Raw genomic sequence first — 144,179 nt, 5'->3', positions numbered from 1 at the left:
GCACTATATTAGCTGCATGCCAGAAAGTTGATATGTTGTGTTTTCACTTTCATTTAGTTCAAGATATTTTCTAATTTTGTTTATGACTTTTAGTCATTTTTCCCTCTATGCTTCATTTTGTATACCTTCTATTGCTGCATCTTCAAGTTTACTTGTATTATCTGCTTTGTCAAATCTTCCATTTTTTCACCTCTAGAAACTCCATATGGGTCTTTATATATATATTCTATTTTCCTCCTCATTATATTCATGTTTTTCTTTATATCCTTGAGCATATTTATAATGTTTATAAAAGTTGTTTTAACATCCTTCTCTGCTAATTCAATTATCTCTGTGATTACTGGATCAGTTTTTATTGATCAATTTCTTTTTTAGTTATGTATCACAGTTTCCTGCCTCTATCTTGTAATTTTTTTTTATTGGATACTGTACATTGGGAATTAAACATCCTTATAAGCTGTATTTTATTATAGACCTTTAAAGAGTTTTGAACTTCGTTTTTTTGGGCAATTAAGTCACTTGAAGATCAGCCTGATCTTTGTAGGCTTGGTTTTAGGCTTTGGGGGGCAGGTCTAGGGTAGCTTTTACTCTAGGGTTCCTTTAACCCCAGTACTAAGCTTTGAAGCATCTAAGGTCTCCACTGAATGTGCCATGTATCCAACAAGATCTGTCCCCTCTGGCTGCTGAATGCATGAATGACTCCAGGCCTGTGTGAGCTCTTAGAGTGATTCAACTTATGTAATTGTTCTTTACTCCACAGCTGTTCTTTCTCTAGCTTCATGAAGTTTCATCCTACACATATGCAGACTAGTATTCAACTAAGATTCAAGGACCCCTGAGCAGAACTCTGGAGCTCTTTCTCTGCATAGCTCCTTCCTCTACAATATTTTGCTAGCAAATTCTAGCTTCCTTGAAACTTCAGTCTATATCTCCTCAACCCAGCGATAGTACTGGACTATTTGTACTCTCCCTCCTTTGCTACAATTTGGGAAACTGCTTTGGGAAGAAATTCATAGGGCTTGCCCTCCTTTTTTCCATCTCTCTAGGATCATAATCCTGTAATACCTATTGCCCAATTTATTAATCAATTGTTTCATTGATTAATATACTAAGTCCAATTTTCTCATTTATAGTGGGTGAAGAAGTCCTATAGTCATTATGTCTTCATAATGACATAATGGATTCAACTGATTATAAATATTCATACCTTTTATTGATTGTAAAAAAAATTCTTAGTTCATTAAATATTGCCTTTTCCCCATTCTCTCCTTACCTCTGATAATTACTGGACTTTGATTTAACTAATATTCAGCACCAACTGTGCCAGACATTGTTCTAGGCATTCAGGATACTTCAGTGAGCAAAGCACATACTCTGCTCTAATGGAATTCACATTGTTTACAGCCTATCCTGCCCCTTAACTCCTTTTTCCTATTTTCATCACTTTAGCTGTGTTCTTTCTGTAATATTTTATCAACTCTGCATTCTAATTCACTCACTCTATTCTTGGCTGCATCATAGTCTATTTAACCAGTCCCTTAATGTTTTCTTCTTGTTTTAACAATTATAAACACTTATTTTCTTTCAGAGCATTGGTGTGTTTTCTCACTTTAGGTGTCTAAACCTGGTATTTGTTTGATCTTCTGACTTTTGATTATGATTTGTTTGCACATGTTTCCCAATTTTTTGTGAGCTCATCTTTCAAGGGACTTATTTTTCCGTTCTGAGGAAAATTTGTGGACTAGGTTGTGGAAACATCCTGTAGACTGAGTTTGTGTTTTACCAGGAGCCCTTAGAGATATCATCTGCCCAAGAACCAATTTTTACTTTATGTTATGCTTGGGGATTTTTTAGGGATTCCTAGATCAAGTAGGAAAAGTAAACTTGAAGCCCAAGCCTGGTTGAGGTACAGTCTTAGGGCTTCAAATCCTTAGGAAACTTTTTAGCCCATGCTTTCACTAGTATGTGCAGACCTTTATAGATTCTCTCTTTATGTGTCTGGGGTGGTGGTGGTGGTAATAGCTTGTTTTGATCAATCCACAGACATATTAAAACCTAAGACCCTTAATTACAGAGATATCAATTTTCCCAGAGTGACCAAAGAATTAGTACCAGTGTTGATGCCCCTGTTTTTAATTTCCTATTAGTTATGTCACTTCATGATTGCCTTTTCTTCCTTGTAAACTCAGCTATGTCCTTAAATTTATTTCATTTTTATCCAGCATTTCCATGTATTTTTAGGGGGCAAGGGCTTTCGTTTTTGAAGTATAGTTGATTTACAGTGTTGTGATAGTTTCAGGTGTACAGCAGCAAAGTGATTCAGTTATACATGTAGTCACTCATTTATAGACTCTTTTCCCATATAGGTTATTACAGAATATTGAGTAGAGTTCCCTGTGCTATACAATAGGTCCTTGTTGATTACTTACTTTATACATAGTAGTGTGTATATGTTAATCCCAAACTCCTAATTTATACCCCTCACTTTCCCCTTTGGAAACCATAAGTTTGTTTTCTATGTCTGTGGGTCTGTTTCAGTTTTGTATATAAGTTCATGTGTATCATTAATTTTGGGGGGATGGGATTCCACATATAAGTGATATCATATTTCTCCTTATCTGTCTACCTTACTTCACTTTGTATGATAATCTCTAGGTTCATCCATGTTGCTGCAAATGGCATTATTTCATTCTTTTTAATGGATTTGTCATATTCCATTGTACATATATACTACATCTTCTTTATCCATTCATCTGTCAATGGACATTTAGGTTGCTTCCATGTCTTGGCTACTGTAAATATACTGATATGAACATTGGGGTACATGTGTCATTTTGAGTTAGAGTTTTCTCCAGATATATGCCCAGGAGTGGGTTTGCTGGATCATATGGTAGCTCTATTTTTAGTTTTTTAAGGAAACTCCATACTGTTCGCCATAGTGGCTGCACCAGTTTACATTCCCACCAATGGTGTGGGAGGATTCCCTTTTCTCCACACCCTCTCCAGCATTTATTATTTATAGACTTTTTAATGATGGCCATTCTGACCAGTGTGAGGTGGTATCTCCTTGTAGTTTTGATTTCCATTTTTCTAACAATTAGCCATTTGAGCACTTCTCACGTGCCTGTTGGCCATCTGTATGTCTTCTTTGATAAATGTCTATTTAGGTCTTCTCCCATTTTTTGATTGGGTTGTTTGAGTTTGGTCTTTTTGTTTATTGTTTTTTGATATTGAGCTGTATGAGCTGTTTGTATATTTTGGAAATTAATCCCTTGTTGGTCACATCATTTGAAAATATTTTCTCCAATTCTGTGGGTTGTCTTTTCATTTTGTTTATGGTTTTCTTTGCTGTGCAAAAGCTTTTAAGTTTAATTGGGTCCCATTTGTTTATCTTTGTTTTTATTTCCATTACTCTAGGAGACAGATCTAAAAAGATACTGCTGTGGTTTATGTCAAAGAGTGTTCTACCTATGTTTTCCTCTAGGAATTTAAAGTATCTGGTCTTACATTTTGACCTTTAATCCATTTTGAGTTTATTTTTTTGTGTGGTGTTAGAGAATGTTCTAATTTCATTCTTTTATGTGTAGTGGTCCAGTTTTCCCAGCACCACTTATTGAAGAGACTGTCTTTTCTCTATTGTATATTCTTACCTCCTTTACTGTCGATTAATTGACCATAAGTGAATGGGTTTATTTCTGGGCTTTCTATCCTATTCCATTGATCTATATTTCTGTTGTTGTGCCAGTACCATACTGTTTTGATTACTGTAGCTTTGTAGTATAGTCTGAAGACAGAGAGCCTGATTCCTCAAGCTCTGTTTTTCTTTCTCAAGATTACTTTCGTTATTCCGGGTCTTTTGTGTTTCCATACAAATTTTTTTAAAAATTTGTTCTAGTTTTGTAAAGAATGCCATTGGTAATTTGATAGAGATTGCATTGAATTTGTAGATTGCTTTGGGTATTATAGTCATTTTGACAATACTGATTCTTCCAATCCAAGAACACAGTATATCTTTCCATCTGTTTGTGTCATCTTTGATTTCTTTCATCAGCATCTTGTAGTTTTCAGAATACTAATTTTTGTCTCCTTAGGTAGGTTTATTCCTAGGTGTTTTATTCTTCTTTATGCGATGGTAAATGGGATTGTTTCCTTAATTTCTCTTTCTGATAGCTCATTGTTAGTTTACAGAAATGCAATAGATTTCTGTATATTTTGTATCCTGTGACTCTACCGAGTTCATTGAAGAGCTCTAATAGTTTTCTGGTCACGTCTTTAGAATTTTCTATGTACAGTATCTTGACATCTGCAAACAGTGACAGTTTTACTTCTTCTTTTCCAATTTGGATTCCTTTTATTTCATTTTCTTCTTTGATTGATTTCTTCAGTGATCCATTGGTTGTTTAGTAAAATATCATTTAGCCTCCACATGTCTGTCCTAACTAGTCTCACAGTAGGTTCTGACCTGTGTTGCAGACTCAGTTCTGCAGGCAACTGGAATGCAAGAGTTTTCTTGCTTCTGGTGTCTGGCCCCTGGTGGGTGAGGCTGGTCTAGAGGCTTGTGCAAGGTTTACAGGTGGGAGGGCTTGGTGCCTGTCCACTGGTGTAGCTGGTTCTTGGCCCTGTGGTGGCCAGGGCCATGCCTAGAATTGACTGTGGGCTCAGGAAGTCTTTAGGGAGCCTGTCTGCTGATGGATTGGGCTGTGTTCCCACCCTGTTCGTTGCTTGGCCTGAGGCATGGCAGCACTTGAGCCTACAGGCTATTGGATGGGGCCAGGCCTTGGTGCCAAAATGGTGGCATCCAGGAGATCTCACACTGATGAATATTGCCAATTACCTCTTCCACTAATTTCCTTGTCCCCACAGGTCATCACAGCTACCCCCGCCTCCCCAGGAGACCCTCCAATACCAGCAGGTAAGTCTGGCCCAGGCTTCTATGAAATCACTGCTTTTGCCTTGGGTCCTGGTGCATATGAGACCTTCTGTGTGCCCTCCAAAAGTGGTGTTTCTGTTTCCCCCAGTCCTATGGATCTCCTGCACTCAATCCCTGCTGGCCTTCAAAGCTAAATGCTCTAGGGCTCCTCCTCCTGACGCTGGACCCCCAGGCTTGGGAGCCTGACATGGGGCTCAGAACTCTCACTCCTGTGCGAGAACTTCTGTGATATAATTGTTCTCCAGTTTCTGGGTTGCCCATCTGGGAGGGGGTGGGGTGTGGTATGGGATTTGATTATATCGTGAGTGTGCCCTTACTACAGTCTCATAGGTTTCTTGTTTATGTCTTGGATGTAGAATACCTTTTTTGGTAGGTTCCAATATTTCTTTTGATGGTTGTTCAGCAGTCAGATGTAAGTTGGGTGTTTCTTGTGTGAGGAGGTGAGCTCAAGGTCCTTCTACTCAACCATCTTGTCTGTGTAAGAGCAAGGGTTTTAAGTTATTCTTTGCTCTCTTTTAATCAGAAGTCTCTGATCCAATGTGAAGATTTTTTTTAATCACAAAATTTGAGTATTTTAACAGCCATTTCCTATTTCCTGTGAAATTAAATCCCATCTTCTTCCCATGGCCTATCATGGCCCTGTACCATCCCACACCACTCCTCTTTGCTCCTCACATTCCTGTCCTGTTGGATTTTCTCAGTTGATTTTTGACTCCCTCGAGGATTTCTCACCCTGTATTGTTTCCACCTGCCTTCCTCCAGATTGTGCCTCAGTCACTCCCCATTCACCTCAGCACACAACTTAAAAGACACATCCTCTGGGAAGCTCTCCCTTAATTCCCACTTAGCAGACTGTGCCTTCCTTTCCATAGCCTCATAGCACTATACTAGTGGAAGCTCCAGAATTTCTCTGTAGATGGGGCCCAAAGGTGGTGGTTTTGTGAGGTTGGGGGTGAAGTCACATTTGCTTTACAGGTATCTTTTTAACTTGTATATATATTTTTTATTGTTGTGTTAGTTTTAGGTGTACAGCAAAGTGATTCCATTTTATGAATATATATAGATTCTTTTTCAGATTCTTTTCCATTAAGGTTTATCAAAAGATATTGAATATAGTTCTCTGTGCTATACAGTAGGTCCTTGTTGTTTATCTATTATTTTTGAATTTTTGAATTTTATTTTAGTTATTTTTTTATAAAGCAGGCTCTTATTAGTTATCCATTTTATACGTATTAGTGTATATATGAAAATCCCCATCTCCCAATTCATCACACCACCACCCTCTGCCACGTTCCCCCCTTGGTGTCCATACATTTGTTCTCTACATCTGTGTCTCAATTTCTGCCTTGCAAACTGGTTCATCTGTACCATTTTTTAAGTTCCACATATATGCGTTAATATACGATATTTGTTTTTCTCTTTCTGACTTACTTCACTCTGTATGACAGTCTCTAGATCCATCCACGTCTACACATGACCCAATTTTGTTCCTTTTTTATGGCCGAGTAATATTGCATTGTACATATGTACCACATCTTCTTTATCCATTCATCTGTCGATGGGCATTTAGGTTGCTTCTATGTCCTGGCTATTGTAAATAGTGCTGCAATGAACACTGGGATGCATGTGTCTTTTTGAATTACGGTTTTCGCTGGGTATATGTCCACTAGTGGGATTGCTGGGTCCTATGGTAATTCTATTTTTAGTTTTTTAAGGAACCTTCATACTGTTCTCCACAGTGGCTGTATCAATTTACATTCCCACCAACAGTGCAAGAGGGTTCCCTTTTCTCCACACACTCTCCAGCATTTGTTGTTTGTAGATTTTCTGATGATGCCCATTCTAACTGGTGTGAGGTGATACCTCATTGTAGTTTTGATTTGCATTTCTCTAATAATTAGTAATGTTGAGCAGCTTTTCATGTGCTTCTTAGCCATCTGTATGTCTTCTTTGGACAAATGTCTAGTTAGGTCTTCTTCCTATTTTGGGATTGGGTTGTTTGTTTTTTTTAATATTGAGCTGCATGAGCTGTTTATATATTTTGGAGATTAATCCTTTCTCCGTTGATTCATTTGCAAATGTTTTCTCCCATTCTGAGGGTTGTCTTTTCGTCTTGTTTGTAGTTTCTTTTGCTGTGCAAAAACTTTTAAGTTTCATTAGGTCCCATTTGTTTATTTTTGTCTTTATTTCCATTACTCTAGGAGGTGGATCAAAAAAGATCTTGCTGTGATTTATGTCAAAGAGTGTTCCTCCTATGTTTTCCTCTAAAAGGTTTATAGTGTCTGGTCTTACATTTAGGTCTTTAATCCATTTTGAGTTTATTTTTCTGTATGGTGTTACGGAGTGTTCTAATTTCATTCTTTTACATGTAGCTGTCCAGTTTTCCCAGCACCACCTATTGAAAAGACTGTCTTTTCTCCATTGTATATCCTTGCCTCCTCTGTCATAGATTAGTTGACCATGTGCGTGGGTTTATCTCTGGGCTTTCTATCCTGTTCCATTGATCTGTATTTCTGTTTTTGTGCCAATACCATGTTGTCTTGATTACTGTAGCTTTGTAGTATAGTCTGAAGTCAGGGAGTCTGATTCCTCCAGCTCCGTTTTTTTCCCTCAAGACTGTTTTGGCTATTCAGGGTCTTTTGTGTCTCCATACAAATTTTAAGATGATTTGTTCTAGTTCTGTAAAAAGTGCCATTGGTAATTTGATAGGGATTGTACTGAATTTGTACATTGCTTTGGGTAGTATAGTCATTTTCACAATATTGATTCTTCCAATCCAAGAACATGGTGTATCTCTCCATCTGTTTGTATCATCTTTAATTTCTTTCATCAGTGTCTTATAGTTTTCTGCATACAGGTCTTTTGTCTCCCTAGGTAGGTTTATTGCTAGGTATTTTATTCTTTTTGTTGCAGTGGTAAATGGGAGTGTTTCCTTAATTTCTCTTTCAGATTTTTCATCATTAGTGTATAGGAATGCAAGAGATTTCTGTGCATTAATTCTGTATCCTGCTACTTTACCAAATTCATTGATTAGCTCTAGTAGTTTTCTGGTGGCAGTTTTAGGATTCTCTATGTATAGTACCATGTCATCTGCAAACAGTGACAGTTTTACTTCTTCTTTTCCAATTTGTATTCCTTTTATTTCTTTTTCTTCTCTGATTGCTGTGGCTAAGACTTCCAAAACTATGTTGAATAATAGTGGTGAGAGTGGACATCCTTGTCTCGTTCCTGATCTTAGAGGAAATGCTTTCAGTTTTTCACCATTGAGAATGATGTTTGCTGTGGGGTTGTCATATATGGCCTTTATTATATTGAAGTAGGTTCCCTCTCTGCCCACTTTCTGGATAGTTTTGATCATAAATTGGTGTTGAATTTTGTCAAAAGCTTTTTCTGCATCTATTGAGATGATCATATGGTTTTTCTTCTTCAGTTTGTTAATATGGTGTATCACATTGGTTGATTTTGTGTTTATTTATTTATTTATTTTTTTTATTGAAGTATAATTGCTTTACAATGGTGTGTTAGCTTCTGCTTTATAACAAAGTGAATCAGTTATACATATACATATGTTCCCATATCTCTTCCCTCTTGCATCTCCCTCCCTCCCACCCTCCCTATCCCACCCCTCTAGGTGGTCACAAAGCACCGAGCTGATCTCCCTGTGCTATGCGGCTGCTTCCCACTAGCTATCTATTTTACATTTGGTAGTGTATATATGTCCATGACACTCTCTCACCCTGTCACGTCTCACCCCTCCCCCTCCCCATATCCTCAAGTCCATTCTCTAGTAGGTCTGTGTCTTTATTCCCATCTTGCCACTAGGTTCTTCATGACCTTTTTTTTTCCGTTAGATTCCATATATATGTGTTAGCATACTGTATTTGTTTTTCTCTTTCTGACTTACTTCACTCTGTATGACAGACTCTAACTCCATCCACCTCATTACAAACACCTCCATTTCATTTCTTTTTATGGCTGAGTAATATTCCATTGTATATATGTGCCACATCTTCTTTATCCATTCATCCGATGATGGACACCTAGGTTGCTTCCATGTCCTGGCTATTGTAAACAGAGCTGCAATGAATATTTTGGTACATGACTCTTTCTGAATTATGGTTTTCTCAGGGTATATGCCCAGTAGTGGGATTGCTGGGTCATATGGTAGTTCTATTTTTAGTTTTTTAAGGAACCTCCATACTGTTCTCCATAGTGGCTGTATCAATTTACATTCCCACCAACAGTGCAAGAGTGTCCCCTTTTCTCCACACCCTCTCCAGCATTTATTGTTTCTAGATTTTTTGATGATGGCCATTCTGACCGGTGTGAGATGATACCTCATTGTAGTTTTGATTTGCATTTCTCTAATGATTAATGATGTTGAGCATTCTTTCATGTGTCTGTTGGCAATCTGTATCTCTTCTTTGGAGAAATGTCTATTTAGGTTTTCTGCCCATTTTTGGATTGGGTTGTTTGTTTTTTTGTTATTGAGCTGCATGAGCTGCTTGTAAATCTTGGAGATTAATCCTTTGTCCGTTGCTTCATTTGCAAATATTTTCTCCCATTCTGAGGGTTGTCTTTTGGTCTTGTTTATGGTTTCCTTTGCTGTGCAAAAGCTTTTAAGTTTCATTAGGTCCCATTTGTTTATTTGTGTTTTTATTTCCATTTCTCTAGGACCTGGGTCAAAAAGGATCTTGCTGTGACTTATGTCATACAGTGTTCTGCCTATGTTTTCCTCTAAGAGTTTGATAGTGTCTGGCCTTACACTTAGGTCTTTAATCCATTTTGAGTTTATTTTTGTGTATGGTGTTAGGGAGTGTTCTAATTTCATACTTTTACATGTACCTGTCCAATTTTCCCAGCACCACTTATTGAAGAGGCTGTCTTTTCTCCACTGTATATGCTTGCCTCCTTTATCAAAGATAAGGTGACCATATGTGCGTGGGCTTATCTCTGGGCTTTCTATCCTGTTCCATTGATCTATATTTCTGTTTTTGTGCTAGTACCAAACTGTCTTGATTACTGTAGCTTTGTAATATAGTCTGAAGTCAGGGAGCCTGATTCCTCCAGCTCCATTTTTCCTTCTCAAGATTGCTTTGGCTATTCGGGGTCTTTTGTGTTTCCATACAAATTGTGAAATTTTTTGTTCTAGTTCTGTGAAAAATGCCAGTGGTAGTTTGATAGGGATTGCATTGAATCTGTAGATTGCTTTGGGTAGCAGAGTCATTTTCACAATGTTTATTCTTCCAATCCAAGAACATGGTATATCTCTCCATCTGTTTGTATCATCTTTAATTTCTTTCATCAGTGTCTTATAGTTTTCTGCATACAGGTCTTTTGTCTCCCTAGGTAGGTTTATTGCTAGGTATTTTATTCTTTTTGTTGCAGTGGTAAATGGGAGTGTTTCCTTAATTTCTCTTTCAGATTTTTCATCATTAGTGTATAGGAATGCAAGAGATTTCTGTGCATTAATTCTGTATCCTGCTACTTTACCAAATTCATTGATTAGCTCTAGTAGTTTTCTGGTGGCAGTTTTAGGATTCTCTATGTATAGTATCATGTCATCTGCAAACAGTGACAGTTTTACTTCTTCTTTTCCAATTTGTATTCCTTTTATTTCTTTTTCTTCTCTGATTGCTGTGGCTAGGACTTCCAAAACTATGTTGAATAATAGTGGTGAGAGTGGACATCCTTGTCTCGTTCCTGATCTTAGAGGAAATGCTTTCAGTTTTTCACCATTGAGAATGATGTTTGCTGTGGGGTTGTCATATATGGCCTTTATTATATTGAGGTAGGTTCCCTCTCTGCCCACTTTCTGGATAGTTTTGATCATAAATTGGTGTTGAATTTTGTCAAAAGCTTTTTCTGCATCTATTGAGATGATCATATGGTTTTTCTTCTTCAGTTTGTTAATATGGTGTATCACATTGGTTGATTTTGTGTTTATTGAAGGATCCTTGCATCCCTGTGATAAACCCCACATGATCATGGTGTATGATCCTTTTAATGTGTTGTTGGATTCTGTTTGCTAGTATTTTGTTGAGAATTTTTGCATCTATATTCATCAGTGATATTGGTCTGTAATTTTCTTTTTTTGTAGTATCTTTGTCTGGTTTTCTATCAGGATGATGGTGGCCTCTTAGAATGAGTTTGGGAGTGTTCCTTTCTCTGCAATTTTTTGGAAGAGTTTGAGAAGGATGGGTGTTAGCTCTTCTCTAAATGTTTGAGGAATTAACCTGTGAAGCCATCTGGTCCTGGACTTTTGTTTGTTGGAAGATTTTAAATCACACTTTCAATTTCATTACTTGTGATTGGTCTGTTCATATTTTCTGCTTCTTCCTGGTTCAGTCTTGGAAGGTTATACCTTTCTAAGAATTTGTCCCTTTCTTCCAGGTTGTCCATTTTATTGGCATAAAGTTGCTTGTAGTAGTCTCTTAGGATGCTTTGTATTTCTGCGGTGTCTGTTTTAACTTCTCCTTTTTCATTTCCAATTTTATTGATTTCAGTCCTCTCCCTCTTTTTCTTGATGAGTCTGGCTAATGGTTTATCAATTTTGTTTATCTTCTCTAAGAGCCAGCTTTTAGTTTTATTGGTCTTTGCAATTGTTTTCTTTGTTTCTATTTCATTTATATCTGCTCTGATCATTATGATTTCTTTCCTTCTACTAACTTTGGGTTTTGTTTGTTCATCTTTCTCTAGTTCCTTTAGGTGTAAGGTTAGATTGTTTATTTGAGATGTTTGTTGTTTCTTGAGGTAGGATTTTATTGCTATAAACTTCCCTCTTAGAACTGCTTTTGCTGCATCCCATAGGTTTTGTACCGTCGTGTTTTCATTGTCATTTGTCTCTAGGTGTTTTTTGATTTCCTCTTTGATTTCTTCAGTGATCTCTTGGTTATTTAGTAACATATTGTTTAGCCTCCATGTGTTTGTGTTTTTTACGTTTTTTTCCCTGTAATTCATTTCTAATCTCATAGCGTTGTGGTCAGAAAAGATGCTTGATATGATTTCAATTTTCTTAAATTTACTGAGGCTTGATTTGTGACCCAGGATGTGATCTATCCTGGAGAATGTTCCTTGTGCACTTGAGAAGAAAGTGTAATCTGCTGTTTTTGGATGGAATGTCCTATAAATATCAATTAAATCTATCTGGTCTATTGTGTTATTTAAAGCTTGTGTTTCCTTATTAATTCTCTGTTTGGATAATCTGTCCATTGGTGTAAGTGAGGTGTTAAAGTCCCCCACTATTATTGTGTTACTGTCAATTTCCTCTTTTATAGCTGTTAGCAGTTGCCTTATGTATCAAGGTGCTCCTATGTTGGGTGCATAAATATTTACAATTGTTATATCTTCTTCTTGGATTGATCCCTTGATCATTATGTAGTGTCCTTCCTTGTGTCTTGTAACATTCTTTATTTTAAAGTCTATTTTATCTGATATGAGTATTGCTACTCCAGGTTTCTTTTGATTTCCATTTGCATAGAATATCTCTTTCCATCCCCTCACTTTCAGTCTGTATGTGTCCCTAGGTCTGAAGTGGGTCTCTTGTAGACAGCATATATATGGGTCTTGTTTTTGTATCCATTCAGTGAGTCTGTGTCTTTTGGTGGGAGCATTTAATCCATTCACGTTTAAGGTAATTATCGATATGTATGTTCCTATGACCATTTTCTTAATTGTTTTGGGTTTGTTTTTGTAGATCCTTTTCTTCTCTTGTGTTTCCCACTTAGAGAAGTTCCTTTAGCATTTGTTGTAGAGCTGGTTTGGTGGTGCTGAAATCTGTTAGCTTTTTCTTGTCTGTAAAGCTTTTGATTTCTCCATCGAATCTGAATGAGATCATTGCCGGGTAGAGTAATCTTGGTTGTAGGTTCTTCCCTTTCATCACTTTAAGTATATCATGCCACTCCCTTGTGGCTTGTAGAGTTTCTGCTGAGAAATCAGCTGTTAACCTTATGGGGGTTCCCTTGTATGTTAGTTGTCGTTTTTCCCTTGCTGCTTTCAATAATTTTTCTTTGTCTTTAATTTTTGCCAATTTGAATACTCTGTGTCTCGGCGTGTTTCTCCTTGTGTTTATCCTGTATGGAACTCTGTGCTTCCTGCACTTGGGTGGCTATTTCCTTTCCCATGTTAGGGAAGTATTCGACTATAATCTCTTCAAATATTTTCTCTGGTCCTTTCTCTCTCTCTTCTCCTTCTGGGACCCCTACAATGCGAATGTTGTTTTTAATGTTGTCCTGGAGGTCTCTTAGGCTGTCTTCATTTCTTTTCATTCTTTTTCCTTTCTTCTGTTCCACAGCAGTGAATTCCACCATTCTGTCTTCCAGGTCACTTATCCGTTCTTCTGCCTCAGTTATTCTGCTATTGATTCCTTCTAGTGTATTTTTCATTTCAGTTATTGTATTGCTCATCTCTGTTTGTTTGTTCTTTAATTCTTCTAGGTCTTTATTAATCATTTCTTGTATCTTCCTGATCTTTGCCTCCATTCTTTTTCCGAGGTCCTGGATCATCTTCACTATCATTATTCTGAATTCTTTTTCTGGAAGGTTGCCTATCTCCACTTCATTTAGTTGTTTTTCTGGGGTTTTATCATGTTCCTTCATCTGGTACGTAGCCCTCTGCTTTTTCATCTTGTCTATCTTTCTGTGAATGTGGTTTTTGTTCCACAGGCTGCAGGATTGTAGTTCTTCTTGCTTCTGCTGTCTGCCCTCTGGTGGATGAGGCTATCTAAGAGGCTTGTGCAAGTTTCCTGATGGGAGAGACTGGTGGTGGGTAGAGCTGGCTGTTGCTCTGGTGGGCAGAGCTCAGTAAAACTTTAATCCACTTGTCTGCTGATGGGTGGGGCTGGGTTCCCTCCCTGTTGGTTGTTTGACCTGAGGCGACCCAACACTGGAGCCTACCAGGGCTCTTTGGTGGGGCTAATGGCAGACTCTGGAAGGGCTCACACCAAGGAGTACTTCCCAGAGCTTCTGCTGCGAGTGTCCTTGTCCTCACTGTGAGACACAGCCACCCCCCGCCTCCACAGGAGACCCTCCAACACTAGCAGGTAGGTCCGGTGCACTCTCTTATTGGGTCACTGCTCCTTCCCCTGGGTCCCGATGCACACACTACTTTGTGTGTGCCCTCCAAGAGTGGAGTCTCTGTTTCCTCCAGTCCTGTTGAAGTCCTGCAATCAAATCCCGCTAGCCTTCAAAGTCTGATTCTCTAGGAATTCCTCCTCCTGTTGCCGGACCCCCAGGTTGGGAAGCCTGACGTGGGGCTCAGAACCTTCACTCCAGTGGGTGGACTTCTGTGGTATAAGTGTTCTCCAGTTTGTGAGTCACCCACGCAGCAGTTATGGGATTTGATTTTATTGTGATTGCGCCCCTCCTACCATCTCATTGTGGCTTCTCCTTTGTCTTTGGATGTGGGGTATCTTTTCTGGTGAGTTCCAGTGTCTTCCTGTCGATGACTGTTCAGCAGTTAGTTGTGATACCGGTGCTCTCGCAAGAGGGAGTGAGAGCACGTCCTTCTACTCCGCCATCTTTGTTTATCTATTTTATATATAGTAGTTTGTATCTGCTAATCCCAAACTCCTAATTTATCCCTACCCCCCCTTTCCCCTTTGGTAACCATAAGTTTGTTTTCTGTGTCTGTGAGTCTCTTTCTGCTTTGTAAATAAGTTCATTTGCATGTTTTTTTTACATTCCACATATAAGCAATATCATACGATATCTGTCTTTCTCTGTTAACTTGTATGTTGATTGAAGCCACCCTTTGTGCCACCTCTGCAAGCTCCATCTCCCATTGTAGCTCTCCTGACACTTATAATTTCTCTTCCAATGTCTGACCTCCCTGTGAAAATGTAGTTGCAACTTTGATCATTTGGTATGTACACACACTCTCATGGGCCTACTATTTCAGCAGCTCTCATGGGCCTACTATTAAAGCCCAGCCTCCTTAGCAAGGTGTCTCATGACCCATCCAACCTGACCCCCACAACATGTTATCAGCCTTCACCCCAACCTCACATTAATCTCACCTCTGAATTCACAGATGTTATACCCTGTCACATGGCTTACATTTCATGTCCAGTAATAGATTTTAGTCTTAAAAAGCTGGCAACTCACCTTTGTATCCTTGTCATTTTATACACAAGAGATGATGTTTAATAAATGTGGAATATGGTAAGAATTCATAGTATAAAAGGAATTGGAACTACAGTTACTATCTAGATACATAATATCTAGATACTTCATGCAACAAACTAGGATAATTACTCTTTAGCTGTACATGTGGTTGGTGTTGCACAGAGTTTAAGAATACTGACTCTGGATCAAGAATCCCAGCATGTTACTTCTTAGCAAAATTGCTTCTCTGTATCTGTTTTTATTAAATTGTTGCCAGGATTCAGTGACTTAATATGCTTAAGTAAAATGCTAAGAAGGGTGCCTGACACCTAGTCAGTGCTTCATAAGTGGTACATGGTAAGGAAATTACTTGATTATACGAAGCCAAGTAGTATTCACAGATTGACAATCTGCTAGTTCAAACCTACTTTGTACCAATGCAGATTTTTTAAAAATTCGCATTGTGTTAACAATATTTTAAAACTGTTTTAGGTAAAAGGTCTTTCTAATTTGTAAATTTGTACTATTAGTTTAAACATTATATAATGTTTCACATTTATTTCAAAACATCTTCACATACATTATTTAAACACATCCTCACTACAGCTTTGAACAAAAAGGTGTGTGTGTAATAAGGCAATAGACACAGGAAGGTGAATTGGCTTCCCCAGAGCTATACATTGTGCTGCACATAGGAAGTGTGCTGAAAATCCATTTATGTGATTCAAAGAACAGACGAAACTGACCTATGGTAACTGGAGATGCGGTTGAGAATTGACTGGAAAGGGGCACAAGGAAACTTTCCTTTGGTGAATTGAAATGTGTCTTCTTTAGGGTAGTGATTACAGTAGTGTATACAGCTGTTAAAAGTCATCAAACTGAACACCTAAAATCTGTGTATAATATTGTATTGTTAATTATGCTTTGATTTTTTTTTAATGTTAAAAAGATATAGGAGGAGGGATGATCGAGATGGCAGAGTAGAAGGATGTGGAGCTCACCTCCTTCCACAAATACATCAGAAACACATCTACACGTGGAACAATTCTCATAGAATACCTACTGAACGCTGGCAGAGGACTTCAGAATTCTGAAAGGGCAAGAAAGATCTCCACATAACTGGGTAGGAAAAAAGAAAAAAACAAGAGAGAGAGTAATCAGGAGAGTACCTGCGTCCCTGGGAGGGAGTTATGAAAGACTAAAAGTTCGTGTGCCCTGCGAAGCCCCCTCACTGGCAGGGAGATCAGCCGGGACAGAGGGGGAGTTTCAGAGCCTCAGAGGAGAGCGTAGCAACCAGTTTATGGCAGGCAGAATGGAGAAAGACATGCACAGAGGGTCTGTGCTGCTGCCTGGCACTCCCCAGCCTGAGACCCACATCTGCAGGGATGGGCGGGGTCTGGGTGCTGAAGCTCAGGCTTCAGAGGACAGACCTGGGGAGAGGACTGGGGTTGGCTGTGTGGAGACAGCCTGAAGGGGCTGGAGTGTGATGCAACCGCAAACAGGAGGGTACACAGAGGGAGCTGGGACCCACCATAGAGGCAAGGCTCCATTGTTGGGTGCACAAAGGGAGGGCTGGGGCCCACCACAGCAGCCTCTCTCTCCACACACATGCAGCCAACAGGGCACCACCTCCACGAGCTCCAGGAGTGCCCACCAGCTGTTGTCTCCTTGGACTCCAGGAGCTGATGCCAGCTGCCACCACCACCATGGGCTCCAAGAGCAGGCACCAACTCCTGCTACCACCACTGCTGTGGGCTCCAGGAGACACCTCTGCACATCCCCAACAAGGGGACAACGGCCAGCACAGGCTGAGGAAACAGTGGCAGGCATCCACTAACAACAGTCCTCACACCAAAAATATTAAACCCACACAAGCTACACAGGTACACTGCCACAAAAAATAGCCCTCCAAGACCACAGTAGGTAATTTTTTCTCCGACACTCACAGAATAAGGGAAATATAAGTAAAATTGAGGGACTTCCCTGGTTGTCCAGTGGTTAAGAATTCACCTTCCAATGCAGGGGACACGAGTTCAATCCCTGGTTGCGGAACTAAGATCCCACATGCCATGGGGCAACTAAGCCTGTGTGCTCTATAGCCCGTGCACCACAACTAGAGAGCTCACATGCCACAACTACTGAGCCCATGTGCTCTGGAGCCCACACACCACAACTAGAGAGCCCACACACTGCAACTACTGAGCCTGCATGCTCTAGAGCCCACACGCCACAACTAGAGAGAAGCCCGTGCACTGCAATGAAAGATCCCGCATGCCGCAACAGAGATCCCACATGTCGCAACTAAGACCCAACACAGCAAAATAAATATTAGGGAAAAAAAAACATAAACAAAACGGAAAAACAACCCTCAGAATGGGAGAAAAATATAAAAACAAAATAAAATAAAACTGAGGAGCAGAGGAACACTCCCAGTTAAAAGACCAAGAGAATTCCCCTGAAAGAACAACAATGAAACAGACCTCTTCAGTCTAATAGACACAAAGTTCAAAAGGAGATAATAAAAATAATGAAGGGATTAAGAAAGGCTATTGACAGAAATGCAGACTGTTGTAAAAAGGAACTAGAAACTATAAAGAGGAGCCAAGAAAAATTAGAAAACTCATTCACCAAGACAAAAGCTGAGCTAAAGGCAAAGAATAGCAAAATGAAAGCAATACAAGAGACCTATGGGATAATATAAAGCATGCCAACCTACACATAATAGGGATTCCAGAAGGAGAAGAAAAAGAAAAGGTGATCAAAAATGTATTGAAAGAAATTATGGCTAAAAGCTTCCCAAACCTAAAGAAGGAAACAGATATACAGGTACAGGAAGCACAGAAGTTCCCAAACAAGATGAACCCAAACAGACCTACACTAAAACATATTAAAATGGCAAAAGTTAAAGACAAGATTCTAAAGGCAGCAAGAGAAAAGCAAAGAATTAATTATAAGGGAACCCCCACAAGGCTATCAACTGATTTCTCTACAGAAACTTTGCAGGTGAGAAGGGAGTGACAAGCTATATTCAAAATTCTGAAAGGGGAAAAAATCTGCAACCTTGGATACTCTACCCAGCAAGACTATCATTTAGAATAAAAGGAGAGATAAATAATTTCTCAGACAAGCAAAAACTGAAAGAATACAGCAATAATAAACCTATCCTAAAAGAAATATTGAAAGGTCTTCTTTAAATAGAAAAGAAGCAAGAAGATATAGGAAAGAGAAAAAATCACAACTGAAAAGCAAATCACTTAAATAAGCCAGTATACATATTAAAAAGGAAAAAAAAATGTTTTTAATTTTGTAAAAGTGATAACCGCAATGAACAGCAAAAGGATGAACATGAAGATGTAAAAGAGGACATAAAAACCATGAAATGCAGGGGAGGAGAGTAAGAAAATGTAGATTTTTTTTTTTTTTTTTTTTTTTTAGAATGTATTTGAGCCTATATGACCATCAGTCTAAAGCAAGTAGATATAGGAAGGGGTTAACATGCTTGAAAAACAGGGTAACCCCAAATCAGAAACATACAACAGATTCACAAAACCAAAAAGAAGAGAACAAAAGCATAAAATAAGAGGAAATCAAACCACAAAAGGCAAAAAAAAAAGAAAAAACACAAAATCAACTGGAAAACAAGGTTTAAAATGGCAATAAATACATATCTATCACTAATTACCTTAAATTTCAGTGGACTAGGGACTTCCCTGGTGGCGCAGTGGTTAAGAATCCGCCTGTCAATGCAGGGGACACAGGTTCAATCCCTGGTCTGGGAAGATCCCACATGCTGCAGAGCAACTAAGCCCTTGCACCACAACTACTGAGCCTGCACTCTAGAGCCCGCAAGCCACAACTACTGAGCCTGCATGCTACAACTACTGAATCCCGTGTCCCTAGAGTCCGTGCTCCACAACAAGAGAAGCCACTGCAATGAGAAGCTCATGCACCACAATGAAGAGTAGCCCCCACCCACTGCAACTAGAGAGAGCCCATGCACAGCAACAAAGACCCAATGCAGCCAAAAAATAAAAAGTAAAATAAAAAATAAAAAGAATGTTAAAAAAAAGTCAATGGACTAAATGCTCCAATCAAAAGACAGAGTGGCAGGTTGAATTAAAAAAATAAGAACCTACAATATGCTGCCTACAAGACACCCACTTTAGGGCAAAGGACACACATAAATTCAAACTGAGGGGATGGAAAAAGTTATTTCATGCAGAACAGAAATGACAAGAAAGAGGGGGGTCACAATACTCATATGAGACAAAACAGACTTAAAACAAAGGCCATAAAGAAAGACAAAGAAGGACACTATATAATGATAAAAGGATCAATACAAGAAGAGGATATTACACTCGTCAATATATATGCACCTAATATAGGAACACTCAAATACATAAAACAAATACTACAGACATAAAGGGAGAAATTGATGGGTATACAATAATGGTAAGAGATTTTAACACCCCACTCACATCAATGGACAGATCCTCGAGACAGAAAAGCAACAAGGCAACAGAGATCCTAAAGGATACGACAGAACGGTTAGACTTAATTGATATTTTCAGGACATTATATCCCAAAAAGCCAGAATACACATTCTTTTCAAATGCACATGGAACACTCTCTAGGACTGATCACATACTAGGGCACAAAACAAGCCTCAACAAATTTAAGAGTATAGAAATTATCTCAAGCATCTTTTCTGACCACAACAACATGAAACTAGAAATCAACCACAGAAAATGAAATGAGACAAAAACAACATGCTAATAAAAAAACCAATGGGTCAGTGTTGAAATCAAGAGGAAATTATCAATTAAAAAATACCTTGAGACAAATGACAATGAAAAGACAACCATACAAAATCTGTGGGATGCAGCAAAAGCAGTTATTAGGGGGAAGTTTGTAGTGACACAGGCCTTCCTCACAAAACAAGAAAAATCTCAAATAAACAACCTAACCTACCACCTAAAAGAATTAGAAAAAGAAGAACAACAAAAACCTAAAGTCAGCAGAAGGAAGGAAATAATAAAGATTAGAGAGGAAATAAATAGAAATTAAAAGTCAAGAGGTGATTTTTTGAAAGGGTAAACAATATTGACAAACGTCTGGCCAGGCTCACCAAGAAGAAAAGAGAGATAACCCAAATAAACAAAATAAGAAATGAAAAAGGTGAAATAACAACCAATACTCCAGAAATACAAAAAACCATAAAAGAATACTATGAACAGTTATATGCCAACAAATTTACTGACCTAGAAGAAATGGACAAGTTTCTAGAAACATACAGCCCACCAAAATTGAATCAAGAAAAAATAATTTGAACAGACCAGTCACTAGAAGTGAAATAGAATCTGTAATTTAAAAAAGCTCCCTACAAACAAAAGTCCAGGACCAGATGGCCTCACAGGCAAATTCTTCCAAACATAAAAAGAAGAACTTATACCGATCCTTCTCAAACTCTTCCAAAAGACTGAAGACGAGGGAACACTCCCAAAGACATTCTATGAAGCCACCACCACCCTGATACAAAACCAGACAAAGATACCACCAAAAAAGAAAATTACAGTTCAATATATTTGATGAACGTAGATGTAAAAATTCTAAACAAAATATTAGCAAACCAAATCCAACAAACACATAAAAAAGATCATACACTACGACCAAGTTGGATTCATCCCAAGTTCACAAGGATGGTTCAACATATGCAAAATCAATGTGATACACCAAATTAACAAAAGAAAACACAAAAAACAAATGATCATCTCAACAGATGCAGAAAAAGCATTTGATAAAATTCAACATCGATTCATGATAAAAACTCTTACCAAAGGGGGTATAGAGGGAACATATCTCAACATAATAAAAGCTATTTATGACATACCCACAGCCAATATAATACTCAACAGTGAAAAGCCAAAAGCCTTCCCACTAAAATCTGGAACAAGACAAGAATGCCCACTCTCACTACTTCTGTTCAACATAGTGTTGGAAGTCCTAGCCCCAGCAATCAGGCAAGAAAAAGACATAAAATTTATCCAAATTGGAAGGGAAGAGGTAAAACTGTCATTATATGCAGATAACATACTATATACAGACAACCCTATAAACTCCACACAAAAACTACTAGAACTGATAAACAAATTAAGCAAGGTAGCAGGGTACAAGATTAACATACAGAAATCAATTGCATTTCTTTACATTAACAATGAAATATCAGAAAGGGAATGTAAGAAAAAAATACCTTTTAAAATTGCACCCCAAAAAATAAAATACTAAGGAATAAACCTGACCAAGGAGGTGAAAGACATATACTGAGAACTATAAGACATTAATAAAGGAAATTTAAAATGATTCAAAGAAATGGAAAGATATCCCATGCTCTTGGATTGGAGGAATTGTTATTGTTAAAACAGCCATACTACCCAAAGCAATCTACAGATTTAACATGATCCCTATCAAATTACCCATGACATTTTTCACAAAACTGGAACAAATAATCCTAAAATTTATATGGAACCATAAAAGACCCAGAGTTGCCAAAGCAATCCTGAGGGAAAAGAACAAAGCAGAAGGCATAACCATCTCAGACTTCAGACAATACTACAAATCTACAGTAATCAAACAGCATGGTATTGGTACAAAAACAGACATATGGATCAATGGAACAGAATAGAGAGCCCAGAAATAAACCCACACACCTATGGTCAATTAATCTTTGACAAAGAAAGCAAGAATATACAATGGGAAAAAGTCTCTTCAGCAAGTGGTGTTGGGAAAGTTGAACAGCCACATGTAAATCCATGAACTTAGAACACACCCTCACACCACACACAAAAATAAACTCAAAATGGCTTAAAGACTTAAAAGGAAAGCATGACACCATAAAACTCCTAGAAGAGAACATAGACAAAACATTCTCTGACATAAATCGTACCAATGTTTTCTTAGGTCAGTCTCCCAAGTTGATAGAAATAATAGCAAAAATAAACAAATGGGACCTAATCAAACCTACAAGCTTTGGCACAGCAAAGGAAACCATAAACAAAACGAAAAGATAACCTATGGAATAGGAGAAAATATTTGCAAACAATGTGGCCTACAAAGGCTTGATTTCCAAAATATACAAAGAGCTCATACAACAGAACAACAAAAAACACAACCCAATCGAAAAAATGGGCCGAAAACCTAAATAGACATTTCTCCAAAGAAGATGTACAGATGGCCAACAGGCACATGGGAAGATGCTCAACATTGCTAATTATTAGAGAAACGCAAATCAAAACAACAATGAAGTACCACTTCATACCAGTCAGAATGGCCATCATTAAAAAGTCGACAAATAACAAATGCTGGAGAGGGTGTGGTGAAAAGGGAACCCTCCTACACTCTTGGTGGGAATGCAAGTTGCTGCAGCCACTATGGAAAACAGCATCAAGGTTCCTCAAAAAACTAAAAATAGAACTACCATATGATCCTACAATCCCACTCCTGTGCATATATCCAGACAAAACTATTAATTCAAAAAGATACATGCACCCCTATGTCCATAGCAGCACTATTTCCAATAGCCAAGACATGGAAGCAACACAAAAGTCCACCGACAGATGAATGGATAAAGAAGATGTAGTTTATGTATTGGGTTGGCCAAAAAATGCCTTTGGTTTTTAAGTAAAAATAAAAGACACATTTTTCATTTTCCCCAAGAACTTTATTGAACAACATATTCACCCTTTTGTTCCACTACCTTCTGCCATTTCTCAGGCAACTTCATAATTCCATCTTTCCAAAACTTTTTACCATTTTGAGCAAAGAACTGTTCCAGGTGCCTTTTACAGTCTTCCAGGGAATTGAAATTTTTTTCATTTAGACAATTTTATAAAGACCTAAATAAATGGAAATCCAAAGGTGCAATGTCCAGTGAATATGGCAGATGAATCAGAACTTCCCAGCCAGGCTGTAACAGTTTTTGCCTGGTCATCAAAGAAACATGCAGTCTTGTGTTATCCTGATGGAAGATTATGCATTTTCTGTTGACTAATTCTGGATGCTTTTCATCAAGTGCTGCTTTCAGTTGGTCTAACTGGGAGCAGTACTTGGAATTAATCATTTGGTTTTCCAGAAGGAGCTCATCATAGAGGACTCCCTTCCAATCCCACCATATACACAACATCACCTTCTTTGGATGAAGACCGGCCTTTGGTGTGGTTGGTGGTGGTTCATTTCACTTGCCCCCCACGATCTCTTCCTTTCCACATTATTGTACAGTATCCACTTTTCATTGCCTGTCACAACTTGTTTTAAAAATGGAACATTTTCATTACGTTTAAGTAGAGAATTGCATGTGGAAATACAGTCAAAAAGGTTTTTTTCGCTTAACCTATGTGGAAACCAGACATCAAAGCGATGAATATAGCCAAGCTGGTGCAAATGATTTTCAACCCTTGATTTGGATATTTTGAGTATGTCGGCTATCTCCCACATGGTATAACGTTGGTTGTTCTCAATTAATGTCTTTATTTGATTGCTATCAACTTCAACTGATGTACCTGATGGTAGAGCATCGTCCAGCGAGAAATCTCCAGCATGAAACTTTGCAAACCACTTTTGACACATTCAATCAGTCACAGCACCTTCTGCACAAATCTTTTTTTGTGTTTCGGTTGTGTTTTTACCTTTCTTGAAATAATAAAGCATAATACGTGAAAAATGTTTCTTTTCTTTCATCTTCAATATTAAAATGGCTACACAAAAATTCACCAATTTTGATGTTTTTATTTAAAAAAATTTTTTTATTTATTTTTAAAATTTATTTATTTATTTGGCTGCATTGGGTCTTTGTTGCTGTGTGTGGGTTTTTCTCTAGTTGCAGCAAGCGGGGCTTCTGTTGTTGTGGAGCACGGGTTCTCGGCACGTGGGCTTCAGTAGTTGTGGTTCATGGGCTCTAGAGCACAGGCTCAGCAGTTGTGGTGCATGGGCTTAGTTGCTCCACGGCATGTGGGATCTTCCTGTACCAGGGCTCAAACCCATGTCCCCTGCATTGGCAGGCGGATTCTTAACCACTGCGCCACCCGGGAAGAGCTGATGACTTTTTTAAATGCACGCTGATATGACAGCTGTCACATACAATCTAACAAAACCGTTTCAAATGAAGTTAAAGACAACTAAGTAGGGCTTCCCTGGTGGCGCAGTGGTTAAGGATCCACTTCCCAATGCAGGGGACACGGGTTCGAGCCCTGGTCCAGGAAGATCCCACATGCCGCGGAGCAACTAAGCCCGTGCGCCACAACTACTGAGCCTGTGCTCTAGAGCCTGTGAGCCACAACTACTGAAGCCCACGCGCCTAGAGCCCATGCTCTGCAACGAGAAGCCACCACAACGAGAAGCCCGCGCACTGCAATGAAGAGTGGCCCCTGCTCGCCGCAACTAGAGAAAGCCCCTGTGCAGCAACAAAGACCCAACTCAGCCAAAAATTAATTAATTAATTAATTTTTAAAAAAAGACAACTAAGTGGTACTACAGCCATCTTACAGAAAAAACTGAACGAACCTTTTGGCCAACCCAATACAATGAAATATTACTCAGCCATAAAAAAAGAATGAAATAATGCCATTTTTAGCAACATGGATGGAACCAGAGAGCATCATACTAAGTGAAGTAAGTCAAAAAGAGAGGACAAATACCATATGATATCACTCATATGGGGAATCTAAAATATGACACAAATGAACTTATCTATGAAACAGAAACAGACTCACAGACATAGAGAACAGATTTGTGGTTGCCAAGGGCAAGACGGTGTGGGGGAGGGATGGTGTGGGAGTTTGGGGTTAGCAGATGCAAACTATTACATACAGGATGGATAAACAACAAGCTCCTACTCTATAGCACAGGGAACTACATTCAATATCCTGTGATAACCATAATGGAAAAGAGTATTAAAAATGTATATGGGACTTCCCTGGTGGCGCAGTGGTTAAGAATCTGCCTGACAATGCAGGGGACTCGAGTTTGATCCCTGGTCCAGGAAGATCCCACATGCCGCGGAGCAACTAAGCCCGTGTGCCACAACTACTGAAGCCTGCGCACCCTAGAGCCGGTGCACTGCAACTACTGAGCCTGTGTGCTGCAACTACTTAAGCCCACGTGCCTAGAGCCTGTGCTCCGCAGCAAGAGAAGCCGCCACAATGAGATGCCCGCGCACCGCAACAAAGAGTAGCCCCAGCTCGCTGCAATTAGAGAAAGCCCGTGCAGGGCAACGAAGACCTAATGCAGCCAAAAAAAAAGCATCTATCCATCTATCCATATATAGATGTAACTGAATCACCTTGCTGTACAGCAGAAATTAACATTGTAAATCAACTATACTTCAATTTAAAAAATATATATATAAAATATAAAATATATATATAAAATACATATATTATTTTTATATATATATATGGGATGTTAAGTTGTGCACAGGGCTACAACCATACAAGTGTGTTTGGGTATGTTGAGGAGAAGCAGTGCTGATGCACTGACTTACTTAATAGCACTCTGTGGGAAAAGATGTGAATCAGAGCTTGATCACAAACTCAGTATGAACCAAGTGTGTGTTCTACTCAACTCTAAAACAGCCAACATCAACCCAACCTAAGGACTTTATCACCTTTGCCTGTGTTTGTTGTTGGACTGCCCTATCGAACAAAAAGACAGATTCTCTGTTCCTAGATATTTTTAGCATAAATTAGATATCTGCCTAATAACTGTCAAAAATGGGAATTTAACAGAGCAAAGAACAGAGACCAGTGAATTTCAGGACGGGTCCAAGAACCAAGTGAGCCAGTATGCAGAAAGTTTGTGAACATGTGCATTATTTTGAGAAGGTCCTTTGGTGCAACAAATTCTCCAAGGGATTTCTTTAAAAGAACCTCAAACCTAGATAAACAAAAACTGATAAAACTTCATTTCAGCTCAGAAAACTACACACACACAAATAACATTTTTTAAGCTAACTCTGCCAAGGTGGTGGTACTGGGCTTCCCAGTAACAAGAGGGGGCAGGAAGGTTGACTTGTGCTTTCCTGGCCTTTCTCTGCTTTGTTGAAATTATTGCTTTTAATAAACCCAAAGAAAATCTCCAGCTTTGACATTGTTAGCTTCCTTTTTCCACAAAAAAAGCAAAGATGCTCCCACACAGAAACCAAGGCATAAATATACGTGAATTACATTTGAAAACTTTTCCTGATACTTACAGGTGTTCTCTCACCTCTGAAGTCCTCTGCTTACTTTGTCGAGAGTCTTCCTCCAAAGTGCACCTGAAAACCTTCTTCCACTTGTTTTTGTTTTTCTCTTTAACTTCATGTTCATCTCTTTACCTAACGGGGACATTACTGACACTATTTTCCCCTGTCAATCTCCATCCAATACTAATATTAATAGCACCGATGCACCCAAAGGAGAAAGTCCTACCAAGAGCCTGAAGACTCAAGTAAAAGCACCGATTTCTCTCCCTGCTGCCACCGTCCCCACCCACAGCCACCACCTCTACCTTCTTTTCTGCCAGGAAAAAAAATGTTTGAATAGTCAATAAATCTAAACATATGTTTCAAGACGATTTAAGAAAAAAAAAAAAAAAAGTCATCTTAATTACTGCCTCTTAAATAAGAACATGCAGCCAATATGACCTTTGATATTCCAGAGTAGTTGCCCTCTTCTCTTGAGGTTTTCTACTTTGCTAAGTAAAGGTAAGGGCCAGAGCAGAACAGCTCAGAACAATAAGGAAAAGGCCAAGGGCTGCCACCAGTAACCCTTCCTTGCGCAGCCCTTAGAAGCTTTTAAATAAACACCAAGGGCCTGGTCTGAAGAATATCAGCTTGAAGGGGTGACACATTATTAACCTGTCCATAGTCCCTCAGTCTGATCCTGTTCCTACTCCTTAGGTTCCAAAATTATAAATTTTACTTCCAGGTAACATGAAAACCACAAAGTCATCTTTTCACTCTTTTCTTCTGATGAATACAACCAGAGTTGAGAGTTTTGACCATGGATATATGGGCTGGGATGGGAGGGCAACTTAGTCTCCGTTCCGGATGTTTACTTTTCCGTAGAAGGACATCCCTCAGCCCTGGCTTCCCTCTGCCCCTCATGCCTCCCTCCCCCGGGAGGAACCTGCCTCATTGATGAGTTAGGAGGAGGAAGTGGCCTAGTTCTGCTCCTTCCCCACCTGTACCTCTTTGGAGTTGACCTGCCTTCAGACAGCATCACTGTCCTGGGCCGTGCACTAAGCTTAAGGGTAAAAGGCCCTGCCTTGGTAGGGGGACGTCCGCAGTGGTGCAGAGCTGCTGGCAGCTGGCGAGTCAACCACATCCTGAGGTTCCGTATCAGAAAGCCCATTTTCCATAGATACACAAGTCACAACCTCCAAAATGCATTTTATTACTTATAAAGATGTTTTGGCCATCGTGCGCCTGAGTCTGTTGACTGCTTAGCTGGTTCAGAATTCAGAAAGGAAGCGGTGTGCTCTGTGGTGGGTACTCATACCCCAACAGGATGAAGTTTACTTTCCTACACCCAGCACTTTGAGTACCAGTAGAAGCTCATATGGGAGATGTCTAAAAATCAGCTGTATTTTTGTCTGTCCCTCTCCTCGTTCATCCATCTCACAGATGCAAAGTAGAAAAACTGGGGGCGAGTGTGGGACTGTTTCTAAAACCATAACACTCTTCTTTAGCTGGATTTTTTTTCCTGAGTGACAATGGGCAAGATGCAATGGATCACTCCAGAGACACAATAAGCGTCTCTCCTCTCAAAAATCTCTCACTGATGGGCTGTGGATTTTTATGAAACTTCACACAAATGCAACAATTCTGAACACCTTCCTCAACATGCTTACGACCTAAGCACTAAGGATGTAATCAGTCATCAACCAGATCGAACATTTGCCCTGTAAACTCAATCTGCCAGAAGAAGAAAACACACCACGAGATTAAGAGCTTTTTAAAATATAATTTAAAACTATTTTGTACCAGTACAATATATTAATTTTACAAATGTAAAATTTTATCCGCTGTTAAAGCATTTGCAAAAAACCACACATCCTACTTCAGCTTTATTGCACAATATCTATAAGAAAATATTAATTTTTAAATTAGAAAACATAAAAATGCTTTCAATATAGAAGAGACAATCTGATTTTAAAGACAATACTCTATAAGGAGGTCTACCCAGAAAATAACAAACTTTCACAGGATACCAAGCTGGCCAGATGCTTCGGCAGATCCAGTACAAAGCACTGTTGAAAACCAGTCCAAGTTACTTAATCCAAACTGTATCATCCTTCTTCATTAGAAATCCAGATGCCACTCAAGGTGGTTTCTTATACTTTAAAAAGTTGAGGCATTTCTCAGTTGTGAGCATTCTGAATATATCTTACATATGAAAAACAATCCTTCCAACTTCACAGCCATCTGCAGGGTTTTTTCCTTCATGCAGATTATCTCTGGCAACTGTGTTTAATGTCTATCAAATAATCATTTCAATTCTTTTATGCTGATAGAAAACATCAAGTTAAATATACCTTTAAACCTAGTCCTTTACAAAAATCAGTTTATAAATTTGTATCATAAAAATTAGTGTCGAGACCATCAAGGTGGCCTTCGTTTGTTTTATATGAGTTGGTTCTCCCAGAGTTGGGATGGTGGAGGTCCCACTTTTCAATGTAGTGTTAATCAGGAAATAAATCCAAGCACTAAGCTGGAATCCCAAGACGGGTTAATGAGGTTGTATGATGGATTTCAGTGGGATAGTATTACCCTGGGTATATATACCAATGTAGGTATTAAAATACTGACAGCAAATCTTGGTGGTAATTTAATTCATCTCCGACAATGAATATAATCTGGAGATGCAAAAGGAAAAATGTTCATAAATACATTATCAGTGGGGTTGTGTGTATTGTAGAAAGGGAAAAAAATCCTTATTTAGTAGAACAAGGATTCACTAAATTTGATACATTAAATAGATTATACATCTTTTTTTATTAAAAAGTATGTTAATTCAATCTCAAGTGTTTTCAAATGGATGCCTTTGTGGCCCAGGAAATTGCCTTTTGGAAATTATGGCCTGCATAAGCAAAGTCAAATATAGTACTACACACTCGTGTAGACAAAGTAATTATTAAAATAGTGGTTATGCACTCACAAGTTTGTTGTAGGTAGACAGAATTATCAAAAACCCAGATGCTTATAAAAAAGTTTGCATTATTTAGAATTTCTTCCTTAGGAATCAAAGCAGTTGCTTTCTGGAACTGCATTTTTTCAGAACTGCTCAAAGCACCTCATCTAGATGAGTGTTTTTTAAAAATATATATAAAAAGTCTACCATGAGACTTCAAACATCACATATTTCACCTTTTACGGGCTTTTTATCATGCATCCCTTCCTTTAAAGTCCTTCAGAATAAAATAAAAATAAACTCTCACATTCCATTAGAAAAAAAGGGAAACATTCATGGTCTGAAAATTTTCTGCATTCCCCCAAATCTTGGTACTATGTGCAATTTCCTCATATACAAGTTTTGAGGAAACCCCTGATCATCTATTACTGAATATTCAGCTAATGGACATGCCATAGAAAGTTGACATTAATTGTAGTGAATAGATTAAAATCTATTCCATAAAACAAAAATGTTCTATGACTTCAATTTAAATACATATCTAAAAAGCTAAGAGGAGGTGTTCTGTTTGTTTTTTAAAAGTGCTAATTATTACAAGTATCTTCAATACATTATGTCCAATTCTTTGTAAAACTAAACCATGCTTTAGGCACACTGCTTGATGAGTTTCTAAGAAGCAGAGGGAAAAAAATATCACTTGTCAATTAATCCAGCTTCCTTAATTTTACTGAAGAAGAATTTCTCCAGGATATTGGCACATTTGTAGTATTCACTCTCAGGGGGGTTGTACTCTTTGCAATTGGTAAAGACGCGCTGTAAGTCTGCCATGAATAATTTCTTAGACACGTAGTACCTATTCTTGAGGCGTTCGCTCATGGTTTTCAGATCTGCACAGGAAAAAAAAATATTAGCCACCTTTGACTCCTTTTAAACACCAGCTGACAAAAGTGAGATCGGGAAAGAAATCTATGTCATCAGTTTGATCACATTTTCACCATCCCAATGCCTTTCTTTAAGAGAAATTCATATGATCAAGGAAAACAGTTCTTGAATCTTATGGTCTTCCTTTTGTGAGGGTATCCTGTGCAAAATCACAGTGTTTTAACATTGAAGGGACCATTATTAGTCATCTGGCCCAATCCCCTCTTCAGCACGAGGAAGCTAAGTAGATTAGCAGCAATAAGTACGATGAACTAAGTACTGTTAGCTCTTCATTCAGAATTATACAGAAGAGGCTTTGTCTATACATGGAGCACAGCAGGTGGAACATTAGTATCGAATCATTTCATTACTTAAATCAAAACAATCAGACTGAGTTTGTTTCTCTAAATTCCCAGTTGTTCTGGTGCTGCAGAGACAGAACTAAAATGGAGAAACAGATCATAAATACATCTGCAAATATACCAATGACCTTGCAAGCAAAATGGTTCCGGTGAATTTAGTTTCATGCTCCATCAATGAAATAAGAATGACAAACTTTACTTAATAATCTACTTTCTAAAACAAGTAAGCCTTGCAAGACAATTGTCAAAAAGAATATTTTCCCAATATATCTACTTGCTTTAAATTATTTTACAAAGGAAGACAGAGCTTCATCTAAACTTGTAAGAATATAATGGGGCTTCTTTAATCCTCACTCTCAGAACCAATTTAAAGAATTCCATGAAGATTAGAAGATGCTAACATTTGTCTATTTATAGGTCCTTAGTTGTCTCTAAGCCTGGTTCTATCATTAAAAATTATATCAACTATTCAATTGGATTAGCAGATACACACTACTATATATAAAATAAACAACAAGGTCCTATTGTATAGCACAGGGAACTGTATTCGATATCCTGTAATAAACCATAATGGAAAAGAATATGAAAAAAATTATATAAACTATGCATGAAAAAATAAGTCAAAATCACTAAAGAAATACTTCTGACTACCAACAACCCAAATTCCCACTATATTATCAAATTTTCCAGAGGGAGAGAAACTGACAACCAAATACACTGGGATTATCATTTAATAAGATAAATAAACTTATGTGCAACATCCCAAAATGGGGAGAAATTCATTTGCATCAAAATCCTAAATCTACCACAAAACTCCAAAGGAAAAATAGGAAATATCTGCTTTCGCCTATTTCCTTTGACTAAAGCCTTTTTTTTTTTTTTTTTTTTAATAAAGCCTATCTTGGTTAGAAGTATGTCATCACATCTGTGAATTCAACTTTCCATTTTCTTTCTTCTCTAACTGAAACAGTTTGGAGGGAGAGAAAAACTGAAAAGTGTTAAGCTATACAAATGCTTGACAAACAGCCCAGTAAACGTGCCACCTGAGTGTAAATGAACAGCTGAAGAGGTGCTCTCATTGAATAAAGAAAAGAGCAGTGTGGCCGGCCTCTCTGGGTAGAACTGGATGCTTACCCTCCTCCCACCTAAATGCCCACCACTTAGGATATGCTGCCTGATACCATGTTTACAATGTTTAGAAGGAAGAGACGTGTGACCAAAGAAAAAAAAATTAAAAAAGATAAAAAATAAAAAAATTAAGGGGGAAAAAAGAATGAAACTTGACACAAAGAAGTTTACGCAAAAGCTTTCCCCACTATTTTTTGGAAGGCAGGAGGAAAGGAGCGATGGGGAGAGCCTCAAATACAGCAGAAACAAATCATGAAAGTGTTTGGAGCTTTCTGAATAATTACAACCAACTCTGCATGTTTCCTTTCTCTATTTCCTTTCCATTCTAAAGTCATAGATAACAGCTTCCTTCCTCTGGCCTTCTTAGAAGCTTTTGGTTGACCAAATGGCCTGGGTTACAAAAGAAGGTGACTGAACACTAGTGAAAACAAACATGGAGACACCACTAAATTATTCATTAAATCCCCAAAAGTTGGGAATTCTGGGTAAATAGGAAAGCCCTGCCTAGCTATCCATGTGTGGGAAGCTTGGGCCACTCCTCAGACGCTGTACTGAATGCCATTTCCTTAACGAAACAGGTTGGATCTCATCCATATGGAAGAAAAGAGGTTTTTTTTTAGGGCATGGGGGGGAAGAGAAGAAATGTTTTTTTGAAAAAGCCATGAAGGCAATGGCAGAAAAAGTGGAATTACTGATTGTCAGTCTTGTCCTCAAAGACATGACCATCTTAGGGGCAAGGGCATCCCAAAAAAAAAAAGCATTGCTCCAAGCAAAGAGCACCACTTCCTGTTTTCATTAACGCTGCTTACACACACCTCAGCCCACCACTGGCCTTGCTCAGTGGGGTCAATTGTCCCCTCACGAGCATTCAGCTGTGCACACAAGTGGTGTCCAACTGGCAAGGTTCCCACCCTCCTTTTGGACCAAGCAAAAAACTTCCAGAGAGCAGGCTGTGAGTAGGCTATGACAGACAGGACCCACGGGACCTGCCACCGCAGGGCTTCAGAGTGCACGTGGACAGGGCCGAAAACCGTTCTCCCCAAGCTCATGCAACCTCCCGTGAGCATTTCACAAAAGAAGCTGAGGCAGCCCAGGTGACGAGGATGCAAAGGTCAGGTAAGTTTGGAAATGGACTTGAAGGGTTTTAGCATATTTTTCACATCCTGGGAGATAGTGATTCCCAAGTCACCCTTCCATTCAGAATTCTACACTCCTTCAACCCTTACTCTGATTTTCACGTACTGAAATACACAGAAGCGAGGCAGATAGAAAAGGGAAAGAAAAGCGTATGGATGTGTGTCCACTTTAAGGACCAGAGACTACTGAAATCATTACCACCACTATGTAAAACATTCGTGTGATAATGCCACAGAAAACATCTACAAATAACTCTGTTATCGGGGAGCTAATGGGTCCCTTTCACTCTTCCTTTCACATCTTAATACCTTCTTAGCACCAGGTAGAAAAGGGACAGAAGATACAGGCTCTCTCCAGAAAAATGGCCACACAGCTGATTGGAAAAAAAAAAAAAAAAAAAAATTCAGCTAGTGGTCTGTCATCTGCACGATGCCAAATTAGTTTAATTTGGGGATTCTCAATTGACTCAATCATACCTTTTAGCCTGGTGCAGACACAGCAGCAAATTCCAAAATTCTACATTTCTAAAGGCATTTTTTGGTTTGTTTTGGGATGTGGGACAAAGCTTAAAATAGGAGTATAATTAGTGACACTCAGTCTCCTTCAGGAGCATGGAAAATCAAGAGCTGCATTAATGATGATTTCTCCATCTAAGAGTACGGCAGCCAAGCGGCTTGATCTAACTTCGTCTGTTTACCTTCAAAATTTCTCAGACTCTCCAAGCATATCAAGAGGACAAGCTGATGTTTTTCCGTTTGCAACCAAACAGAATATAAGCAAGGTTATGTCCACACAGCTGACTCTCATCCCTAGTGCTGTCTGCAGCTGGCATTGATGGTGTGGGCGCTACAGGGCAGCAGCAGGAGCCTAACGCACACGGCCATCCCCTTCCCTTTACCCTCCTGCTCTGATTCCACCGGCCCTCCACCCTACAACGGAAGAGTGCACATCAACCTCGGCACCCCTTTGTCCCCCACACCGCCATCCAGAGAGTTTTAAATCTATACTTAGAAAATGTTAATGGCATTACCCATGGGGAACCTTATAACTTCATAATATCCCGGAGCTTCTGTTCTCTTCACGGGTTCCATGAAGGGCCAAGCGCTTTGATGGCTCTTGGGTAAAGAAAAAAGTAAGGTATCTAATATGGAAATGCCACGTGGGAAATCATTTCAAAATATTTGCATGAGGTGAAGGAAAAGAAAACACCCACCTTCACCTGCTGGAGGATGCTCTTGAGCGTGCTATAAAGCTGGTCGGGGTCTTTGGGCTCTTTACTTGAAAGGAAAAGAATAAACAAGAAGGAACAATGATTAGTTTTCTCTTCTCTTGCCAAGTGGTTCCAGCTCATTTTTATATAAACTTAAAATTAGAACCATTCCAGAATTTTTTATGAAAATTGAAACCTAACAAGTGTTGTGATGGTGACTACAGTCAGTTTGCCTGTTTTCTCTAAGTTTCTGGGAGGGGAAAAAAAAACACTTGCATTAATATCCTCTGGCCCATCATACTTACCTTTTCTCTTTTCCACTCGGTTTCCAGCCTGTCTCTCCTATATATCAACAAAATTAAACACTGAATGAGAACTGCTTTTGGTCAAGAGAATAACATATTTAATAGTTATCAAAAATACAATAAATTATAGCCACGACTCAATAAATGTCTATATCTGAAAAGAGACTGAACTTAACTACAGTTAATTCTTTACTTCCTCATACACCTAACAATACAAAACATTTCCAAGACTGACACTGCTCTGTCTGTTAGTACTTTTTAAAGCAGGAACTTCAACCTTTCAGAGGAAAGCATAAAAAACAAATACGTCTGGTACTGTGGGTGTGTATTTTTTTAAAACCCTAAGTCACCTTTTTTGCTAATAATCACCCTGTGAAAGAGTTAAGCTGTTGTTGTAGGTTGGAACAAACTCTGTCCTGGTCTCTAGTTTATTTGGGGCAGACCCTGCTTGTAATGCAAGATGGTTTAGTGTAGCAGAAAGAAGACACAGCCTGGAGTCCAACTGACCTGGACTGATTTCTTGTTCTCTCCTTAAAAGCTAATGTACCCGAGATAAGTCAACCTTTGCCTCTGTTTATCAACCTATAAAACAGAACTCCAAAACTGAGCTGACGGCTTCCCTGGTGGCGCAGTGGTTGAGAATCTGCCTGCCAATGCAGGGGACACGGGTTCGAGCCCTGGTCTGGGAAGATCCCACGTGCCGCGGAGCAGCTAGGCCCGTGAGCCACAACTACTGAGCCTGCGCGTCTGGAGCCTGTGCTCCGCAACAAGAGAGGCCATGATAGTGAGAGGCCCGCGCACCGCGATGAAGAGTGGCCCCCGCTTGCCGCAACTAGAGAAAGCCCTCGCACAGAAATGAAGACCCAACACAAGCCATAAATAAAAAATAAACAAATAAATAAAAATTAAAAAAAAAAAAAAAACTGAGCTGATGTGAATTCTTTTGAGATTAGTTGATATATGTAAAAACACACAAAACAAACAAACAAACAAACAGAAGAATGCCTGGCACATGTAGGCATTCAGTGACAGGGTAGCTATTGATAAGGATAATACATGGAAGCAAAATTTCCAGGTCTGACAAGGAAAGTAAGATCTGCTGTAGGGTATACTCTGTAATGAAGAAACATATCTTGCTCATATAATGTCTTATTTTCTCTGGAGAATTTTAGTTTGTTTGCTTTGGTTTTGTTTATATTAAATCTTCAATATACTGGATGATCCTGGATTTGAACCGAATGAAAGTACCGATATTCATAGCTTTTGATCTACAGAAACAGCTATTTTATATGTTTTAACCCAATACAACTCACCTCTAATATACTCACAGAGAAGAACCCTTGGGAAAACTACTCTAAAATAGGGAACTTGAAACAAAGTATATGCTTTGCAATCATCTTGTTTAGAGGTTTGTGGAAACTAATTCAGCCCAAGCACAGTTCTATGCAGGTTGCACCCAGGAGGGCAGTGAGGCAGGGTGCCAACAGCAAGATGTCTAGAAGAGGCCAGGATGGGGCTGCTACTATTCCTGACGGTCACTGGCCACGCGCTGTTTAAGGTTAAAGGGCTTAACCATCCTGAGACTCAACCTTCCCCTCTGAGTAGAATTCCCTGCCATCAAGGTCACATATGGGGAGTGTCCAGCACGGTGCCACAAATAACAGGCTCTCATAAACGACGGACATTAACGGCTACAACAAGAGGTCGACTAAGTTCTCTTCGATTTGTTTGCACTGGGAAACAGAGAAAAGATGCAAAAGGAAAGCATTTGTTCCCTTCTTAAAGACTACAATAACACAAATGGAGACGGAGGGGGGAGAAAGCTTTCCAAATCACTGCATTCTGGTATAACTGTTTCCAACACCCTCATGGCATTACCAAAAGGTTTTGCTTTTAGAAGAAGATCTATACATACGAATTCCAGGAATGCTTTCTATCGGGATCTGCCGGACTCCATCTTTAAAACAGGAAAGTCCCGGGTAGACTTTCCGAATCTGGGCTTGTTTTCTTTCTATCAGCTTTTTAATGATCTGTAAAGCACAAGAAGAAAATACGTTTAGTGACAGAAGTCTGTGGCTACAGTTTAAGTCAGTCAGTCTAAGGAGTCATTTTCCTAACAAAATTAAGTCTTCAGGAAACAAAAGGGTGAATGCTATTAAACAGTTAAGACATGAAAGCATTCTATTATACCATGCCTTTAATGTCATTCACCCAGCCGTCTTTGAATACTTGTCCCTGCCATTGAAAAGAAGCCAATACTGAGAGAACACACTGTCCCAAGGGCCCACTGTCCTCCTTAGCATAAGCGCCAAATGTTTTGTCCCCTCCCCTGGGAGCCTCGGCTGCAGCAGCCCAGGCAACGTCGGAACCTCTTCACATCCCACGACCAGGAACTGTTCCCTTCTACTCGAGGGGAGGACAAACTCACGAAGTCCCCAAAGCCTGGGAGGACGGCCTTCCTATTATTCACATTTTTCAAGGCTTGAGCCCCGATCTATGCTGTCTGCATCCAAAAAGCAGCTCTAAATAGCAAAGGCAACACAACCAGGATGGGAGCCACCAGAACTGATTAGGGAATTTTGAGAGGTGTCCGTTTGTTTCATAAAATAATTCCTAATGCCCTGAGGTAACTATTTCCAGAGCAGTTCTCCCTTTAAAAAAGGAAAGGAAAAAATAAAATAAAATAGCCCTCAAAAATCACCATCTTGAGATTAACCATATTACAACTGAATTTTGGAAAACACAAAACAGTAGCAGTCATTAATTGAATTCACAAAGGAAAACAAAAAAAATTCTAGTTCCTAACTGCTTGATCTCAGACATAAGGCTGGTAAATGCCATAGCATGAATGCATAATCTTAACAATTAAACATAGGGCTCCATAAAATGAATGGGACTGGCAAAATATATTCCTGGTAAATCTACTCAGGGCTGTCCAATAGAAATATCATGTAAACCACTCATGTAATTTAAAAATTTCCAGTAACTACTTTAAAAAAAAGAAAAAAAAAGTAAAAAGAAACAGGTGAAATTTTAACAATATATTTTTATTTAATCCAATATATCTAAAATATTATCATTGCAGCATATGTTCAAGAGAAAAAAATTATAAGATATTTTACATGTTTTTATTCACACTAGGTCTTCAAAATCAGAGTGTATTTTACACTTACAGCACGTCTCAGTTTTGACTGGCCATGCGGCAAGCACCCAATAGCCACGTATGGCCAGTGGCTACCACCTGGGACAGAACAGATCTAAATGGATGCTCTGCACTTATTTGTAAGTCCAAGTCTTTTTAAAAAAGAATCCCTGGAAATAACCTAAATGTCCATTGACAGATGAATGGATAAAGAAAATGTGGTACATACATACAATGGAATATTACTCAGCCATAAAAAAGCATAAAATAATGCCATTTGCAACAACATGGATGGACCTAGAGATGATCATACTAAGTGAAGTAAGTCAGACATAGAAAGACAAATATCATATGATATCACTTATATGTGAAATCTAAAAAAATGATACAAAGGAACTTATTTGCAAAACAGAAACAGACTCACAGGCACAGAAAACAAACTTATGGTTATCAAAGGGGAAGGGGGGGAGGAATAAACTAGGAGTTTGGGGTTAACATATACACGCTACTATATATAAAATAGATAAACAGCAAGGTCCTACTGTAGAGCACAGGGAACTATACTTAATATTCTGCAATAACCTATAATGGAAAAGAATCTAAAAAAGAATAGATGTGTATAACTCACTTTGCTGTACACCTGAAACCAACACAACATTGTAAACCAACTACATTTCAGTAAAAAAAATTTTTTAAAGAAAGAATCCCAATGACAATTTCTTATATGAAGGCCTTCAGAAAATATAATTTCAAATATAATTTTGAAAGTTTCTTCTCTTCACCAAGGATGCCCTCAAATGTGCCAGCCTAGCAGGTGGCTTCCACACCCTCAGGTAGCACCTTGAGGTGACTGGTAATGGAGGTGGGGCGCGGGGGGCTTCGCAACCTCTCTGCGCCTCTGAGGATCACTTTGGAGAAAGAAGACATTTCACTTCCGTTCCAGTCTCTTATCTTCACCTCCCTAGAAAATGTCTTCACTTCATCACCATGTTGTCATCTTTCTCTATTCAAACCCATCTCTCATTCCACCACTGTTGGTGTTAGTCTTCCCAAACAGAAAATTGGGGGGAACGCCCCCATCTTTAATATTTCACCAAGTTTTAGGATGTCTTCCTACAAAGATCCCATTGCTTTTCCTCACTCTTACTTTGGCCCCTCCAAGCCCAGTCTCACGTAGCCTCACATGTGAACTGAGATTTAAGAATTACCCCCACTTCCCAGCCCCCCAGACACACCCACACTCAGTCCTGCTCACTGCCTGTTCACACTTTCTCAAATAGTGGCCTTCATCACCCACACACCTACGGTCCCAGGTGTGCAGGTACCCGTGAATCCACTTATGTTGGACTCTCAATCTCTGCTCATGCTTGATTCCCTTCCAGGCCACCCCGTTCTAGACACGTGTCCCATGACGCCACCTCCGAAGATGCGAGATGATGCTAGGGCCGCTGCATCCCACCCTGCCTTGGAGTCCTCACTCCCCACAGCACTCAGCTCCCACCCGCCGCTCCGCCTGTGCAACTGCACTGGTTCTCTCTCCACCCCCGCTAACCACAACCACAACTGACTGCTCTGTACGCTTCCACGGCGGGGAAGGCCCTCCATCTCCCTACAGTTTGTTTTTTCCCACTATTCATCCCTACCTTCCCCAAGGGGGTTTCCAGAGTTGGAATGAATGACACTTGTAAAAATCACTTGAATTCTGTGGAAGAAGATATTATGTGAATCCAAATACCTTCTTAGGGCGACCTCCGATCTCTCATGCATTCAGTGGTGTGCCTGTTAGGGAAGGCTGGAGGCTGAGAGGGAGGTGGCGGGGGAGGAATCCAAGGGGAGAGAAAGGGGAAGGGGATGGGGCACTGTCTTCTCAAAAGCTGAGGCTTCGTTGCCATCTAAAATAGCTCTGCGCAGAGGGCTTCCCCTGCATGCAGGAAGGGCCCACTGATCTGGACTCTGAATTTGCGAACCCTGCAGGGGGGATCTTGCTCTTGGCTTCTACTGCGGAGATGAGCTGGAGAAGGAGGAGGAGCACGGTGACAGGGGACAGCATGAGGACGGCTGCCCTCGGCTGGCAGCCTCTGATTGCTGCACAACGGGGCTGTGAATTCGGACCTGCTCCTTAAGCCCAGCGGAGAACAGGGAGAGGAGCCTTCTGTGCTTTTATTAACTCTCCAAGCACCCTATGTGGAATTCTGTCTTAGGCTGACGTCTCTGACCAAGAAACAACAGAGGGTGTTTTTATTTTCTAATTTAGTAAAAGCCTTTTGCTCACTTCCACGGGAAGCGTAAGAACAACTCTCAGCTACTGTAAGTAAAAGGAAAATACTTACTGAGCACCTACTATACACCAGACACTGCGTGAGGAGCTTTACGTCTGTTATGTCAGTGACATCTGACAAGTAACTAAGAACTGGGATCAGGGAAATGAGCAGAAACCAGAAAACAAAGATAGGTTTAAGGCAGAGCTCTTTTTTGTTACTCGCTAGAGAAAAGTACACTCGAACGAATAACAGAAGTATAAAGTGGGACTGATGTGGGGTGACCCAGGTGCAAATTCCCAGTTTTTGAATTCCAAGAACTAGGGGGACCAAGGGGATGATCCTGGGCTTAACACATAGAGTTCATTCATTTAATAAACGGCTTCTGTTACACTCCCCTAATTATGATCTCTGTATGCTTCTTTTCCCTGACTTAGAGAAATGCAAAAATTACTATGTAGTCAAATCTATCAACGTTTCCCTTTACTGCTTCTCTTTTAGTTCCTATGCATAAAAGACTTCACCCCAGCATCAGATACCAAATCACTTGGTACTTCCCTTGGCAGTCCAGTAGTTAAGACTCCACGTTTCCACTGCAGGGGGGCGTGGGTTCGATCCCTAGTCGGGGAACTAAGATCCCGCATGCCATGCAGTGCGGCCAAAAAAAAAAAGAGTCCTCTCCAGATAACCAATCACTTACTATCTGGAAGTATAAGCCTTCAGAACTTGCAATGCAGAAGGAGAGGTGAATACAAACTAAGATAAATATGGAAGGTAATGACTAACTGAAATTCAAATGAGTGGATCAAACTAGTGCTCAAGAATTTCGAAGAGGAATGGAAAACAGGCGGAAGTGGTCCCATCTTGTGTGTGTGTGTACACGCATTGGGAGAGGAAGTGGGTAAAGGATGAGGATACCAAGCAAGAGGGTTAAAGCATCAGTAACAGCCTTTGGAGATTAGTTTAGAAAGGGAAATAAAGAGGTGGGCTTGAGAAGGATGCATGAGGCCAGCATGTAAGAGGCCTTGAAGGTGAAATTAAGATTTACTATCATATTTTACAAGTTTTGTATTTTACACCAATTTAACAGGTAATGACCCCCTTAGAAATGGTGATTTAGAGAGGAGATAAAGGATACCTTCAAAGGAGAAATCTAGACAAAACAGAACAAACCGAGGTTATGGTACCCAGCAGACCCACACCCACAGAGCCCAGGGATGCACTCTTCACCCCAAAAGAGACTGGTCTGCACAGAAGGGACCCGAGTCAGTCACGTACTTACCTCCTTCTGCTTCTTAATGATGACAGAAAATTCCGTGTATGGGATCCGTGGATTTAGCTCACATCCCATTAAAGTGGCTCCTTCATAATCCTTGATGTAGCCAACATATTTGGTTTTAGGGATTTTAATTTCTTTGGAGAAACCCTGCAAAGTCAATAACTTCATTTATACAGGGCTGTGCATCAAACATCCTCTCTGAGTGCTAACTATATGCTAGGCCTGTCTTGGTGCCCAGCACAGGTCCAAGCTCTCATCCTATTATCCTGGGGAGGATTAGCATGAAACCCTTCCAAGAAGTTCAGAAACGTCAAAAATCAACTGTGCAAATAGGAAGCAATTCAACATAAAAAATAAACCTAGTAAAACACAAATAATATTAAAAAGTCTTTAACAAACATGGCTATTAAGTAAAAATAAGGTTTAATTTTGCATTAAACTGCACAGTTTCTCCCAAAGTAGACAGGGGGCCTCTAGGATGCTCCACAAATCAATAACTAACATTGATCTAAATTCTGAAAGCAAAATTTGTCCAAAAATATAGCAATAAGAACCTTGATGTTGAGGAAATGAAACACCTACTTGACAGGCAAAAAAATTCCAGACGGCTTCCCTGGTGGCACAGTGGTTAAGAATCTGCCTGCCAATGCAGGGGACACAGGTTCAAGCCCTGGTCCGGGAAGATCCCACATGCCACGGAGCAACTAAGCCCGTGTGCCACAACTACTGAGCCTGTGCTCTAGAGCTCGCGAGCCACAACTACTGAGCCCACGTGACTAGAGCCCGTGCGCCACAACTACTAAGCCTGCATGCCTAGAGCCCGTGCTCCGCAACAAGAAAAGCCACCGCAATGAGAAGCCCGCGTACCGCAACGAAGAGTACCCCCGCTCCCCGCAGCTAGAGAAAGCCCATGCGCAGCAACGAAGACCCAACGTAGCCAAAAATAAAATAAAATAAATAAATTTATTAAAAAACAGAAAAACTTCCTGACCATCACGACAGTGGTTGTTTCAGAGATATTAACGCTTTGCAGTATATTCATTTACATACTTTAAGCTGTAATAATATAGTTATACAGGGCATATAGTCATATATCTATAACGACTTTCTTTATGGTGCCTATTTCAAATTTTTGCAGAAAATTACTTGGACTTTAAATTTCCTGCCTCCTCTTTCAGCAAAAACTTATTTTCCAAGCAATTACTGACATCAGCCTCAAAGAGGACCACAGACAAGTCTCTTAAGAAGCATGGCTGAGATTTCATCTCTACAATGTCGTTACTGCCTAGGAAAGCTGACACTCAAGCCCGCAGTAAAACAAATCCACTGAGTTCTCTCTAGTGAGTTTTATTACGAAAGTCACAAAGGCATCCTAAAGCATGAGGAGAAAATAAATAGGAGGTTACTCATCTGACATCAGAGGAGTGAAAGCTTTCTAGTCATATGAGGACTTGTATTTTAAAAAGAGGTTAATAGATTTTATGTAATAAAATCTTTAAAATTCTGTACATTAAAAAAAAAATCCACAAGCAATGTGGAAAAACAAATGACAAATGGGAGAAAAATCATAAAATAAAAGGTTACTATCTTTATATATATGAGTTCTCATAGATCAATATAAAAATAAATATTTTAATAGAAGAAGAGGCAAAATGCAATGAATTGGCAATTCAAAAAAAGAAGAAATACAAAGGGTCAATGAACAAGGAAAAACAAGTCGAACTTCACAATAATCAAATAAATGCAAACATGCACAATTTGTCACCTAGGAAAGGGGTAAAAAAATATATTTTTTTCAATTATGAACTTGTTTCCTGAGCCCCCTTATACACTGCTGACATGAGGAGAAATTATTTGGCAGGGCATAACAAAACCTTAAATACTTCTGGAAGCGCACATTCACACATGGACACTTAGTTAAAAAAATACCTAAATGTCCCCCAAATGTGGTATTGGTTTAATAAATTATTCTCCATTTATACAACGAAATTTCAGAGAAGCATCAAAAATCATATTTGAAAAATCAGACTATATTAAGTTAAAAACGTAAGTGATTAAAATACATGCAATAATGAGCCAATTTTTGTATTTATATACAGACAAACACACACAGAGAAAAAATATTAGAAGGGTATCTGTCAAAACGTTAACAGGGGCTTCCCTGGTGGCGCAGTGGTTGAGAATCTGCCTGCTAATGCAGGGGACACGGGTTCGAGCCCTGGTCTGGGAAGATTCCACATGCCGCGGAGCAACTAGGCCCGTGAGCCACAACTACTGAGCCTGCGCGTCTGGAGCCTGTGCTCCGCAACAAGAGAGGCCACGATAGTGAGAGGCCTGCGCACCGCGATGAGGAGTGGCCCCCGCTTGCCGCAACTGGAGAAAGCCCTCGCACAGAAACGAAGACCCAACACAGCCAAAAATAAAGAAAGAAATAAAGAAATAAATAAATCAAAAAAAAAAAAAAAGAATGTTCTGGACGGATTGCTTTGTTTAAAAAAAAAAAAAACGTTAACAGTAAATTTCTCTGGGTGGTAGAATTACAAGCAATTTTTCTTTTTTTCTTTGTGCTTCATTTCATTTTCCAAAATTTCTATAGTAACTATACATTACTTTTGCCATCAGAAAAGTAAACGGAAAATGTTTAGGAATTTAGAATTACAAAGCACTATTAAAAAATATGTAGCAAAGTATAACCCTCAAAGTGCCGAGATGGAAACTTCTGACAGAAAGAACTAAGATGCAGCCAAGCTCCCAGCCGCCTGTGTGCTGTTGCACCAGGACTGTCAGGAGCCCTTTGAAAACATTTGAATTTCCTCTCTGCTGTCATAAATGAAGGTCTTCCAGAGACTGAATCTATTTCTCTCATTCATGGAGAACTCTAGTCCCCCAGCAATGGGAATTTCTCCTTAGCCTGGGGATAGCACATTTTAGAATGTCAGGATGTAACATTACACTTCACTTACAGATGACGTTCGTTCATTCACTCAACAAACATTTATTCAGTACTTACAATGTGTTGGTCATACCCTCTAGTCCAGACTGAAGCTTACCTCTGGCTTAAGGCTTGCAAAATAAATGGATGCCCCTCTTATAAGCAGAAAACAGTGGGGGGCGGAGGGTGGGTACTTATTTGCATGAAAGCTACCTGAGTGCATATTAAGAAAAGGAATGACAGAACAGGGTTGCACGTGAAAAAACCCACCTGCTTCTTGAAATATCCAATTGCATATTCATCTGCATAGGTGAGAAAGTTCAGGATGTCATGTTTTATGTGATATTCCTTCAAATGGTTCATCAGGTGCGTTCCATAGCCCTGTGGGCAAGTCAGTATGCAGACAAATATATTAGGTTCTGGAGAAAAGAAAGTCCCATATTTTCACTGGGAAATACTGGCAAATTTAGGAGTATGTATTGCCAATGTAACACCAACACCCTTCTTGCATTTCTGAACTTTGAAAATGAGCTGTAAAACCAAACAAATTCAAAATCCTTGAATGGAGATACAATCATCTTTTGAAAACACAAGTTTCTGGCTCTTCGAAAAGAACACACCAAGGCTACAAGCTGCTCATTCAGTCCTAGAGATTACATGCTGAATATTAATAAAGAGGTTTTTGGAATAAATACTGATTATGAATTTCTGCTTATGTTTAAAGTATTTGAGAACCTGAGATGAAAAGAGCAATGTAAATGAGAAGGGCTAATCTCTACTAGAATATTAACTAATCCAGGTGTTTCCTGCATACAACAAATCAGCAGTCCTTCCAAAGAACTGTATCATCACGTACATAGGGTTTTCCACTTGGTCTTATCAGACCTTTCCAAACAAAGTCTGAGAAGCCCTGAACCTCTAAGTGAGCCAGAAGACATTAGGAAGTAACTAAAAATAGTGAACAATGTTAAATAAACTAATGATTGAAATATGAAAAAAAAAAGTAAGTACCAGGTTTTTTGATGATGTACAATGCTTAGAGAAAAATCTATAAATTTAAAGGGATGGTTTTAGAATCTCATAAAAAGAAGATGAAAGTAAACCCAAGCATCCAGATACAAATATCTTCACATCAATATTTTAGAATTTGGTGACACGCTTTTCTGAAGAACTCAAACATGCTCATAGGTATGTTATCATGGAACTACAGGCCCACAGGGGAGAAGGACCTTGGGAAGTCATCTGGTCTGATTCTATCCCATGTGACACTAGAAGTCTCCTGCCACCTACTTTGGACAGCTGAGCTGCTAGAACACCTCCAGTTTAGGGTGCTCGCTCAGTCCTTAGACCAATTAATTTTCAGCCACTGTTATGGTTGGGAAGTTCTTCCTATGTTCACCTGAGATCTGACCCCTCGTTCCTTCTACCTATTGACCTTAGTTCTACTCCTAGAATAACAAAGACTGGTCCCTGCTTTTAACAACTCTCCAAACCCTTGAAAATTATCCTCCCTCACCCATGCCCATTCCTACCTCCTAGGTCCTAAGCCAAGCTTCAGTTGTTCTTCATATGGCATGATCGGAAGACCCTTTCTCAATCTAGTCACACTTTTCAGGGTTTTCTCCTGTATAACAGGGGTCTCCAACCCCTGGGCCGCAGACCGGCACCGATCCGCGGCCTGTTAGGAACTGGGCCACAGAGCAGGAGGTGAGCGGCGGGCGAGAAAGCGAAGCTTCATCTGCCGCTGCCCCGTCACTCCCCATCGCTCGCATTACCGCCTGAACATTCCCCCCACCCCTCCCACGGTCCGTGGAAAACTTGTCTTCCACGAAACTGGTCCCTGGTGCCAAAAAGGTTGGGGACCGCAGCTGTATAACAATACCCTTCTAAAGCATGGATCCCAAGACCAAGCATAATAATATTCAGGGGACAGTCTGTCCAGTACATAGGAGAAGAGTATTACCATCTCCCTATTCTGGAAATTATTCTTCCATTGATATTACCCATGGACATGTTAGCTTTTCCCAAACATATCACAACACTGACACATTGTGAGTTTGAATAAAACTCGGATAAAAAGACGAATGAAATCTCTCTCTTCTTGAGAAGATAGTAAAATGGGGAAGATAGACATATAGAACTCATAATTACATATACAACTGGCTGTTCAATATGGTAGCCACTAGCCATGTGTAGCTTTTGAGCGATGAAAATGTGACAAGTCCAAATGAGACATACAGGTGTAAAATACACACCAGGGGAAAAAACTCTCAGTAATGACTTTTAAACTTATTGCATGTTGAAATGGCAGTATTTTGGACACATTAGGTTAAACAGAAAATATCAAAATTAATTTCACCTGTTTCGTTTTACTTTTTTTTTAATACGACTGTTGGAGATTTTTAAATTACACATGTGGCTTGCATTTGAGGCTTACAGATGTGTTTTTATTGCACAGCACTGGTACAGAGTGATGTATTTGTACCTATAACAGAGGAAAAGGCTATAAGATATTTAAGAGGGAGAAGGAAAAGAAGATGTGTAAGCTAAGCCTTAAAGAAGTTTTGTCAAGTGGTAAGAAGACAGACTGGAAATTAAATGTAAGGAAAAATAAACCGCCACAAAAGTATTATAAAAAGATACAGGAAAGTGGGTTTATAACCTAGGGATACAGAAAGGCTTCCTAAAGAAAATATAAAATGCGAAAGCATAAAGGACTGATTATTAAGTAGACTACTTCAAAGGTTAAAACTTGTTCTACAGATTTCATAAGCAATTTAAGATACCATAAACAAAATGACAAAATGGGACGGTATAGATATACAAGATATTATAAAAAATTAACATCAAGTATGCATAAATAATACCTTCGATAGGATCAATACAAAAAAAGATAAATCATCAAAGGAACAAGCAATAAATATAACCAAGAAATTAAAAAAAAAAAGATGTTTGATCCCAATAGTAATCAGAGCACTCCATCATGTGATGCAATATTTCACTCAGCACTACGCAAATTTCTTTAAGGTTGACAATACACAGGGAAATGGTACTTTCCAGCACCACTGGTGAAAGTGTAAATTGGTAAACCCACTGAGAAGGGTGATCTGGAAATAATTTTTTAAATTGAGACTCTGGCCATAGTCATTCTTACAGAGATGCCACTTTTCAGCGTCTAGAAATCATTTCCAAACAGAGCACTGTTAGTGATAGAAAATAACTGGAAATAAACATGAATGTCTTCCATAGGGAACAGTTACATAAATTATGGTCCGTCTACATTAGGCAAATCTATATAAAAAGAATAAAGTAGTTCCACATTAGCACTGTACAATAGGGATTTCTGCAATGATGGAGATATTCTTCATCTATGCTATCCAATATGGTAGCCATTAGTCACATGCAGCTACCAAGGACTTGAGTGACTAAGGAACTGAATTTTAAACTTTATTTAATTTTAATTGATCTAAATATAAGTTTAAATAACCATGTTTATGTACTAAAGTTGAAAGATCCCTAAGATATAATGGAAAGGTTTTTTTTCAATTATGTACAGTATGAATTCTAGTTATGTAAACAACAACACACCACACAGACAGGTACATGTCCATGTACATAATATAGAGAAGCACCTAGAAGGATGCACACCAGGCTGACAATGGCTGGACGGCAGGGGGAAGGGGGGATGGGGTTTTTGCTTTCTCTGAAAATGTATCTGTGCATGACCTATGTAATTAAATATTATTTTTAAAGAAAAGTGGGGGTAAAGAAACTGGAGAAAAGGGAAGGGTTGGCTACTGCATGTGCATAAGAATAGTAATATCTAGGAATCAGTAAGAAATGTGTCTTCTGATGAAACTCACTTTAACCTAGATGTGAGTTTAACCTAGATGTGGTTGATGGAAGAGAGTTAGGCTTTCACTGTATACACCATCTTGTAAGGAGCTAACAGAACTATACATTTTCTCCCCTTCACCCACAATCCAAGGATTTTACTCAAGAAGAATAGTAATGGTTCTTTTGTAAATAGCTTCTCAAAACCTGCATAAGATATTCTTCATCAACAGCCACTAATCTGTCATTTCTCCAAAGAAATTTTCCAGATTCCAACTGCTTGTGAGTAGGGACTGTGCCTTTTAACTTGAATCCTCTCTGTGTATTTCCTTGGTTAAAGAGGCACTAACAGTGTTAAGCTATTATATGCAAATGTTTAGATTTTTCACCCCAGAACTATTTCCCTCCTTTGTATGCCTTTATTTTCAACTATCATCAAAAGGATTCCTTTCCAAATCCACCTGGTAACTTCAGTGTTTATTTAAATACTTACTGTGGTAAATAAGTATTAGCCATGTAACTTTAAAGTTGCATATAATGTCAAACCCAAATAGTTCTTAGATAAGCTATTCTAAAACCAGGTGAGGAGCTTTAAGTAAATTCTCAAATGTTATCTTGCATGTGTTTTGAGCAAGATAAATTCATATACAAATCTTATTTAAAGCATTCACAGGAATTTGTATATAAGCTTAAGTCTCCAAAATGAAAGTATCATTTAGCCAAGATTTTTAATATCTCAAATCAAAATTGTTAAACCTCCACTTATGAACTTTCTGTTTTCACAAATAAGTGCTACCAGAATTGACTTCCATCAGATGCATCCATTCTATCCAGTTTTGAAAGATTAATCTTCATTTTCTAAAACTAGTTAAGTCACTTACAAAAGGTAGCTTTTCTTTTAGTTTTTCCTACTCAGTTTATGATGTTTGGCCACCTTCCTTCAAGTCTTTAGAAAATTATATGGTTTGGGGAAAAAATATACACTGCCCTTCTGGGAAGTAATAAGACAAAGCATCCAATTCATATTAAACAGCTTTAGTTTCCCTCTGGTATCCTAAAAGTGTCCAAGGCAACCTTAACCAACCTTTCCAAACAAGCTGCTTGGTGTAGCTTTCTTTGCAAACAAAAATTAGGCAATCTTCTTCTGAAATTATAAACCAAGGACATATTTTCCAGCTCCTCTCCCTATGAAAAGCCAAACCAAATTTTTCTATTAAGTAAGTTCCTAAATTCTGGACACTTATTGTTTCTCACTTTGGCTAGGGGGAAATAAACCTGTGATAAGCACAGCAACAGTACCATCGAAAGACATATAGTCAAAGTTCCTTGAAAAAGAGCCAGAGATCGGTTTCAGGTAAATGTGGGCCCTCACCTTCTCCAGTCAGAATGATGAATTTTGTCTGCCCTTGGATGTTGAGTGTTGTGAGTCAAAGACAAAAGCCCCATTTGTGCTTTGTGAGAGGAAACCACAGCAGCTGTAACTGGCACCGTGACCATTACACAGAGGAGAGATGTTAATGAAGCCAAAAGCACCCATGGCCCTGGTTTCAGCCGGCAGGCAGCACATGATTCCTTCCAGAGATCCATTTTTGGTTTCTGTAACTGGCATTGCTTCATTGTAGCTGAAGAAGGCAACAATGTCCTTAGGCCCGCACTGTCCAAGCCCAGCAAGCACCTGAAATGTGGCTAGTCCAAACTGACACAGGTGTGAGTGCGGAATACACTCTTGATTTCTGAGACTTAGTACAAATCAAAGAATGTAAAATGTCTCAATAATTCTTGGACGCTGAGTACCTGTCGCAATGACAACACTTTGGATATACTGAGTAAAATAAAGTATATTTTTTTAGAATTATTTTTGCCTATTTTCTTTTTTTTTTTTTTTAATGTAGCACTAAAAAATTCAAAATCACATACCTGGCTCACATTTGCACGTTGCATTATATATCACTGGACAACGTTGCCTTAGACCTGCCAATAATTTTTCTCAGCAGCCATCAGATCCTGAGCTACTTATCTTTCCACCAATTGCCGTATTTTTGCATGATTTTAGGGCTCCCAAAGTACCAAATGAATTATAGTCTGAAGACACATTTCTGGTTCCACTTTCACAAAAGCAGCAGAGGAGGACACAGCACAATCTAAATCTTTCTGACAATTGAGAATCTGATTTATTCCAGTCAGACTGCAATGCCAACCACGCTATCAATAAGACAGTCTGGTTCCTGGGGAGGAAGGGACCCATGCCAAGGACAATCGGGAAGGCAAATCAGCCACACACACACACACACACACACACACTCCAAAAAGACCCACATTCCAAACGTGCATGAATATTTCTGAAACTCAGTCATAAATTTTTCAAATATGTCGTGACTTCCCCGACAGAATTTCTTTAGTCCTTGTCCCCCATTAGGCACAAGGTCATAAGAAACCTTTCTGAGGTGTGAGCCACCTAAATCATCTCCCTAATCCACATCGCACCACACCCCTTCTGGTGGTGCAGTGTCCCCAGGGGTGTGTACACATGTCTGCACGTGGAAATGATCAGTAACACTGAGACGTGTTTTCAAACATCTCTTCACTTGCTGTAAACTTTGCCTGAGTTGCACCAGGGGCTGTGCGGTGTCCCCAGACCCTGCGCCCAGGTCCAACAAAGCCCGGTAGAGCCTGACTGTGGATACAAGGAAGCGTGTATGCTACACACACACACACACAAACACACACACACACACACACACACACACACATCCACCCGCAGTGAGAGGGTGCTCCTCGGAAAGTCCTGGGCTCCACTTGGAACCTTCTCTGGACCTGGAGACCCTGCCCAGCTCTGCGGCTTTCGTGAGAAGCACCACATTCTACATTTCTTCTAAGACCTTGGGTCACTCTTACCTTGACTTGCTCATTTGAGGTTACAGCACAGAAAACAATCTCTGTGAATCCTTGGGATGGGAACATTCGGAAACAGATACCACCAATAACACGGCCGTCTTTAATTAAAGCAAGGGTTTTGTGTTTCCTGCAAGAATAAGATTATGTCAAAGTTTTACTTCTCTTGGTTATACAAATATACTGTTTGGGGTGTCCCTCATGAACCAGCCAGGAAAAGCAGGGGGTTGTTTCTTCTTGATTTTTCCATGGAAACATCCTCTATCTGGCCACCATCTCGCCAGACCATTCTTTACTGTGGACTTCTTAGAGCAAGCTTGCCTGCCTGAGATGGCACCAGGGCTTCCGTGAGGACAAAAGCTGGCCACCTAAGAAGGCTCTGAGGTTACAAATAAAGAACAGAGCATGTGGGGAGGTGCTGACTGGTGCTGGAACAGGGCCACCCCTGATGCCCACAGATCCACAGTGGGAGTCCAGAGGGAGAACACAAAGGCAGGGACAAACATGGTATGTGTTTCTGAAGAGTTTAGTCTCACTCAAAAATAGCACGGAAACAATATGGAAAAGAAAACCAAACCCACAGGTACAATTTGCTAAAACCTGCATTCCAGAATCCTATCAGGACTGCTGTCTAAAACGTCACTCTGAATAGTCACATGCATGGATCACAATGCACGTAGGCTACTGGGTTCCATGTGTTAAAATACATTCAAGTAGGGAAGTTTACTTTCTTGTTTTTTGCTTTTTTTTTTTTTTAATGTAATGGATTGTCAAAGTTAACCTAATACCCCAATAATCTTCTCAGGGCTTACAGACCCTGGCAACAATGGTACCTAGTTAAGATACCAAAATCAAGAGTATTTTGACTGAAAAAAGTGGGACGCCTTCTTAGCGTTTATATATTCCTTCATTGCTATAAGGAATGAAGCCGGATGGTCACCAGCAACTTAAAATATAAAGCCTCATTAACAAAAAATTGACGAACTGTTGAAAAATTAATCTTAATGCCTTTAGCCATGGCAATTATCGTGATGCCACTCTGCATCCACAGTGTGACGAGAGGCCGCAGGACTCGGTGGGTGACTACGGCTGACTTTCACTATCTGAGTAGCTCCTCTTTCATTTAAAAGGGAAAAGAGGGGACAGGTGATCCCTGGTGATCCAGCGGTTCAGACTCAGCGCTTCCACTGCAAGGGGCACAGGTTCAATCCCTGGTCAGGGAACGAAGATCGCATGTGCCATGTGGCATGGCCAAAAAATAAAAAAAAGAAAGAGAGAAAGAAGAGGGAAAAAAGGGAGAAGGAACAGCAGGGCACAACTTACGGGTCAAAGACAAGCCGTGTGATGTACTCCTTTGGCATCCGGGGCAGCTGATGGGAAAACACATTCTGCAGCCCCACCAGCCAAATCAGTATCTTCTTGTTGGGCTTCTGGTTCAGGGAATTGCCCACTACGTGAAATTCAATCACACCCCTGCGCTCCTCCATCCTTGCCGCTTCGTCCCTGGCCGAGTGTGCTGACAGAAAATTGGTCTGGGACGCAGGAGACAGGAAAACATTACACAGAGCTCTTCTCTTAAGACAGGAGGGATAGGACATAGCAATGCCTCTCTTCTGTGTTCTAATAAGACGCACATTTGTGGATTTTCAGGGTCCCAACCAACACACGCAAGTTATGAAAACAAAATAGGCAGGTAGAGCATTTTGAGGGACCAGAGTATTCTACGTGTACACGGAGATTTGGTGTAGATCAGGAGCCACCAGACTTTCTGTAAAGGGCCAGGGAGCTCATATTTTAGATCTGCAAGTCATGAGGTCTCTGTGGCAACTCGCCAACACTGTTGTAGGGTGCAAGCTGCCGCAGACAACACATAAATGACTGGGTGGAGAATTCCAGTAAAACTTTACTTAAAAGGGGGGAAGGCGGACTGGATCTGGCCTGAGGGCTGTAGTTTGCCAGTCCCTGGTTTTTAGGAACTCCATCTGGCTGAGTATAGCAGCCTCGGGATGACAGATCCCAGTACAGGCGCAACAGTGGCAGTCTTATTTATACTGTCAGCACCTCTTCTTGGAAGACGGTTTTCTTTGCACAGGAGTCTCCGTTGACCACTCTCAACCACAGCTCGTGGCACAACCTTGTGCCAGCACTCAGTGGGGTGCAGGTCAGTGTTCAACCATCAGTTCCCCAAGGGAGAAAAGCCCATGGGCGGCACGTGCTCATTTCACTGGTCTATGGCCGGTGCCCAGGTGCCCGGATGCCACTGTGGTCAGTTTCAAGCTACCAACGTATTTTAACAACCAGCACACAAAATTCCTGAAAATGTAACAGTTGCCTTGCGCACACCAGTACAAGTCAACTCCAGGACACTACTAAATCCACCCAACACATCCTGAAATGTGTGACTACATCCACATTTTATAGCTGAAAAAAACTGAGCTAAACTAATCCGTGAAGTTACTAAATCCCCGAAAGACAAGTACGCAAAAGGTACTACAGTCATAAGTCCCCAGGACTGGATATCTAGAAGGAAATGGAAAGAACAATTTTATAAGAAGATCTCTCTCTTAACAACATTCTGGTTCTCTGACTTATCCTCACTACCATGAAATAAACCTCTAAGGAAACATGACAAATTAAAAATGGGTACTTTGATCTAGCAGAGCCATACTAAAAAAAATTTTAAAGATGTTTTGCAAAATAATCTCCGAGCCATTTCTTCATTTTCTGGAAGCTGTCAGAAACGTCTTAAACTGCTTTGCCCCTGGATAGGACACAATGAGACTGACGGCAGTACTTTTACCAGAATTGCTTTACTCGAATCTAATCATGGGTAAACAGACAAATCCAGGTAGAGGGACATTATGCAAAACCAGTGACCGGGACTCTTCAACAACAGTGCTGCCACAAAAGACCAAAAGAGGGCTGGAGAACTGTTCTAGAATAAAGGAGACTAAAGAGGTGAAGAGGGGAAGTCCCTGGTGGTCCAGTGGTTAGGACTCCATGCTTCCACTGCCGGGGGCACAGGTTCAATCCCTGGTCAGGGAACTAAGATCTCGGAAGCCACACAGCATGACCAAAAAAAAAAAAAAAAAAGAGGTGAAGAGATAAGAACTAAATGCAGTGCATGATCCCTGACTGATCCTCCAACAACAGCAGCAAATGTTATAATGGACAGAATTTGGATATACGGGAAATTTGGATATGGGCTGTATATTAGGCCAAGGGTCTAATATAACTTTGTCTAAGCAAACTTTTCTATAAAGGGCCAGGGGACAACTATTTTAGGCTTTGCAGTCAGACTTCCCCTGTCTTAATAATTCAGATCTGCTCTTGTAGTGCAAGGCAGACACAGACAATAGACTTCAATTAAACTTTATTTATAAAACCAGCAAGTGGGTTGGATTTGGCCCACAGGCTGTAGACTGCCAACCCATACATTAGATAATACTGTAACCTAGCTAAATTTGCTGCAGGTGATAACTGCATTGAGGTAATGTGAATGAACAGTCTCAGTCTTAGGAGATACATGCAAATATAGTTAGGGGTGAAGTGTTATGACATCTCTATTGAATTCTGAAATGGTTCCTAATGCTTCACAGGAGAGACAGCGAGACAGAGGGAAAGTAAATGAGGCATGTTAACAATTGGTGAATCTAAATAAAGAGTCTCTGGATCTTTATCACGGAGTTTTTTGCAACATTTCTGAGGGTTTAAATTTTTCAAGATAAAAAGTTGAAGGAGGAGAAATGCCTTCAACTGCGTGAGATTATGTTTCCCCGTGATGTGACAGTCATCAAGGGGAATCAGCTCTCCATCAGCTTTTCTCACCTTTCCGACCCTGACCACCAGGCAAAATGCAAACCAGGGTAGCATGACATGCTCTCTCTCGGCAATACCATCCCCATTCCCAGCAGCTGGAGTGGCCCGGAGAGCAGAAAGGGTCCACCAGCTGGCTGCCTAGGTTCACCCTGCTGACCTCTGGCCCGAGCATCGCTGCAGGGTCCGTGATGGTGGACATGACCTCGTGGATTAATTCCAGTGGAATATCGCCCATCACTCGGGGTTTCTTGGCCTCCTCCAAAACATGAGAGTCATTCATTTTCCTCTTTTCTCCTTGATGATCAAAATAAAAGGGTAAACGATGGGTTATTTTAACCACAAAGCACATGCCAACTAATCCAACTTATTTTCTAATAACACTGACAGGTGTGGACGTCAACCCTCCGTGTACCGGGGGAGGGGCGCAGTGGAAGGCGGGAGAGAGAAGGGAGGAGGTTTCACAGTAACTGTCAACTGTAGATCTATTCTAAATAGTTTCTATTTTCCATGATAATTTTTTAACTTGATATGTGAGTTATTAAGGCATGTGTCTCTTCACTTGCGTATTAAGGGGTGAGTCTAGTTATCACTTTGTGGTCAGAGAACATGGTCCATATGATACCAAAGGTCAAAATTCTTCGAAACTTGCTCTATGGACTAAGACTTGACCAATTATTTGTAAATTAAGCATCTTCTTGGAAAGAATGTGTATTTTTCCGATTTTGAGTGCTCTCTACACATATTAGATTAATCTTGTTGATCGTGTTTGCAGGGCTTCTATCCTTACTGACAGTTTTGTCTGCTTGATCTATGAATGAATCAGAGATGTTTCTTCCAGACTTCAACTGTTGGTTGGTTTGAAGTGATTATTTCTCCTTGCAGTTCTGTTAATTCTCCCTCTTTCATATATGTTTGCATGTATGTATGTATATAGATATATGTGGTCGTATGCATGTCATGTACATATGTCTATATATTTGAAATATACTCATGAACTGTTTTATTTTCCTGGTGAATTTAATTTTTTCATCACGAAATGACCCTCACTATCTCTCACAATGCTTTTTTGCCTTAAAATGATGCCTCACAAAGCGAGCAGGGCCACTGGCCTTTGAAGTAGGTATACTCTCAATATGTCACATGCTGGGGAAGGCCGGGCAAAGGCAAGGAGAACTCTCTCCCACCTTCTTCCTTAGATTACATGGTGGCTTTCTGTCCCTTCTACTATTATGTTTGGTTTTTCTTTCTTTCTTTTTTTTCTTTCTGTCACAATGCATTTATTTTCACAATTAAAACTTCTTTAATTTTTAGATGTTCAAATCTAATTTATTCCTCAGGTGCGAATCCCACTAAAGCACGTTGCATATAGCATTCCCATCAACTTTAGCTAAAAAGTAGCAGAGCAATGTCAAGTATCTCATCCATACAAGATGCTTCTCCAAATATTATATGTTACTTACTAAACAGTTTTGGTTGAGTTCTTGTTTTTATAACTTTTTAGTTGTTGTGATTGGAGGTGAGTGAGAATATTTTCAGTCATTTGACCAAGAAGCCTTCAAATTCCACGATTCCCCAAGATGAACATTGTGAACTATTTATTTTGGAGCTGAGGCTTATACCCAATATGCCCCAAACTTGATAGATTGCTAATAGTGATGTGATAAGAAAGCATCTTAGGCTGCATCCAAGCTCACTCGCAAAGAGTTTCCAGATTAATTAGTGATGTCTCCCTTGGAAGTGGGAGAGACAATGGTGGCACCAATGCTAAATGCTTAGTACTTCATACAAAATCCTCTTCTCTCCCCCTTTTATGTCATTTCTTTAATGTCACACTTGGGTCATGCCCAAGATTTGTCTGAGGTCAAGCCTGCAGACAGAAATGCAACCTTCAAAACATTCTGTAACTGTGAAATGCCTTTAGGATTAAGAGATGTTTTTGCCCACATGGCAGATTACATTCAAGGCCAAATTCTTTCCCCTCCTGTATCCACGCTCTGCTATGTGATTTTGCAGTTCTTCCTATAAAAGGAGTAGGGTACATTTCCCCACCCCTTTACTCTGAGTTTGACCATGTGACTAGCTTTAGATGACAAAATGAGGCAGGTGTGATGGGGTACCAGTTCCGAGTTTAGGCTTCAAGTAAGTGTACTTCTTCTTGCTTTCTGGTGCTTCTGTCATCATAATAAGGACATATTCTGCCCCAAGGGAAGGAGAAGAAACCCAATGGTCCTAGAAGGAGGATGAGCAATACGCAAGCCCAGCCTGAAGGAGACTAGCCGGGATTAGCCACCTCCCAGGCAACACACAGGATGAGTGAGCTATGATAATAAAAGATTACAGTTTTAAGACTCTGCATTTTGAGTGGGTTTGTTACACAGTAATAATTAACCAATACAGCTCAAAGTGAGTTCCAACCATTGAGATCCTGGACATGTACAATCTGTTTAAAGTCTACCTTTGGCACGCCTCAGATAATAGAGCTTCTAGGGCAAATTGCAGTCCTCTATGATGCCCTCAAAGAGCTTACCTGGGTTTGCCTCAAGCCCAGAAGCGCCTTTACAGGAAGGACTGTTGCTCCCTCCATTCTGTTGCTCAAGGGAAGCTGAGTTTGAATTGAAGGTAACTGTCCCGGCCACAGGAGGTGGATTGATAACTGCCCCCAGGAAAAGGAAAAGAAGGTATTAAATGACTTCTTTCTTAGGCAATAAGGAACCAAGTGCACATGACACCATCCCATTCCTGCCTATCACCCCCAAAGAAGTCATCTTTAAAATAAAAACTATGGGGCCAATGTGGGCATGGTAAGAAAGACAGGGATGGATTATAACCCGCTGGATAGAATAAAGATATCCGAGTCCAAATTGATAAAATAATAAATGCATAAACAAATAAGTGGGGAGAAGGTGAAACTCTTCGTACAGGAGAATGCCAACAAATAAGAAGGGAATGATGGAAGTTGGCAGGGGCTGGGGGAAGCAGCCAGTATATAATAATTGATTCAGGGAAGAATCATCTGTACAGTCTAAACCTTGTGAATATAATTTTTTTTTTATATTTGTTTTTATTTATTTTTGGCTGCGCTGGGTCTTCGTTGCTGCGCGCAGGCTTTCTCTAGTTGTGGCAAGTGGGGGCTACTCTTCGTTGCGGTGCGCGGGCTTCTCATTGCAGTAGCTTCTCTTGTTGTGGAGCACGGGCTCTAGGTGCGCAGGCTTCAGTAGTTGTGGCACGTGGGCTCAGTAGTTGTGGCTCGCAGGCTCTAGAGCACAGGCTCAGTAGTTGTGGTGCATGAGCTTAGTTGTTCCGCGGCATGTGGCATCTTCCCAGACCAGGGCTTGAACCCGTGTCCCCTGCATTGGCAGGCGGATTCTTAACCACTGCACCACCAGGGAAGTTCCAATGAATATAATTTTAATAAAGACAGGATAGTCTCAAAGTATCTCCCCACAAAAGTACTTTTTTATTTATTACAAAAGGAGAAATGGTAACACTGCAGTGGAGAAACCTCATAAACCCCACCCTAAGCCAGTGATCAAACTGCACACCAGCAACAATGGGAGAGGCCAACGTTACGTGCCTCCCGATGTGACACAAAAATTGCTATAAACCACATCACTGAGATGAGGGGCAAAATGGAAAATAGCACATAGATTAGATAATAATACTGCATCAAGGTTAAAATCCCTTACTTTGATAACTATACTGTGGTTAAATAAGAAAACGTCCTTGCTCTTAGGAGATAGCCACTGAAGTCAGTAAAGGGGCATGACGTTTGTAACTTTCAAATAGTTTAGAAGACAAAAAACATACATATATGCACACATATATATGGAGCGAGACAGAGACAGAGAAACAGGAGAAATGATGAAGCAAGTATGGCAAATGTTAACAATTTAACAAAGAACATACAGCACACAGGACTGCTTTGTCCTAGTCTCGTAACTTTTCTGTAAGTTCGAGAGTATTTCCAAACAAAACCTTTTTGTTTTGCCTTTTTTCAAAAAAGCCATCATAGGAAGCAGGATGTTGTTTGCTACTGTGTTGCTGATCCGTAGCTGATGAGGCGAGACTGATGAGGGACACGGGCATTCCCAGTGCAGACAGATGCCCAGAGAGCACATTCATCTTGGTGTCAAGGCAGCCACAGTGTGGTCTACTACGGGGGACTTTCCCCGCAGCCAAGAGAGTGATGGAGTAAGTAAACCGAGCCACGGAGAGACATGGACCCATAGCACTCCTAACTGAACAGCAACTGGTATGTAAAGAATCAGGATATACTGATTTACAACGTTGTGTTAGTTTCAGGTGTACAGCAAAGTGAATCAGTTATACATCTACATATACCCACTCTTTTTTAGATCCTTTTCCCATATAGGTCATTACAATAAAAAATTTTTTTAAATAAAAATAAATAAAACATAGGTGAGGAAACCACACCTCCCCCAGAAAAAAAAAGAAAAAAACGGGGGATCAGAATATACTAAAGCACCAGGCTGTATGGCTTTCCTCCCAGCAAACAAGCCTTCTGAATTTCTAAGTACACTGGAGCGATTCCACACAAAGGGGAAGCTCTGGTGATTCAGAAGACATCTGAGTACCTTGCGAAAGTTCAGAGCCATCATTATGAATGTCATTTATCACAGTTGCATAGATGTGCAGACATGCCAATTAAGTAGGTGATTACACTTGTCTTTTCCCCCAGAGAACACACTGCAATTACTGCAGAACAGAAGACAGCCTGCTTCCGACGGCGGCAGGTAATACTGACAATCTAGCTGAACTGGGTGACAACCTGAGACACAGAGATGAATCTGAAATTCCCAGAGGGTCAGAGACGACCCGCCTTCTCCATCTTGTGTGATGACAGACAACACAATGGAAGTGGGACAGACTGGGAGGCATCTTGAGCAGGTGAGGGTCAAGGGAAGTCTTCACCCAGAGAGGAATCCTCTCCAGAAGTCCCTCCAGAAAAGAACTAAGTTGACCCTGCCAAATAGCTCTGGTGTTCCCGGCCCATGTTCTTCACTCATTCCTTCCACATGTGCTTGCCTGCACATTTGCAAAGCACACTCGGGCCGTGCAGAGCAGCGGTTAGAGCTCTGGCTCTTAACACAGTGCAAGAGACAGGAATTAGACCCAGTGTGAAGCTCAGTCCCATCACTCACGAGCTCTGCTTTTGGGCAACTGGTTGCTCCTCTCTGAGCTCTCATTTCTCATCCACATAAAGGGGATAATCACACCAACTTCTCATAGTTTGTGCTAAGGCTTAAAGACAGGAAGCAAACCTCAGGGCAAGCACTTACTGGAAGTATCAGCTATTCTGGTGGCAAAACTGGGTCTCTGACCATGCAGGAGTCACACTCACAGGAGACAGAGACGTACAGAGAAAAGGGGGCGAGGGAAGCATGAGGTGAGTGCTTTGTGACTCAGACTGCTGTACATCAGGTCACCTGAGGAGCTTTTAAAGTCTCGATGTCCAGGCCACGTCCTTGGCCACGTCCAGGCCATGCCTTTGGCCAATTACATCACACCCTCTTGGGAGGGGCCTCAGAAATCAGTAGTATTTTTTTTTTTTACTTAAAATAAATCATTTTGTTTTATTTATAGCTATTCTCAGTATCTAAACCAGTGCCATAAATATTGTAGAAAATCAGGAGATAATTGTGGGAAAGAAGGAAATTATTTTCAAACATACAGAAGCATCTACTGGCAAAAACTGATAGAAGCAATTCTTAACTATTTATTGAAATAAGAACCTCTAAATGGCATATTTTACTGAGTCACTAAGAGTCAGGCTATAAATTTAGGTGGTTTCTAAACTTTTTAAAAATTTTTTCTAAATTTTTAATATAAATTTTCTTTCCTTCCTTGAGAGCATCCCAAATTAATAAAGTTCTATAATTAATCATACCACAAATAAATAACACTATTCGAAATCAGTAGTATTTTAAATCACATGGGTGATGCCACGGTTCAGCCAAGTTAAAGAACCGGTGATAGGATATTATCAAGGTTCCATGAACATTTGGAAGAAAGGAGATCCAGCCCTTACTAGAAGGCGTGGGGAGAATTAGGAAAGGATTTGTGGGAGAGATGCCATTTGAAAGTTAGGTAAGATAAAGACAGAGACAAAGTGAACAACATGGGGACAGAGAGAGAAATACAGAACACATGCCCAGGTGCTACACAGAGCACGTCCAGGAAATGCTGACACTCAGGTCTGGAGTTCTGTCCATGCACAGAAGAGCCCCAGAGCGCTACAGGCTTTGAACCAGAGAAACATGAAATTATATTCTATGACCTAAGGAAAAAACAGCACAAAAGATGTTTCTGGTAACAAGAAGCCAAACAAAGATGGTTTGATCCAAACCAAAATACCTCATTCCCTAAGTACACTGCTTGGAAGGATTTAATTATATGCATCCAAACTTGGGCTCTAGATGAAAAAAAAAAGTTTTAATCACCTTCTCAAATGCAGTATGCTGAGTGAAAGAAGCCAGAGTCAGAAAGCTATGATTCCACTCATATGGCATTCTAGAAAAGGCAAAACTACAGGAACAAAAAACAAATCGGTGGTCGCCGAGGCTGGGGGTTAGAGCACCGAAAGGACTACAAAAGGGGTACAAGGGAATTTTCTGGGGTGATACAGTTGTCCTATATTTTTTTTTTCTATATTCTGATGGTAGTGGTAGTTACACAACTAACTATGTGTGTTTGCCAAAATTCACAGAACCACATACTAAAAAGGTTGCCTTTCACTGTACGTATTCAATTTAAAAAATTGCGGGGTGGGGGAATGGCGAGAATAAAATTACCCTTTGCTGGAGGCAATACTTAAGAGCCCCCATGTTACACATTGAACTAGATCTACTAAAAACTCGACATCAAAATTCTGCATTCTATCTTTCCCCAAGGCCACAAACAAATTACTGCTTTGGCATCTCTTGACAAACTTCTCCAAATTTTCCGAGCATCCAAGGCAGAAATTCAGACCCTCTTTCTAGGGTCAGTGTGACTCCAGAAGTTACACATCTTCCTTCCTCACAAAATGCTCGCTGAGGCCGCTGGCTGACCCGAGGCAATGCCGGCTGACGCCCTGACCCCACTTCACGTCCTGAGACTCACCATCCTACCATTATCCATGAGAGCAGCTTGATGCCCAAACCAGACCCCACAGATTCAGAAACCAGTCGGAGACATGATTCCTGGGCACATGTGGCCATTGACCAAGACTGTAAGTGTCTTCAAAAAGAGCCAGCATTGACTGCAGACCTGAGCCGCCTGGGTTTAAACCTCCTGTACAGCTGTGAGGCGCGGGCTGAGCAAACTCCCATAGCAGGAGCAGCAGCTGTTGTTATTTTGACTGTTTGGTTTGCACCTGCTCTCCTCACCAACAGAGATGTAGATGCAAGATTTGCCAGAGCTTTTACTTTTTTTGGCTGGTGCTAGTCTTCAATTCTTGATGAAAAACACAAATAAATGCAGAGTGAACTGCAACAAACACTTCCTGGTTGTTTTCTGATTTATACAAAAAAAAAAAAATTATTTTTTACCTGTTTGGATTCCTAGCTGGCTGGTTCTGGAAGAAGCTGAGAGAAAATCCTGATCCCAGATGGGAGAGTTTTGACTATAAACTTCTTCTTCTAACATAGACAGAAACCTAGGCACAAGAGTAAAGGCAAGCATGAGATCAAAACTAATGCATTACTAGAGGGACAAAAGCCCCGACCACCCATGGCAATCACATGAACACCAGCATCCTATCTTCAATTTAGAAATATGCTAGTCAGTTATGACTCAAGTGATGATTTAGTTGGGCAGCCCTGGTATATTCTAATAACAGAATGCATTTCTACAGATGTATTCTCTTTGGGCTCTGCATAGATGGATACGAGCTAGACTACACAGAGCATTACATGAGTGGAAATGCATTCCACCCAGTCTCCCTCAGGGAATCTCAGAACCAGATTCCAGCCCTCCACGGATTGGTCACTGTCACCGTCATTTCCATCACAAAAGCCGCTATAGTATTTACGGAATCCTTGCCATGTGCCTGCACTGTCCTAAGAACTTCCTTTTTTTTTTTTAAATTAACCTTTATCGGAGTATAGTTGCTTTACAATGTTATGTTAGTTTCTACTGTACAGCAAAATGAATCAGCTATACATATACATATATCCCCTCTTTTTTGGATTTCCTTCCCATTTAGGTCACCACAGTGCATTAAGTAGAGTTCCCTGCGCTACACAGTATGTTCTCATTAGTTACCTATTTTAGACATAGTATCAATAGTGTATATGTGTCAATCCCAATCTCCCAATTCCTCCCAGCAGCCCCCCTTTTCCCCCTTGGTATCCATACATTTGTTCTCTACTTCTGTGTCTCTATTTCTGCCTTGCAAATAAGATCATCTATACCATTTTTCTAGATTCCACATATATGCGTTAATATACAGTATTTGTTTTTCTCTTTCTGACTTACTTCACTCAGTATGACAGTCTGTAGGTCCATCCATGACTCTACAAATGACCCAATTTCGTTCCTTTTTATGGCTGAGTAATATTCCATTGGATATATGTACCACATCTTGTTTATCTATTCCTCTGTTGATGGACATTTAGGTTGCTTCCATGTCCTGGCTATTGTAAACAGTGCTGCTATGAACATTGGGGTGCATGTGTCTTTTTGAATTATGGTTTTCTCTGGGTAAGAACTTCTTATTGAATCTTCACATCAACCCAGTGAGTTACGTATTTTATTTTTATTTATCACACACATACATAGCTCTTACTATAGGATAGACACTGCTCTAAGTAGTTGGTGTATATTAACTCATTTGATCTTCCTAACAACCCTATGAGATAGGATCCATTATTGTACCCATTTTACAGATGGAAAAACTTAGGGCACAGAGAGGCTCAATAACTGGTACAAAGTCCCACAACCAGTAAATTGCAGGGCCAAGATCAGAACGTGTGATTAATTACTATGTTATATTTCCTGTCGTGTTATAAACAAACGGATCTCAAGTTCTGGGGGCCCAAAGAAATCACCCGAATACCTTGGTAGGAGTATAGATACCCAAACCCCACCTACGCTTACTGAATCGGAGTCTGGGAGAATGGTCTGGGCAACTGATTTTTGATAAGTACCTTGGACAGTTCTTATGTGCCCCAAAATAGAAGAACTATGTTTAAAATACCAACACAAATCTATACTTCTGGTACTGGAATGTCTTCCTGAAAGCCTCTTCTTAAGGCACATTAATTCTCATGGAGGGGTATAGAATAATGGCTAAGAGCTTGGGTTCTAAAATCCAATTACCAAGCTCACCACTTATTATTTGTGTGACCTTGGAACAAGTTCTTAACTTTCCTCTTCCTTGGTTCCACTTTCATAAAATGGAAATATCAACAGTAACTCCTGCAGAAGGTGGTAGTGAGGAGTACACTAATGTCATGCTTCAAATGGTGCTGACCCCTTAGGAAGTGCTCATTCATTCACTCAACAAACACTGAACGCCCACCACATGCCAGGTGCTGTGCCAGGTGCTGGAGGACAGAGGGAACACAACCTCGTCTTGCCCTCAAGAAGTTTACACTGCAATGATGTAATAAAGGTTAGCTACTATATACGTCTACTATCCTGCCTCTGAAATTTTGAAATCCAAAAGCCCTTAAAAAAAGTATTTTCCCTAATCCATTTGGCAACAAAACATACGTAAGACTACTTATAGTCTTTATAATTATAAATAGATTTGCTTTGGGGGACCTGCCCCCACCCCTAAAGCTATGATAATGTATAGTCCATGTGTTACGTTACCTTTATAAAGGTGTCAAGTTACCTTAAAACTTGAACTGAGAAACATACCAAGTATGGATAACTGATCAAGGACCTACATTCACATCATCATCATCATCACAATTACTCAAAGTGCCACTAGTCTTCTCATTAATCAAATCCGGCAACACTTTAGAAGGTCTCGGGGTGGTAGAGGTTGGGTTTTTGGATGTGAAGGCAGGTGGGGAAAGGTCCTGAGTGTCTTCTGACTTGTTGCTCATACTCAGAAGATTTAAGAATAAGGTACCATTTGCGTGAACATCTACCTGCGCTCAGTTGTGTAATTCATGGTTTACAGTAACGACATGAGTTGCCTTTTGCCAAGCAAGCCACCATTAACTTATGCTTTAAAACACTTCAGTATGCTTCTTATCTAACACAGAAAGACTGACAGCAACAGGAGGTAAAAATCCTTACTAAGATCACATTCTGACCTTGCTGACAAGAGGGAAGGTTCTTGATGCATTTCCCCCTTTTGCTAAGCAGACCCTGCCTTCACCTCACACAGCCCTCAAGATTTCCCCAACTGCCCTTTATCACAGAAGTAAATTTCCTTTCCTTTTCCAGGCTCCTTCTTTATCAGTAATTATATAATGGGAACACTTCACAAAGCCCTAAAGAGACTCACCAAAGAAGAATGCCATTAATAATTTAGGAAAATAATCATGTGTGTGTTATATAATATATATATACATATATTTAGTTATTTCAATAAAATAAAGAACAGGCTCATCTAATGCTATGAGAAAACGCTTGTTTTATATACAGAGGATACAAAATTGTATGTAGAATAAAAGAACACAATAAATTGATTCTTTATCACAATCCACTATTGGTTGAGGCCTTGTCATGTTCTCATCTAGTTCTTTGAATATAGCATCTTTCAGTATAATCTGATTATATTTATTGGATCTGCTTTAAAATCATTGCTAAATTTAACAGCTGGGCCCACTCGGAGACAGTTTCTTTAGACTGTTTCAATTTCCAAGTATAGGTATTACTTCCTTTTTTCTTTGTACATCATATAATCTTTTGTTAAAAACTGTGCATTTTACAAAATATATCTTAGCAAATTTGGATTCTGATTTTTTTTCCCCTGAAGTTTGTTGTATTGTTGGGGATTTTTTTTTTGAATAATTTACTTGGACTTAATCTGAGGAATTTCTCTCTCCTGGACTGTAGCTTTAGGCTAGCAGAACTCTGCTATTTCCCCATTCATTTCTTACAGAGTTTGCTCTTTTTATTGAAATCTTCCCTGGGTGTTGGTATTTAGCATGTTGCTACCAATCAAGTCAGCTTCCTCAGCTTAAAACCGTGGTTTTCACGGGCATTCCCAATCCTGCTACCTCCACCACACCTGCTGCTCTGGGTTTTAGGGTGTTTGAAGGGGTTATGTCCATTCAAGAATGCCATAGATTTTTGCTGTTTTTGGCCCAAATTTCATCAGCTTTTTATGAGTAAACGCTTCTCAACTTTTTTGAATTTATTTCCAGAAAACTAAAAAGATTGTTTTTGTATTTTGAGTTATTTGGGGGGACGGGAAGAAAGATGTTTTCTCTTAGTATAGAATCATAGGTTCTATACATGGAGAAAATATTGAAATATCTAAAAGCACAAAAAGTATATCACAGTGGTAGGGTTATAGTGGTCTTTTGCTTCTTTGTTCCCTGTGAATCAAATTTTCATCAACATGTCCATTTATCACTTTTAGAATGAAATGCACATACTAAAGTTTTTAAAAACAACCGTGTAAATAGGTGGATGGAGGTGGCGTGGGGGAAAGGCACACGTTAAAGCCAAGCAGAAGAAAGGGCAACATATGAAGAGCAGGAAGATAAGGATGTAAGCTCTGAAGATGCATCTGAGAATCATGGCGACCTCACCAGGTGTGAGAAGCAGTCTGCAGCCCTCGCCTTGAGCTGGTGCCCAAGATCCAAATGGCACCTCCGGCTTCAATATGAGATTCTGCCGCCAAATCTGCAGGTATAAATCCCTAACAGCCTCAAATGTTGTCAGATTCAATGAAAAGGGATTTAAAAGGATAAGTGGGTGGTAGTTTTACCCTACCATTAGTAACAGAGATGAGAAGAAAGCAACATTGATTTTTCAGCTGAACAGCATAAGCATGCCAGAACTATGGGCTGAATGAACAAAACACTATAATTAGCAAATATCTGCAAGAAGCAAAATGAGTTTGCTATGGGAAAAAAAAATTGCTACTATGCAAGGTAATTAAAATTTCTCTTTAAGCACCACAAAAGGTGTGAGGGGGGGAGGGGAGAGGGGTCCTCTTTGTCCCTTGGCTTAGAGACAGAATGACAACTATAATCTGAACACATGAAATGCTACTTATGTGGCAAATGTAATAGAGAAATAAGAAAACTGCTTTACTCTCCATGGAAAGAAGCTTAAAACAGTTAAAAGGCAGCCACTGAAATACATGAGCTTGCCCAGAGTTCATTACCCATTGAGGGGCAACATTCAAACTGCAGTTTAAGTGCTTCTGAACCTTCCTCCCTGGAGGATACCAAAGGGTCCATGTCCTGCCTCAGTCTCGTGTGCTGGTTGCCTTCAGGAAATACTGAAAATCAGGTGGCTAGGACTTATGTGCAAATATTGGACGTTCAGCTAAAGCTCATTAGAATTATCCTCTACCTAACGTTTGAGATTCGTGTTAAACTGCAAAAAAAAAAAAAAAACTGTTCAGTCCATTTTCATCAGAAAACCATTTTTGGTGTTGTTTTGGGCCTCACTTATTTTTAAAAATTAAATCATCTTTCCTGAGATACAAATTGGGTAAACCAGAAATAGTAACAATAATAAAAATCCAGTTTCTCAGACAAAACAGGATTTCATCAGTCTTTGCTCAAAGACTATAATGGCTCCTCTCTGAAACTCTGCTATCTCGCAGTTCTCCCTGGCAGAACTCTATCAGACCTAGAATGCCTTTTCAAATGATACCTTCCACCCCCACAAACCAGTGCTACTCCAGGCAGAATGAACTACCTCCTTCCTATCTTGCTGTCACTTCTCCGTGACAAGTCATCACCTGTGCCCCCAGCCTCTCACCGGCACCCAGCCTCTTAGCTTAAATTTTGGGTTCTTCGCACTGAAAATTCATTTCCAAGGCCAATGGTGTGGCACTGCAACTTCCTATCCCTTTGACACGTTTCATGTATTTGAAAAATATTTAAATGATTATTCACATGTTGGAGTTCTGGCAGGTGCGAGAAGCAAGGTGCACAAGAGCATGCACATTCTACAAGAAACTGAGTACAGAGGCACAAAGATCATTCTGCAGGAGGCCTCTCTATTCCCGGCCGGCCCCGCTCTTGGGGTCTAGTTCACTCTAGCTGAGACGGGACTGATCCGCCAATCTTAGCAAGGGCTGAGTGGGACTTCCCTGGAGGTCCAGTGGTTAAGACTCCGTGCTTCCAATGCAAGGGGCGCGGGTTCAATCCCTGGTCGGGGAACTAACATCCCACATGCCACATGGTGGGCCAAAAAATTTAAAAAAGGAAATGGCTGGAGACGTGGGACGGAAGAAACAGCCACGTGACTTCTCCTGCACCACTTCTCGGAAGATGGAAATTGCTTCTGCACCACCTTTCTCACCCCCCACTAGCATCCTGGCAGCTGAATATACAAAACAAAGCATCCCCCCACCCCCACCCCATGAGACTCAGGTGGGATGAGGCGAGGCTGAGGCAGCAGTCGCACAGAGTCAAACTCATCTCAGATGGGCTGGAAAGTACCCATGGAGGCTCCCAGAGGGAGCTGAGAAGGATGGGGGCCCGCTTTCCTACCCCTCCTGATCATGTCACTGAGGCAGGCTTTGCTGTGTATCCATCAGTCTCAAGCCCTTGCGTCAAACAAAGACCCACAAGAGCACTCCCTTACTTTGGGAAATGGGTGAGGATTAGAGTCCGTTTCTCGAGTGGCAGTTTGTCTTTTTCCTGCCTCGCCTGTTCCAGGAGCTGTCGTCTCATCACGGTGAAGACAGAGCGGAGCAAGGTTCTCCCGAACACCTGGGCGGTCTCGTACCGAGGCAGACTGTCACAGAACTGGGGCACGTTGCAGTAACACAGCCACCTGCAACCAGAGGAGAGCACGCCATCAGTATCCCTTAAGCCCCAGACCATATGGAACACCCAAGGATGACTACTCTGTATCATCAACCTCAGCAGGAGAAACCAGGTCTGCAGTGACCAGCAGAAGTATCACCACCAGCTAGTAAAACGTGGGAATTAGGTTAGCTCACCCTGCCATAGCCACTTGGGTCCAATTCTACTAGAATCATTCCATTCTGCAGCATCCTTTAAATAGGAGGAGGAATTAAAGGGGAAACCGAGGAAGCCCCTTTTGCAGAAGAATCCCCATCTAATCCTCTAAGTAAAATTTAAGGCTTCTTTAAAATGCCTACGTAGCATTCACATACCTCCACAGCTTTGGTGGGAAGATAAAGATCTTCAAGACTGTTCAAAACTCAGTCAAAACGCAGGAAGTAATGAGCTTCCACCATCTGTGGCTTAGGGACGTTTTCAATGACTCAGACTCAAAGTCAAAAATGCATTTCAGCGTTGCACAGGGCTGGAGGAGCTCCCGGGGCCCAGAGGGAAACCAGGGCTTTCCTGAAACCTGGTCACATTTCTGGGGCACACAGGCTATGTACAGCATATGATTGAGAAAGCTCGTTCAGCCAAGAGAAGCTAGAAAATGAGCGTCCATCCACAATGGACCCACCTTCTCCAGGGTCTCCCGGAGATGCAAGCCCTGAAATTCCCAGCAACATGGGCACACAGTGGGGCCCAGAGGGCAGCAGAGACCAGGGTCAAGGGTCAAGGCTTCATTGCCCAGCTCCCGCTCCTTGGTAGCAGATCCAAACATCCGCTTCCAGGACAGGACTGCTTTCCCCAAATAAAACCCTTTCCTCCCTGTGTGCCTTCCTGATCTCGTTTAAGATGGGGGGCCGTGCTCCAAAGCGCCCAAACTGCTGAAGGACGCCCCAATGAACTGTCAGCCCCTCAATAAAGAGTGGAACAATAATCACTTACTCATGCTTCTTGACTTATTTTTTATCTTATTCAGTATTACTTCTTAGTTCTCCTGTGTATGGGGTGGGACTGTTTCATCTTTGGGGAAGAAACCTTTCATCAGTGTTAGTTCATCCACCTAGATTCAAAATTAACCTTAAAACCCTGCTACTATTTCTATTCTCCTCTCAACTTTTCTGTCCTAGTAATTCACACCCAAATGTCATTTTATGACGCAACACCCAGATGGGCATCTTAAGGGCTGCACTGTATCTTGTCAAGTCGGAAACAGTGACCTTGGGAGCAGAAAAAGCTAGGAGGTGCATTGATTTTGTAATTCATAAGGCACTTCATATAGAAATTCATCACCTTCGAAGCCAATCTTTGCGGGAAGTTAGCCTGTGGCCACTAAATGAAGTTAAAATATTTGGAGTTGAAGGGAGGCCAGCTCCCAGGGAACTAATTATGAAACTACAAATGTAATCACAAACCATAATCATCAGTTCAATTTCATGAGACTTAGGCTATCATAAGACTGTTTGTAAATGTTAATAATATTAAAAGTATGTCCAATCTGCTGCAATGGAAGATATATAAGGATTTAAGGATTTAGACCAGTACTGTCCAATAAAGCCTCTATGATGATAAGATTGTTGTATACCTGTGCTGACAGCCACCAGCCACGTGTAACTACTCAGCACTCGTACAAATGAAGAGCTTAATTTTTTTTTTCTTTTTTTTTTTATTGAAGTACAGTTGGGTTACAATGTTATATTAGTTTCAGATGTACAGCAAAGTGATTCAGTTTTATATATACACATATATGTGTATACACATACATGTGAATATATAAGTCTTTTTCAGATTCTTTTCCCTTATAGGTTATTAGAAAATATTGAACATAGGTCCCTGTGCTATACAGTAGGACTTTGTTACTTATCTATTTTATATATAGTAGTGTGTATATGTTAATCCCAAACTCCTAATTTATCCCTCCCACTCCTTTCCCCTTTGGTAACCATACGTTTGTTTTCTTGAAGAGCTTAATTTTTTTTTTTAATAAATTTATTTATTTATTTATTTAATTTTTGGCTGTGTTGGGTCTTCGTTGCTGCGCGCGGGCTTTCTCTAGTTGCAGCCAGAGGGGGCTACTCTTCGTTGCGGTGTGCGGCCTTCTCATTGTGGTGGCTTCTCTTGTTGTGGAGCACGGGATCTAGGCACGCGGGCTTCAGTAGTTGTGGCACACGGGCTCAGTAGTTGTGGCTCGTGGGCTCTAGAGCGCAGGCTCAGTAGTTGTGACACACGGGCTTAGTTGCTCCGCGGCATGTGGGGTCTTCCCAGACCAGGGCTCAAACCCGTGTCCCCTGCATTGGCAGGCGGATTATTAACCACTGCACTACCAGGGAAGTCCCAACGAGCTTAATTTTTAATGTTACTTAATTTTAATCAATTTAACATTTACTTTCAACCAACAAGGGCCTACTGTAGAGCACAGGGAACTAGCCTATGATAAACCATAATGGAAAAGAATCTGAAAAAGAATAGATTTATATATATCAATAGATCTGAATCACTCTGCTGTACACCTGAAACTAACACACCATTGTAAATCAACTATATTGAAATTTTAAAATACATAAAGGAAAAAATAAAAATAAAATAAATAAAATTTACTTTCAAATGGAAACGCTGTGAAATATTTTTCTATTAAACAAAACTTTACTGTTTTGGTAGAACCCCATTTATCTTTAACCACTTAAAATTTAGCGAATGAATTTAAATGTGCCGTAAGTATAAAACACACACTGGATTTGGAAGACTTAGTACCAAAAATACAAAAGTAAAATACATCATTAATAATTGTTCATATTGATTCCATGGTGAAGTGATAATATTTTTATATATTAGGTGAATAAAACATTACTAAAATTAATGTCCTGTGTTTATTTTTTTAAATGTAGCTACTAGGAAATGTTAAATCACATATGCCGCTTACTTTTGTGGATCATATTATATTGTATTTGGCAGTGCTGATTTTGTGTCTAAAAGAGCATTTCCATCTATAGGGGTCACAGATGTCGGAGACCCTACTTAAAGACAGATGCTCTTTCTGCTATGGCAATGATAGGCTATAAATATTATCATAAAATCATAAAATGTTGTCCCAAAGTGCTTAATAGGTCATTCACTCTCCCCAGAGTAGAGGAAGGCAGCATAGATTATTATCTAGTAAAAATTTTCAAATAATAGGTTGCCATTCATTTCCTCTGAGAATCATTCTTATACACCTCAGTTTACACTTTGTAGTTTAGTTTTGTTTTTACTTGTAAGACTAATCTTATTTTATGAATCTGTAAGGGCACAGTATGAAAAGACAGGAGATGAGTCAGCGTGTGGTGTTTCGGGGACTGCTCTAGTAACTGACACAGTCCAGGTGTGTGGTGAGACAGAAAGAAGGAAACCGGAATGAATGTGTGCCTTGTCACTGCTCATACGCTCCCCAAAGACTAACCTGGAGGAAAAGATTATACCTAAACGACTGGTTTCAGGTCTTCTCCAAAGAAGTGAAAGGACAGCTCAGGGATCTTTGTATGCCTAACGGTGACGGCATGGGCCTGCAATCGACTGATTGTTCAAACAACTGTCTCTGACTTCTTAACGGCATTGTGATTTGCAACCACCTTGCTTTCTTTAAAACGTGAATAGAATTGGAGAACTTGACTGCAGAAGACCATGTCATCCTACTTACTTGCTGGACTGAAAATCCTAAGGTTTTCAGGAATGAAGTGACCTCTCCCACTTCTCCCAAACTAAAAGGCTAGTTCCTTTTGGAGACCAGACAAGAAGCTAGGTCTCCCGAGCACCAATCCACTGTTCTTTCCACGCTCTATGATAAATACTGCCCTAGATTTACACACCTAATTATGAATGCCCAGGAAGCATGGTGACAGGCTATACCTCATACAGCAGTAGTTACATACAACTGTTTCACCAAAATCAATTTAGTTATATCTAACTTGCTCAGTATTCTTACAAAGCATCTCCCCAATATAGGCATGACCTCTAATTTTGAGAAGGTCTGCACAACCGAGAATCTAAGGCTAATTATTTGCCACTTTCCTGTAGCATATTCTGTTGGTCAGATGTATTGTAAGAAGTTGTATTCCTTTGACACTTTATTTTCCAGTTATTTCCTCGTGAAATTATATTAGCACACCATCATGGAATTCAGGGAATTTCAAAATATTTGTCCAGATTTTTTTCCAACACCACAGTGATTTCTGGGGGACATATAAAGGTATATTTAATATATACTTATATAAATTATTAAGGTTAAGTATATTAACATTAACATACCAGATATTTTTAACATATAAAATATTTACGTTTTTCCTTAAGTCAGAACAGAGAGGATAAGTAATTTAAGCAGCTCTGCTGTTCAGTCTGCATTTAATTTTTTATTGGCTAGATCCTCACAGGTTAGCTTTGTGAGGAACATAATCGTTTTCTGAGTCTATGCTCTTCCACGGAGAATCCCGTTTCTCCCCATCTTCATGCTGATGTGCACTCCACGAGTTTTCCGCCCCTCAGTCCTAATGGCTACAACTGCTGTCAATTACATGCTGAACCAGCAGTCCAGCTCCTGAGGTTCACTGACACGTCACCTGGTGCCTGCAGCTGTAACAGGACCTATTTTGGAGAAGATGGTATCAGGGAGACACCATGCCGCGGCGGCGTGTGGTTTTTTTAAAATCCCCACGTGGTCGAAACAAGTCTCGCTTCTGATAATGTTCACAGGTTGTTCCTCTCTGCTTCCCTTTCTTCCTCAACACGCCGGTGGGGGGGGAAGCCCGGGCGGGGGGTGGGGGGGGAGGGGGGGGTTGGGAGGCACATCTACCTTCATTCCCTTATTATTCACAGAGGCTCCTGATCTCCGTCCCGCCTAGAAATCGGCAGGTTGCAGGACAGGCTCACTCGAGGCCCTCGCCGCTTCCCTTCCCCACGTCCGACTCCACCCTTCCGCCCTCGGCTGGGGCGAGGAGGCGGGGCCAGCCAGGACCCTGAGGCTGTCTCTCGGTGCCCTTTCTAAAGTGACCCTCAAATCGCTACCTTCTCATCCCACTGCACACACTCCAGCTGAAGAGTCGCGCGCTGGCAGTGACTGAGTTTTGGAGGGCGTGCGTTGGGGGGAAAGCATGACTAGCATCTTCCCAGCGCCTGTGCTGTGCGCCAGACGCCATGCACGGGCCACTTCAGGGGACACACAACAGCCATGGGACCCGGCAGAGGAAGAAACAGAAGGTCCAGGAGGCGAGCTGAGACCTCTAACACACACACACAACTGGGGAGGGATGGAGCCATGGTTCAAACCCATCGCTCATTCCAGAACTTGACTTCTATTTTTTACGACTCCTTGAGTATTCATAAGTGCCGCCCATTTCTTGGTAATTCCCAAGTGCTACATAGTATTTTTATTCTGTTTTCTAAAATACAGCGTTAACTCCCGTGCTGCTTCACAATTAATTCTCCTTCTTGATGAAACAAGTTTTCCTCTCTTAAGGGCGGCAAATATTGGGAATTCCCTGGCGGTCCAGTGGTTAGGACTCCGTGCTGCCACTGCAGGGGTCACGGGTTCAATCCCTGTTCAGGGAACTAAGATCCCACAAGCTGGCACGACCAAAGGAAAAAACAAAGACAGACAAAAAAAACGACAAAAAGAGAGGCAAATATTTTCAGGGATTTGGCTTTGACAAATATTTAGCTTTGTCAATCGTTCACAGATGGAATTAAAAGACACAGAGAGTTCTATTATCTCAACTCATTATAAACAAGAGTAACAATACTATAGGAACTATTGTTAATATAAAACTCTGAAATGAAGGTGTGAAAATGAAGACATAATTTAAAGAGTTGATTTTGAAGAAATCTGTAAATCTTTACAATTATTAAGATAAAATACTTTACAACTCAAATTGTATATATTGTAAAAGGGGAGAAAAGAGGGAAAGGGGGTTTTACTCATGAAATCAGGTCAGTGATCAGAGAGAAAAGCTTATCTTCAACTACACCCATTCCTCTTTGTCATCCGCTGTTACAGAAAGTAACCTGGATACAAGTGGTCTTTACAAGCTGTCGAAAAACACTGCTTATTTTAAATCGGGGGGGCGGGGGAAAAACCCTGAAGCAAGCTTGATGTGCCTATAAAATATAAATGGGAAAAGTTATAAAAAAGGTGAACAGAATGGATAATAACAAGTCCCTGTCTTACTTAAATAAAAATAAATGTAAGTCATTCTATTTTGTAGGGCCCATGTTTATGACTCTTAAGTCAATTCTATTATTCTGCAAGTCATAAGTAATAAAAATAAATTCCCACTTTAGAAAAATGTGTAATTCTTGGATGTGTAATCCAAGAATATGTTTGATGTCCACCAATAGGGACATGATTAGGTAAATTACAGTACATCAATTCAACAGACTATAAGACAACCAGTAAAACGTCTGAATGGGGGAAAAAAAGGATGCAAATTTTGTATTTTCTTTCCTTCTAACAAATGTAAAATATCTATTTAAAGGGAATGACTGTAAGACAATATGTATAATGATACTATTTATACCATGCTGCTGGGACTATGGTGATCTTTCCTTCTTTAAAAAAAAATTTTAACGCTATTATATTCACGGTCATTGCTTTTTTTTTTTAATGATGTCTCTATATAACAATTACAGAGTCATAGTATAATTATCTAGATCAGCAGTGCTCGATAGAAATACCACGCAAGCCACACATGTAAATGTAAGCCACACGTTTAAATTTCCCAGTAAGTCACATTAAAAAAGTAAAAAGAAACAGGTGAAATTAACTTTAATATATTTTATTTAATTCAATATTTCCAAAATATTACCATTTCAACACGTAATCAATATAAAAAACTGGGGCTTCCCTGGTGGCGCAGTGGTTGAGAATCTGCCTGCCAATTCAGGGGACACGGGTTCGAGCCCTGGTCTGGGAAGGTCCCACATACTGCGGAGCAACTAGGCCCGTGAGCCACAATTACTGAGCCTGCACGTCTGGAGCCTGTGCTCCGCAACAAGAGAGGCCGCGATAGTGAGAGGCCCGCGCACCGCGATGAAGAGTGGCCCCCGCTGGCCGCAACTAGAGAAAGCCCTCGCACAGAAACGAAGAGACAAAACACAGCCAAAAATAAATAAATAAATAAATAAATTTATTTTAAAAAAATATATATATAAAAAACTATTAATGAAATACTTGACATTCTTTTTTTTTTTTTTTTTTGTACAATCTTAGAAATCTCCATTCATGCCAGCCACACTTCAAGGGCTCAGTGGCCACATGTGGCTGTCAACTATCGTATTAAATAGTTCAGGTCTGGATGATTTGGATCCCTCACCCTCCAAAACATCATGCTATTAATGAAGAGTAGGAATCTGGGGAGTTAAATTAGACGTTCTCTCTAACTGATGGAGTCCCGTGATAACTGGGCAACCCTCTGCTTGCCTCTGCAAGCAGCAATGTTATGTCTGCAATGTACTTTATGGGCCAAAGAAGAAGAACCGGCCATCTGCTTACCTTGTATAGTTCTCCTTGTATCCAGAAATATCATCGTTGGGAGATCGCAGTCTTCGTTGAGATGGAGCCTCCAGATGCCAATAGTTGATGCGGTTCAGGAACATTTTTGCCAACTCAACTATTGTTTGCCTTTCTTTGGATGGCAGGTGACTAAATTTGTACTGTACAAAGTTATTCACACCCTTAAAAGGAGGAAAGGCAATTTATTCATGCAGCTGTGCAGTCCTGAACACTCACAAAGTCAGCCCCGTTGGTGGTCATTAGCAAAAGAAAAGACATTTCTCTATTCACAAAAAGCTCTTCCTTTTCCCTGTTAGAAAACAGGAATGCCCAGAAGGAATCATGCCTCAGATCACAGTCTATGAAAAGTGACGAGACACAGAGGCTGTGAGTTGCAATTCTATGCCTGCTGCAATCGTGACGTGCTAAAGAAAAATTCAAAATGGCGGACCAGAAAAGTCAAAACCCCATAAACAATAAAATATGGCTACTTTGCAGCATAACTCTTGCTGTACTGTCAACACAGTAGCTCACATATAATGAGATTCTTGGATAAATACAATGTTTTTACATTCATAAAATTTTAATTTTTGAACTAAACCACTAGAATTTGAACTTTTACTATCACTCTTTCGGTTTTAGTAAACCTACCAAAAGAAAATTCTTATTCAGAATTATGGCCTTTTAAAATAATCTGTGGATTTGTGGATTAATTTAATCTTTCTTCAGAACACTCCCATCTAATTTAATTTCAAATAAAGGAACAATGAATTCTTATTTCGTAGGGATTGAAGACGTTTTTTCTATGAAAAACTGACTGATAAAATACATTTATTTGTTTCTGATATCATGTCTTCTGTAATTATTCTCATCAAGAAATTCAGTCCAGAGTCTCTGAGATTTACTTAGGCGAACAATGATGGGCCAAAAAATTGATACTGATGAGAGATCCTGACAACACCTAATAGAAAAGGTCTATACATATCAACAGATTCCCCAAGTAAATCTCGGCTTCTTTGCAGGAATCATAATGTACCAGGAAGCCAATTTCTGGAAACAAAATCTCATTTCTTTTCTGTGCTTTTTACTTGACTTACCATGTTTTTTTCACATTGCTCCTGAATTCCCTCGCCTCAACAGACTTTTCAACAGTGCAAACAGAGGGACAAAGACTTAATTTTAAAACATCAACACCAAGAAAAAGCCCATTTCATGTGTTCTGACGAACTACATGGTCTACTTAATTTTTTTCTTTCCCAAACACACAGTGAATTCTGAGCATTCAGCAACCCTAAGAGACACAAGCTAGATCATATATTACATTAAGTATTCACTTCTGATCCAAAGGGCCCAAGACAGTTCCTACAGACTTGAACATCTCTAAGCCAGCAATGAGGATGAAAATGAGAATGTTTGTTCAGCCTTAAAGCAATAAAAAAGGGGCTTCTCTTGTATCTCTTTACCTGTTCAATGCTAGGTTTCTCAAATGGGGGTTTCTTCTCCAAAGAGCCTTCAACCACAGGTTTTCCTCTTTGTAAAATAGACTTTCTCAAGAGCTGTAAGGAAATCATTTAAAAAAAATCAGTCAGTGTCTCACACACACACACACACACACACACAGACACACACACAGACACTGTGGAGTCTCAAAGCTTACAATCTTGCTGGGAAAAAAAGGCCACATTAATCTAGAAATATGGTACAGATGAACTGGTTTGCAAGGCAGAAATAGAGACACAGATGTAGAGAACAAACTTATGGACACCAAGGGGGGAAAAGGGGGATGGAATGAATTGGGAGATTGGGATTAACATATATACACTAATATGTATAAATCAGATTACTAATGAGAACTTGCTATATAGCCCAGGGAACTCTACTTCACTTCGCTGTACAGTGGAAACTAACACAACATTGTAAAACAACTATACCCCAATTAAAAAAAAAAAAAAGATTACAAATATTTTCTCCCATTCTGTTGTTTGCCTTTTAGCTTTATTTATGGTCTTTATAATTTTTTTTAATTTTAATTTACTTAATGTGTCAACTCTTCCTCTTTTTATCAGAATTTAGGTCTTAACAATATTTCTAAATAATATTAATAATGTTGTCTTGCTTAATACTAATAATATCATTAAAGTATTACAAAACATTAAAAAAAAAAAGAGGCCACATAATGGAGCTGGGCCAGGCCATACCATGCTGTCTTCCCACATACAAAAGGAAAAAAAAAAAAAGGTTGGCAGAAGAGAAATTCCAAATAAGTTGCAAAGGCAGTAAGTGCAGTATAAAGCCCAGAGGATGAGAGCTCAGAAGAGCTCTGCCTTACCGAGGGAAGATGTCACAGAAGAGGAAGGGTATAAACTGAGTCTGGAAGGGAGGACAAACATGAAACACAACAAGAGGACGGAAAAGCATTTGCAGGAAGGTGAGGTAGGAGGTCAGCCTTGGAGGGAGGTGAAGGGCTCAGTACCGTTGAGGCTACATCAGTTGGAGGTTAGAAGCCCCGTTTAAACTCTGATGTTATTTTTTTCCCTAAGATATTTAATCAACCAAGATGTGGATTAAAAGTAATACATAAGGGCTTCCCTGGTGGCGCAGTGGTTGAGAGTCTGCCTGCCAATGCAGGGGAAACGGGTTCGAGCCCTGGTCTGGGAAGATCCCACATGCCGCGGAGCGACTGGGCCCGTGAGCCACAACTACTGAGCCTGCGCGTCTGGAGCTTGTGCTCCGCAACAAGAGAGGCCGCGATAGTGAGAGGCCCGCGCACCGCGATGAGGAGTGGCCCCCGCTTGCCGCAACTGGAGAAAGCCCTCGCACAGAAACGAAGACCCAACACAGCCATAAATAAATAAATAAATAAATAAATTTTTAAAAAAGTAATACATAGGAGTAACAAATTTAGTATTCTTGTTTGTTTGTTTTTGTCTTTTTTTGTTTTTGGTGGTGCGTGTGGCATGCGAAATCTTAGTTCCCTGACCAGGGATTGAATCCGCGCCCCCTGCAGTGGAATGAATTCCACTGGACCACCAGGGAATTCATTTTAACATCTTATTTTGAGACATTTTAAGCTTAGGCTTTTCTCTAAAATACACAGTGTCTCACACACACACACACACACACAGCCTTCGAAGGGAAGCTACCATATTCTATTTATCTGAATTACGTGTTAGTAAATCCTGAGATCAACAAAATGGGTGACTACCAGGTAACCCAATTTGCCTTCACGCCCATGACCAGAGCTGTGAGAAGCTAAACGCTTTTCGTGCTCTGGGCAGCCGGGAGTACACAGCGGCGCACCACACACCTTTCCTGCTCACTCTCCCTTCCCCACTCTGGTCGTGGCTTCTGCTGACCCAGAGGCTGGTGGACACTGCGCCCTCTGCACACGCCCATCCAGGCCACTGCAGGTGTGCTCACGCTCTGGATGGCCTGATTTAAAGCCCTGAAAGGCCGAGGTCCACTGTGTACGCAGGGGCTGTGTGTGACGGCTGTGTGTCGCACACATAATCCAGGGCCCAGGCTCTTCGGGAAGGAATTCTGTAGGGCTCTCAATTGGCAACTTTCACTGTTGAGGTCTTTTTTCATTTCCTCTCCATCCACAGAATGTGGGCCAAGTGTTCTGGCATCTCAATGCCCATAAAACAAAAACGTTGCTCTTAATCCCTGCCATTGGAATTTAAAGCCCTCAAAGAGCAAATATCAGAGAGAAAAAAGAACGCGGAACCACTCATTAAGACCTAGTTCGAAAATAAATTTGATCTTGAAATTCTTTACCTTCAGCCTTTGCTTGAACCTTCAGTAACCTTTACACATGGGCCAGTTATGATATACGACCATGCATTCATTCATTCATTCATTCACTCACTCATTTATTCATTACATATTTATTTATTTATTACACATTTATTTACATCTTTCTCTCCTTTCTCCACTGATTGCGTTTTCAATGGAAACAAAACATGGCAAACTTTCTCCCAGGAGTTAGTGGAAATAGACGAACCCCCAAGGTTGAAGAACACCCTGTGTGCCCCCTGAGCCGGGTCTTATAAGGGCCTCATTTCCTTCTAGAGGTGCCATATAAATTACTCATATGTAGTATTTGCTGATCTTATCAATGTATCATGCCCATCTTTACAAAAATAAAGGTGCCATAATGATAAGTTGTTGTATGTGTTTCTAAGGATATAAAAAGACTGATTATCAAATTTAGATACAAATAATTCTGGCTGCCTACTTTTTTGTCCAGTTAAAATAAGACCATTTGGGAACTTGACCCACTGGTGGTTTCAATTTGGAGGTGGACGGATGAACTGGGGAGATGTCGAATCTCCGCTTCTTCATCTACAAAAGGATGAAGCTGGGATAAATAGGTATATACAAAGACTTTAATAATAGCAGCAAGCATTTGCTTCCTGACTTTTGCCAGGCACTCTCTGTGGTTCTTTATCTGTATTACCTCATTAATCCTCCTAACAACCTCTTGAAGTAGGTGCTATCATTGTCTATAGATAAGGAAACGTGACTTGCCTGAGGTCACATTCACTAAGTGATGAAGTCAGGATTGGAACCCAGCTAGCTGAGCTCCAGAACCATGCTGACAAGCCCTAGGATAAAATGAGCTTCAGGAAGCAGCTTTTCACCAAGTTCATTTTCAACCTCTAAGGCAGAAGCTTCCAAAATGCTACTAAAATGCACAATAACATTTTAATTTAATTATGGAGACATAAGAGACACAGGAACTGCTTTTCCAAAACTAAGAAACGGATGATTTATAACTTATTTGCCCGAAGAATGACTTTGGGGGAGGAGAGGGGAGAACGCTGAATATTTTGGATCTTGTTCTCAAGAGCAAATATATTTGCATGGCTAAAGATGAGAGAGGTAAGAAAGGGAGAGAGAAAACATACTTCAAAGCGGAGCAGTGTTTTCTGGCCTGTTGGTTGGTTATAAACAGAACCTAGAGGAGGCCAACAGGATGGAAACCTTCCCTTCCAGCAGGGCGGTGAGGAACCGCCCGCCAGGGAGCTGAGTTCCAAGACAAATAATAGCTGCAGTCATGCAGACGTTGTTTTCCTTCAACTAAGGCCTTTTTCCAAAGAAGCTCTAAACAGTATGAACCTGCCAGGGTTCAGTCCAGATGACTCAGGCCTCCCGGTCATGTCAACAAGTTGTCACCTGGAGCAGCCTGGCGCCTGCTAATGGCTGTGGTCTCTCTCCCTTGTCTTTTCCTCCCTCCCCCTACACCCTGCCCCAACATTTACCGTTTTAGTGTTAACAGCCCCACGTGACTCCAAAAGTTGAAAATATAATTCTCTCTCCCACTCCTGTCCCCCATTGACCCCCAAAACCCCAGTAGTACAATAAAAAACAAAAGTTAATTAAAGGGGAAAAGGGAAAATTACATATTTCAAGTAAATTCAGACCCCTCCGCCCTCGCCGAAGTTCTAAGAATTGGGTATAAAATTTGCCCTGCGATTCCTAGCAGCCAAAGCAAAAGAGGAAACTCAAAGGAAAATGGATCTCTCCTCGTCATATAAAATGAAGCCCAGCCCTCATTAGAAGATGCAAACTTTTCCTGGCTGTAAGCCCCGAGGGGAAGGGGAGTGTTTTGGGTTTTGTTTTTGTTTTTTCGAGATCCTTATAAGGGTTACACAATACAACATAATCAACAGTGCCCTCGGTAGCAGGTTCTGGGGCTTTTTAAATGATTCCTTCTGTCGGCCTCCCTTGTGAATCTATTTTTGGCAACCTCTCCATTTTCCCACCCCCGGCTTCCCTCCCCCATCTGTCCTGATCGCCATGACCAGCGTGGGGAGACCCGTATCAGTGGGAAACGAGGGGCTGGGACCCAATGGAGCTGAGGCAGAGCCATGAAGAGGCAGAGGCGGGGAGTGGCAGCAGGGCTAGGTGACTGGTGTCAACAGGCACAGAGAACAGCGGTAAGACGCCAAAGCAAATCTGGAAATTCCTGATTCCTCCCGTTGAAGAGTCTAAGCCTTAGCAGCCTCCCTCCAGCCACTTCTCCCGCCTCCCCCTGCCGCCTGGGCCCCACCATGCTGGGCGTCACATCCAGCTCACTCGGTACATGGTCTACACGCCCCTGCCTGGAAGGCGCTTCCCCGGCCCTTTTCAGGGGTGGCTCTCATGCCCCCGCTGTGGTTTCTGCTCAACTGTCATCGCAGACAGGCCTTTCCTAACTGCTCTTCCTTAGTACCACGTCCCCGCAGCCCCCAGCATACCTGCCATTCTGATGCCACTCACCCTGCTTTGTCTCTCTTCACAGCACTTATCACCACCTGCAAACATACTGTTGACTTGTTGATTGTCTGCCTCTCTTACTGAAATGTAAACTCCATGAGGGCAAGGACTTTGTTTTGCCCACTGATCTATCCCTCATGCCTACACGAGCGCCATGCATAGAGCAGGTATGTGGTAAGTCCTTGTTGGATGGATGGATAGGCAATGGAAAGAAATCTATAAGCGCATAAAGATATTCAACTCTGTGTACAAGCAGGAAGGCTCTCGAGGAGAGTGATGTGCTCAAAGTACGGTGGGTCATTTTAGAGAGTCCCTCACGGAGAAACACATGCTTCTGCAAACCCGAGGGCCAGATGTATCTAAGCGGAGAGCCTTCCCACGTGACCTGGCCCATGGATAATGAGCACATTTGAACAGTGAGAGAAAGAAGAAAAGCCCTTCAAAATGTGGAAGTCTCACCTTGAATAGGTAGAAATAAACTTGTTTGGTATCTGCATCTTCTTCCTTGTGGACACAGGTAAAGAGATATTCCACATCCAACACGATTCCCAGGAGTCTGTTCATTTCTTCCTCTGACACATTCTCCAGGTGGGAAACGTGAGCGGCTTAAGATAAAGATCAAAGGAACACAGGTGAGAAGTAGATGGAAACCACGAACAGTCTCCATTTTAAAATGGAACATTCGGGAATTCTCTAGTGGTCCAGTGGTTAGGACTCCGTGCTTTCACTGCAGAGGGCCCGAGTTTGATCCCTGGCTGGGGAACTAAGATCCCACAAGCCGAGTGGCGCAGCCAAAAAATAAAAATAAAATAAAAAATAAAATAAAAATGGGGCTTCCCTGGTGGCAAAGTGGTTAAGAATCTGCCTGCCAATGCAGGGGACACGGGTTCGAGCCCTGGTCCGGGAAGATCCCACATGCCGCGGAGCAACTAAGCCCGTGCGCCACAACTACTGAGCCTGCACTCTAGAGCCTGCGAGCCACAACTACTGAGCCCGCGTACCACAACTACTGAAGCCCGTGCGCCTAGAGCCCATGCTCCACAACAAGAGAAGCCACTGCAATAAGAAGCCCGTGCACCGCAACAAAGAGTAGCCCCTGCTTGCCGCAACTAGAGAGAAAGCCTGCGTGCAGCAACGAAGAGCCAACACAGCCAAAAATAAATAAATTTTAAAAATAATAATAATAAAATAAAATAAAATAGAACATCCTCTCCCAGGAACCTTCTGGAATGTCAACCCATCAGACTGCACTGTCAATAGAGGAACTTTCTGAACCCCTATAAGACTGATATCTTCACACAAAATCGACTTATAACTGTAAGAGACTACCACCTTGTTACGAACGAGCTGCCCCTCCAACACTGAAAATGACCAGCGGCTAATGTATGGTTTTAAGATCTGGAACTTGTTGGCACCAGGTCTGGGGGTGACGGTGTTAAATTCTTATATGTTTCCACATAAGCCGATTTTCATCGTGCCAAGAGGGTCCTGTGGTCCTACAGGCTGGATGCAGGATTTGAGGACTGCAGGTTCAGAAGGACCCCAAAACCAAGCTCCCTAAAGGTTTAGCTCTAAGTCCTGTGAACAGTTCTGGTGGCCAAGAATATCACGTATCAGGAAAGGCCAAAAAAGAGTGTCAGTAAAAACTGAATGAAGGCCCTTTTCCTCAGCCCTCCTGAGATGCAGTGAAACCTCACTGTCTCTGCAGCAAAGCCCCAAGGCCTGTCTGAGTTTGAGATTCAACGTCCTCCACGGTCACGCTCCAAACCCACCTTTCCTGCATTTATTCTGTTGTCTCACCATCATTAAGTGGCATATCCATCACCCTCCTCCCCTCCCACACCCCTGTCCTCTCTTCTTCCCAAATCCAGCCCATTTTTCAAGATGAACATGTCTTATCCTCAAAATAATCCTATGAAGTAGGGATGAGTAGCCCCATTTTACGGTGGAGGAAACTGAGGCTCACAGAGACTGAATGCTGTTTCCTCCAATGTCAATTGGGCAACAAGGCAGAGCTGGGGTCTGAAAGCAAAGGATGTTTGACCCAAATTCTGAAGCACCCACACACATATTTTTTGGATGATTAGGTGATTCACTTCAAGCCCCTTTCACTTGAAAGGGGCTCTCTCTAGGTAAGCCATCCAATACCTAACCAGGAGCCCAGGTGCACCTCTGGGTGGGACCGTGGCTCTCAGGTGTGTGTCCCCAGAACTAACCACTATGCTCACTGTGCTAATAGGCACTGCCCTTCAAGAGCGATCCTTTCAGGTATGTTGACTGAAAATGCTTGGACCTAGAAGTGCTTGAGATGACTTCTAAAGAAAGATTAAACTATGGAGAAGGGTAGGCTTTTCCTTGCCTTTTTAAAGGGAGATGGAACTAAAGATTCTCGAGGAACAATCCAGGTGTCAAGCATGGGTCAGGCTACTCCAGAGACCAAACCATGAAGCCCAGTCCGAAGTCTGGGATAGAGAATGCAGCTGGTACCCCACCCAGATCCCCTTCCCTTACCGCCTCAGAGCACATCTCCTGGCCTCCAACTGCCAGCAGCTCTATTCCCTCCTGTCACCATAATCTGCTCTGCCACCTACACGCCCCTCAAGAGCAGCCTTCAAGTTAGCGTATAAAGACCCCAGTTGCCTCACCCCTCGGGGGGGAATAGCTCTGAGCTAAGTGCTCCAGACCAGCTCTCACACCTTCCCCACAGAATTACCCACCTGTTGCCCACAGCGGGGACTGGCTTAATAATGCACCCATATCGGCCACCTTCTCCTCCTGGTCTCACTTTCCCACTCCCCTACCTCCATCCCAAATAAACTAGGACTTGCACTCAAATCCTTGTCTTTGACTGCTTCTGTGGGACCTCAAACGAAGATATCCGATCAAAAGCATTTTCAGAGAGTTAAGAGGATTACATACCAAGAGGGTGGGCCTTGCACGCGTCCATGAGGAAGCCAGATTAAAGGGGTTCAAGTTAGAGGGGCAGAGGCCACCCACCTTTCATTCCTTTCTAATGCAGAAAAGCAATGGAAAGGCAGAGGGAAGGGCCCAAGTCACGGGCCATTGGTGATGAGCGTAGGTGTGCACACACCTACATGTGCACGGGTGTGCACCTCTAGACAGCGTTTCTAACAGGGAAGAGGGGAGGAAGGAGATTTGGTGAGGTCTGCCTTAGGTACCATAGATACATCCACAGATACATCTCAACTTGACAACGCCAACACTATATTACTACATTATGTACACACGAACGTCAGTATTCAAATCTATTACTTTCTACTTGGCTCTACAATATGTGGCTTCATCACTTTCTAATAGATGCCCTTTTAGGTAGAACATTGGCTGGGTCATCTTGTTTTCTCAGGAGTGCAAAATTTTCTTTGAGGTTAGTCCGAAGCCTTTGGGAGACAGGCCTTATTCTGACAAGTAGGTCAAAATTTTTATGTCACTTATTTACAGAAACAATTTTATTTAAGACTATTTTGGTCTTGTAATGTTTTAATCTCTTTCCAGTGATAAGTTAGGAAAGCAATCAGTCTCCAATATAATATAAATGCCCTCAGATTTTCCAAAATATGAAACAGTCTAATTAAGGTGCTAACATATAGTGGCTTTAACTTGTAGAAGTATATGCCATGATTCATTTTTGAAACCAGTGGTTCACTTTCTTTAAGCCACAAATGCTTTGCCCAGATAAATCCTTAATCAGAATTTAGAAAGAGTTGCTCTTTCTAAACAGAGGTTGAAACAGAGGTTGGAAGCTCCAATTTTCAAAATGGGGTGGGAGTTGGGGGGGCCCAGCATCCCCTCCCCTTGTTGGGGCTCTAAGCTGCATGGTTTGAAAACCGCGATATTCTGAAGAGTAGACTAGATAAAACTTAAAATGCTTAAGACATGAGACCTGAGGAGGTCCATTTCCTTCTGATTCTGCGCATAAGGAAATCCATAATCTCTCCTCCAAGCTCTGTGTGTGACCCCAAGTACAGAGGACTAGACCTGGAGATACAGGGAAATGGAAACGAAGCTGCAGGTTCCCAGAGGGAGGAAGGGAGAGGCTGTGCTGGACAAATGGGGGTGTCTCTCACAGCCGAGAGGGTAGGAATCTTCCTCCAAGAATAAAGGAAGGGTGGGTCGGGGGTGAAGGGAGCTATACTGAGGCAGAAGGATGACAGTGAATGAAAAGGGTTAAGCTTCCTAGAATGAATGATGGGGATGATGGGGTGGGGGGAAGATCAGATGAAAACAGAGGGAGTGGACCATCTACTTGAGAAGGAAAAAAGCAGCTCTGGACAAGTTGCCATGAAAGAGAAGCTTCCGTATAATGAGAAAGCCGGCACGGGCAGATACGACCCCACTGCATCAATGCTTAGTCGCCTGCACCTGCCCCGTTCTCAGACTCTCCAAGCATGGGCCCCTTTCACCAACACTCCTTTTCAGTCTCTGAGCATCTAGCACTCAGCTTTTCCCTCTCACCAAATCCACATCACCAGCTAACGTCTCCTCCAACCCAAATCATCCATCCCCACACCATACCTCACCACCTCGCCATCCCAACAACCAGTGCACCACCATCCTGGCAAACTTGACTCCAGGATTAAAATCCTCATGGCCATCCTCAAAACAGTAACTCCCTCTTGCCAAGGAGCCTGGCACTCACTCCTTCACTGTCCTTCATCCCCCAACCAGTGCCACCACCAGACGCAGCTGAGCTTTCCCACCCCTACCTTTGTAATCACTGGGATCTCAAGCCCACGGCACAAAACAACCCCCAGACTGCTCTGCTGCCATGGGAGTCTCCCTAAAGCCCCACTGTCCTCATCAACCCCATCTCCACCAAATCCAGAGACATCTCCTGACTCTTGGGGGCTGCTAAGCAGAATTAGATAGACCCCACAGTCAACACCACGTCATGCCAACACCCAGATACGCTTCACTCTAACGGTAAAGCGAAACTACTTACTGAACTCGTATTTAACGAAAAAGAGCCACTTATTATTGAAAAAAAAAAAAAAACCTCTTAATGTTTTCCAAAGAAACCTTTTTGATGCAAATAAGCTCCCTTCGATGAACCAAAAGCATATTTTCTTGAAGAGATAGGCCTCTATTATTTACAAGCCTGGAGGCATATATTAAAAAAATAAAAATCTGTAAACTACAATGTACAGATCTATAGCAGTTAATCGGCCACAGAACTCATAACACTGAGTCAATGCTATTTAAAGCTTTGATACATGTTCCCTAATGTATCTTCCCAATAAAGTTTGCATCCAAGTCCATCATATCAGCAGTGTGCTAGAATACCCCTTTCCCCACGCTTGCCAACAGTGAAGAATCATGCTCAGTCATTTAATCAGTCTTTTGAAAATTAATCAGGGTCCCCCACTGTTTTGATTTGCATTCGCTGGAACACCCTTGGAGTTGTTTGTTTTTCATGTTACTGGCCATTTGTATTTGTTCTTTTGTGCACTACCTATTCATGCCCTCTGCCTGCTTTTTTAGGATGTGGGTCTTTTTCTAATTGCTTGAAAGAGCTTTCTTGTCTATCCTCCTGGGTCTCATTGGGGTTTTTGTTTATTAGGTTGTGGTTTGGTTATATAGGAATTTTACAGTTTTCAGAAAGTCAAATCTATGTCTGGCATTTCTTTAAGGTCTTGCTTGCAAAGGTCTTTCCCACAGAACCAAAAGATGACAAAAATGTATTTTCTCCTAGCTCTTCCACAGGTTTGTTCTTAACATTTAAAACATTCCTCCACTGAAACATCAATATCATAAAAGACCAAAAAAAAAAGAAAAAAAAAGTCAGAGGAACAGTTCCATGTCAGAGAAGACTAAAGAGGCCGGCTGTGATGTTGTGATTTATATAAAGAAACATATATTTGGTCTTTGTCCTCTTTCCTAGCACAGTGCTCCTAAAACTCTTGGAATTTCGTAAGTAATTCCAAAACTCTTGGAATTTCATAAGTAAAGGTGAAAGGACTGTCTGCTGTTATTCCTAACGTGTCCCTTTCGACCACACCTGAGCTTCTGTGAATGGGCTTCTGGAAAGCCCCTACTGATGGGGGCTGGTTGCCAGGGGAACCAAACCAGTGATAAGAAGGTTGGAACTCAGCCAGCCCCCTCCATCTCCCCAGGAGAGAAGGGGGTCTGGAGGCTGAGCTAATCACTAATCGATCACTATGCCTACGTAACAAGACCTCCGTTAAAACCCCTAACTGAAGGGCATGTGAAGGTTCCAGTAGTTGAAGCCTGGAGGTGCTGGGAGGGCAGCTCGCCTGGACAGAGCAGAGGAGCTTTGGGCTCCTTCCACCCCACCCTGCTCTGTGCATCTCTTCCATCTGGCTGTTCCTGACTTGTATCCTTTTTATAAAAAGCCAGAAATCTAGTAAGTAAACTGTTTTCCTGAGCCACTCCAGAAAATTATCCAACTCGAGGAGGGGGCCATAGGAACCTCCGTTTTACAGCCGGTCGGTCAGAAGCACGGGTTAGGACCTGAACTTGGGATCGGCATCTGAGCCCTTCCCCTGTGGGGTCTGTGCTAACTACAGGCAGATAGTATCAGAATCCAGTTAAGTCGCAGGACACCCAGTCAGTGTCTGCTGGAGAGCTGGAGAACCGCTCGGTGTGGAAAAACCTGCACATCTGGTGTCAGAAGCCTTCCGGAAGTGCTGGGTGTGAGAAGACTCACTGTTTTCCGTTCCCATGACAACTAAATACATATGTAATTCTAGACTGGGTGCTTAATGGAGAGGAAAATACACTCTAAAAGACATTTTGGGGTCAACTATAAAACTGGAATACAAGCAGTAGATTAAGTATTACATTAATGTTAATATTTACTGAAGTTGGTAACTAAACTGAGGTTATGTAAAAGAATATCTGGGAATTCCCTGGCAGTCCTGTGGTTGGGACTCGGCGCTTTCACTGCCGTGGTCCAGGTTTGATCCCTGGCCGGGGAACTAAGATCTTGCATGCAGTGCAGTGTGGCCAAAAAAATTAAAAATTAAAAAAAAAAAAAAGAATATCCTTAAATTTAGAAAATACATACTTACGTATTTAAGAGGAAAAAACCATGATGTAAATGCAACTTACTCTCATATGGTCCAGGAAAAAAGTATAATACACACAAATACACACACACACAGACTCGTATATATGATATCAGTCTGTGTGTGTATCTGTGTGTGTGTGCACACGCACGCACACGCAAACACACATGAGAGCAAATGACAAAGCAAATAGGGCAAAATGTTACCAATAAGTAAAGTTGGGCAAAAGGTACATGGGATGCTCCTTGTTACTATTCTCATGACTTTTCTGTAAGTTTGAAATTATTTCCAAATAAATAGTTTTTTAAAAAAATCATTCTTCCATCTAGAATTTGATAATCAAATGTAAAATGACCCTACTTTCATTTCAAATTGTCTTCCAAGAGCCTGGTACAAAGCATCCATATAATTACCCAAGAATGGCCAACCCTTGACTTGTGGGAAAAGCTCCCTTCTACTCAGCGCTGTTGCCCACAGCGTCCAGGGCATGGGGGCGCCGGGGGACGCGGGGCAAGGGTTGCGTCAAGGACTGGGAGGCTCCACCACCTTGCATCTCCCAGCAGGGTGGACCCTACCACCCCGCAGGGCTGAGTCAGACTTGCAGACACCCAGGGTGCCCGAGCGACCTGCCAAAACCCGCTGCCAGGAATCACAGTGCAGCTGTGGCCTTGCTGGGAACAGGAAATGCACTGTCACTGCAGGCTGTGACCTTCACTCACTCCGCTCTGGCCCCGTAGATCTGTCCTGCACTTCTCCTGCGGACAGCCTGCCAGTCGTCACACGCCCTGCGGCGGGGACAGGCGGCTGCTGGGCAGGCTGCTACCACAGCTCCGCTCCTCTGGACCGGCAAGAAAGCAACGGCACAGTATCTGTAGGATCTGTGAGCTGTTCCAATACAGTTTTTGTTCATGGGGATTTGAGGTCAAGGCTAGAAGAGGTCAAATGAAGTCTTTCAACGAAAGCTTCTGAATTGACTATGTGCAAAAGGCTTATAATTTAACAGTAGTTTCCTAAAATGGAAAAGAATCTGAAAAAGAATAGATAGATAGATAAACTGAATCACTTTGCTGTACACCTGAAACTAACTCGACATTGTAAATCATCTATACTTCAATAAAAAATAAGTTTTTTAAAAGGAATTTTTTTTTAATTAAATAAATAAAAGTGGTTTCACCTTTAGTAATCTCAGATCCGGAACGGAGAAAAAGGGTAATTTAAGAGTAAGAACCTTAAGAGAGTTCAGTCCAACAGAAATATAATATGAGCCACATATATACTTTTAAATACTCCAGTAACCACTTTATTTTTTCTTATAATAGATGATCAAGAAACACTTATTTTATGTTTTTTAATTTCTTTTGGCCGCTCCACGCCACTTATGGGATCTTCGTTCCCCGACTAGGGATTGAACCCGGGGCCCCGGCAGTGGACGCACGGAGTCCTAACCACTGGACCGCCAGGGAAGTCCCTAGTAACCACTTTAAAAAAGGTAAAAAGAAATAGGTGAAATTCGTTTTAATATATTTTATCTAACCTAATATATACTAAATTATTTCAACATGTACTCAATCTTAAAAATATTTTACATTCTTTTCTCATACTAAGTCTTCAAAATTGGTGTGCATTTTCCAAGGGCAGCACATTTCAACTCGAGCAGCCACAGGTGGCTACTATGTTGCACAGGACAGGTACCGATCATAAACCATGAAACCTCCTCCGCAAATAAATGCAACCAGCCAGTCTCTTTAGTATTACTAAATGTAATGGATATCTACAAATGAAGAAACAATCCAATTACGCCCAAGGAACTAAATGTATTAGGAACTAGAGAAAATGTCAGTCCTTCATCTCCAGTATAGAAAACCAACAAGGGTATAGAGAACTATAGTTATACAAGCAGGAACACTGCAGTGCAGCCCCAGGAAGTCCCTTATTGTCTGTACCAAGGGCTGGGGTAGTCAGGCCTTGGAGGTGAGTAGGGTTCCCCCAGCAGAGAAAGAAGGAGAGGCATGGCAGGTGCTGTGCACCTCCACATCCAAGGCAGAGGTGGGAGAAAGTGTGAAGACCCTTCAGAGAAGGTAGAGCAGCCCGGGGACCAAAATGCAACCCAGGAGGAGGAAAGGCCTGACCCACCTCGCACGCTCAGCTGAAGTTGGCCTTCATCCTGAGAATGAGAGGCCGCCCAGTGGGCTGAAGCAGGAGAATGTGACCACATTAGGTCGCTAGTGCTTTCTTGGGAAGCCAGGTGCGCAAGCATGGAGATGGGGCCTCCAGGTGCTGCTGCAGATGCGACCACAGAAGGCAGAGAAGCAGCCTGAATCCAGGCAGAGCTGGCGGGAGGTGCACTCAGACAACATCCACAGGACTTCGTGACCCGAGGAGCACAGGGAAAAGTAATAACCTACATCAGGTGAGCATGAAAAATGCTACCACGTTTATCCCCTAACTGCGGCTGTACCAGACTCACAGCTCCTGACAACTCTGAAGCCCATGTAGAAAAACAGAGGACCCCCAGCCAAGAGGAATATGCAGACCTGACCCAGGCGGCTGTGTCCGTGTGCTGGCCAGGCCCCATACTTCTGTCACTTGGCATCTGCCCGGGACATGTGTAAATGGGGACCAGGTGTGACTAAGTGGTGAAGGGGTTTGCAAATGCGGCAAAGCCAGAGAAGAGGTGTTGGATCAATAGTCCATGAGAAAAATACTGGTAAGATACTTCATACTGTTCAAGAAATAAGCTCTGGTGTAATTGTTAATGCTGGTCTTTACTTTCCTTGGAAAATTTCTACCGTAAATAAGCAGGTAAGCAGAGGTAACCATAGGAATATATACCAATGTCCACTTCTGTGATGTTTAAATATATGTGTGTGTATCAGAAAAAAACTGATGACATTAAATAACAGTCAGAAACCGGGAATTCCCTGGTGGCGCAGTGGTTAAGAATCTGCCTGGCAATGCAGGGGACACCGGTTTGAACCCTGGTCCGGGAAGATCCCACATGCCACGGAGCAGCTAAGCCCATGCGCCACAACTACTGAGCCTGAGCTCTAGAGCTCGCGAGCCACAACTACTGAGCCCACGTGTCACAACTACTGAGCCCGTGTGCCACAACTACTGAAACCCGTGCGCCTAGAGCCCGTGCTCCGCGACAAGACACTGCAAAGCGAAGCCCGCGTACCGCAACGAAGAGTAGCCACTGCTCGCTGCAACTAGAGAAAGCCTGCACGCAGCAACGAAGACCCAATGCAGCCAAAAATTTTAAAAAATCAAATTAAAAAAAAAAAGGAAAAAAAAAATCAGAAACCTTCATAAAACTGCAAAAAATGATCAACAGTCAAATTTAATAATCAGTATGTTCAGGCACAGTTCAGAACAATGGACTCCAAAATGACAACAAAAATTCCAATTGTGTTTTGATCACAATGGTGTTTCCTACTGTCCTGGTCATAAAAGGAGATTGCTATTTAAACAAGCAGCCCCAAAATAAGAAATTTTGATTAATACTAAAGTAAGGAGACGTGTTTGGGCCAACTGAAGTACTCTGTTAGTATCCTTCGCCAAATTTTTATAAACTGAATGTACTTATACCAATCCCAAATATCAAATAATTTCAGAGAATGGAGTAGAATGTTCTACGCCAGCACTATCCAATAGAAATATAATGCAAGCCACACATGTAATTTTAAGTTTTCCAGTAGCAACACTGAAAAAACAAACAGGTGAAATTAATTTGAATAATACATTTTATTAACCCAAAATATCCAAAATATTATCATTTCAATATGTAATCAAAATTAATGAGATATCTCACTTTTTTTTTCATACTAAGCTTTCAAAATCTGGCCTGTGTTTCACACCTATAGTTCATCTCAATCTAGAGCAGCTACAATTCAAGGGCTCATTAGCCAAATGTAGCAAGTGGCTATAGTATTAGACAGCTGTAGGTCTAGACTAACAATTGCATCCTGTGGATGAAGATACTGAACAGCAAAGCGGTTAGGGGACTGGTAAACTACCAAGCCAGGCGTAGAATTGTGAGTTTCTAACTCCGAACGGAATGTTCTTTCTATTTAATCAGCCCATCAGCCCTGCGGTAGCCCTGCGTTTGACACCCAGGAGACACAGAAGAGTATCAAATTAAGGCAGGCCAAGGACGCCTGGGATGCAAGTCACTATCAGGAGACCGCATGAAACCAGAGCTCACTGTCAAAAGACCGTGTATGGCTGAGCCAAAGGACACCCAACAGCAAATCAACAGACCAGACACCACCATCTCAATCGATACGCCTGAGTGTTTTGTTTTGACAAGTCCAAGAACACTACATATATTGTAGGATCTAAATTCATCATACTCAGAATAGTAACTGTGAAAATAGCACAGTGCACACACATTGAAATGTTTTTGAGAATTCAAGCTTGCATGACACTGGACAGAATTCCCTAGACCCCGACCTCTACTTTGTTGGTAATATTTAAGAAGTCATGTGCAAGAATAAGAAAAGATGCCTGGCCAAAAAAAAAAAAAAAAAAAAGTGGGGAGGGAAATTGTCAAATGCTAATCATTGTTAAAGCTGGCTGATGGATACAAGGCTGTTTATTAAATGATTCTTCCTACCGGGATGCATATGTGGAAGTTTCCACAATAAAAAGTTTTTAAAGGGAATTCCCTGGCAGTCCAGTGGTTAGGACTCCAGGCTCCCACTGCTGGGGGCCCGGGTTGAATCTCTGGTCAGGGAACTAAGATCCCGCAAGCCTTGCGGCCCGCCCAAAAAAAAAAGGGTCTTTAAAAAAAAGCGGGTGGGGAGGAGGCATAAGCCTCCTTCTAGAAGAGGAAAACGCTTTTCTTGAGCCCCGGCACTAAGACCAATAAATAATCTATGGCATTCGGGCAATAATTCCAAGAGCACTTGAAAATATGCAGACATCCCAATTCTAAGAAACCAAACCAAATAGAGAGGAGAAAGGAACCGACAGGGGGAAAATATTTTTAAAACGCCTACAACCCCAATACCCTGAGAAAAATCATTGTCAGCAATGCAACACATATCCTTCCAGATCACCTCCTGTTCGTATGTATTAAAATATTATCTAACCTAAAGAAATGAGATTATCTTCACGGTGCTGTTCTCAAGTCAGCAGCCCTGCATTTGGGAATGACCACCTTCGGGTAGTTCTCACAGGGTGAAACTCAGGGCTTGGCGAGTGACCGATACCACACTAATCAGCCCCTCCTCTGAGGATTTAAATCCTGAACCAATACTCCCAGGGACAGAGGTTAATGGACCTGAATCATACAGCGTCCTGGACAGAAGGCCCATGAATTCCTGCAGCTGGGATCCCAGGACCTGACTGATACCGGGTTTCCCTCTGTTTCCAGCTTGTGGAAGCGACCAGTACTCTTCTTATGAACACGGTTTTCTCATTCAAACCCGACAGAGTTCCCATCTGTTGTTTTTAGTAAAGAACCCTGATAAGAGTAATAAGAACACATTTATCTTCCAGGTATTGTGCTAAAATTCTGATAGGCATTCATTCACTTAATCCTCATGACGCTCCCATGAGGTAAATACTAGTATTAACTCCATTTCAGAACCGAAAAACTGGAGGGCCAGGCTGATTACATAATATGCCGCAACTCACAGCTACTGGCTGTTGAGCGAGGATTTGAACTTGCGCTGGTGGATCCTGTCATTTAGTCCTCCAATTTAGCTGCTTTCTGACCTGCTTTTTTCATTAATAATACATTAAGGATATCTTTCCATGCTGCAAAACACATCTTTCGTTAATAGCCATATTGAATTTCATAATATATATTTTCATAATTCAACCAAGGATCTCCTCCACTGGGATATTTAGATCGTTTCTAGTTTTTTTAATATCATGAATATGGCTATAATAGCTGTCCTTTTAATCTGAAGGCACATCTTAATTTATACTTAGGTTAACTTTCTGGCATGGATTTGTCAGGTCAAAGGATATGTACCCTTTTTTTCCATTCTCGATTATGTATTGTCAAATAAGGGTACTTGTTTTCAAAGCTTGTTAAGAAATATAAAAGGGAACAAAGTTGGCTTTTCTTTGAGAAAGGCTGTTTCTGCCTTTGGGCATTCCTGTGTGTTGACCTGCTCAGAAAGGAGACAATCTGTGCAGCTAACAAAGAAAAAGGACTCTGTTTTTAAATGTTAATTGGTGTAGGATAATAGGATTTCCCAATCAATACCAAATACAGTTCAAGTCCAGTGTTTAAGGAGTTCTCTACTGCATCATATTTCCTGAGGCAATTCTAAAGGGCATCACTCAGGGATCGATTTTGCAGAAAAGGTGAGTTAAAAGCAAAGATATTCCTGTGACTTCTGGCATCTGTCCTTTGCACTGGTTGCTTCAAAAATCAGAACTTACATTATTTGAGACACCAGTTAAATCAACACACAGATGTGATTATCAATGCTTTTATTTCTCTTGTGAGATTGATGTTCTCTATTTCCTTTTCTCAGAAGGTCACTCCAGTGCAGTAACTTCCTCAGGAGATCACACTAGTATCTACTTTTTTGCTCTATAGGGACTGAAATCCTCTCCAGCTGAGTACAAAATAACACTTCAGACTAGACCTAACTCCAGGCTAACGAAGGCTGATGCTCCACCATCTGATATCAGCAGGAAGCTTGAGGGAAAGATGATGGCTAAAAGGAGCCACCCATACCATATGACCCTGCAATCCCAGTCCTGGGCATATATCCAGAGAAAAACATGATCCAAAAGGATGCATGCACCCCAGTGTTCACAGCAGCACTATTCGCAATAGCCAAGACATGGAAACAACCTGAATGTCCACTGACAGATGAATAGATAAAGAAGATGTGGCACATGTATACAATGGAATATTACTCAGCCATAAAAAAAGAATGAAATAATGCCATTTGTAGCAACGTGGATGGACCCAGACATTGTCATACTGAGTGAAGTAAATCAGACAAAGACAAATGTCGTATGATATCGCTTATAGGCAGAATCTTAAAAAAATGATACAAATGAACTTATTTACAAAACCGAAACAGACTCACAGATGTAGAGAACAAACTTATGGTTATCAGAGGGGAAGGGTGTGGGAGAGGGATAGTTAGGGAGTTTGGGATTGACATGTACCCACGTTATATTTAAAATGGATAACCAACAAGGATCTACTGTATAGCACAGGGAACTCTGCTCAATATTATGTAGCAACCTAAATGGGAAAAGAATTTGAAAAAGAATAGATACATGTATATGTATAACTGAATCACTTTGCTGTACACCTGAAACTAACATGACATTGTTAATCAACTATACTCCAATATAAAATTAAAAGTCTAAATAAATAGAGACTTCCCTGGTGGTCCAGCAGTTGAGAATCCACCTTCTAATGCAGGGGACGCAGGTTCAATTCCTGGTCGGGGAACTAAGATCCCACAAGCCCCAGGGCAACTAAGCCACAGCACTGCAACTACAGAGCCCAGGCACTCTGGAGCCCGTGCACCACACCTAGAGAGAAGCCCGCGTGCCACAATGAAAGATCCTGCGTGCCTCAACTAAGACCTGACACAGCCAAAAATAAATAAAGTTTAAATTAAAAAATAAATAAACAAATGGAGCCACCCCCTTATAAAGGGTCAGATGGAAAAGGCCAAAGTACATTAGTGAGAATGTCTGGCACTGCGTCCTTGCAACACTGGACAGTAAACTGGACACAGAGACGTTCTTTGGGAGACCAGATAGCTGAAGGCAGAAAAGTAACTAAAATAAGTACAAGAGTCCCAGACCCCTTGGGAACTGGAATTTTAATATCTCGGGAAAACGAATTACTCAGTAACTCTTACCCACTCAAACAAAATACAATTTAAAAAGAAAACCTGTATCCTAAAACTAGGATCAGGACACAGAACATATTAGCACAGGCCTGTTGACTGATTCTGGCAGAGTCTATCTGGCCAGGCTGACAATGATTATCTTGCAGGGACAGATAAGAAAGTTGAAAGGGAAAACACAAGTAAATATTTACCAAGCACAACCTCAAGGAAGAAAAGAGCTAGCAGACACAGGAAACTAAAGAATATGAAGATAAAATGAAGCATTCCCAGAAAGTTCAGGGAATCAGAAAATAATAAGAAAAATGAGAGTCAGAATCAGGACATATTACGTGTTAATCTAAGTAGCTTGGCTGCCACGTTTCATCTTATTTGGCAATCCCCTTCTCCCTCACTCCCCCGCCAACTCCGTCCCAGTCAACTTAGGAAACACCGGGAAGAGACAGATGAGGAATCCATGCAAACAGTGCAGGATTTGTCTCCCACGTGAAGCCTCCCCAGCAGATTCACGAAGCTAACGAGTCTCTTTTGTTGCCTCATATGGAGGTGAGGTGTGCAAGTCTGCTTAACCCACGAATTCAGTAAGTTAGAACTTGCAGGCAACAATGACGTCGTTGGTCTCCTTGAAGATTTAGGAACTCACCGAGGGCATGGCTACAGCTCCGGCAGGATTCCGTCAGACTGACAATTATTTGCTGCAGGTCGGCTCTGGGGGGAGTGGGAGAAGGGTTGGGGTTTTTCCAGCCATTACATTTACAAGATTCCTCAGCCTAAAAAAAAAAATGAATAGAGAAACAACGTTATGTAACAGGCAGCAATGGACTGAATGTATTACACGCGAATAATACACTCTAGTCACGTGACAGCTACCCTCCCCACTCCAGACTTAATAGTATTCTCTATATTCACAAGAAACGAATACAGAAAGAAAGCAAAGAAGGTGTGTGACTTGGGCCTTTGGGTTTTTTGTTGTGTTTTTGGTTTGGGTTTCTTTTCTGCTGGCTGGAATCCAAGTACTGCCTCAGAAAAAGGACCGTCCCATCCACTTCGGTAACACCGCCCCAAACGAGCCTCCATGGAGGGTCAATTCCAAGGGAGTCCATCCATGAAGCTTCCCAAAGGGATGAGCCAGACTCCTGAGGTCCCTGCAACACAGCTGGGGCTCCAGCTGCAGCTCTGCCCCGCAGGACTGAAGAAGTCAGCAATCTTGGGGACATGAGGAGGGACACTGCAGTTGAAGCCACACATGCAGGCTCCTCCAGGTCCTTTGGGGGGTCCCAGCTGTAGAAGTGGAAAGGGCTCGCCACGTCGTCTGGGATTTCTACCTCTGTGTATTTCCCAGACCTCCTGTACTAGAATACTATCATTTTAGCAATGCTTGATAGAAATCTTCCTTAACCTCTTCCACTTACTTCACACCTCCCCACCTTCTTAGAGAACAGCGAATATGATTGAGCATTTCAGTGATGACTTGGGTTGTGAAGCAGAGGACAAGGATGGAAAGATATCGATTATTCCCAATTACTCTAGCAAGCTACCATGCTGGGTATTCAGGGTTGTAAGTTGTGGAAGGCAATGTGGAAGGCTTGCACTGAATGACTCAAGCCACTTAGAATTCTGCCCACTGCTGGTGTATCCTTCACCACTCCATCCCTCTCTTATTTACTGCTTCAAATCTGCTGTGGCTGGGAAACCAAAAAATGAATTGTTAGAACAACATGAGACACAAGCTGATTCATTCTGGGCCTTCTACGTGCTCTGTCCAATACGGGAGTCACAAGCCACGTGTGGCTATTGCGCACTTGAAATGTGGCTTGTGCACGCTGAAATGCATTGTAGGTGTAAAATACACAGAGTTAGAAGACGGGTGCGAGGGAAAAAAAGTCTCAGTAATTTTCATATTCATTACATGTTGAGATGTCAATATTTTAGATACATGGAGTTAAATAAGAGATATTAAAATTCATTTGACCTGTTTCTTTTTACTTTTCTTAATGTGGCCACCAGAACATTTAGAATTACACATGTGGCTCACATTACACTTCCACTGGACAGCACTGGCCTTGAAACAAATCGCAGTAGATTTCTGTGCTTGGGCTTCGTGTTAGATCTTTTGTTCCCTCAGACGTCTCTCCTCCCTGCTTTGGATCCCGCCCCCCCACCCCACCCTCCATCCCCTCATGTACCAGATGGCTGAAGTTTACAGGAGTCTGATTTGTAGAAAATTCCAGAATGGCTGCTGCCTTGACCTCACACAGAAAACTCTCCAAGAGAGGAACAGTTTCTGAAGTATAGGCGTGTATAGGAGAGTAAGAAAAGAAAGAATAAATAATTGGCAAGGCAGGAAGGGTCATGGTGGAAGAAGAAAAATCTGCTTTGGATGGTAAGTCCTCTCCAGGGGGCCCCGTGAACCTGGCAAGCCCAACCCGACGGCACCACACATTTCATCACAGCGCGGATGGGGAAGGATGGGCCCGAGGAAGGGCCTTACACCAGTAACCCCAACAGAGCAGCCCCCCGCGAGTAGCCCCCGTCACCCTCCTCTGTTTGGCCAGGCACCAGGCAGGACCTACCGTTACCCCCATTGCTCTGCTACTAAGCTGAGCCGGGCCCTGAAATTCTCTGCCGTGAGCCATCCGCCTCCTTAGAGACTTGGAAAGGCCTCCGAGGCCATGTTGTTGAGGGGGACACTCATGAGAACCTGCTCTCCGGAAAGCAGCCTGACAGTCTCTGGAGGGGTGGAGGAGACCACCCCCCCCCCGTGGACCCCTCCTCTTCTAATCGTGGGAGAGCTACTTGAAGGGACTCCCACAGCCCCCAGCTTCTCTGAGCGCTTGGTCTGATCCTGCTGCCATTTCCGAAATGGCCTTTGGTTGGAAAAAGAAAAGTGATGACAAAACAAGTTAATTAAGGAGAGCAGGACAAACCTAAGAAGAGAAAACAGTGATAGCCGGAAACCCTGAGTTCGGAGAACTACATTCTAAGCCAGACAAAGACTACTATGCATACCGAGTCACTCACTACCACAGTATGTGCTGAGGGCCTACTATGGGCCGGGTACTTTTGCTGGGTATGGAAGGGAACGAAGAAAGATCCCGCCTGTCCTCAGGCAACACCAATAAGCACATCATACAGTATGTCAGAGAGTGACGGTGCTCGGAAAGAAAGATGGAGCGATGGATACAGGGGGGTTCGGGAAACAGTGAGATCGAATGTGCAATTTTAACCAGGCCTTTTAGAGAAGGTGGCATTCAACCAAAGGCTTGACCATTAGGGACCTGGCGGGAGAGCATCCCAGGCAGAGGAAACAGCCAGCGCAAAGGCGAGCATGCCTGGTCTGCTCAACACAAAGGCCAGCACGGCTAGAGCACAGCAAGTAGAGGAAAGAGCCGCAGACAGCGAGGTAAGGTGGACGTGGCGGGGAATCCTATACCGCCTCCCGGGCGATGGTAAAGACTTTAGCCTGGTTACTTGATCGCTTCCCTTCCTCTCAAACAGGAGCCTCCAGGCTTGAAGCAGGGACAGGAGCGGAGTGCAAAGACATGAGGCAGGGTGTCTCCAAACTCATTTCTTTCTCTTTCACTTTTTCCTTTAGTCATGAGGGTCAACCATCCCCACTTGCTTTTTTCTTTTTCTTTAACGGCAATCACTAAGGCAAAAAAAAAAAAAAAAAAAAAAAAAATCCATCCATTTTCCTGTCCCTAAATTACACGAGCAAATCATCCTATTTCCTTCTTCTGTTAACTTTCAGTCCAGGACCAATGATGCATTCTATCACACGGAGAAACACCATAATTCCTAATACAATCCAGAACTTAATAAATCTGTGCTATCTGGATAGAAAGGAACACCAACACCTTCACCGAGGCCCACCGAGGGAACACGGGATTGTCATAAATGTGCCGAGCTCCCTAGTCAAGGGCTTCCTAACTTAGTAAGGCCAAGGATTTATGTCAGGGTTTGGGGTCAATTGGATAAGGACTAAAGTTCAGAACGCTGAGGAATCATGTGACTTGGGAGTCTGTCCTCAGCAACCCTTTAGCTTTTGACAAACATGATGGATTTTGCATCTTGGCAGGTTAGCAAACACAGCCTAAGTCTCCTTCTTTGGCAGGCTGGCTCGGGGCAGGAAGTAAAGCTGGCAGGAACTCTGTATAGACCAGAATTAAACCCACCAGAGCCAGCATCTGTCACTCCAGATTCTCAGAGAGACGGTGACCTAGTTAAGCATGAAGTTCCTCATTACAGGAAGCTGAGAAGCCAGCGTGCTCTCAATCAATCCCATACACTCCATATCTACGAGAAGAGCCATCAGCCTGGACAAAACAGGCTGGACAAAAAGGTCTGAGTCCACAGGTAAGAAACTCCTCGGTATGTGCTTGGGTCTGATGGGACCCCCCCACTGCTGTTCACACAGTGTGCGGACTGGATTAGCTCAGAAGACACTGCTAATGGGGCGGGTTCTCTCTGCATTTGCAGGGTGGTGGGAAGAATGCACAGGGAGGAGAAGGAAAAGAGTAGATAAGGGACTTCCCTGGTGGCGCAATGGTTAAGAATCCGCCTGCCAGCTCAGGGGACGTGGCTTCGAGCCCTGGTCCGAGAAGATCCCACAGGCCGCGGAGCAACTAAGCCTGTGCGCCACAACTGCTGAGCCTGCGCTCTAGAGCCCGCGAGCCACAACTACTGAGCCCGCGAGCCGCAACTACGGAAGCCCGTGCACCTAGAGCCTGTGCTCCGCAACAAGAGAAACCACTGCAATGAGAAGCCCACGCACCACAACTAGAGAAAGCCCGCGTGCAGCAACAAAGACCCAACGCAGCCAAAAATAAATAAATAAATAAAATAAAATAAATAAAGAGCAGATAAAACACGAGCCTTTCCTGCTTTCTTTCCTGCGCCATCTATCCATTCTTCAAACTCTGAGTGCCCACTGCACGACACTCACAGGCCTGGATACTGAGACACAAGAAATCTCTGCAGAGCACGGGCTCTAGGCACACGGGCTTCAGCAGTTGTGGCACATGGGCTCAGTAGTTGTGGCTCACGGGCTTAGTTGCTCCACGGCATGTGGGATCTTCCCGGACCAGGGCTCGAACCCGTGTCCCCTGCATTGGCAGGCGGATTCTTTTTTTTTTTTTTTAGAAGGAAACAATGTAAATATTTTAATAAAAACAATTCCACAGCATTTATTGTCATCTGGTAATAACATAAAGGTGAGCAAAACAATATGAATAAATGCTTTAGAACTACACTTCTAACAAAGGACACCTAAAAAAACTGTATTGCCTTCTCAACAACTTCTCACTTCATTGATCATTTCTAGTTGGAGACACTTTGGAGCAGAGTAATGTTAGCATGATCCGACCCAGTTGTTTTCTTGACTTTGTTTTAGAATGAATCTCTTCTGCATCATCTAATACGAGGTTCATATACTCATCAATACCAATGATACAGCCCTCTATCCGCATATTCACTTGCTCATAAAGCCACACCTGAATCCGAGATCTATTTTGCAAGTATCTGAAGATGAGATTGATGGGCTACACCATCACCTTCTGCACCTTCTGGCCCTGGCCCCGGTACACCATGGTGGAAGCTCACAAAGACCACACTATCCCGCACATTACCTCAAAAAAAAATGGCAGGCGGATTCTTAACCACTGCGCCACCAGGGAAGTCCGCCCTTGCTTTTTTTATGTCATAATATTTACCTTAAAAATTCAACCTAAATTACAAACAAAAGGTTGAACCATTGGCCTAAAATAGGTAAGACTTTGGGATTGAATCAGATAGGTAACGCATACCTATTCCTCCTGAAGCTCTGCTTAGCAACTAGATTCCTGGAAATTTTCCCAGATAACCTGGGAGAATGAGACTGGATGTTCCTGCAGCAAAGCCCCAGGACTAGGATGTTCTTTCATGATATATTGCTTCCTCAGACTCTGGAGGAGCCAAGGGAGTAGGGATGGAGAAAAGGGGCAGAGGAAAAGGGAGCCGGGAAGGTTGAGGCAAACCTCCATCACAAGAGGCTGGCAGGAGACTGGGGAAGGGGTCCTTTCTGAGCCCTCCTGCAAGGACTTGTCCCCTTCCTCCGCAGCCCTTCAGCACCCTGCCCTCGACCAACCCACAGCAACGATAGGGGAAGGAAGGGAGGCAAACTCATGGTCAGCAAAATGTTTCATCTTAGGTTGAAGCTGGTAGAAAGGCTGCAGGTGACAGTACACAGTATCAAAGCCGTGGTCAGAAGGGTGGGCCTCACAGTGATATAAATGTGATTTCAAATCTTAGCTCCAACATTTACTAACTGTATGAACCCGGGGTAAACCCCTTAACCTCCCTAAGCTTCCCAAGCTATAAAATGAGTATAAAATACCTCTCTCACAAGACTGGTGGGGGCATTAAGTAATGAATGTGGGTAGGCGTTAGAGTGAACACAAGTGGTTATAAAGATGATGGTAATATGCTAGGAGTGCCCTGTTAGGTGAAGGATGAGCTGGAAAAAGAGCTCTGTAAGTCATGATGAACTACAACAGTTAATACTTTAAAGCAAGGACCTGAAGAGGATGCAGCCAATGAAAGTAGCTTCAGGATACTGGCCCCAATCACTAGAGAATCACAGCTCTTACTGAACAGAAGATTGGACAGCTTACAAATGAAAAGTTATGTCCCTCACACATATGATCCAGCAACCCCACTCCTGGGCATTATGCAGACAAAACTCTTAATTTGAAAAGATATATGCACCCCTATGTTCACAGCAGCACTATTCACAATAGCCAAGACATGGAAGCAACCTAAATGTCCATCGATAGATGAATGGATAAAGGAAATGTGGTATATATATATATATATATATATATATATATATATACATATATACACACACACACACACACACACACACACACACACACACACACACACACTGGAATATTACTCAGCCATAAAAAGGAATGAAATAATGCCATTTGCAGCAACCTGAATGGACGTAGAGACTATCATACTAAGTGAAGTAAGTCAGACAGAGAAAGATAACTATCATATGATATCGCTTGTATGTGGAATCTAAAAAAAAATGATACAAATGAACTTATTTACAAAACAGAAAGAGAGTCACAGATGTTGAAAACAAACTTATGGTTACCAAGGGGGAAGGGGGGGAGGGATAAACTGGGAGATTGGGATTGACACATACACACTACTATATGTAAAACAGGTAACTAATAAGGACCTACTGTATAGCACAAGGAACTCTACACAATACTCTGTAATGACCTATATGGGTAAAGAAAATTTAAAAAGACTGGACATATGTATACGTATAACTGATTCACTTTACTGTACAGCAGAAACTAAGACAACATTGTAAATCAACTATACTCCAACAAAAATTAAAAAAAAAAAAAAAGTGATGCTCCTTGCAGAATCAATCAGCTCCATTCCCACCACACGTGAGAACAATGGGAAGTCACTCAAAAGGCTCATGGGGTGACCTTGGTGGACATTTTTATAACACGGTGGATGTGAAGAGAAAGAAATGGCAAGGTTACATATACACAATCCCTCAGTAAGAACACAATATATCAAAACCTATGGGATATGGTTAAGGCAACACATAAAGGAAAACAAAGACCCTTAAATGCATTTACGGGAAAAAACAGAAAGATAAAAATAAATGAACTAATCATTCCACTCAATAATCTAGAAAAAAAGTAACAAACTCAAGGAAAATTTTAAAAAACTCAAGGAAAATAGACAAAAGAAATTAATGCAAAAAATATTTAAGGAACTCAATAATGAACAAAAGCATATACTTACCCAGTATAATAAACGGTTGGTTTTTGAAAAGACCATTAAATTAAACAAACTCTTGACTAACTCTTGATTAGTCAAGGTGGAAAGAAAAAAGTGAGAAAAGACATAAAACTACAGATTTATTTTATAGCTTAAATAAGTACTCTGTAGAACTTTATACCAATAAATTTGAAAAACTAGATGAAACAGGTAACTTCCTGACTTCCCTCAGAAAATATAAATTATCAAACCTGATTTAATAAGTAGTAAAGTTTCTAACAATCCTAGAAGTGAAAAGGGTGTCAAAAATCTACTCCTAAAAAAGGACCCAGGTCCAGATAGTTTTATAGGAAAATTCTAGGTAACTCTCAAGGGTCATCCAACATAAATATTATGTGAACCACAGACAAAATTTTAAATTTTCCAGTAGCCAGATTTCAAAAAGTAAAAGTAGGTGAGATTAATTTAAATAATAAATTTATTTCATAACATCTAAAATGTTACCATTTTAACATGGAATTGGTATAAAAATATTATAAATAAGATATTTTACATAGTTTTTTATGCTAAGTCTTCAAAACCCAAGGGATATCTGACATGATATATCTCAACTCAAACAAGCCATGTTTCAGGTACTCAATTGTCATCTGTGGCTAGTGGCTACCATATTGGACAGCAGGAAACCAGGTCATTGGTAATGCAAACTGTGCCAAAGCATTAGAAAAAGATTAAAAAACAGATATCATTCTATGAATTCAGTATAACCCTAACAGTAAATCAAAATACAGAGAGCAAAAAAACAGAAAAAGTCACCAGCTCAACCTCACAAAAACAAAAATGAAATACTTGTAAATCAAATTCAACAATACAGGGGGACTTCCCTGGTGGTCCAGTGGGTAAGACTCCACACTCCCAATGCAGGGGGTCCGGGTTCGATCCCTGGTTGGGGAACTAGATCCTACATGCCACAACTAAGAAGCCCTCATGCTGCAACTAAGAAGTCCGCGTGCTGCAACAAAGATCCTGCATGCCACAACTAAGACCTGGCGCAGCCAAAATAAATAAATAAATAAATATTTTTTAAAAATTTGACACTATACAATCCAACATCATGCATCTTGCCTAGTACATAATAACTAAAGTTTATTACAGGAATGCAAAGATAGATCATTTGAAACAAATCAATTGATACATTAACAAATTAAAGGAAGAGAAAATAATTATGATTGATGCCCAAAAAAGCTTTTCAAAGCATTCAACATTAATTTCTGATTTTTAAAAAAATAGCAAATTTGGTATAGAAGAAAATTATATTAACTTGAAAGCAAACATTATACTAAATAGACATAAAATCATTCCTACTGGGACTTCCCTGGTGGTCCAGTGGTTAAGACTCTGCACTTCCAATGCAGGGGGCACAGGTTCGATCCCTGGTCAGTGAATTAAGATCCCACATGCCGCGCAGCACAGCCAAAAAAAAAAAATCATTCCTATTAAAGTCACCAAAACAAGAAAGTCCTGAATATGCCCAGAGTTCAACACTGTACTAGTAGTACACAAAAAATATGAAAATTGGTAGGCAATTCTTAAAGATTATCAAAACTAATAAAGAAATTAATAAACTGGCTGGATATAAGAGCAACATAAAACTCAGAAGATTTTCCATCACCAATAGCCACTCAGAAAATGTAATAGGAAAAAAAAGATCCTAATAGCAAGAGCCATCAAATACTTAGGGACAAAACTTCAAGATGAGTAAGACCTATATTCAAAAAACTACAACTGTCTACTAAAGATGAATAAATGAAGAAATATGCATTGTTCTTGATAGGAAGAGTTAACAGTGTAAAGATATCAATTCTCCTTAATCTATAAATTTTGTAAATCAGGATCAGTTGAGAGAGTATACACTTACAACCCATAATCAAAGTATTAAGATCCAGAGCATATATAGATCATCTACAAAACAATTTGAAAAGGCAGTCTGATAGAAACAAAATGGCAAATCCAAGTGATTCCAAGAAAAATGAATGCTAATAACAAACAAACCTGTACAAAGTGGTCAAAGTAACAATTAATGGAGAAATAAAAAATTAAAAGCCCTGTGATGAAATTTTTAAAAAGCAAAAACAAGAAAAATAAATAAATAAAAAGATAAAAACCCTGTGATATATTTCCTCACACTAATTAGTCTGCCAAAAAATAAAAACAAAAGGTTGACATCTTGGGGGGGAAACATGCACGTCGTACACATGTGTGGAAGGAAACACTGGTGCAGCCTTTTGGAAGTCAAATTGGAATGTTCCTGCCCTTTGGCCCGACAGCACAATGAGGAAGGGCACCTACAGAAATATTCACATGTGTTCAATGATGTTCGTATGTTGTTTATTAAAGCAAAATATATATATGTCATCTTATATATATCATGTATATGTCATCTAAAATTTGATCAAGAGAAGAATTTATTAAATTATGTAGCTTGTTACTACCGACTATTGTATGACCTTTATCAAAAATAAGGCTAGGGACTTCCCTGGAGGTCCAGTGGTTAAGACTCTGCGCTTCCAATGCAGGGGCCGCATTCGGAAGCGGCAGGTTCGAACCCTGGTCAGGGAACTAAGATCCCACATGCCTCACAGTGTGGCCAAATTTAAAAAAAAAACAAATAAGGCTAACTCAAGACATGGAAGAAACCTAAGTGTCCATCGACAGATGAATGGATAAAGATGTGAGATACATATATATATTTATATATATATATAAAGTAATATTCCATTGTGTATGTACATATATTACATACACAATGGAATATTACTCAGGCATAAGAAAGAATGAAATAATGCCATTTGCAGCAACATGGATGGACCTAGAGATTATCATACTAAGTGAAGTAACTCAGACAAAGACAAATATCATATGATATCACTTATATGTGCAATCTAAATAATGATACAAATGAACTTATTTACAAAACAGAAATAGACTCACAGATATAGAAAACAAACAAAGTTACCAGAGGGGATACGGGGAGCGGGGGATAAATTGGGAGTTTGGGATTAACATATACACACTACTATATATAAAACAGATAAACAACAAGGACCTACTGTATAGCACAGGGAACTATATTCAGTATCTTGTAATAACCTATAAGGGAAAAGAATCTGAAAAAGAATATAGGGACTTCCCTAGGGGCGCAGTGGTTAAGAATCCTCCTGCCAATGCAGGGGACACAGGTTTGATCCCTGGTCCAGGAAGATCCCACATGCTGTGCAGCAACTAAGCCCGTGAGCCACAACTACTGAGCCCATGAGCCACCACTACTGGAGCCCGCTCCTAGATCCCGTGGTCTGAAATGAGAAGCCACCGCAATGAGAAGCCCGCACACCACAACGAAGACCCAACACAGCCAAAAATAAAGAAGTTTATTAAAAAAGGATATATGTATGTATGTACAATATAAACTGAATCACTTTGCTGTATACCTGAAACTAACACAACATTGTAAATTAACTATACTTCAATTTTTTTAAATATGGTTTAAAAAAAAATGAAGAAGAAGGCTAAATATTTGTGTTGATGTGGAACCTCTCTAGGTCCCGGTAAATGGCAGAAAAGGCAAACCACAGAACAATATATACCATAATCTGATGTATGTTTTTTAAAAATAAATGAATAAGCAATTTAAATATATACGAATGTGGGGAATTCCATGGTGGTCCAGTGGTTAGGACTCTGCACTTCCACTGCCAAGGGCCTAGGTTCGATCCCTGGTGGGGAAACTAAGATCCCGCAAGGCAGGCGACGCAGCCAAAAAAATGTGTGTATATGTATATATACATATATATATATATATGTGTATATATGAATGTGGGTGGGTATACAGAGGACCTAGACAGATACATACTTATGGGGGACGGGGCAAAAGTTGGGGAGGGGAAGGGACATTCCCACTGTACTCTATATTCTTCTCTGTGGTATTCATATTCATGAGTTGCTTGCTAATTTTAACATTGATTCCTCTGAAGGGAAAACATAATTCCAGAGAGATTCCAACACCAATAACAGAGGCTCAGTATGCATCAGTTGTGTGAGGGAGGGTGGAAACCGCCTCCTTATCACAGACCACATTTAAGACTTCAAGGATCCAAAACTCTTCTCCCTGTGGGGCTGCTTATAAACTAGCCCCTCCCCTCACTGAGGTTCAAGCCAAAAAGTAACAAGCTTGCAACTCTTGGAGAAGACAATACAGATTTTTAGAGATAGTAATCTTAACTTCATGATTGCAAAAGACTCAGAGCAATCAGCCCAGAAAGAAAAGTTTGTGCCTCTTCTTGTCTTAACAGGACAGAATAATGCCACGTTCATGGACGGGCTGCTAAATGGGTGGGTCACAAATGTCATGGCAGGGAGATTCCTCCCAATAGCCTACTCAGTAAAAAATGTTACATCCCAAATATTAACCACATTTATTTAAGCCACTTGTGATAGAAGTGCTTAATAAACTGTACAACAATGAACCCTGAAGCTTAAAAATGTAACTGAATAAAGGACTTTTCTTTCAAAACTGGCTAACTCGGCTTCCTCCACTGAGTCTTGGGGACCCAGTAGCTTTTACAAAGTAGGTTTTTATTTCTTAAACTAAGAGGAGGGTAAAGGGAGGGCGAGGAGAGAGGAGAGAGGGCGAAAGTACAGGGCAAAACACTGAGAAGCATAAAAGCTTTGTCAGCGTGTTGGCCAGCACATGGCAGTCAGCCACAAGCTGCTACGCAGCCCTCAGAGAAAGTCCAAGTTGAGATGCATTGTAACTATAAGATATGCACTGAATTTCAAAGACTTAGTGTCCAAGGGGGAAAAAAGAATGTTAAAGTATCTCGTTAAGAATTCTGTTATATTGATTACATGTTATAATGATATTTGGGAATATTAGATAAAACATTAAAATTAATGAAATGGAATTGTTTTCTCTCTTTTTTTTAATGTGGTGTGGTGGGTCGAATAGTGTCCCCCCAAAGTTTAGGACCACCTGGAACCTCACAAAGGGAACTTATTTGGAAATAGGATTACTTAAGGATCTTTTTTTTTTTTTTTTTTTTAATTTATTTTTGGCTGTGCTGGGTTTCTGTTGCTGTGCCCGGGCTTTCTCTAGTTGTGGTGAGCGGGGGTTACTCTTTGCTGCAGTGCGCAGGCTTCTCATTGCGGTGGCTTCTCTTGTTGCGGAGCACGGGCTCTAGGCACGCGGGCTTTCGTAGTTGTAGCATGCAGGCTCAGTAGTTCTGATGCATGGGCTTAGTTGCTCCGCGGCATGTGGGATGTTCCCGGACCAGGGTTTAAACCCATGTCCCCTGCATTGACAGGTGAATTCTTAACCACTGCACCACCAGGGAAGTCCTACTTAAGGATCTTGAGATGAAATTATCCTGGTTTAGACTGGGCCCTAAAACCAATAACTGGTATTTTTATAAGAGAAAAGAGAGGGAGATTTGGAAACCGAGTTAATGACACTCAGGGAAGATGCCATGTGAAGACAGAGGCGGAGACTGGAGAGACACAACTATAAAACCAAGGAAGGGGAATTCCTTGGCGGTCCAGTGGTTAGGACTCTGCGCTTTCACTACCGTGGGTGTGGGTTCAATCCCTGGTCGGGGAACTAAGATCCCAAAAGTCGCGGGGAAAAAAAAAACAAAAACAAGAAAGGCCAAGCGTTTCCAGGAACCACCAGATGCTAGAAAAGGCAAGGAAGGATTCTTTCCAGACCCTTCAAAGGGAGCATGGCCCTGCTGACACCTTGATTTCAGACCTCTGGCCTCCAGAACTGAATTAAAGGAACTTTCTGACAATTTGTTTGTGATCATTTGTTATGGCAGCCCGAGGAAGTTAATACAAGTGGCATAAAATAGATAACTAATAAGGACCTACTTCATAGCACAGGGAACTCTACTCAATACTCTGTAATGACCTATATGGGAAAAGAATCTAAAAAAGAGTGGATACATCTATATGTATAACTGATTCACTTTGCTGTACAGCAGAAACTAACAACATTGTAAATCAACTATACTCCAACGAAAATTAAAAAAAAAAAAATACAAGTGGCTATTAGGAAATGTCAAGTTACAGATGTGGGCTCACATTCTACTTCTGGTGACACTGCTGCACTAGAGTTTAAAGGGAATTCACCCCCTCAAACCCAAGTCTTCACTATGGACCCTAACAGCTTAGGCATAGAATAGTCCCCATATTTCTTAAGTGGTTCTAATTGATGAAAGTTATACCCCATTGAGGTATCTGGAAGTCTCTCGATTTTGCTCACTTGTTTCTAAATTTTTCATGTTGGTAGGATATGAAAAATATTCCTAACATGTGTACAAGCACCAGGGGACACTCAGAACCTAAGTGCACAACATTTTTAATATGTATGGGACTTATTGCCCAATTTACTGAAGGGGACATATTATGTCCTTGGAAAACATTCAACCATTATCCTCAACTGCCAGCGAAGCATTTTCTGCCAAGTGTCCCAAGCTGCTGCCACCCTGCCCTCTGCCTTGGCCTTCCTATCTCCCTTCCAGATGCTCAGGCCCAGCCACTGTGCTTTGAGATAACACGTCTCCCTTCAAAACACCTTTCCCATGTCTCTCCTTAATAAGACAAGACAGCTGCTGTTTCAGGGAACTCCCAAGGGGGTTGGCCTTGCAGCTTCAACAAAGTATCAGCTGCAGGACAACCTTTTAGGGTGTGCACTGCCAAGCCAATTACCACCGCAGCTAGCAACCCAGGCACAGGCGGGGAAGCTGCCAGGGGGAGTGCATCTCCCCTCCCCCCCCCACCCGGGGGCAAGTCTCTGCAGATGTGGCAGCACCGAGAAAGGAAAGGCCACCTCATTGCTAGGAATGAACAGGCCTAGGATAAACATGGTTTTTGCCCCAACAGGATCCAGGGGGAGAGGTCAAGAGAACGCACCAGATTTTGTCAGAGTACACAGAAGCCAGGACGGATGATGAGAAGGAAGCAAAACTGGATAAACAAGTGATCACGACCCAGACGACAGGCAGACAAGGGAGCACGGCACTCCCAGTTCACGCCGCGTCGATGAGAGACAAGAGCGTGAAGATATTTGGGCGGCATCCAGAGGAACTGGAGAGAGATGGCCAAGCTGCTAGCGGGGCTCTGTTATGCTTAAAATGCTGGAAAGTCATATTTGCTGGAAAAGTTAAATCAGTGACAGGGATGTCCCACAGCAAAATCACACAGATGGGAAATGTAGGGAGTAAAACTGAATCCAACATTTATTAAGCACCAGAAAAAAAAGGCACTTGTATACTTGTTCGTATCTCACCTTGTGTGAGAAAGCGATTTTTTTTTTTTTTTTTTTTTGGCCGTACCACATGGCACGAGTGGGATCTTAGTTCCCCAGCCAGGGATCGAACCCACGCCCCCTGCAGTGGAAGCTCGGAGTCTTAACCACTGGACTGTCAGGGAAGTCTCGAGAAAGGGATTTATTATTCCCATTATTCAGAAGAGAAAGCTGAGGCTCTAAGATGTTAAGACACTTGCCCGAGCTTATTCAGTCTACCCTGCAGAAAGACTAAGTGTGTTCAGGCAGATAACTGGTCCTGTGGTTGTGTGTGTGTCAGGGGGAGGGAGGGAGGGTGTCCTCACTCCGTTTTACTACCTCTCTGTTCCAGGCTGGACAAAGGCAGAATGTTCAAAGGTCAAGACCCAAAACCATAATGAGATACAACTTCACACCTACGAGGATGGCTATAATCAAAAGAGCAGGTAAGGGGACTTCCCTGGTGGCGCAGTGGTTAAGACTCTGTGCTCCCAATGCAGGGGACCCAGGTTTGATCCCTGGTCAGGGAACTAGATCCCACATGCATGCCACAACTAAGAGTTCGCATGCCGCAACTAAGGAGCCCGCCTACTGCAACTAAGGAGTCCTCGAGCCACAACTAAGGAGACTGCCTGCTGCAACTAAGACCCAGCACAACAAAATTAAAAAAAAAAAAAGAGCAGGTAATAAATTTTGTCAAGGATATGAGGAAACGGGAACCCTCACACATTGTTGGAGGGGATTGTAACACGGTGCAGTTGCTTTGGAAACCGTTTGGCAGTTTTTTAAAAAGTTAAACCAATAGAAAACCCCAAAATAAACCCTCACATATATGGTCAAATGATTCTTGACAAGGGTGCCAAGACCATTCAATGGGGAAAGGACAGTCTTTTTGAAAAACGATGCTGGAAAAACTGGACATTCACATGCAAAAGAATGAAACTGTTGGACCCTTACCTTACACCATATACAAAAACTAACTTCAAATGGATCAAAGACCTAAACATAAAACCTAAAACTGTAAAACTCTTAGGAGAAAATACAGGGGGGGAAAGCTGCATGACATTCGATTTGGCAATGACTTCTTGGATGTGACACCAAAAGCAAAGGCAACAACAACAAAAATAGGATTTAACTAGGCATTCTCTGGGGGTCCAGTGGTTAGAACTTGGCACTTCCACTGCAGGCGGCCCGGGTTCGATCCCTGGTTGGGGAAATAAGATCCCACAAACTGCACAATGCAGCAAAAAAAAAAAAAAAAGGACTTAATCAAAATTTTAACCTTCTGTGCATCAAAAGAACATAATCAACAGACTGAAAAGTAGTCAAATCATAGAGACAGAGAGAATAATGGAGGTTGGCAGGAGCTGAGTGGACAGAGCCATGGGAGTTACTGTTCAGTGGGTACAGAGTTTCAGTTTTGCAGGATGAAATGAATTCTAAGCAGAGACGGTGGTGATGGCTGCACAACATAGTGAATTTCTCTGTGCCGCTGAACTGTACACTTAAAAATGGTTAAGATGATAAATTTTATGTGATATGTATTCTGCCACAACTTTAAAAAATAATAATCTTTTTAAAGTTAAGCATAAATTTATCACATGACCCAGCAAACCCACCCATGGGTATCTACCCAACAGAAATGAAAACATCCACAGTAACGTGATTCATACTAGCCAAAAAGTGGAAAGAAACCAAAAGTCCATCAACTGGCGGACTGGTTCATACACAAAATGTGGCATATCCATACATTGGAATGTTACTTGGCAGTAAAGAAGAATGAAGTGTTGATACAAGCTACTGCATGGATGAACTTCAAAAGCATTATGCTAAGTGTAAGAAGCCAGTCACAAAAGACCATGTATTGTGCAATTCCATTTATATAAATGTCCAGAAAAGGCAAATGTATAAAGATAGAAAGTCAATTAGTAGTCTGGGGCTGGGGGGTGCAAACAGGGTTGACTGCAAAGGGACACAAGGATCTTTTTTGGGGTAATAGAAACCTGGATTTTGGTGATGACTGTACAACTCAATTTCCTAAAAATCACTGAATTGCATGCTTAAAACCAGAGGAATTTATGGCATGCAAATGATACCTCAATAAAACTGTCTTTTAAAAGGGCAAGAACTTGCTATTAAATTATCACTTCAAATATGAGTCTTCTACGAAGTTTCCCCAAAGCGCGTCCCAAAATTGAGGATTATTTTCTCAAATACAAATTAAAGAAGCTTAATTCGCTCCATTAAAAATCATCATCATAATAAAAGACCAGCACATGGGGGTCTCCATCTCTGTCCTTTCAGATAGAAAAAAGCAAAAGAAGTCAGAGCATCTAGGTGGCCACACCTCTGCTGGCAGAATCTGTCCCAGCAAAAGAGAAATAGCAAATGACAGAAATAAGTCATTAAGTAGGCTGCCCTGTTTTTAAAATTAGTGGAGAGCGTGAAACAATTAAAACTCGCTAATAATAAAGCCATGTTGCTGGCGTTCCTTTCGGACTCCCTCACCCAACACCTTTGACCTGCTGCCATGCAGCTTTCTGGCCTGTTTACAAATTCATTCGAGCCTCATCGGAATCGAAAATGGGTTTCCGTACAGTGACTCTAGTTCCCCTCCTCGAATTCTAGTAGAAAATGTAAGATGCAGCCTCAGGAGGGTGGCGGAGGGGAGACCAACAATTTCTGGAAATAAGTCCAAGGGAATGAGGAGTGAGCCTGGGGCTGGGGAAGACTGGGGTGAGAGTGTCTAAATTTTCATTGGCCACCATTGCCAGCAGTCTGAATTTTGCTCTTAACTGTGTGCATGCATTCCTTCGGGAAGAAAATTCTTTTAATCCTATTTTAAAACAGCAGCAACACCCAGAGTCTGCTGTATGAGCCGTGATTCCAATAAATGTTCTCTTTAGAAGTGAACTGCTGTGGAAGTAGTCTGAATAATGCTCGTGGGATTTGCAGCAGTGCTTCTCAAACTTTACGCTGCTCCTGAATTACCTAGGCAATCTTGCTAAAACGCAGATTCAGAATCAGTAGGGCCAGGGCGGGGCCCAAGATGCTGCATTTCGAAAAAGTTCCCAGGTGAGGACCACACTTAGAGTAGCAAAGATGCGAAGGAAAAAGATGGTCTCGGGCATGTGGGTGTTAACACCTCTCTCTTCTCCCTGGATTAACGTGAGCTTTCCATATACAGTTTAAATTTAACGGGCTAAGGAATCCTTTCTGGGACATGAACACTTTTTCTCTTTTCACTGTGTGATAACCCTTCCAGTTGACACAGCTGCCCACGGACAGCCAGCAGACACCATAAAGTTACGACTGGAAACTGGGATTCTTAAAATTTGGTGACTTTTAGTACAAGTGAAAAGAATAAAGTGGGAGTGGGGGAGGGAGTCTTCCCTCAGGAGATCAAATGTGCCTGGAATTGAGAGTGAAAACAGAATCGGAAGGGGAGACTAGATAACCGGCGAGGTAATTCAGAGCAGAAGCGTCTCTGAAGACCTTAATTAAGGGTGCCATTTTGGTCTGGAAAGCCACAAGGAACCAGAAAAACAAATATTGAAGAGAGGGGTCAAGGGTACAGAGGAGAAGAGAGTGGTCAAGCCTGAGGAAATGACCCAGGACAAGACAAGCAGGTACGGACACCCTATTCAAACAACATCCTTGCAGGCCCTCCACGAGGCACCAACGTCCAATCAACAGAAAACCTTCAGGAGGAGACCTCTGGGTCTGGAAGAAATCCCTGTGTCTGTGCTGGACTTCAATAAGGAACTGCACTCTTTATGCTAAATAATCAGATTTGACTGAACCCAAGGCCCAGGACCCTCAGGCATGGTCTCAGAAGGTGCTAGAATGACTCCAGTGCTACCAAACGGCCTAGGGGTAGGCCAGACCCTTCCTTATGTCTGAGTCACCTCTCCAGGGCCAAACCGAAACATGCATCACCCTTGGAAGGGCCTCAAGAGGTCCTGAGTGACACCAGGGCCAAGAAACTGGTGCCCCGGAACCCTGAAGCCCAGACAATTCCTGGAGTCTTTTCATACACGCACCCTCCATCTCAGACTTCACCGGTGAACCTGCCAAAGCAGTCAGCTCAGCCTCCAACGCAGTGGGAAGGTTCCTCAAATTGCTTGGCTGGCACTGAGCAGCCCGGGCAACCAGCTGACTGACAGAATGTCTCACTCTTCAGCCTGCTGTCTTGGCACCAAATCAATCAGGACGAGCAAAATAAACAGCGCGATATACACTGCATCCTGGGCCGGCTCACGCTCTTAGAGTATCAGCCAGTATCTGGGCTGATGTCTCGCAAGTCCCCTTAACCAGCGCAACCTGCAGAGCAGAGCGTCCAGCCCACGTTCCCAACTGCCCACACCTGGCACCTCGGCCCAGGTTTTACTTGAAGGCTTGCCCTCAACTCCAACACCCCCTTTTCAACGATGCTATTCCCTACACAGGCATTAGGCTTTTCTCCCAGCTCCTGAAGGCGATACATCTGCATTCAAGGCCCTCACCCAAGGCCACCTGATTCTCCTTTCAAAGTCTTTGCCAGATTTATACCTTCTCCTTTCTCACTGCCAAGGCCCTAGGTCAGGCCCTTACTAGCCAGTTAGAAGGACCAGCCTCTTCCCCACCTTCAATCTCTTCCCAATCCCACCCTCCATATAACACCTACTGCACACATGGCTCTACTCTAAAATGCCATTGAATAATGTCAAACACTTCTGTCTGATACTTCCCAAGGCAATTTTCGCCTACATCATCCTATTTTCCCCACCCGATAGCCCCATAGGAAGGGCCAGTGATTCAGTCCTTAGAGAAGGGTGTGGCTTTGCATTCACCCAGCTGGCAGAGGAGCAAAGACCAAAACCTAGATCTCCTTGCTCGAAATATCTCATGTCTCCTCTGTCTTAAAGTGCAAAGACTCACTATTAGTAAGTGGATTCAGTTTGACTTTTTCTACTTGAAATTCAAGACCTTCTATCAACTGTTTTCTTCTTTACCCAGTGGATCCTATTTCCCACGATTTCCATTTACTCGTTTTTCCTTTTTCTCCAGTTGGGCTAGTCGCTTTATTAAGATCAATAATTATTACTTTGCACTGCTTTTTTGTTTTGTTTTTTTTAAAGTATGGTTGACTTACAATACTGTGTTAGTTTCAGGTGTACAGAAAAGTAATTCAGTTATACATATATATGTATATATTTATAGTCTTTTTTTCTATTATCTTCCACTATAGGTTATCACAAGATATTGAATATAGTTCCCTGTGCTATACAATAGGTCCTTGTTGTTCATCTATTTTATATATAGTATTGTGTATATGTTAAAACCATACTCACAGCTTATCCCTCCCCCTGCCTTGGTAACCATAAGTTTGTTTTCTATGTCTGTGAGTTTGTTTTGTAAATAAGTTCACGTGTACTATTTTTTAGATTCCACATATAAGTGATATCATATGATATTTGTCTTTGTCTGACTTACTTCACTTAGTATGACAATTTCTAGGTCCATCCATGTTGCTGCAAATGGCATTATTTCATTCTTTTTTATGGCTGAGTAATATTCCATTGTATAATGTACCACATCTTCTTTATCCATTCTTCTGTTGATGGACACTTAGGTTTACTTAGCATTGCTTTTAACTATAATAGTAGCTACCATTTGCTGAGCATTTAGAATGTTCCAGATATTGGGCTTCCCTGGTGGCGCAGTGGTTAAGAATCCGCCTGCCAATGCAGGGGACATGGGTTCCAGCCCTGATCCGGGAAGATCCCACATGCCACAGAGCAACTTAGCCCGTGCACCACAACTACTGAGCCTGCGCTCTAGAGCCCGCGAGCCACAACTACTGAGGCCACGTGCTACAACTACTGAAGCCCGTGCGCCTAGAGCCCATGCTCCGCAACAAGAGAAGCCACCACGATGAGAAGCCCACGCACCACATTGAAGAGTAGCCCCCACTCACTGCAACTAGACAAAGCCCGGGCACAGCAACGAAGACCCAATGCAGCCAAAAATAAATAAAATAAATTTATTTAAAAAAAGAATGTTCCAGATATTATACACAACTGCTAAATGGACTACCTCACTTTATCATCAAAACATTTGACTAAGAGATATATGTTAACACATCCGTGAAAGAATTCTTGACTCTCACCCACCCCAATATGCTTCTCCCACGGTCTCACCCTTTTTTTTTTTTTAAACATCTTTATTGGAGTATAATTGCTTTACAATGTTGTGTTAGTTGCTGCTGTATAGCAAAGTGAATCAGCTATACGTATACATATATCCCCATATTCCCTCCCTCTTGCGTCTCCCTCCCACCCTCCCTATCCCACACCTCTAGGTGGTCACAAATCTTGATAAATGGAACTACCATCCTTTCAGCTGCTCAGGCCAGCAACCCAGACATTACATTCACTTCTGTCTTTTCTTCGCATGCCTCCCACCCACCCTGCCAATAAATCAAATCCTGTTGCTTCTAAACTCATAACATAGCCCCAAACTGTCTCCTTCTCACCCCTCCACTGCTACCACCCTCATCCAAGCCACCATCCACTTATACCTAGACTGCAATAACTTCAACTGGCCCTCTTTTTCCACTCTTTCTCTTAAACACTTTATTCTTCTCAGAGCAGCCAAAGGAGATGCTTGAAAATGCAGGTTTTCTCTGAATCTACGGGAAACAGCCCAGATGTCCATCAACAGGTAGACAGAAAAACTGTGGTACATCCGTACAGTTGAGTATTTCTCAGCAATAAAAAGAAATTAACCACTGATGCATGCAACAACATGGATGAATCCCCAAAATCCTAAGCTGAGTGAAAAGAGAATAGTGTGTACTATGTGGTATCATTTATAAGAAATGCTAGAATATCAAAACTAACCTGCGGTGACACAAAGTAGATCAGTGGTTGCTTCTGGGAGGAGAGGGATACGAAGGTCAAGCAGCAGTAGGGAACTTTCTAGGGTGACGAAACTGTTTGGGTCTTGATATGCATTTGTTGAAAGTGCTCAGAGGTGGAGATCAGATCATTTCACTGTGTGAAAATTATACTCTGGCAATCTGGCCCCATCTACTTCTTCTTCACCTCATCTATGCTCATCCCACGCCCACCCCCATCCAGCCACGCTGGTCGCCTGGCTGCCCTTGACCCTGCCAAGGCCTCTCAGGACCCAGGGTCTTTGCACCTCCCTCTCCCCTCGCACCCCACGCAGAGCTGGCTTCCTGTCATCATTCTGGCCCAGGACGTGTCCCCTCTTCAGAGAGAGCTTTCCAGGCACACATCTGAAGGAGCTCCCCAGGGGTTCTCATCTATGTCTCTGTTTTCATTCTGTGTGTGTGGCACTTACCACTTTCTGTTATTTTCTTGTTTACTGTCTGCTTCTGCTACCAGAAAGCAAGCTCTCCAAGAGCGAGGACCCATCGGTCACTGTATCCCCAGCATCTAAATCAACGCCTGACACATTCAAGAACAAGTTGTTGGATGAATGGGAAAAGTTGACAGTAACGCTCTCTCCACTTTACAGCTCTGAAATTGAGGCTTGTGAAGGGTACGGAATCTCCCCACAGTCTCAGAGCAAGATAGCAGCACATCAGGATTCCAACTGGGCCAACCTGTTGCCCAGGTCCGCGTTCTAGACCACTCTGATGCCTTGCTCCCTTCCGCTTTGCTTTCTACCGTTCACTCCACCTGGGCTGGGTCCCTCACCTCCGCTCCCACCTGCCCCAGCTCGTGACGCTTTCTCTTTGCACGGACTTCATGCCTGATTATTCGCTTCCCTTTTTCTTTCCGTTCATGTCTGTCTCCCCAGCAAGATGAGGACTCCTTGTGGCTTGCACGTCCTTTTGTCACTCACCGCACACCTAGGACAGAGCCGGGCACAGGCAGCTGGCCACTACATGTTCCCCTGGAGGTGGGTGAGTCAGGTGCTCCTGTGGGTATGTGCAATGTGCAAGTCCTGGCTCCCATGACCCACTTCGCTGTTTCAAAGTACGCTGACCTTGGCTTCCCTGGCATTCTGCCAGCCAGTTTCAACACCAGCTTGTTAGAGCGAATGCAAACAGTAGAGGGAGCTGCCGCTGCCATCAATCACTAGAGTATCAGTCAGGTATCATCCTTGTACTTCTGGAATCTCCTGTGTACCACAGAAGCCTCGTAGACGGCTGCACAGGCCCAGGGCACGCAGGGGCTGGTTAGGATGGTGTAGAGTTCATGGAAATATCTCCACACACCTGAGGTCACTGAAGACATTACAGAAAGCCTCCTCCTAAGGTTAGGTGGTGTGTCAGGCCAAGGGGATCACTAGCGACATGGTTCCACACTTTTTTCCAAAATCAATGCATCTGTCTCCTGATTAAAAAAAATAAGCCCAGGGCTTCCCTGGTGGCACAGTGGTTAAGAATCCGCCTGCCAATGCAGGGGACACGGGTTCGAGCCCTGGTCCAGGAAGATCCCACATGCCACAGAGCAACTAAGCTCATGCACCACAACTACTGAGCCTGTGCTCTAGAGCCTGCAAGCCACAACTACTGAGCCAGCGTGCCACAACTACTGAAGCCTGCGCACCTAGAGCCTGTGCTCCACAACAAGAGAAGCCACCGCAATGAGAAGCCCGTGCACTGCAACAAAGAGTAGCCCCTGCTCGCTGCAACTAGAGAAAGCCCGTGCGCAGCAACGAAGACCCAATGCAGGCAAAAATTAATTAATTAATTAAAATAATAATAATAAGCCTGTGTCTGGGCCTCTGGGTACAAACAGAAGAACAAATTAAAGAAAGCCTGCTGTAGCCTTTAGTTTAAGTGGACAGCAAAGGAACCAAAAATATAAATAGTAGTTAGAAAACATACCTTTATAGGCGATTTTTTTTTTTTTTTAGTTCACTAGCATAATTTAGACTTTTAGAATATACGGTAGGGCCTTTCCCCACCACCTCCCCATAGGTTTTAACCCACTGGTCTTACAATATTCACAATCCCCTTGTGCAAATTTCATTTTAATTTGCAGGCGAGGAAATGCGGGTCAGAGAAGTTCACATCATTCACTCAGAGGAGGATTAAAAGTGGGTTTGATTCCTTCTTGCCCTGTCTTGAGCAGAAGTCCAGGCCATCAGACAAGTACCGCGTGTCATCAGGTCCCCGTGAGCTGAGTGTCAGGAGATGCTGTTCCAGCCCCAGCTCAGGGCTGCCCTGCTGCTGACCGCACGGCTGTGGGCAAGTTACCAAACCTCCCTGGGCCCCCGTTTCCTTGTCTTTAAAACAAAACTTCCTCTCCTCCAACCTCACAAAGCCTGTGAATATGACCCACTTAGTCAACAAACATGGATTGAACACCCACTGTGTACATGGTCCGTGGACCTGGGATACGGAATGAACCAAAGTCCTTGCTTCAGGGAACTTCCATTGTCGTAAGGGAAACAGACAAGAAACTATATGTGATTTCCAAGTATTGGCAAATACAGTAAAGGAAAGCAAACCAAGGTAAAATTATAGAGTGATGGGGTACTGCTATTTTGGCGGGGTGGGGGAGTGGTCAGGAGGCGTCTCTGAAAAGCTGGCATTTGAGAACAGACCAGAATGAGTTTTAATAACAAGCCACACCAATACCTGGGGAAGAAAAGTGTGCGATGCAGGGGGTACCAGCATGCCAATTAGAAGCCCGAGATGAAAGCAATTCATCGTTATAAAGGATTTGATTCTATTTCGATGATAACTAGGTAATGAGTTGTCATAAGGGGTTTGGGCAGGAGCTACCTGAGTGGCAATCTTCCAGAGCAGCCCACGGAAATAAATGTTACATGAATAACTACATGGTATAGGTATAACACCTCCGTGTACATGCACACAAGTAAAAAAGATGAAACTCCCGTTGTGTTAACTATATCAATTACAGAAAAGATTACTTTATGGTCCATATGATCCCATTAAATAGTAAGCTTATCTTAAATATTTAATACAAGTTTTCAAGGATGGGCTGCTATGGAAAAACTGTAGGCTGTATAGTAATCTGTGTCCCTCACTGCCACTCCTGGGGAGAAGGTGGCCCTTAGTGGCCTCAGCACACAGTTCTGGAGATGGTGTGGGGATAAACCGGAAGGAACATTCTCTGTCCTGCATCTCCATCCCCTAGGTCAATAACAGAGGTGTCAGCACCCACTGGAGCTTTCTGGACCTGTCTCCAGCCAGCCGTCTAGGAACCCCGCCACTGCACCCAACACGTATGACTCTGCGTGGTTTACAGTGTATAACTCCAGTCAACTTCCAGAACCAAGGAAGGGTAACAGCAGGACTTAGCATGATATTTACCAGTAAGGGCTCACCAACGCAGACTCCAGGGGAGAAGGAAGGACGCAGGCTGGGCATTCCGCAGCTGTGACATCACAGCCCCCAACATTCTGCCTCTCCTTTCCAATCCTTCTCTATGTCTGCTCGGCCAGTATGCCTCCTGGATTTCCCGTCCACCTTCCTGCCCTCGTGGGTTCTTCCCAGTACACCCGGAGATCAAATTCCCATCTTTTCTTTCAAAAGCCTAATTAAAATTCATCTTAGGAAGCTGTCCACATCCAATGACTTCCATTCTGGAAATGGTTAGCAATTTTTAACTTGTTTTTTAGCTCAAACACATGTGTCTTGACAAACTACGGCTATAGGAAACAACGCACATGCAGCGCACAGACGCCACGTGGAGTAACAGAAGCCAGAGGCAAAGGAGCCCAAACTGTGCGATGCCACTGATGTGAAGTTTCAGAGAGGCAAAGCTGATCTCTGGCAATAAACATCAGAATAAGGGTTACCAGAGGTGGGGAGGGGGTACAAGGGGGCCTCTGAGGTGCTGGAAACACTCTACAGGTGCTTTATCTGGACAGCAGTTGCATAGACGCATGCATATGTAAAAATTCATCCCCCAAATCCTCACACATAGTGATGATTTGAGCACTTTACTGTCTGCATAATAAAAGTTTTTTAAAAAATGACTCCTCTGGGGCTTCCCTGGTGGCGCAGTGGTTGAGAATCTGCCTGCTAATGCAGGGGACACGGGTTCGAGCCCTGGTCTGGGAGGATCCCACATGCCGCGGAGCAACTGGGCCCGTGAGCCACAACTACTGAGCCTCCGCGTCTGGAGCCTGTGCTCCGCAACAAGAGAGGCCACGATAGTGAGAGGCCCGCGCACCGCGATGAAGAGTGGCCCCCGCTCGCCACAACTGGAGAAAGCCCTTGCACAGAAACGAAGACCCAACACAGCCAAAAATAAATATAAATAAATTAATTTTAAAAAAAAAATGACTCCTCTGGATTGTGCTGAAATACTGCTGTGTGTGCAGTCTTATACAGAGCTATTTGGGGACTTCTAAATACCCAGGACGGGCAATTCCTTACCTCTCTGGCACATCTGGCACCTTCGACAGCCCGAGTAGATATCTGTTTCATCTTCTTTCAGCAGGGAACTCTCTCGGGCCAGCCCAGTGACCATTCTTGATTGTCAGCTTTAAAACCATCAAGGGCATGCATCTGTCTGCCCTGGGCCAGTCATAAAGAACACATTTTGTTTGCTTTATGGCCTGCACGGTTTCAATGAACTAGAAAAGCCTTTGAACATACCTCTCAATAGGAGTACAATAAACATCAAATGAGAGCAGGAGAATGCCTGCCACAAGTGAAGTCCCCTCTGCAAACCATTTGGAAGGACAGCATCCTCTCCACCCCATGAGAATGCCTGGGAAGAGGATGCAGAGGGCACGTTGGAAAGAGAGCCTCCGTGGGTAGCTTCCCCCTGAGCCACCCCTGCAGCTGGATGAAGCTGCTGAACCTCTTTGGGTCCCGGTTCCCTGCTAGTAAAATGAACTTCCCTGCCTTTCTCTTACCCCAGGTGCGGTGGCAAAACACTAACGACAAAACGCTGATACCAATGGAAAGTTTTTAAAAATTAAAGAGACATCTGTGGAATGCCTGTGTTCTAAGAACTGTCACATAAGATGATTTCATCTTCACGGTAAATTGATGAAGTGGCACCTCGCCTCCCACTTCACCAATGAGGAAACTGAAAGATAGGCAGTTAAGAGACTGCCCAGGGGCACCCGCCAACCGGTGGGGTGGGAGGAGTGATCCTCCAGGTTTTCTCCAGGTCGCCAGGTGGTCGGCACGCCAGCAGTTCTACCACAGGTGCTGTGGCAGATTCGAACACTCGAATCGAATCAGATTAGGAGTAGGAAACCATCCAGAGCCAGAAGCCATCGACAACTGTTCCCAAATAGCTATCTTCCTCTCATTGAGAAACAAACGAACTCCATCAGAAGCCACTGAGCCTTGGAAATCCAAGTTTTATTGACACTGTGCTGAGTATCCAGGTCTTTCATCTGAGAAGCGGATGTTCTGATTGTTCCAAGGTACCTGGCGTGAAACTGTGTATTTTACCCTTTTACCCTCAACGTTCCCTATGACGGGTCAGACCTGTGGATTTACAGAATTAAATGGACACAGAACTAAATCCTGCCTATGTGGACAGGTAACTAGGTTTAGATCTACTGAATGGTAAAAACAAAGAAACAAAACCCCACGAGCACTGCATCACAAAATGCTATATGCAAGCACAAGCTTCCTAAAACAAAACAGTCCTCAGCAGATTTTGTACTGTTTTGCCCTATAAACTACTTTTTTCAGTTACAGAAAACTGCAAACTGCAATCCAAAGGCTTTTTGCAGGCTTGCATTTCCATCTTCCCTGAAAGTTTAGGAGGAAACATAATTCGATTTGGTCATCTTTCTCCCTTTTTGCATGGTGCCTGCCAAATGAAACATTTTGCCTGTGTGCTTGGCTCCATGATACCACCTTTTGGAGAAGTTACCACATGTGAAATAATCGTCTGCATTAGATTTATGTGGCTAGAGACTGAGTTTTTAAAAAACATTTAATCTACACCCCCTCCTGTGTTGTGCTTTGCTGTAACAATACCGATGATCTAAGAGTCTCCAGAAAGATACTTTCAATTGGGTTTCTGTTTGCAAACCAACAATCAACTGATACAAAATATCACCTTAAAAAGTTGCCCACGGTGGGGGTATCTGGGGGGCGGGAACCACCAGACCTTTGCGGAGGTAGGGGGGCGGGGGGAATGGTAGAGTTATAAAACTGGCCTGTGGTAATGCACGCACAATTGTACACATTTACTCAAGAGCATCTGACTGCACACTTACAGTTGCTGAGTTTTATGATCTATAAATTATACCACAATAAAGCTGTTTAAAAATATGCCCAGGGCTTCCCTGGTGGCGCAGTGGTTGAGAATCTGCCTGCCAATGCAGGGGACACGGGTTCGAGCCCTGGTCTGGGAAGATCCCACATGCCGCGGAGCAACTAGGCCCGTGAGCCACAACTACTGAGCCTGCGCATCTGGAGCCTGTGCTCCGGAACAAGAGAGGCCGCGATAGTGAGAGGCCCGCGCACCGCGATTAAGAGTGGCCCCCGCTTGTCACAACTAGAGAAAGCCCTCGCACAGAAACGAAGACCCAACACAGCCATAAATAAATAAATAAAACAAATACTTAAAAAAAAAAAAAAAAAAATGCCCAGGGTTCACAAAGCGAGATTTTTCAGGTTTTGAGTGTTATTCAAATTAACGTGAAAAGCATTCGTTTCTCCTCCGTTGCAAATGTATTTATGGTATTTGGGGGCAATACGATTTTCTTCCAAGGCAGAGTTTCTCAACTTCGGCACTACTGTCATGGGGGCCAGATCATTCTTTGTGTCAGGGGGGCTGTCCTGGGCTGTCCTGTGCATCCGGGGATGTTTAGCAGCATCCCTGGCCTCTGTTCACTAGCCGCCAGTAGCGCTCTCTCACCCCAATTACCATGACCAAAAATGTCTCCAGACCTTGCCAAACATCCCCTGGGGGGCAAAACAGCTCCTGGGTAAGAGCCACTGCTCTAAACACTGAACATTGCAAAAGAAACTTGCTCTCGGGAGGAGTGACTGACAAATACAAATACAGGCGTTCAGGACTCCCCCTAACTCGAAGGCTGGGTCTAGTGCCCCATTCGCAGCCCCCTGGCCAACGTAGGAAGCTTTTTCTCTTATGGTGGTGCCTCTGCCTGTGCTCGCTGCATATTCTACAGCCAGTGTCACTTCTAGATTATAAACCATTATTTTTTAAATGAAGACTAGTTTTCTAGTCCTGTGCCTATGTCAGTCTCTAAGTAAGGCACTCAGCCCAGAATCAAAGCAAAGTTCTCCATAACTGCTTTGCAGCCCTTGACTGGGACACTGAGTACAGCAGCAGGCAATTTCTTTTCTTTTCTTTTCTTTTAATTTTTATTGGAGTGTAGTGAATTTACAGTGTTGTGCTAGTTTCCTGCTGTACAGCAAAGTGAATCAGTTATACATAGACACATATCCACTCTTTTTTAGATTCTTCTCCCATATAGGTCATTACAGAGTATTGAGTAGAGTTCCCTGTGCTATACAGTAGGTCCTTATTAGTTATCTATTTTATATATAGTAGAGTGTGTACAGGTCAATCCCAATCTCCCAATTTATACCTCCCCCCCTTTCCCCCCCTGGTAACTATAAGTTTGTTTTCTACATCTGTAACTCTATTTCTGTTTCAGCACCAGGCAATTTCATTTTGCCAGCATGAACCCAACACGTTTAGGTTCCAGGAACTCTGGGGAACCTTCCACCTTTGAACTTCAAGGTTGAAGTCATGGTCTCCATCTTAGAGATGAAGCAATCCAGGCTCAGAGGAAAACTAAGTGACTTGTGTCCAAGACCATAAAATGGCAGAGCTGGGATAGGAGACTAAGCCCCATGTTCTTTCTTGGCTCCCAAGTTTACAGGGTATCCCCTACTCTGAGCTGCTGAGAAAACGTAGGGTGCACTAGACACCTGCCGGATGCCTCATACACAGGAGCTCATTTGAAATCCTGTTAGGCTGTGAGGTGAGGGTTATTATTCCTACTTTACAGACAAGGCAATGGAGGCTGAGGTAAAGTCCTTGTCCAAGGTCATACAGCTGGACCTGAAATGTGAACTCAGGTGGCTCTCGGCCACCACTCCCTCCGGCCTCCCCTCATGTAAAAATGGCCTATATCACTAGGAAGAGTCAGTCATTGGTTTTTGGTTTTTTACTACCTAAATTACATTTTCATTCAAATAGATGTGGATTTGGGCTACTCATAATTTACTCGGGGCTCCTTTTATAACACTAAAAACCCAGTCCTATGCACATCCGTGAGAAAAAATCCTATGTGAAAAAATCCTCTCTGCCCAGTTGTCAAGAAGTGGTCAGACTAAAATTTCACTACTGCTCTTCTAACAGTTAATCGTTTCCTCCGTTTTCTCTTCTCTCATTCATTCATCCAGTCAATAACCACATCACTTAGGATCTATTCAGAGTGACAAACACATATCAAATAATCACACAATTAAAAATCATGATGACAGCACCAGTTAGGAAAAGTAAGTACAGAGGGGGTTCCGAAAATTTAGAATGGGAAGGCTGGCCAGGGTTGTAAAGGACATGCAAGGAATCTGAGATTTGCAGGAAGAACTGGGAGTTCGTTTGAAAGTGAGGCAAGGGACTTTCCTGGTGGTCCAGTGGTTAAGACTCCTTGCTTCCACTGCAGGGGGCGCAGGTTCAATTCCTGGTTGGGGAACTAAGATCCCACATGCCGCGCAGTGCGGCCAAAAAGAAAAAAAAAGAAAAAAGAAAGTGAGGAGAGAGGAGCTTTTGGTCCTAGTAAACAGTGTGTGCAAAGGCCCTGAGGTAGAAAGGAACCATGCACACAAGGCCCTGAAAGGGGGCCAGAGATAGCAGTGGCCAGGCCACACAGGGTCTTGTGGACCCCTCGTAAAGAGAAATTAAGGGTCCTAAGTAGGGGCAGAGCATGGTCAGATTTACATTTTTAATGATCAGTCTGGCTGTGTCACATGAGCGACCTGTGCCAGGACACAATTCAAAGAGCTCTACTCTGGATCCTGCAAAACAAGTTTGTTTGTTTCTTTTTTTTTTTTTTTTTCCCCCTTCTCTCCGGGGTGTGGTGCACCTCCCTGGCTGTGAGCTACCTCCCTTCTTTCTCTGTTTCATTTGTGAAGTTTAAAGGCCAGATCTTTTATCAGGTCTGGGACCTGTTTTCTTTCAGTAGCCCCCCCCGCCCCCCGTAAAGTACTTCATCTCTTCCCAGAGCCCTCCCCACTCCCTAACCTCTCTATTCTCTCCAACTTGCTAAGTGGCCAGTCAGTGACAAAAGGTAGGAGAATCTGTCCTTTGGGGCATTCTTACATAAAGGGTAGAGACAAGCTGAGAAAGAAATACAGATTCTGCTCTCTTGCACTTCCTCACACTCAATCAAGCACAGTTGGAAGAAAAAAAAAAAAAAAAGCAAATCTGAGATAATGTTAAGATTCCTGGATTCCCTCGTGGCCGCGCACACCCGCCTCCACCAATCTAGTGGCCGCCGCCAATGGACTTTAGCTCCCGCTGGCCCAACTCCAAGCTTTCACAACTACTTTCAGTTTCTCCACTACAAGAAGCTTCAGCTGACCGCACCCTGCCCCGCTAAGAGTCCTTAGCAGCCACTGACACTTCTTCCAGGAAGCCCTTCCTACTCCACCCACCCTTCGTGCCTCCTGCGCGTGAATGCCCTGCTCCGAGTTCCAACAGCACTCTAAGAAAGCAGGTTCTTCGAACTTCATTGTAATTGGTTCATCCAACACATGCATGCAAGTGCATGCACACACACGGTCAGTAGCTCCAGAAGGACAGATTCTGGGTGTCACTGGCCCAGCATCTAGCACAATGTCTGGCATCCGGTTGGGAACCCCTCTAAATACTTACTAAATGAATGAGCAAATAGAAGTGGACACATTCAGAGTCTCCCAGGGGCAGGAAGAGAGACCTTAAATGAGAGAGGTTTTCCCTTCCTATAGGTTTGGTTGTGAATGTGAACATGAAACACTGAAGTTACAAATTTTAGAAAAGACACTACATTTCACTCAGGGAAATTTGAAAGGATCAAAAATATCAAAGCAGGGCACACATGCTCATGGTTTTAGACAGCACCAAAAACTGCAGGAAAGTTTTCAGACGGTAAGGTGGGAGCAGGGAAAGAAGATGCTCATGATGCGAACCCAATAAAAAGCCAGAACAGAAACACAGAGCTGACACGGCTCCCACCTGAGCCCACTCTGGCTGCAAAACACCACGTCAACAGAGTAACTGACCCCATTCTTATCTCTGTACAGTTCTCCCTTCCGCCCACTACTCTCCCGGTCTTGTTCTCATTCATCAAATGCCCTTCATAACCAACTCCTACCCCTTCACCTTTCTTAAAAGCACACTCCCCACTGGATCATTTTTGCATTCCGTCTTCAGAAATGCCAACCATGTGGCATTAGTGTTTCACAGTTTCACTTTCTTGGCTGAATTCAAATGGGATAATCTTATATTGTCCAGGTCTGAACTAGGGTCTTGCTAGTCGGTGGACTAACATCACATCACCTGAGAGTCTGTTAGAAATGCAGTCTCTCAGCCCTATCCCAGACCTCCTGATGCAGAATCAGCATTTACCCAGCTCCCCAGAAGAGTCCTGTGCACACGAAAGTTTGAGAAGCACTGGGCTAGATCCTACGTTCACTCAACAAATATGTATTGAACCAGTGCCGGGTCTACAGTGGGTGTTCAACATGCACAAGAGGATGTGAATGATGTGGAGAAAGGAAGTACAGATATTCCACTGAGGTTGAGAAGCTCCTGTAAATACTAAAATCAGCATCACCGGGGTGCGAGGTTCTAGCAGGATTAATAACCTTATGCCCAAATTCAGACATGGCCAACTGCATCTGGGTTGTGGGAATCTGGAATCTGGGAACTTGACCCTGTCTGCAGCAGGCGGGAGGAACACAGGAGAGGTGTGTGAGTGTGTGTGTGTCTCTTCCCCGCTTCAGCCACAGGCCGCAGGAGCTGACAAGGCCAAGTCCCCGCCCCCCTCAGCTGTCACCCTGTCAAAACAAAGCCGCTGCTGACAGCGCAGGGCCAGCCTGCCCCGCGGCCTCGGGCAGTGCTCCCACCCCGGGAGCACGGCGCCCACATCTGGATCCGCAGCTAAGGGGCGATGGGGTGCCCGGAGCTGGGGTGGAGAGGGGATGGCCAGAAACGCGCGTCCTCAAACTGAGCAGTAGCGCCCGCCGCGCTGGGCCGTCACCTTGCCAAATCCTGTTTACACCCCGAGAGGCTGGGGCAGCGTTTCAACTAAACAAGTAAAAATACAGTAATGACTGGGCTGTCACCGCGCGCCGCAGCGCCTCCGCCCCCGGCCGAGGGCGCCCGGAGCTCCAGGACCCTAGCTTGGGGCTGCGCCGCCCACCCCGCGCATTCCGCCCCTTCGAGCTCCCAAAGCGCCGGGAGTCCGGAATCCTTTTCCAGCCTCACTCCTTCCACCCAGCTCCGCCCGGTGGGGTTCGGGGAGAGGAGGGCGGAGAGGGGGCGCTCAGGTCCCCCAAAAGATGTTGCCTTGGCCCCGCTCCACTCTCTGGGAGGCGCCTCCGGCGAGCTCCTACAGAGCAACAAAGCCCCAGGGCAGCCCAGGAGCTCGGAGGCGGAGGCAACTCCTTCCAAGGGGGAGGAAGGAAAGGCTCTCGGTCGCGGCGATCCCTCCTTCCCAACCGACAGCACTCTGGTCCGAGAAGCAGCTAACTGGGCGCGGGCGACAGCAGCACTTCCGCGGTGCCGCGGCCCCGGGCGGGAGGCGGGGGCGGGAGGGGGAGGGGGTCCCGCGGGCCCGGCCGCGGCCCCTCGGGCCGGCCGGGCGCCGAGCGCGTACCTTGCAGGCGGAGTACACGCCGAGTTTCTCCAGTTTCTTGGCCCGCGGAGCGGAGCGCAGCTGCGCCTTCTTCACTGCGATCCGGGCCGAGCCGCCGCCTCCCGGCCCCTCGGCCGTGCCCGCCGCCGCCACCGCCGTCGCCGGTCCGCAGGCGCCCGAGCCCCCGGCGGCGGCGGCGGCGCCAGGGGAGCCCTGCGGCGGCGCGGGCGGGGGCGCGGGGGGCGCGGGGGGCGGTGGGGGCAGCGCCCCGAGCCCGGCCCCCGCCCCGCCGCCGCCCGGCCCGGCCCCGCCAGCCTCGGACATGCCGCTCCGGAGCACGGCAGGAGACGCCGAGTGTCAGGCGCCGCCGCCGCCACCGCCGCCGCCGCCGCCAGGGTCTCCCTCTCGGGCTCTGGTCGCCAGGAGCGCGAGACCCTCCCCCCGCGCCCTCCCGCCCCTGCGCCCACCCCCCTCCCCGCCCCCGCCCTCCCCCGCGCGCCACCCGCCCGGCTCGCTCCGGCCGGGGCCCGCGCGCTGACGGTGGCGGCGGCGGCGGCGGCGGCGGCAGCTGCTCCCCCAGGAGGGAGGGGACTAGCGGCTCCGCGGCCGCCGCCGCCACTGCACACGCCCTCCCCCGGCTCTCCTCCCCGGGGCCCCGCTCGGCGCCCGGGCCGCCGACATGGTCCTGGGGTGCGGGCGGCGGGTGCCGGCCTCTCGGTAGGGTTGGGAGCCAGCCCTCCGCCCCCCGCCCCCCGGCTCCTTCCCGCTGCCTGCCGGGCGTGGGCCCCCCACCCCGCGCCTGGCACCCTGCGCTCGCCCGCCAGGGGGCGAGGCCAAGCCCGGGGGAAGGGGGAGGGGGGCAGGGGCCGGAGCCCAGGCACCTGCTGGCCGCCTCCGTCTCGGCAGCCCACCCCGCGCCCCCCAAGCTGACCCGGCGGAGGGAGGGGGCGCGGCAGGAGCGCGGGGGAGACTCCCATCATTTGTTCCTCCGCTCCATTCCACCCTCTCTCGGAACAGAGGCAACTTCCCCCACCCTAGCGGGAGCCAGAGAAAAAAAATATATTTTTGAAAAGTACCCGTCCATGCTAATCCTTGTCTTTGTTGCCAGTTCACCAAAATAAAGGCGTGATGTTTTCCATTTCTCTTTTTAGATACTTTTCCGTCCACCTTCTCTCTTTTACTTGAGAACGCTTTCATCCTATAATCCATTTCTGGATTGCATCTGCCAGAGGAAGGAAAAGACTGTTAATCGATATTTTCTGTAATTTTTGTTTGAAGGTGCTGGTTGTTAAAAGAACTGTCGTCCCAAAAGCAGGATCACAATGAAAACTAAGCGCAGTGGGAAAAGTTTGCTAATAGGTCTCATCTCTGCAGAGTGGGAGTATAACCTCACTTCCTTTTCTATAATGTTCCATAGTTTTCCATTTTGATATCACCAGCATGCATATTAACCATGAAAAAAAAATTAAGCAGCATCCAAAAGAATGTGTTGAGTTTGGCCTCAAACTTAAAAAAAAAAAAAAAAAAAAGGAAAAAACTCGACTCAGCGTTTTCAACTTTGTTGAAACTGTTGCAAACTGTCGTTTTCATTGTTGATGACAATGAAGGTGGTGTTTAGTAATTCGGAGACCACGTTTCAGTTTTTTTCATTTGAAATTGTGCACCTTTGGTTGGCCTCTCTAAAGCAGTTTTTGAAAACCCAGCACTGTATCTCAGGACCCTTCACAAGTGCCCTGCTTTTGTAATGTGAGTCATAATTTCTATATAATACGGGTCATAATGTGCGTATTAATCAAATTCTTTACATACAGTAAAGCTCTTGCCCAGCTCCGGCCAGACCGCCTGCAGAAATGTGCTTTTCCCTGGAGATATTCCCCTTCCCATCCCATTTTTTTCCGGTTAATTTTCTCTATCCTTTTTCTAGTTTCTCTGTGTTCTTTTGACTTTTAATGCAAAGTGATATGTAAAAATGAACTTTTTTTTTTTTTGAGTTTGTAGATCCAGACAGTGACATTAGACAGCACAAAAGCAAATAACCTCTCCCAACTTGAGTCCCGTCTCAAGGTCTGAAATTGTAGACTCTCTGGTTCCACCAGGACAGTTACCTGGGGCTTCTTTTCTTAGCTTGATGTGCTCCGCTTTACCACTGTTGCTCGCTTCTGGCTCTACTGAGGTGTTTTGCAGATTTTTATGATTCTTGCCTAAGCTGGATGGGAGTCTTAAAGACTGAGATCCCATGAACAAAGTCCAATATCATGATGTCAGCAGATATTGATAGGGGTTTAGGTCCCACAATGTAGGCATTTGTCAAACTGATGGCCCCCTTGAGATCTGTGCATTTCACTGGATAAAAATATCCCTCATATATTAAAAAATCTTTAAATATTAAAGTCTAGTTGGTGGTACTCCTGCTGAAAGTTTAGGGGTGCAGTGTCCTGATATATGCAGTATGCTTTAAGAAGCATTAAAAAAAAAAAAAGATGGGGTGGGATAGGGAGGGTGGGAGGGAGGGAGCTGCAAGAGGGAAGAGATATGGGGGCATATGTATATGTATAACTGATTTACTTTGTTATAAAGCAGAAACTAAGACACCACTGTAAAGCAATTATACTCTAATAAAGATGTTTAAAAAAAATGGATTGATGCATCTGTGAATGCGCTAATAGGCAGATGAACAGATAGATACAGGATAAAGCAAGTAGAGTGAAATGTGAAATGTTAAGAGTTGAATCTAGGTAGTAGGTATAAGAGTGTTCACTGTGCGGTTTTTAAAATCTTCTATGTTTGAAATTTTCATCATAAAATGTTGCGGGGGGGGAACCCAGCTTCAATATTAACTCACCCATCACCCCTTCCTCCCAAGCTGTCCCCAGAATTCAGGAGGCAGGCTATTTCCAGGATGTTCTGAAGCAGAAGAAAACAACCTCATTTCAACCGGCCCTGAAAACCATCACTGTCTGAGCGGTGAATGGCTTGTGACATCGACTGAACATTATTTTTCATTATTTCCCTGCTCAGAGCACCCAGATGACATACTGCCTTAGGCTGAAGGCCCACAGTTTCAAGGCCTTATTCAAAGTGTGTTATGAGCACCAGGCAAGGACAGTTCAAGGGCAAAGGATTCAGGAGGCTTGTTGCCTCTGCATAATCAGGCTGCTGTGAGCATTTAGTGAGCTCCTGTGTGCAGTCCTTTTATGAAGTGAGCACCAAGAAAAGAAAAGGCAATGTTTTCATTTACAAAGTATTCACAACTGTGAAAGGATGTCCATCTAAAATGGAAATCTCCTGCATGTGCCCTGAAAAGAACGGAACTTGGAACTTAAGAACTGAGAGACTGATTTGCCCTAAAGGCTGTTATACAGAAGACCCAGATTTACCTCCTGACCAATGAAAAAGCGCCAAGAGTCTCTTCCCGTCCTCAAGCCAATGAACTTACTGCTTAGACTGCAACCAGACTCCCCGTCTTTGCTCTCCCCCACCCCATAAATACAGCCCACCCACACACCAGCACAGTCGCCCTTAGCTTGCTGTGGTTTGCATTTCCTTAAATTGCAATTCCCATGCTATTCCTGAGTAATCTCAATTTCTGGTAGTTCAAGCTTGCCTCAGTTTACCTCTTCATTTAGTTTAACACAACTTGCTGAGGTAAGCAAACCACAATTAGGAAAGAAAAGGCTTGGGGAGTAGGAATTGAGGGAGCAGGTTGACCCCTGGAGGTTAGTTCTGGCTTATTAATACTATAGAATAGTATGCAGCTATCACAAAGAATGACCTTTATACAAATGTAATAGCACAGGTAGATCTCCAGGAAATGCTGCTGAATGAACCCTGTACAGTATAATACCATCTATATTAAAAGCAAACTCACGCTGGCATATAAGTACAATTCTCTATGTGTTCAGTCAATGCATATAAAAATGCAAAAGCCAGAGAAAGATTTAGAAAGATACGCAGCCGACTCCTAAATGTCGTTGCCTTTACTGGGCTCCCTTGAGAGTAAAACTTCTTTTTCTCATTTTTATATTCCCAGTGCCTCACTCAAAGAAAGTTCTCAATAAATAGTAGTAGTTCTTTCTACCTGCAAACTGGACTCTCTGCTTCCCTTGCTCTACCATGATCCCCCTCTTCATGGTAGAGTTTTAAAATTGTAAGTGCAGGGACTTCCCTGGTGGCACAGTGGTTAAGAATCCACCTGCCACTGCAGGGGACAGGGGTTCAATCCCTGGTCTGGAAAGATCCCACATGCCGCGGAGCAACTAAGCCCGTGTGCCACAACTATTGAAACTGCGCTCTAGAGCACGCAAGCCACAACTACTGAGCCCATGTGGTACAACTACTGAAGCCTGCGTGCCTAGAGCCTGTGCTCTGCAACAAGAGAAGCCACCACAATGAGAAACCCGTGCACCACAACAAAGGGTAGCCCCCACTCGCTGTAACTGGAGAAAACCCACGTGCAGCAACTAAGACTCAATGCAACCAAAAATAAATAAATAAAAATAAAATTTAAAAAAAAAAATTGTAAGTGCAAACCTGATCCCACAACCCCCTGCTTGAAGCCCTCCAAGGGCTTCTCATAACATTGAAAATACAATCACAACCCCATAACCTGATTGGCAAGGCCTACCTCTCCAGGCCCTTCTCCCAGGTGTGTGGTTTACTCCAGCCTAACTCAGGAAGCTTTTTCCTGCATCAGGGCCTTTGCATTTGCTGTCTTGCCCTACACCTTCCCCCAGACAGCATGGCTGGCCCTATTCATCTAGTATCCTTTGCCTGGAGATGCCTTCCCATCTAAGAAAGGAAGGATGGAGAGCATCTGCTGCTACTCCAACATCTAGTACCTCTTTGCCATATTCCTTCTTACCCACCTTCTATAATACACCAACATCCTGAAGCCCACGGATGGATTGAAATTGTCCCCACTGAGGATGCAGACTCTAAGGACTAGTCTGGACAAGGGGGTATCACAGCAGGTTTAGCCCAGTGTGTGGCCAATGGCTGCCATCCTTCCCTCCCAGCACAGCCACCTGCTTATTTAGAGACAACAGCTCGATGAGAATATAAAATAAAGAAGGAGGAGACAGATGCCTTAGGCTTGGGCCAACTTCCCACTGGAGAAAGTGGCTGTGATCACTGGACATTTATTTTAATAACCTCTAAAATAAAATCTATCTGTCTAAGGAAAAATTACTGGAAAACAATTATAAAATGAATCCTAGGATGCAGAAACATAAAATCTCCATCCCTGGTTTTCAAGCATCTTTGCAATTAAATCATGATTTCCAGTGTGAGTCTTAACTATGCACCAAATACCATTAGTGCTATTTTATTCATTTTTATTTTTAGTTGTTCTTAATAGCAATTTTCATATCTAATGTGAATAGACCTAAATGTGTTTGGCTGAGCCCTGCCCTTGTAAAGAGAGAGGGTTTTTTCCCTTTTGTTTTCTGTTTATAATTACTAACACATATGACTCTTTTACCAGCCTACCTACCATTTACAATGAAGGTACAAAGTAAGTAAAAGAAATGAAGTCTCCTTCTTCTGAACTCCGGCTAAATGGCTGACTGCTTTTCTAAAGTAATATGTGAGTATCTATCTCTTTGAGCAACTTGACAATTATATAAGAAAATCAAATTTCCAAAGAACCAAACTTTGGTATGACCTAGATTTTCTCTAACAATCTGAATATCATGAATTTTACTAATGTTAGTGCCAGGTTATTGTTTAAAATAAACGTAAGAGGGAGTCTAATTCCCTAACTCTATAAAAGTGTTCATACACATAATTTCACAAATTAAGAAAAAGATTTTTAGGACAGGTTTTCTAGTTTAGGGTCTCCTTATCAAGGGAAAATCTGTTTCCTCAAGTCCTTAATCTTAAGTCCTGGCTGGCTGACCCTCTGGGTCTAAAATCAAAGCTCAGAGTGGAGTGTTTCAAAATTTATAAAGTAGGTGCTATACAGCAGCAACCACTTTGGGTGAAAACAACAAAAAAACAAACAAACAAAAGTGTGAAGCATAGTAACATGACCTCCTCCCAAAGCACAAAAATGTGTATGTTGTTATAAAATATTTCAAACATATAGAAAAATAAAGGGAGTGATTTAATTTCTGTACATTCACCAACCACATTTTCTTAATGTTTTCATTTGCCGGCGAGATATATATTATTAGTTTAAGAAATCCTCCTTCCTAACTTCCTTTATCTCAGTTTCCCAGTGCCTGCCTCCCCAGAAGTAAACACTCTAAGGCAGGCTGTATCCTTCTTGTTCATGTTTTTCAACATTTACAAAATAAAAACTGTAGTAAGCACACTAATTAAAAAAAATTTTTTTATTAAAGTAGAGTTGAAATACAATGTTGTGTTAGTTTCTGGTGTACAGCACAGTGATTCAGTTGTACATAAATATCTATTCTTTTTCAGATTCTTTTCCATTATAGGTTATTACAAGATACTGATTATAGTTCCCTGTGGTATACAGTAGGCCCTTGTTGTTTGTCTATTTTATATTTAGTAGTGTAAGGTATGTATGTTAATCCCAAACTCCTAATTTATCTCTCCACCTCCTGTCTCATTTGGTAACCATAAGTTTGTTTTCTATGTCTGTAAGTCTGTTTATGTTTTGTAAATAAGTTCATTTGTTTCATTTTTTAAGATTCCACATATAAGTGATATCATATGATATTGGTCCTTCTCTGCCTGACTTTCTTCACTTAGTATGATCATCTCTGGGTCCAGCCATGTTGCTACAAATGGCATTATTTCATTCTTTTTTATGGCTGAGTAATATTCCATTGTATATATGTACCACATCTTTATCCATTCATCTGTCGATGGACATTTAGGTTGCTTCCATGTCTTGGCTATTGTGAATAGTGCTGCTAGGAACATTGGAGTAAGCATGTTTATATTAATTGTCTAGCTCAATGAATTTTTATATATGCATATACTTGGTCATCCACCATCCAGACTGATATAACAATATATTCCCAACACCCAAGAAGGCTTCTCTTTGCCCCTTTCTAGTCAGTACCCTAAGGCAACCATTATTGTGGCTTCATCATCATAGATTAGTCTTGTCTCTTCTGGAACTTCATGTAAATATGCCCATACAGCATGGGCTCACGTGGTCAGGCATTTTTTTGGAATACCATTATGTTTATGATATCTGTCATGTTGTTCCATGTGCCATATGTCACTTATTTTTACGGTTGTGTAGTATTCTATTCTATGACTATCACAGTTTGTTTATTCATTCTCTTGTTGATGAACATTTCCAGTTTTTTTAGTACTATGAATAAAGTTGCTATGAATATTCTTATAATGCCTTTTCGTTGTCGTATATGCTTATTTCTCCAGGGTATATACCTAGGGGGGACAGTTGCTAGATCATAGGGAAAGTGTATGTCAAGCTTTAATAGGTCCTGTCCCTCCCAAAATGATTGTACCAATTTATACTCCTGCCCACAGTGTGTGAGGATGACAGCGCCGCCCTCCTCATAAAGCTTTGGTACCGCCGATCTCTTTAAGTTTCACCGTTTCGGTGGTTGTCGAGTAGTATATTTCTTTGTGGTTTTCATTAGCATTTACAACACGCTTAATAACATTGAGCACATTTTCATTTACATCTTGGCATCTAGGGTGTCCATCTTTTGTGAAACAAATGTCTGTGCTAGCCTTTGACCCATTTTTTATTGTTTTGTGGTAGATTTTTAATGTACAGTCTGGATTGGAATCCTTCGAGGGATATATATGTTGCAAATCTCTTGGTCTGTGACTTGCTCTTTCACTCCTTTGAGTGTCCTTTGATGATCAGAAGCTTTTACTTTTATGGGTTTGATTTGTCGGTATTTTATTTTTAGTGCTTCCATGTGTCCCATTTAAAAACTCTTTGCCTAGCCCGTGTTTGTAAAGATACTCTCCTATGCGTTCTTTGAGTTTTATTGACCTTATCTCTCACGTGTACGTCTCTTTTGCAACTCAGTCAATTACTGAGTATAGTGTGAGGTGGCAGTGGTCGTGGTCACCATCTTGTTAAACTTTCTCTTTGTATTTTATTTCTAAACTATCGTGTGAGATGTTTGGAACAGAAGGATTGCCTTACAGCATGGCCTTCTAGCTCAATCTTTACTGAGAGTTCCCTGTAATATTGCCTTTTAAGAATAGTCTTGATACTCCCATTAAAGACTGCATCCTCTTTAATTCGTTTTCAAAGCAGGATCACCCTTGGCCTCAGGCAAAAGGAACCCCTACACTGGGGTCCACAGTTTAAAGAATCCCTCGTGTCATAAACGCTCAAAGGCAAGGTGGAGGCGGGGGCATCTCTGTCACTTGTCACTTGTCACCTGGTAGGAGCTTCAGACGGGGCAACCCCGTAAACCTAGACTTCACCCTTCTACCCAGCAGGATCAAGCCCTTGCCTGAGACGCACTTCCTCGCATCTGTTGTCCTTGAGCCTGGAAACAAACAGAAGGCGCCTGCATCGGAATACTGAGAAGTTTTGCATGTGAAAGAGGCACAGTTTTGGAGTGCAGGAAGGATTTGAGTGGCAGGAATGCTTAGGTAAGAGAAAAGACAAATTAATTAACTTGTCAAATCCTCCTTCTAAGCATGAATGCAAAAGATTCTTGCATAACAAAGTATTCTTTCCCAGAGTACCAAGCAGCCGTTTTCTTGCTTCCCTTTGTGTTCCAATTCATGGTTCTGAGGAGCCTCATCAACTAGCGCCACATTCACGAACGCTGCCCAGTGTCTGAGGAACATTTTGTAATGTTAAGGAATTCGTTTTACCCTTAAATGTATATGTCTATAGATCTAAACGTTATCTCCGGGAAGCACGAAATAGACTTTTTCATTGGCAAATAGATGAACATTGAATGCAAAGAGTGTGAACGGTTTTATACAATTATTTAGGAAGACGTCATTGAATTTTCTGAAAAGCTAATAAAACATTCAGCTTATTTTAATATCTTTGACTAAAAATTTGATAGTGATTAACTATAACTTCATTTTGCCTTTTAGTTTTGAAAGGGCACTTTGACTATGGTAGAAGAAAGAGCATTTTTTAAAACGTAAAAAATAATTTGAATTTTTAAATGTTTTTACATTCATGTCATTCACCTTTTTTTGGATGAACATACATTTACATTTTGTACACTTTTTATATGATTATATTTTGACCGGGTAGTTATGTATAATTTTGAATTAAAAAAATAAAGAAAAAGAAGAAAAAAAGTCCATGAGAAAAAAGTGCTTAGAATATCGTCTGGCAAATAATGGGTATTCCATAAATATTAGGGATCTCTTTCTGCCACCCACCCTCTTCCTCTCTTGGTTTTAACTTGATATCAGATTAAACATCCTTTCCCTCCCTCTTTTTCCCACTCTCCACCCTCCAAATACAAACATACATATCCTGTTTGGAATGTGGTTGCCTTATGGAAACAAGTCTAAAATTTGGAAGAAACAGAGCCAGCAGAATTGACAGGAGACATTAGGGGAATCTAGTTGAGGCCAAATTAAAAGCTCAGTTGTTAAAGATACCCAATTCTTTTTGCAGAATTCTGACACACCGCATATGTCAGGCACTTCTCAGCCTAGGGAGAAGTTTTGGGCATCTCAGAAACGTGGGTCTGACCAAAGGGAATTTAACCGATTCTTGCTAATCATTTGACTTACAGGTTGGGCTGCCAGCCCTCAGCAAACCAAATGAAAGCTTCAGGAAGTTAGCACTGCTGGCCCCATCCTCACAGCTTTAGACACACACCTGGAACGTTTTAACAGCTGGAATCCAATTTCTGAGTTGATCTATGAGAAAATCAAATTTGTTGTAGCACTCAACAATAATAAAAGAAGAATAACTAACAGTTTGGGGGTACTTACTACATGGTAGGCACTGCGCTAATCCCTTTCTGCAAAATGTTCCCTCTAATCCTTACCAGGACATGAGGGCTATTATCTCCATCGTAGAGATGAGGAACTTGGGGCTCCGAGAAGTTAAGTAACTTATACCAGACTCTCTCCTGATTTTAACCCCTTTAACTTACAGCTGATGACAATGGTGGCTACTGTTTTTTTGTTTGCTTGGTTTTGTTTTTTTAAATTTTTATTGGAGTATAGTCGATTTACAATGTTGTGTTAGTTTCAGGTGTACAGTAAATTGAATCAGTTATATGTACATATGTGTATACACATATACATATGTGTGTGTGTGTGTGTGTGTATATCTATATATCTATATATATAGAGAGAGAGAGATCCACTATTTTTTTAGATTCTTTTCCCGTATAGGCCATTACAGAGTATTGAGTAGAGTTCCCTGTGCTATACAGTAGGTCCCTATTAGTTATCTATTTTATATATAGTAGTGTGTATATGTCAATCCAATCTCCCAATTTATCCCTCCTCCCCCTTACCCCCGGTAACCGTAAGTTTGTTTTTTACATCTGTGACTTTATTTCTGTTTTGTAAATAAGTTCATTTGTACCCTTTTTTAAGATTCCACATATAAGCGATATCATATATTTGTCTTTGTCTGACTTACTTCACTCAGCATGACAATCTCTAGGTTCATCCATGTTGCTGCAAGTGGCATTATTTCATTCTTTTTTATGGCTGAGTAATATTCCAGTGTATATATGTACCACATCTTTGTCCATTCCTCTGTCAATGGACATGTAGGTTGCTTCCATGTCTTGGCTATTGTACATAGTGCTGCAGTGAACATGGGGTGCATGTATCTTTTCGAATTATGGCTTTCTCCAGGTATATGCCTAAGAGTGGGATTCCTGGGTCATATGGTAGCTCTATTTTTAGTTTTTAAAGAACCTCCATACTGTTCTCCATAGAGGTTGTACCAATTTACATTGCCACCAACAGTGCGGGAGGGTTCCTTGATGGTGGCTACTGTTTACTGAGAGCTGACTAAGGGCCTGAACATGTGTTATAACAAATTTCATCTTTGTAAAAACTCTAATGGGAAGCATTTAGGAGTCCCAGCTACAGATAAAGAACATTCAGCTGCAGCACCTGGAATTATGTGGAACACAGACGATGATAATAATAGGTGCAGAGTCTCTTCCCCACCTCCTCTTTTCTGTGCAGAAGAGGCTATTTTTCATTCTAGGGCCGTACTAGTCAATATAGCTTTCTGTGATAATGAAAATGTTTTACGTCGACACTGTCCAATATGGTAGCTACTGACCACATGTGGCCATTGAGCATGTAAAACGTAGCCGATGACACTGATGAACTAAAATTTTAATTTTCTTTTAACTAGTTCACCTTAAATAGCACACGTGGCTAGTGGCTACCATTTTGGACAGCACAGCTGTAGAGGGTAAAACTGCTTGGTGGCCAAGTTCCCAACAGAGTCTAAGAGTATCTCACACTCCACTCTTCTTTCTCTTAGCTCTGCTATTGGTCAGCTTCTGGGACAGGATCCTCAGACTAAGGCACTGCTAAGAACTGAGGAAGAGGGAAAAGGATCAGGATCTTTCTTACTCCCTTTATTCAAAACTAAATATTTATAGGGAATTCCCTGGCGGTCCAGTGGTTAGGACTCTGGGCTTTTCACTGCTGAGGGCACGGGTTCAATCCCTGGTCGGGGAACTAAGATCCTGCAAACTGTGCGGGCACAGTCAAAAAAAAAAAAACAAAAAAACCCTAAATATTTAAGTGCACAAACACTTATTTCACGTGTTCATTTATTTATCTAACAAATATTTATGGAACTCTTCCCACGTGGCAGGTATATCTGCTTATTATAAGTCTATGCATTGGCCCCCGGGTTAAAACGGCAAGCAAGGCAGGACTGGAGAGACAGACATTAATTAAATCATCACACAAATGCATCATTAGAAACTCAAATAAAGGGAAAGTATCAGGAGTTGTGAAGGCGTTTAAGGACGGAGGATTCACGTGAGCCATCGGGAAACACTTTAATTTTTTTTTTTTTTGGCTGCGTTGGCTCTTCATTGCTGCGCGCGGGCTTTCTCTAGTTGCGGAGAACAGGGGCTACTCTTCGTTGCGGTGCGCGGGCTTTTCATTGCGGTGGCTTGTCTTGTTGCGGAGCACTGCCTCTAGGCAGACTTCAGTAGTTGTGGCTCGCAGGCTCAGTAGTTGTGGCTCACGGGCTTAGTTGCTCCGCGGCATGTGGGATCTTCCCTGACCCTGGCTTGAACCCCTGTGCCCTGCATTGGCAGGAGGATTCTTAACCACTGTGCCACCAGGGAAGCCCGGGGAAACACTTTTCTGATGGTGCTCAAGTTCAGCTTGTGGAAGTGATGTTTTAGCTGAGAAACTAAGAATGAGTTAGAATTAACTGAGTGACAAGGAAGGAAAAGCGTTCAGGGTGGAGGGAATAGCATGTACAGACCTGAGGTGTGCAGAGTGTGGACATGATTGAGGAACTTTAAAGAAAGGGTCAGTGGGGGAATTCCCTGGCAATCCAGTGGTTAGGACTCTGCGCTTTCACTGCCGAGGTCCAGGGTTCAATCCCTGGTCAGGGAACTAAGATCCCACGAGCTGCGTGCGGTGTGGCAAAAAAAAAAAAAAAAAAAAAAAGAAAAGAAAAGAAAAAGAAAGGGACAGTGGGAAGAGACAGGCTGAGGCTTTCTACACAGCTTCATCTGCCATATCAGGGCTTTTGACCTTTATCCTAAAAGCAGTGGCTGGCTACTGAAAGGATTTAAGCAGAGGAGTGACCTGATTAGAAAATAAACTTAAAAAACAAAACCAAACACACAAAAACCTTGGCTTTTCACAAGGGCGTCATTGTTCCCTGTTCCTTCCTTCCCTCTCCAGCAGGCAGGCAGGTGACTTCCCCAGACACAGGGCTGCAGCTGGCTCAGGACAGACTAGAAGAGCTTGGTCCTGGGCCCAGCGGATGAATGGAGCTGAGCTGTGTTCTTTCCTCTCATGCTCTGTGTGTTCTGTGTGTTTCTGCCATTGAATAAATACTGGGTATTTATAAAAACTGTCAGCAAGCCACCCACTCCCTTTTCTCTGCCTCAGGCCCAGAAGCCCTCAAACAGTAACAGGCTGTACCAGAATCTCTGTGATATCCAGAGATCCACCTCCTAAAGGACAGCTAAATATAACTCTCTTCCACACAGGCTGGTGCCCGTCGTCCCCACTTTTACGACCCTAGCTGTGGAACATCCAGGAAACTTGAACTTGACGAGGGGTTTACACCAAACCAGGGCAGAGGGGTGTCACTGGGGAGGTGGGGTGACT

The 144,179-nt window shown here is 42.2% G+C and overlaps 1 protein-coding gene and 1 pseudogene across 1 annotated transcript; both read right to left on the bottom strand.

Moving 5' to 3' along the window:
- Positions 1-29,717: 29,717 nt before the first annotated feature.
- Positions 29,718-131,267, bottom strand: KAT2B (lysine acetyltransferase 2B). The gene is made up of 18 exons (XM_061193708.1): positions 130,965-131,267; positions 97,668-97,794; positions 82,597-82,742; positions 77,340-77,432; positions 75,877-76,058; positions 68,152-68,343; positions 61,965-62,071; positions 56,942-57,067; positions 54,572-54,708; positions 51,919-52,127; positions 50,599-50,725; positions 44,140-44,250; positions 40,941-41,084; positions 36,174-36,288; positions 34,259-34,295; positions 33,957-34,020; positions 33,774-33,858; positions 29,718-30,082 (listed from the first exon to the last, which is right to left on the bottom strand). Exons 1-18 carry the CDS (start codon positions 131,265-131,267, stop codon positions 29,889-29,891), a joined length of 2,499 nt encoding a protein of 832 aa, XP_061049691.1. The 3' UTR covers positions 29,718-29,888.
- On the bottom strand, positions 102,344-102,653 carry LOC133093732 (small nuclear ribonucleoprotein E-like; annotated as a pseudogene).
- Positions 131,268-144,179: the final 12,912 nt, after the last annotated feature.

Source organism: Eubalaena glacialis, chromosome 6 (genome assembly GCF_028564815.1).
Source record: "Eubalaena glacialis isolate mEubGla1 chromosome 6, mEubGla1.1.hap2.+ XY, whole genome shotgun sequence".
NCBI classification, from domain to species: Eukaryota; Metazoa; Chordata; class Mammalia; order Artiodactyla; family Balaenidae; genus Eubalaena; species Eubalaena glacialis.
Note: the sequence above shows the minus strand (reverse complement) of the source record. Positions and strands in the feature narration are given on the sequence as shown.

Bases quoted from the DNA above. Each gene is read 5' to 3' on its own strand.
- KAT2B (XM_061193708.1), bottom strand. From the start codon at position 131,267: ATGTCCGAGGCTGGCGGGGCCGGGCCGGGCGGCGGCGGGGCGGGGGCC. The intron at 82,743-97,667 runs GTGAGTTCCTAA...CTTTATCTTAAG, and splicing joins GAGCTGTAGCCATGCCCTCG to CCGCTCACGTTTCCCACCTG. The intron at 77,433-82,596 runs GTGAGACTTCCA...ATTTCCTTACAG, and splicing joins TTTATTTCTACCTATTCAAG to CTCTTGAGAAAGTCTATTTT.